The 144,179-nt window shown below is 39.4% G+C and overlaps 1 protein-coding gene and 1 long non-coding RNA gene across 2 annotated transcripts; one reads left to right on the forward strand and one right to left on the reverse strand.

Moving 5' to 3' along the window:
* Positions 1–4,958: 4,958 nt before the first annotated feature.
* si:dkey-112m2.1 (transmembrane protein 132C) lies at positions 4,959–118,452 on the reverse strand. The gene is made up of 10 exons (XM_020638113.2): positions 117,932–118,452; positions 117,350–117,538; positions 80,780–81,716; positions 51,109–51,252; positions 30,412–30,601; positions 19,934–20,077; positions 16,703–16,911; positions 13,046–13,355; positions 8,126–8,317; positions 4,959–7,636 (listed from the first exon to the last, which is right to left on the reverse strand). The coding sequence occupies exons 2-10, from the start codon at positions 117,396–117,398 to the stop codon at positions 6,563–6,565; spliced, it is 3,249 nt and encodes a 1,082-aa protein (XP_020493769.2). The 5' UTR covers positions 117,399–117,538; positions 117,932–118,452; the 3' UTR covers positions 4,959–6,562.
* Positions 11,051–13,691, forward strand: LOC136183214 (uncharacterized). Its single transcript, XR_010669041.1, has 2 exons — positions 11,051–11,271; positions 13,066–13,691. It is a non-coding gene; the product is annotated as an uncharacterized lncRNA (long non-coding RNA).
* Positions 118,453–144,179: the final 25,727 nt, after the last annotated feature.

Consider the following 144,179-nt stretch of genomic DNA (forward strand, 5'->3'; position numbering starts at 1 on the left):
CCCTTCACCGCTCTTTAATTCATGAGTCCTCTGCCTTATCAGGCCACTAGAGTCCTGACCTGTTTTACTTTCTGCAGGGCGTCCATTGTGTGAGTGGGTGTTCTTCCCCCTGAAGACTTCTGTTTTTCCCGTCACTAACTCACTGCTGGTCGAGGTTTCTGAGCTTCCCTTGAGGGACTGATAACACCTCACATATGAAGTCAAGGAGTTAGGCTGGGGTAAAAGTTTCTCTAAATTTGATTAGCATTTCATGGCACTTCATTTTCTCACCCTGCACCTACCAGCAGTCTACTTTATTGTGAGTAAAAATAGCAATTACAAAATTACTGGTGAGGTGGTGAAGTATCAGACTGCTTGACTGAAAAAGTCTGATTTACAACAACCTGGCTCTCAAATTTCATGTTTTAGTGATCATTTCTTTTAGGAAAAAACACAGTCACCTAGTTAAACACTGATATCTTCAAAACTGAAAGTACCACTCGAAAGAGCGCCAGTGGGGCAAGAAGCACAGGGCATCTGTAAATATAGCAAATATGCTCTTGGTATACTGTAGGTACAGCACTTTGGTCGGCTGTTGCTGTTTTTAAATGTGCTTTATAAACACATTTGATTGAAAATTTGAAGAGCTAGGACTCAAAGGCAGAATCAAATGCAGGTTGCACTTCAACTCAGTCTGATAATTGTCAGCAGGTTTTAGTTCACAGGACATCATATCCAAAATGACAATCAAAGACAAAGCCAAAAACATGACCATGTCAGATCACCAAGCTCACCGGGAACTTATACAAAGCAAAGCAAGCTGACACAAGGGATACAAACAAACTGGCACAGAAGGTGGGGAACACAGAGACTTTGTACTCTATGGAAGGAGAGACAAATGAATACAGGTGAAACACAGAGCGATGCAAGTAATCACAGAGGCGGGAAAACACACAATGGCAGGAAGTGCAGGATCTGAAACAAGACAAATGTTAGTATCAACATAACACAGGATGTCGGAGACATGAGCTACAAGGACAACAAAATGGATAAATTTGCAGAGACCTAAAACATGACGCAATCAGACCATCAAGTTATTTGGAACTGAAACAGAGGTAAATAGTGAAATTACAACATAATTTGACCAATTTAAACTTCTATGCTCAGTATTATTTGCAGACTTTCTGGTTCTACTTTGTAATCCTTGTTGTTTTGCAAATAAACCTAAGCAACATGGGGTTAGTAGAACTGTTAAACCAATTTAAACTTCTATGCTCAGTATTATTTGCAGACTTTCTGGTTCTACTTTGTAATCCTTGTTGTTTTGCAAATAAACCTAAGTAATGTGGGGTTAATAGAACTGAGAGTGCTCATTTTAAATTCTAACACAAAGATTTTCTGGCTATAGTGTTGATAAATAATATCAACACTATAATAAGATAATTAGTTAGTTTTGTGAATAAAGCTTTCTTTGTTACTGATAGAAAGTATGTCAATAACTGCACACACAAAAAAACATAATTAAAAAATAATCCTAAACTCTTTTACTTGCATATTTCCTAAACGTCTATGACGCTTTCCAGTGAACCACACGACATCAAGCAAGTTTATGGCAGTGATCTACCCAGATAATATTCCTGTCTGAGTTTAAGTCTAATCATATAAAAACAGAGTACTACAAACATAAGGATTAGATTGAAGCTGAGCTTTTAGTTAAATTCATGAGTCATAAAACAGGAAAAAAAGTTTGCAGCTGTCAGTGAAGGAAGCCAGATAGATTAGTCGGGCTGATCACTGGCTGTCATAAGCACTTCTGTAAGGAAAATTCTGTCTTTAAGGATCAGTACGTTTTTCGAACAATTGGGGTTGTGTATGAGGTACTTGTCAACAGGAAGTGCTGGTTAGCTTGGCTTTTTCATTGAGAAACTAGTCAGTTTGTGTGTGGCATGGAAACTAGGCTAAACGTTGAGACTCAACAGGTCTGAAAGAGAGAGTGGGAAACTTTCAGGCAGTGGTTTCAGGCACAGCCCAATTGTCCCACCTAGGAGTCAAACAGCTGTTACCATCACCATGGCAACCTTTAGTTGCAGTGGGGAACACACAGGTGTGTCAGATTAGCTCATTAGTGCAGTTTGATTCACATACAGACACAAACTCACGCAAGATAGACATTGGCTGTGTCTGAAATCAAACAGTACGCACTATATAGTGATGAGCATAAACACACAACACAGAATCACAGAAAAGTTAATATTTGCGTTTTAATAGAAATTAAGGGATTTTCAACCGAGTAACGTTTTTTTCCAAATGTTCATGCAGGCACGAGATTACAGGTATATTCTGTAAGCACAAATGCATTAGTTTGGGTGTGAAATTATGTTTCATTACATGTTAAAAGTTTAATATTTTATATCGTTTTTTAGTATTTTTAACTGTTGCTGCACGTTTTTTAGTTCTGCGACAGTAAAGAATTCACTGTCGGCGGCGAGTGAGCGAGCAGTGTCCAAAATGTTTTCTAATTTTGCCGATTGAGTGCACTACATAGTCCACTACATATAACTGCCTATAAAGGGAGAAGGGAATGAGTGTGTGATTTCTGACACAACCATTGGCACACTTCCTCAAGCATTATGTATTTTGTGTATGGTGGTGAAAACAGACAAGAGTAGGGGGTTAGAAAAGCAAGAGCTAACACTGATAGATGAGGTGGTAATTAAACTGAAGACATACATCTATCAGGATCAAGAAAAACAAATGACAGAGTCGGACAATCAAACACACACATAACAGCCTGAAAATGGGTTAAATAGAGGTTTGGCCCTCGTCCTGCTGCTCCTGGTCACCGGGAGGTCAAGCCAGCCACATCCATCAGTACAAGAAACGCAGGATAGACTCTTAAATGTCTTGGCTTCTCCCCTTCCAGCCACTACAGAGTGATGGCGGCCTTGTCTGAGATAAAGGCCGATCCATTGGACTGATTTGTGGCCAGTGGGGCAATTTCAATACCTGTCTTTTTTAGTGATGCATTAGAACCCTGTTTGAAAAGGTCTAGTTTGCCTTGGGGCCATAGTGGATGAAAAAGCAGTAGTCGCTATTATTTTGTCCTCCTCTCAATCCACACGAAAACAAGGCTAGAGGAAAAGAAGACACACATAATGCCAAGTAGGCAACAGTAAAAACAGAGCTGGAGTGTAATTGCGTTTTTTATATGACACAGACTGAGGACTGTCTTTGATCATTAGCACACATCCTCTTCCTCTAAACAAATGATTGCCAAAAAAACAATTGCTTGAGTCAGGAGTAGGCTGCTCAACTGTACTTTTGGTATATTTATATCCAAATCAATAGATTGAATTAAGGTGCATTGAAATAAGAGACAGAAGTACTTTGGCATCCTGTCAATCCTTCCTCATGGACTCATGAGCTCACTCTGGATAACTGTTGAAGACAGCTGAAGAGGAATGTCAAACTAAGGCTGTCAACACGAAACTTCCGATTTGATGTCAGGTCTATTCTTATGCTGAGACCTCACAGCAAATGTTTGTACAGGAGAAGTATAAGATCATGAATAATAAGAGAGCAACACATATACAACAGGTGACTTTGCCTTGCCAATGTTGGATTTGTTGTTCATTTGAGAGGGCGCAAGTGTGGGACACGGATGGAACGCAGCACACATGGAAAGAGTGGGGTCCTGGCGTTTGGCTAAGTTAAGTTTGGTTAAGTGTGTTAACCAATTTTTCAAAGCACAGCTTACCACCAAAATAGATATCCGTGGTGAAGCTTTGCTGGACTTGTCGATCCCTCTGTTGACTGTTGTTGGTGGTCCATAAAAAATCCTGTCGTGCCGATGATTTCTCTCTGCAAACATCAGCCTTTGGATGTGTCTGGGGGTTTTGAGATATCAGTTGATGGATTTGTTCCCCCTATATGACACAGATACAATAAGTATTGTCATACTACTTATATCTGACAGTGTTGGCATCAGAGATGTAATATATATAGGCCTAGCTAAAAGTTGGACAGCTACTGTTTCCCCCCCTTTTTCGTCAGCCTCTCGCCATGAAGCTGATGTTTGGAGTCAGAGACGACTGGCTCAAGTCATTAATGTTGCTGTTTAGGGAGTAGTACTTTTTTTAAGCTTATGTGCTCATATTATTCCAGCAGAAATACCAGTCGCAAGATATGACTTCACAGATTTAGTTTCATTGTGTCTGGAAAAAGTTATGGTGTCTGTAAAGAGTTTTGGGGGCTTAAAAAAAAAAGTGTTCTAACGACATTGCATTGACGTTTTGGTCAGTTAAATACTGTGATATTGCTCGTTTTGGGTAAAGCAATATATTGTAAATATTTATGACAGTCATCAAATGCCATGAACTGACGAGTATGAATGCAAATGCATGATGGTGTCCTCCAAATACTCCAAATGAGTCAGTTGTAACAAGGAAGATCATTATAAGACTCACAGTTAAAAGTAAATGTAGTTAATACATAGAATGTATAAATTACACTGACATAATTTTTTTAGGCATCTACCATCATATTACTCTCATAGTTATCCCTTTTCAAGTCAAATGTTTACATCTCTAATGCACAGGTCCTTTGCTTTGCTTCAACAGGCAGGTTATGTCTGACTCAAATAACAGGTACTGTAAGGGGGCAAGACAAAATACACCAGAAATGCCACATTAAAATGTCATAAGACCAAACTAAGTATTCGCTAAATAAGATTGCCCTTAAAAGAGTACATGTCAGTGATCCTGTGGAGAAATACTAATTGTCTGGGAGCGTTGGAAGATTTTTTTAGTGGCTCTGGTCTGTTGACACAGAACATTTCAAACAGCTGAGCTGACACTCACAGGTATAATTAAATTGTGCTTAATGCAGATGATGGAGAAGATCATGGGGAAGGTTATGCTTTTGTCACTTACTGTGTTTTTTTCTCACCTGACACCCCCAAGCAGCTTTCGCAAAGATCCGCATCAAATAACAACTATTTTTTATTTCTTTTTTTTGACTTTTAACAAACATTATACATAAATGTGTTGGTGAGTAGCGATGATGATAATAGGTGTTGAATTGTTCTTCTCTCTGGCTTCAGCTGGCAGCTTCCCCAACTGTCAACAACAACAGGCACTTCATTTTGATATGGCCACATATTTGATTAGGCCGCTGTCTTTGTATAGTCACACAAACCAGTCAGATAATCAAAACAATAAAAACCAAGACAAGAACAGAACATTCAGCCCAATGAATCACACAGCCACATGATAGAGAAGAGTCACTTTCAGTTTTAATTAGCCCAGCAGCCAATTTTAAAAATGATGGATTTAACTAATACTGACATATTGACTAAACGTGGGATGAATTCAGAGCTTCCACAGTTTGTGATTGTTTGTTATCTCACTCTCATGACTCTCTTGGATGCAAAACGTCACATATGGTTTTTATATAAATAATATGTGCCATCTAATCGCCATCTAATTCAAAATATTTCAAACTTGATTCATGTAAATGGAATATTATAACTGAAGAGAGTGATCCATACATTGGGCAATTATCGTGATTGTCTATTATTTTCTTGACAGTAATTAGTGTTTTCTTTTGAAAAGGATGTATTTTTTAACCGTTACATCAGGCCACAGCAGCACTTTAAATAGTTAACCTCAAGTGAATTCTGCAACTGAATCAAAACCAAAAGGGGGTTACTTAAATAATTACATAAATAAAATGGGTTAGGTATGAGGAGGGGTTGTGTATGGACTAAAAAAACACTTTTAATCAATACTGAAATATACCAAAACAGGCTAAAAAAAATGAACTCCATGATGATTGAATGCAAAAATATGAAACCAACATGTCTCCAGTGATGTTGGTTTGGATATCTACACACTTTCATTTCAAGTAATTTCAAGTAAGATCACACATGTGCGTCCTCTTTCATGTCGTCATGCATGGATCTGGTTTTTGGAGACAAAACGAAAAAACTAAACAACAAACCAAACCAAGAACTAAACCAAACATCACTTTACAAAATTGTACTGCACATACAAAACCTCCAAATCAAACTCTGTAGTTATATACAATACAAAATTGCTTTAAACCCATCTCTCATAGAATCTAAATTTGCTGACAATGTTATACACACCATCTCTTGAAAAGTCAACAAAACACAGAAAAGTACAACAAATAAAACGTTAAAAAGTGATGATTTAAAAAAAGAAATTGGAAACTTCAAATAAACTACAGGGCGCATAGAAAAGAAAACTCAACCTCAATAAAAGACAAACAACATACATTTAATTCAATAAACAATATCAAGTGTACTTTTCTCCTCTTTATAACTTTGCTGTGGTGTCATGTCATGTTGTGGTCCATTGCTCTATCCTTTCTGAGTGGTGGAAACAGCAGAGGATGAACTCAATTTTCAGTTGTAATGATAAGGGTCAGTTTAACAGGCCTCAGTCTGCTTTATGCACCTCCTCCATTTTTGTCCTTTCCTACCTCCAACCCTCGTTCCCTCCTTATTCTGAAGGCATTCAGGTGAGTGTCTCTTTAGTCCATTGAAAACCCGAAGTACCCCCTATGCGATGTTCTTAATTGCATTCTCGTTAAGCTTTTCCATGTAGTTCCTCAGATCCTTTGAGTCCCCAAGCTCAATGTCCGGACATACCCATTTTATCTCACTGGTCTGCACTAGTGCTAATGGGCTGAGCACAGGACATCCGTTACTGGACTTGACGTTGGAAAAGGTGGTGAACTTCACCCTCTTTCTCTTGGTGGTTGGTGAGTTTAGTGACTCATTCCGGTGATCCCTCCCACTACAGCCACCAACACCAGTATTACCACGCTGTATGCCTCCATTTAACAGTTGACTACCTTCCTCCAAGGTACCGCCCAGCTCATCCTGCTGTTGCTGCAGGCAAAGACCCTCCTCTTGACCCAGCCAAACCCAGTCGTGGGCATGGGGCATTGCCTCCGGGGCCTCCAAGGATATGTGCTTGCTGCGGTACTTGTATGCATAAGAGATACAGTTAATGAGAAAAACCAGGATGGCCAGGCAGAAGACTCCCAGCAGGGCGTACATACCAATCTCCAAGTCCGTCAGGCCTCGTCTGGATGGTGAGAAGTCCTCATCAGTGCTGTGGCTACGAGGCAGATCTGCCTGGTCTGGGTATTCAGAGAATTCACTTGGGGCTCTTGCCCCACTGTCCACCGTTTGGCGGCCCCCATTGGGTCTCACAGGAACATGACCCCTTATGGTGGTGGCTCCACGGTTTAATATTCCTGTCTCCATGTCGGAGATAGATCCACCATAATATGGAGGATCAGGACGTGTTCGCCGGTCTGCTGGCTGTCTATATTTGTCCTCCATCTGACCAAACCTTACCTGTATGTTTGCCTTTCCAGTGGCTAAAATAGTTTGTCGTTTTCCCTTTTGGCACACCTCTGATTGACTCATTTCAACACGCAGAAGCAAGCCCTGACCTTTGCCTTTGGCAACAACGGTAGGCCACTTCCACATTGCACTACGCTGCACTACCACCACCTTTTCATCCAAAGAGGTGGCTGTGAGGGTAAAATGGGCGGGGTTGTAGTTGTCTAATGGAGTCATAGAGCCATCACTGAACTGGAGCCAAGCACTGATGAGGGACTCCTAAGAAAGAAACACGCAAACAACAATCAGTATCAGAACCACAGTCAATGCTTAAATTAATTACAAAGACAGAAGAATGCATATTTCCAGCTTATGCATTGAGTATACTGGAATATAAAAAAGGAACATGGTGGAAGAAAAAGTGAGCCTTAATTACAGTAGAAAAGCTCATGAAAAACAATTACATAGATTGGATATGAAACTATTCTTGTAAAAGCCAAATATTCCGTACTCTCCAAGGACAGAGACAGTAGCCCTCTTCTTTGAAATTATAATTACAGGAACAACAGAACTGTGCATTGTCTTGATATGCAAATCAAAGACATGGCTTCACTATTTCAAGTGCAAATACATAAAAAAAATGAAAAATTACAACCCATATCATAGACACCATAATAACCCTGGTCCATCTCTAAGACAAATACAATGCACAGTACAAAGTAACAGACTAAAGTTTAGACTTTACTCCCACATGTCTTGAATATGTACCTGTGTGAGTGATTGAATGACTTCTTGTGTGGTTGCAGTGGCAACGATGGCCTTGTTGCTCCCTGGGCTGAGTTGCAGAGACAGAGAAAGTCCAGACACCAACTGCACCCCGAGCTCTGTCACACTCACTTTGTCCTCCAGCACCCTGATGCTCCTCTCAGCCAGGATTGAAGATGTAAGAGGGGACACCACCTGAGACACACAAACACCTGTTAGTAATGGTACACAAATAAACTCCAACTTATTGTTATGGGTTGATTATTTCCTGAAACATGTCAGTAATCAAGCCTAACGAGTAAACTGCTGGGCTCTGGTGTTTCAAATATTCCACCAGCAGCCGGTTGGGCTTAAAAGAAGAGGATAAAACGACCTGTGGATACATTTTCATTTATTCACTAGTTTGTGGATCGAATCAAATAGAACAGAGAACTGAGGGGCGATACACCACAGATTGGATTATAGCAGCTAATAGCACCATAAAATGCGCATCATTTGCTCCGGCTAAGTGCTCCATCTTAAATTCCACTTTACAAAACTTATTGCACCAATGATAATCAGCCAAAAACACGCCCATAAAGTTAAGCGACTCTGTGAAATTTGCTCTTGTTTTGCATCTGACTGTGAAGTTGTCAGCGTGTCTCCTCTCTGACCAGGGGTGCAGACAAGGAGTAGCCATGAATTGACTCCAGTGATCACCCCCAAACCATTAACAACGATTTGCCTTGTGAGATGCAGTAATTATGTTATGTTATGTTATGTTCAAGCTGTATAGATTTTTTATTTGACATGGATATCACAATTACATTGGATCAACCATGATGCATTATTTGAGTGTTTTAGCTTACATGATAATTCTCAACACTTTTGAGATAATCATTATGATTATAATGATAGAAAGAGAAGGAAACAATGAGGAGAGAGGGTATAAGTAGCTCTCTTTGCATAAATAATACACAGGAATATAACATCTTTCAGATAGCCTATACATTATTAAGTATTATTAGTGGCGATAAAAAGTCTACATAAATTCTGTTTCTTTACATATGCTAACAAACTTCATATCTCGCAGCATAAACCCCCCGTTTAATAGCCCCGACAAACAACAGACCACAGTCGTGAATCTAGCTACACTCTTTTGGGTGGATCAACATTAACATCAAATTTGAATTCAGGTCAACTACTGGTCCAATAATTCAGAGATCCAGCTTATGTTATACAGTTTGTGTTGCCTTTTTAACTGATCTCTACAGAGTATCTACACTGATACTGTAGATTGTAAGGTAGACCTCATTCACAAGGACTCTGCATATATAAATAACATTGTTATTAGCTTAGATAAACAAATGCAAGCTGACAGATTCCCTCCAGACATCCCTCCAAACCTTATGCAAACATCAAATCTCCACCCTACCATCACATTCTCCACCTCCCTGAGTAGCCAGAGATGTAAGCATGTCAAGAGTTTTATGCTGGCTCGATGAGATGAGAATTCCTCCCATCTGCTTCACTTAAAACTCCAGTCTCTTTTCCTCAAGCTGCCCCCCCAAGGGTTTAATTTAGGAACCCATAATGAAATGTCAGCACCTATGACTGCCTCATTAGTAAAGACACTTTTCCCTGTTTTCCTCTCTTTGGTTCAACTCTTTTTCCCTTTGCTTCTGACACAGTGGAACTGTTGTCATTGGATGCTAACAGAGCTCAAGTCAATATGTTCTCAAAAAATGTAAAATATGGCTGAACCTTGTCTATGAGATTCGTTCAAAGGGAGACTTTTTTGTTAATTCAAAGTTCAAATTTTCAAACAGATAATTAATCCTACAGACTGATTCTGTATTTAAGTCTGACAATATTTCCCCTATGTATAAAACAACAACAAAGTATCTTATTCTATGCGGTGATGTAGTGTCTCTTCATAGGATTTCATGGCCTCAATTTACTTTTGATTATGTTAGTGTTCCAGTATATAGCTGGTATTCCAAAGCCAGTGCCATCAGCAAACTTACTTTCTGTACAATTTGATCACGTAAAATCTATATTTTTTTTCATATTCCTTCTCCATTTATACTTTATTGTGTGATCTCTTCCTCCCCTTAAGCATTATATTCAATTGTCAGGTATGTTTACTGTTACAGATTTGAAGCTGTCACCTCTGGCCTACATCTATTAGCTAGATGTCCATACCAAGCATGTCAAGTCCTATTCCAAGAGTTCTCTCTAAATCATCCTATTTAAAGTTTTGCAAAGGTTCATAGAAATATAGTCAGATCCTCAATCATTTCTGGCATATTGCATATTCGGCTGACAGGCCTTGGTGTGTCCTCTTTGTTGTCTCTGTCTTCAATAGTGTGACTAAGAAGCTTATGAAAAACAAGAGGTTTGTTCAGTTTTTCTTAAAAAAATAACATGAATTCAGCACTCTAGGGAAGTAAAGGTCAGTGCAAGAGTTGATAATGAAATGGGTTTTGATGTTTTTAGGAACATTCAGAATACATAACTCTGGAGGTTTACTGAGCTGATTTTAGTGTTTATCTGATTGCTCTGGATTAAGCCCAAAATCTTTCTCCCAAACCAAGAGCCGTTTTGAACATCAAACAAAATACCAAGTGAAACATATGTAACATTTAAAAGGGTGTGCTGGAAAATATATTGAGGTAAAAATAAGGCAAAAATAAATACCCTCCTTTGTGTGGACTTGGCCTAAACAAGCAAAATATAAAGCCAATCAAAGGAAACCCTATCTGCCAAAGGCCTGTTTATACTGGTACATACAGTCATGGACAGATTCCCAAGGAAACTAGGTCACAGGTTTCCTTGCTCATCAGGAGCTATTGACTGCACCTGATGACAATCAGCTGGGCTGAGAGGATATTGGGAGCTGGAACTCAACATATGCAACCAACTATGCTCAGTTGGTTGTGTGTCTCCAGAGAGTCAACACCATCATTTGGCTTTCTGTGCTTGTGTTTTTGAATATAGATCTCAGTTGTGTGTGGGTTTTCCTCTCAGCCATTTGAGGCCTTCCATTACCCCTCCTTATCTTTTGTTTTAGATTCCAATGTCTTGTCTATCATTTTGATAGAATTAGTGGGTAGTTGAAGGACTATGTTCTTCTGCCACCTTAAAGAAAACCAAGATTCACTTATGTGGTATGTTGTCCTCTGCAAAACTGATCTTAAGAAGCTTGACAAATCTCTTGCAGAGATGTTGTTTTTTAATGTATTCCCTGGTTAAGTTATCCATTAACACTACCGTATAACATCTGCACAGATCAGGTCATTTTCTTTAACGACCATAATCAGTTGTCCACACCTGCTCTGTGAAGCCTAAAAGCTCTATGTTGGTGAATTTATCACCATGTTGGTGAGATGGCATACATGTAGTGTTTTGGGGAGCTAAAGAGTGAGGCCTCAGAGAGAAATCTTTAAGAAGACATGCAGCAGAAGCATGTTGTCTGTCAGGTCCTGATAAGTGTTTGTGCCATGCTGCAATCAAGTCAGATCGTTTCTAACTTCACTTCTTTTTCCAACTACCAAAAGTTTAGTCTCGTATTTTCCATTGATGTAACAGTTCTGATAGCTTTCTTTGTGTTTCAACTTCATTCACTGTTTAAATCGGCAAGCTAATTTGTTTAATCGACATCTTGATTTTTTTGGCCACTTGGGGGCAGGATAACTCTACAAGAACCTGAAAAAACAACAAAAAGAATCAAAGATTCTTGTTACACAATAAAATATGAATAGAATGAATTCCAAATTAACCCTTCTTTAAGGCATGTTTTGTCTCCACTAACTCCTAGGTTTTATCTCCTGGATTCTCCTCTACATTATCAGCTTGTTCATTGTCTGTCTGCTGCTGACAGACAGTGCACATGGAGGTTTATCAGAGCATTTTTGCTGCAAAGTGATGCTGGTTGCTGCAGGAAACGGGATTAATTGGAGTGGAAGAGAGCTCTGATAGAAGTGCAGAGTTGGGTGATCGTTCTCCTGCGGCGACAAGGGTCGATACAAGGGGACCACTTTCACATCGCACACAAGATGATGCAGAAAACACTGAATTTCGACTCTTTTCGACCCTTTTTGAAATTATCTGTCATGGAGGTCAATATATTGACTTTAAGGTTATAAGATACATCTCTCTCAGCTGTTTCCAAAATACTACTACAATTTCTACATTTCCACAAAAACATCAGTTTTCTTTTTCAAAATTCCAGTAGGTCTGTTTTCTTTTTTTTTTCTGGCAGGTTACATAATCTACCCAATTTTAGCTTTTCAGACAGCACTTTAAATAGTGGTGATTTTTCTGTGTAGTAGAGTCAGAAGACGACACAAGACAGGGAAACTAACAAACATGTTAACGTGCATGAATGTGATCACCGTAAAACTTTGATTAATAGCCCGGGCTTGTATTTCCTTCAGTCTATAAAATGACCCTGCCTTGATTTGGGACGGGCATCAATACCAGGCAGACCTTTTAATTATTTTTTAAACTGAACTAACACTCTCCACAGATGGGAAAGACTATCAAATTGCATAAAGCTTGCTTTATAGTGTTAAAATTAAGTTTAAGGGATTAAAATAAACATTTATTTCCATCTTCAAAATCTGCACAAGTTCATCCTTAATTTTAGTCTTTCTACTTAAATTTGTTATGGAAACTAATTAAAATCTGGAATGCACCAGGGCCTCTAACCAAGACCTGCCTTTATTTGTCAAAATGTGCCAGATGCAGCAAGTAAGAGGGACTGGGCCCTAAATTGGGATGGGCTTATATTTTAAGTTTTACAATTAACTAGTGAATTCTCTTCTAACAGGCTAACATGGCATATACTGTATGAACATTAGTCAAGTGTCTGACGGAAGAATTAAGTGAAATGAAACTGCAGTCTGCCTATTAAGTTACCGAAACAAACAATCATTTAACCTGTAGTTTGGTGCTTCCAGCGCTCACTCCGATCACGACTTGACCATCCAGCAGTTGTGCGACCTTCGGGTCGGCCACCCTCAGAGAATCCTTGACCAGTTGTGTCACCTCCACCTGCCAGTCACTACCCAGCAGGAAGTTCTGCTGGCCCAGCCCGTCCTCCTCCGCTGCTCCTCTAACTTCTCCGGTATCCACCACAAAGTGTGTGAGGACGCGCAAGGTGGTGCTCTGATACTGAGCCACACAGCTGTTGTCCATCCTCGCCTCTGCTGCATCTTCTCCATCTTTGTCATCAGTGACCCGCTCATACCTGCAGGAATGGAAAAAGATGTGCTGATGAAGAAACAGAGTAAAGCATGGAACAATAAACAAGAACAGAAAGACCATTACACTGTATTTTACTTCAGTATGTTCCTTTCAAGGTTATCACTGGTATAAGTGGACTTTTACTATCATAATTTAATGTAATTTACTTTTTTCATACATCATGAATGCCCATGAAGTCTGAACCCTCTGAAGTCTGAACCCTCTGAAGTATTCACCGCAGCCAAAGCCTCAACTGTCGATTGATCTGCAGGTTTCTCTGACCTCCTGAAAGTCTCCCAGTGTTTTCTAAAATCCATTAAAAACAGCTTGCAGAGACAAACTGCTACCTTGCTTGCTTTCTCATTTTCTTTAAACGGGCAACTGTTATTTTGTGTATGTCTGTCATTTTTCTAGCCCTTGGCAAACACTCTGCAGATACAGGCATCTCAGGAGATATGTTTGTAAAAAAGTGATTGTCTGCAGACCAGGTAGTTTTTGTGACACGTGTGCAGTTTATTTTGCTTCTATTTATTATGATATGGTCCTTTACCACATGAAAAGACCCTTATAAGGGTGAAGGAGAGAAAGGAAGAATGGGAAGACACATTCTGTTAAAGAACTAGTGGCGACAAAGTTCGCCTTTGACGTCGCCAAAAAGTTGCACTAGAACACACCGCAAGGACTACAGTTGACGGCCAACCGCCACGTGCGTTCTGCGACTGTGTGAAAAGAAATAATTGTCCATGCCTGCAGGTTGCGGTAGTCCGTCGTTATGATACAAGAAGACTATTTTTGCACCGCTGTCGCGCACCACTTGTATTGTAGGTAACCTATTAATTGAGAATCTGGTGAAAAGTTGAAAATGGCATAGACGTTGTCAGCCCTTGGTCTTTTAGTGGAAAAAGAGGCAGAGGCAACAAATAAGGAGAAACCGCACTAATGGGTGAAAGCATGGATACTACAGCGGCAGGCTCAAGGGGCTTTCCCGAACCTGTGTGGAGAGCTGGAGATAAATGAAACCTCTGAACAGCCAATCAGAGAGATTCCTCTCACCCACGCTGATTCAACATGTTGAATTGGCTGACGTGGGCCAATGGTTAACAACAGAGGGCGACGACCGAGCACCGATGGTCCAACGGCCGGCGATCTTCTTGGTGTGTCTGGGCCTTAATAGGACAATCCAGCAAACTAAGTTTTTGGCACCTAGCTGTTTGATACAAGTTTAGCTGAACTTTTGATCAAACAGGATTTGCAACAAGGCTAAAATGTTGTGTTGAGACGCTGGCACTTTCTTTGGAGTCCACTATGTTAATGAAAAAGAGAAGAGAAACATAAATATGGCTATAAGACATTTACAGTAATTTGATCCATACTCTTTAACTTCCTTAACCAGCTCTATGTTCTTCTCCTGAGCTTTGTCATTGTCATCTTTCTGTCTGACTCTTTCTCTATATTTCTCACATTTCCAGCTTGACTTCTCCTGTAATCTATTTTTCAACTCCCTCCTGTTCTTCTCTCTCTAACCTTTATTTCCTGACTGTTTTTAGCTCTGCCTTAGGCAGGAGGGGAGTGACAGTGACAGTTTCCATTAGGTTTAATGAGGTATGACCGGTCAGGCTGAAAAACAGGCTGACAGGTTAACATATTGTGGTCCAATGGCTCGGCTTAGTTCCTAGCCTCGCTTCACCCTTCCCTCCTCTTCTCACACTCCACATCAGTGAAGGGACGGCAGTCTGAACCAGAGTGACATTTGTGGCTGGCAGCAGAAACACAAGGTCAGGTCATGTTTGTAACAGTGAGTGACAGGTCAGCCACGGTGTTGGAGTGTAATGAGGTGGCCTATATAAGCTTTAGAGAGTGTGATTGAGAGCATTCAGAGTTTGAGCACATTCATAATGATAAACTGGTGCCATGAAAAAAACATTATTTGTTCAGATGAATCTTCCTCTTATAAACATGCACACAAACCTCACATAGTATGTATTCTTAATGCATTAACAAACAAGACATCATCACCCTGTCATGTCATCAAGCATGGACAACGGGGGTGTTTGTGTTAAATGTTCTCGTAGTTGACTGTAGTCAAGACTTGAACAGGACAATATGTTTATGGACGATGTATCAAAGTATAATTTACATGACGTTTTTATCAAAGCAGCCCATACAGCAACAGTACAGCAGCTTTCAGTAGCAATTCCCGCTTCCTTATGCAGCGGTCTTTGACGTAACGTCCGATGTTTCCTTGGCAAAAATAATCACATTGTGACTGTCATGGTGGCCTCCAAGACACAGACCGTTACAACTATACAATTAGGGATTTCTCTGGCTTTGGCACCTAGCTGTTGGGAAATATTTTAGGTAATGTAAGTACCCAACAACAAAAAAGTGGTACTATAGGTTTCGTCAATCTTTTATTAATTATATATTTTATAATGTAAACATTCTACATATTATTCCTTTCAAAAAATGTTAATGGAAGTTTCATAAATTAAATTAAATTATAGTCACCCCTATACGGCTGATGCTAACTGAAGCTTAGCCTCTTAAGTGTCCAAACATTGGAGCACGTGGGAAATGTATCTAATTTTCACAATGAAAACTCACAACTCAGTAATTACTTTTCTTTACAAAATACAGTCATTACAGTAAAACAAAAAATATAAATTGTTATAAGTGTATGTCAATCATCCTAAATTGATGTGTGTATTTTATTTTGTATGAGGTTATTTGTGTCTTAATAAGCAAGGAATATTATTTGTACAACTCCCACAGATACTGTAATTGGACTCGGTGTCACTTCCCAGACTCCTCAGCCTTGGGGAATTTTATCCACGCTCTGTTCTGCTCAAAATTATTACCCATTTCTTATTCAGCATAAGTACCTTTTGGGGGAAACAGTCAAATGAAATATGAGACTCTCATTATAATTCTTCTGCAGCTGCACCTGCATTGTGTGCCTCATATGGCTGCTTCAACACTATAAAGCCAATTTATTAAGCCTCCATTTGTTATACAGAGGGAAGAATGTGTTTCAAAGTCTTTCCCAAGGATTGTTAAAAACCCATGAGGTTAATGATTAAAATAAAGAAACTTTAACATATCCTGAAACTATTGTAAAATGGCTAACTTGTGCTGTGATATATTGCTACTTATGGATGAAGCCAGAAATATATTTTTGCAAGTGGATTAACTGTTTCTTGCTAGTTTAAGAAGCATGGATGGAGTTTTTTTCTGCTTGAAATAATGTCATTAAATCAGCTGTTTTGCCTGGGTTATTAATTAAAGCTAGGCAGAAATTTAACAATGATAAACACAGAAATATGCAGTGATAGAAATACAACAAAGCCGTACCTTCTGGTGCCCACATTAACAGGGACTCTCCAGCCCTTTATCTGGCTGAGCTCAGGGTCGGATATGTCGATGACCAGGGGCAGGCGAGGCATCCAAACACTCATCTCCAGCTGAGCGCTCAGAAAACTGTAGGTAAAGTTGAGCATCACTCGGCTCTTTCCTCTCGACTCCTTCCCGTTGACGTAAATGTAGTCGCATCGCTCGGACACCTGGAGAAAGAAGGAAAACATGACAGATGGGGCCGGATTATGGCTGGAAGTTATACAGCAATAAGAAACTCAATCCATGACACTAAAAACTAAAAACAAGGATAGAAAATTTACTTGTTTTGTTAATTTCAGCTACTTTCAAGATGGTTTTTTAAGCCATTTCTATGATGCTGGAGGGTGGAAACACTTGGCAATTCTTCACCGAATCTTCAGGTGTTAGGTTTTGTTTGTGTTTGATTGTGTTATGAAGCATCTTGAAGGACAATGAAGGCAGGATAATTGGCGTATAAGTAGAGTGACTTTGGTCCAACTCAACAGATGGGGTTCAGAAAAGACAGAAACCCGCTTCATCAAACCAGAGATCAAAACCCTCAAACTGAATAACAACTCGCTGAACAGAGTCCAACTCCAATCCTCAACTGAGGTTTCTCTGAAGCTCTCTCTAAATGACAGAAAATATAAACCAGGAACATCAGAAGTGTGTGTCATTATAGTCTAAGCATCCTAATCTCTTCATCGAATGTTTTTTTTTTTTCCCCTTTGAGGTCTATAACTTTCAACAATCTGTCATTTAGTTTTGTTTGCAGTCAATTTAAATCATTTCAGTCTCAAACACCATCAGAAGATTGGCACAAGCAGTAATTTGAGCACCCGTCCTCAGTACTGTCAGCTGCTTCTTTAGAACAAACCAGCCACACCAAGACTGTCATCTGTCTCCACGTCTTTGCATGGAACTTGGCAGCTCTGCTCCCATATGATGACAGATCCGCCCAGATCTGTGAGAAACTAAGCTGACAGCTCGGTGTCAGTCAATTTTTTCCCTCCTCCTCCTGCCTTTCACTTTCCTTTTCCTCTCACACTACTCACTCTCTCAGCCTCGGTCTACTAAATTATTACCGTGCCTCCTACATGTTAAGTACTCCTATAATGAGACAGGGCAATTCAAATTAGGGGAAGATAGGAGATTTAAACTTTAGTTGAAATTACCATGCAGTTTCAGAATCAAATTGAGATCTACGATTGAGCTGCTGCTCTTAAAGAGAAACTTATATCCATCCAAATCCACCCATCATTATTGAAGTATGGCATTTCGATAGCTCGACAGTAAAAACAGTCATCATCATTTGTTGTGTAAAATGTAAACAGTCTGTACAGTGATAATTTTGCGGTCTAATAGTTTAGGTATGTCAAGGGGGAAACCTACCTCTTGACCTCTCTGACAGCTGAGATTGGCTCGAGCCCCCGTGACCCGAAGGCGAGAAGCGGAACAGATAATGGATGGATTGATAGTTCCAGTATAGTCAAGTTAAGGTCAAAATGCCCCATGCCGTGAAAGCGACCTAACTGTCACTGTGTCGTTAAAACAGTGAGAAAAGCTGGATATCCCTCCTAATCAGGACTGGACTGGTTATCTGGCATACTTTTTTCCTGGGGGGGCTGATGCACTTTGGGAGCGTAATATTTCCAGTATCTTTTGTTTTGTTTTCTCTAATTGCTTATAACATGCCCATATACAAGGTGGAAGTAGCCCATTGGTTGTTTTCTTTATAATAACAGTTGGCTGGCCTATGACTGGTTCCACAGCTCCCCCACTCCACTCTGTTTTCTCCAACTAAAAAAAAAAGTAAAAGTATCAGGAAGACGCAACACAGGAGTCTGAGAATGATCCATTATACATGCCATGAAGCAGAAGACTTTTAATCAAGATAGCGAAACATTTGTGAAGACTGTGCAGCTACTGCAGTACCCACTGTCACAAAGCCCCAGGTGGAGACATGTGTGGCACTGCCAGGCAGAGAGCAGGATGATCAGGTGCATGTCAGAGAGGCAGGGTAAGGCTGTAATGATACCAAGCGTTAGCGCTAATGAGAGTCTGGCCTAGAGACCAGAGAAGGTAGGCAGTTTTAAGGCACCTGCACACGGCCGGCAACACTCAGGTGCCCAAGCCAAGTCACTAAAGACTGAACTACTGCTGCCCCCTTTAAGAGGGGACACATGTGGGGGGGCCAGTTCAAGCCAAAAAATGACAAAGCCAAATTTTCTGCCCCGTCCAGCGTTACTCCTTTTTTTTTTCCCCCCCCTCAAACCCAGATGGATGGGTGTGCTACCAAGGTCAGCGTCACACTGTGTGGTACTACTTGAGCGGATAATTAAACCCTTTGAGAGATCTGCCTCTTCTTTTCTCTCTGATATTCATGTTCTGAACACAAAAACAAACACAATCCAGCTGCTCTATATAACACACACTGGCATCGATAATTTTGTTTCTCTCGCACATACAGACAATTAGGAAGAGTCTATATTTAATCATTTCCTGGACTTCTTTTTCTCCTACTTCTTCTCTTTCCAAAACATAACGGGAACATGTTGAAGGGCAGATATTAAATCTAATGTGAGAAAAACTCTTAAAATCTCTAGATTGTGATCTCCAGATTATGGCTCATCATTTTTGGATTAACAACAGCAGTGTGTGGAACATTTCCCAGATCATTCAATACATTTCTTCTCTTGGAAGGGTGCTATGAATGTTGCAAACACGCTGTTGAGAAAAGATGTCTTGTTGGTGCATCCCACAAAAGGAATATGTGCTGTTCTCAATCAGGCTCAAGTTTGAACCACCGGGCACACAGCATACCTCACAACGCTAAGCACAGGAAGGCAAACTGCAGAGGGAAATGTTTCCCTCCTGCTGCATGAAGCTTGAATAAATCCTCTCCCCCTCCCTCCTAGATAAGCTAACTCTGCTGTGGATTTTACATCTGTGACCTGAGAAAAGGTTCTCAATTTTCTGGCACAGTCTTTAACAAAAAAAATATGCTGTGCTCTGTCTTCCTGGAGGAAATTTAGCACCTGCTTCCTCGATGAATGGGTGCAAACCACTTCTAAACCACAATCACCTTTTTGTACATTCTGTTCATCCACCCACACACCACTAGAAAGCTGGTCATGAAGCAGAATACAATAAAGACTAAGCTGAAGTAAAAGAAAAAAAAAAAAGCAGCTGCTCAAAACACCTACTAACCTTGATAACCTGTTCATCTGTTGACCTGCACTCCACCGACTCGGTTACATCAGAGACCGCTCCATCTGTTCCCACCGTGACCACTTTAACTGGAACAGCGACAGTTCGCCCAGTGAGGACGGCCGTGTTGAGGATCTCTGTGTCCTAGAAGAGAAAACACAAAGACACAAAGCAGTGTTAGCTGACTGTTGGGACAAATCAATCATCGCTTGTTGTGAATTTTTGGGTTTGATTTCAATATCCTCACAATGTTATATTAGGCCCCCCGTGTCCACCTAGCAGTTTCTTCCAGGCAGAAAAGCACTGGCTCTGCATTTAAGAGCGCTTGTAAGAAGTGTTTGTGCACTAAGAATGAAAGTGTTGCATGTCCATACTGTTTTATATGACACCATTCTGTTGACAATGGGTGCTGTATGACCAACACTGCTCTGTTGCTTATTACTTTTTTTTTTTTTTGTTGAGATGTGTTTTTCTTCCAGATCAGACATGGAGCAAAGAGCATGAGGGTACAAGAAACTATCTGTAAGATGCAAAAAATACAGGGAATATAGTATGTTTGAGCCCAAGTAACGTCAACAGTGCCTTTTCTGAAAAGTTGAAAGATCTTTCTGCTACTGCGAATGCTCTCTCTTCATTAAAAACAATAGAGAATAAGATTCTGGCACTCAGGTTGACAAAGGTTTGGTTTTACTTCTTGTAATCTGATCCAACAACATCCTGATCACACTGCAGATTACACACAGCCCACATTTATTTCTCTTCTCACAGGTCTACACAGACCACCCAGATATGAAATGTAGCCGAACATAGACCTGCAAGAGACCATAATGATATCTGGAATGGAACAATGTACAACCTCTGGTGTAACCTCTGATTCTAGAATCCTGGTAAACTTGTGAAAACCTTAACCCTCCAGACTACCAATCAAGAGAAACTCACTTGGAACATGGAGTAAATGTTTTTGAAACAATCACAGTCATGAGGTTGAGGAACCTTAAGTCATTGGAGAAGAAACAAATTAAAAGATTGAGGAGTTGGTTGAAATGTTTACACTGGTTCCACTAGTTAAGGTACGTACCTGAGTTACATATTCTGCCTTCTGGGATGATACTCCTGACACCATGTAGCCTTTAGAGCCACTAGCCTCCATGCAGAGATTTTGATTTGTAAAAGGGAGGAGTTACAATTTAATGAATGGTTTGCATTGGCTTTCTCTGGTTTATAGAAATAAGTGGACGGTAATATTGTGTGACAAATTGCAAAGATTCAAGATATTTCACAAGTAACACTTGCGAACAGAAGGCTTACATGAACAGGAAGAAGATAAAAAAAAAAAAAATCCATTAAGAAAATGTCTGGTAATCCTTGAGCTCTCACAGAGCTGGTTTCTACAGAGGAAATGTAATATCATGCATCCTGCACATCACAGCTCGGTTCGATTAAAGACTATGAAGAGGCCTAAACCTTTGAAAGATAGAGGGAAGTTTGTCTCCAGACAGCTCTTTGTTCATCACAACTGGTGCCTCTCTGTTTGCTTTGTTTCTTCATCCTTGAGCTCCTTTTGTAACAAGCCATACATCATACATCTCAAAAGAACATGAAGCATTCAAAGCCTGTTAAAGAGGTCTCCTCTGCCTTGTCTCCCTCACACATCTTATTCTTCAGTGTTCTGAAATCTGTCTTTGACATCTGCAGGGTTACACTGTGTTACTCTTTAGTGTTAAAAAACTTGAATGTAGCTTCTAGTCTTAGTCCTTTTGTCACCAGTGACACACTAGCGTGATGACATCAAACAGCAGGGTCTTTAGACTACCTTTTCTTTGCTATTAAAAAACAAGTTAGAAACAGAGTGGACACAGATACTTTCCCAAATGTTACTAGAAGCAGAATCAACGGGACAGGATTAAATAAAACCATCATCATGCTCAGGGTTCTTTAATTGCCAATTTATCTCGACGTTATACTGACATTTTCAGATATTTTAATTTAAAAATCTATTTTTAAATTGACCTTAAATGCTTGCACGTGATTCAACGCAACAAGCATCTATTTTTTTTCTATCTATCTATCTATCTATCTATCTATCTATCTATCTATTTTGGGGCTTTTTATGTCTTTATTTTAGAGATAGGACAGTGGATAGAGTCTGAAACAGGGGAGAGACAGAGTGGGGAATGACATGCGGGAAAGGAGCCACAGGTCGGATTCGAACCCGGCCCGTCCGCTTGGAGGACTACAGCCTCCGCCCATAGGGTGCACACTAACCACTAGGCTACCGGCGCCCCAAATCTATTTATTTATGTTTACCACAAAGTTTATCACGGCATCTGTGAAATCGTTTCACCTTCCCCAAGAGATATATAGATACCCCTTGAAGGATGTTTTAAAATAAGAATTGTTCAACTTAGATGAAAGTGGATCTCTATTCTTGTTTTTTTTAAGAACATTAATAGATGTAGTTCCCTAAAAGGCCAATGCTGAAAATCTGAGATAAACTTCATATCAACTTTTTTCCTCTGTGAACAATAGAGATTCTTCCTCTTAATAATAATCTGAGACTTAATGTAAAGTCTCTAGTGGCCTATAAGCACCTTTTAAAAATTGCTCTTTGTTGTGTCCAGTAAGGAGTCATGAATACTGTAATATCAGGATGATTAGAGAGGTCTTCATGAGCTTCACCGGGCATTAAGGAGAGTGTTTGTGCCACAAAAAATATGAACCTTTAATGAGCTTGGATATAATACACACTATCACAAGCACACAGACTCTTAACTGTAACTAAGTGAACTTTAGCAAGACAGCTGGAGTGAGGAACGAGGCACAAAAGGAAGTATCCTTTTTTCCATGAAATCTGCCTACCTGCTACCAAACACTGCCCTGCTGACTAATACCCTCCTGGTGTTATGAAGGGCTCAATGTTCTATTAATGATTCCTATTTGTACACCGCTTCAGATAAACACTCCAAAAGGCTTTTAGCACACGCACTCACATACACTAACGTATGGTTCATAGATGCACTTAGACATACCAACTGTGAGACACACCAACACAAACACACCCCTGTAGCCCAGCGAGGAAAAAAAAAGAAAGAAAGAACGTCTCTCTCCTCACACAGCAGCTGATCTTAACAACCTCATTTCAGTGCAGAGTAGAGAGCGAGAAAAGAGAAGAAAGACGTCAAGAGGAGGAGGGATCGATAAAAGGACATTATGCTTCTTTGTGTGAAGTCTGGGTACGAGGGTGGAGTGTGTTTGGGCTGATATGGTTGTGGATTTCTGAGAAGGTAGAGCAGAAAGTATATTTGAGCCCTTAGTAATCCTTAACTTGTGGTTGATTGTCCAGGGCCCGTATCCATAAACGTTCTGAGAATCCTCTCTGAGCGCTCCTAACTTAGCCTAAAAAAATCCTAGCTATTATTTCTAGTTTAGGAGTGAGTTAGGAACATAGAGCAACTCTGAGCAAGGAAGAGACACAAACTTTTGTCTCAGTGAGGAGGCGTGGTTGACCCCATTGCCAGGTACAGTATGACACATTTCAGAAGCTGTGATTAGTTGAGCTAAAAAAAAAAGGGAGAAAAAAGGTGCTCTCTTAATAATAATGGACACAGACAGAATCTAGTCAGACATTGTGTACACAAAGCAGTGTACAGCCATTTACAACAGAGGCACATAACGATCATATGTGTATAATAGGCCCATAACTACAGTACATATTGAACCAGATAGGAGGCTCATGCAGCCGACTAATGATAAATACAGCATCTATTCGAAGGGCGAAGAGTAGAAGGCGAAGAACATACCTGCAATATGTTCAGCCTATACTGTAGATCAAGCCTCGGAACACTGATAACCCTGGTCAGAAATGTATAATTCATTCATTGACCCAACAGCTGGCAGTGAACCGCACAGAAAACACAGCTCAACTCTTCACCAACCAGCTCAGAATGAGAGTAAGCTCACAGGTCCTGTAGCCTAGAGCACTTCTGAGTGTGGTTTATATTGCCACTGCAGCACTCCTAGCTTTTCAATTCATATCAATTATCAATAAAACCCTTTTTTTTCCCCCTTACAGCACTTACTGTATACAGTCTCCCTCTGCCACTCACCAAAATGTGAACATCAGTTCTCCTAGCCTATAGGGGGGAGATAAAATGAAAGCGAGGGCAACATATACTTTTTCTCTTCTTTTTTTTTCTCAGAAACACTAATACAACAGCAGGGGAGAGCTATGTGCATGGGATTCAGAGTCCTTTTACTGTTATACTGGGGAGAAAAGGCACAGGAGCAAAGTTTTTTTTCTGTAAACTGATGAAGCCAGAAAGAAGCTTGAGCAAGGTGATGACAAGTGAAATGACGAGGGATGTGATGAAACAGGCAGCACGATGGAAAAATACTCCAACGATGAAGCAAGATATCAGTCATGTAAGGGTGCAGAACTTTCTTTATTAACTAAATGTGGGGGATGTTTTTTTTGTTTGTTGTTGAAGAGAGTAGAGCTTTGATGAAGAGACACTACACCATACTGGAAGTATTATTTGCAAAAGAGGCTGCTGTCTCTTTTGCCCTCAAGCTTCACACTAAATGTTCTAAAAATAAAGTATGTTAGTTTAACCTGCTATGGATCAAATATGCCGAATTAATTCCAGTGTCTCCATTTGTTTTTCAAATTGGGAAAGCAACTATAATTGCGGCATTAGCAAATAAAGAGTTGTGGGCAGTTTGGGGGCACTGTGCCATGACCACGAGTAAGAAATACCATTATTGATTCTTTAATCGAAAGCAGCAGTGATTTATACTCTCCTCATTAATTAGATATTGATCTATTACATACGTTGGTTTTCTTATATTCTATTGGATTGTTCCGTTGACTGCACTGTGATCTTTGAAATCGTTTAATGAGATTATATATTAAGCCTCCGTCGGTTTCCCTCCACACACTTTCTCACTCTTTAACATTGGGCGAGTGAATGCCAGCAGTGGTGAATCGGCTGCCCCTGCTTAAAACCTTGTCCGTGTGGACGGGTTGGGACGAGGACACAGAACGGGATCCCCCACCCATCCTGCTCCCAGAGGCCATTTCATTAGAACAAGCCAGTTGAGCTGCTCTGTGCTGGACTCCGGCCCTCACTGACCAAATAAAAATATCCTGAACTAGGCTGATTGCGTGGAGAAGGGTGAGGGAAGGAAAGCCAGCAAAAAAAAAATAACAAACAACAATTCACAGAATGGACAGGCTTAGGCTTCAAAGTAAAGCCTGACTGACATTCATGGAAGCTGCATCCCAGGCTCTGAGTCAGCAGAGAGAGATGTTGGGTGGCAGGAGTGAATAAAGTTTCTGTGTCTACAGTACAGAGGACATGCATAAGGTATGTGTTTTATTATTTTCAGGCAACACTGAACTTAGGACCTGAAGAGACTCCTACTCCAGCTGCAGAGCAACTACAGTGGATCAAAGGTTGTTCATTTTGACTGTATGCAAGCTAGAATCCAGTCTTTACATTGGATTATGTTTCAGTGACTTGGTGTGCCAAATGAATGGGAGATCTGTTATACTAAAATAGGTAAATATTTTAAATAATAAATATCTTTTATTACAACAGACACTCACACCCCCCCCCCCCCCCCCTCCCCTCTCTATTGACACAGCCCATAAAGCCCAAAACCTCTGAACCCTAGTTTGAAGTCCCTTCTATGGATCAACACACGTATAATACTTTGGTCACAGTTCTTTTTTAAAACACAAACATGGGGAGTGGACTTTGAGACTGAGGCTGCTGCCCTAAAAAGTCAACCCTTTTTCAGAGTCATTCAGATTGATTCAACAAAAATAATCTTGTAAACTAGTCCTACTTAGCATTTTTTTTGCATACCACAGAACATGATTGGATGAAATTTGCTTAATTTTACAATGGAGAGCGCCTGACTTGAATAACCTGCATTTGTTATGTTATGTACATAATCCTGGGTTGCAGGACTTCAAGATTATTCCCGCATTACTACGTCATTATCATGTTCATCTTGATAATATGTTTCAAAAACATGGGCCCCTATGACAATCTCTTGAGATAATTTTTGTATATGCATTTCCAGCACATATTAAATGAGTTATATAAATATTTTAATATATCAAATGACTATGTTAAATATCAAGAATCACTTTTGCAACCCTTCCAACAGCTTCCTCTACATCACACCGCTTTGGTTGACAGAATTAGCAAAAAGCTGTTGAACGGCATCTTTAGCTTGAAAGAGCCCAAAGACATCAGTAATAAATTTGCTTTGTATATTTTGGATAAACAATGCAAATAAGAAACAACAAGTTCATCATAATGTCTAAAACCCTGATTTAACATGATTGAAGCTTGTAGCTGTTTCCCCCAAGTAGCAAGAAACAAGGAGGCTAATACCTGTTAGTATTTTGCAAAGATGATCCATCCAAAAACAAAAACATTTAACAGGACATAAGCTTATAACAGATATACTGTTTCGACCTGGATAATATGCATTGGTTAGTATATCAACAGAACATTGACGAGGAAGTAATCTTGTAATTGGTTTAATTAAGTTGTGTGGCCAATAAGGGGCCAGGTGGTTGGGTAGATAGTATCAGCGTTGTCTCTACCTGGAGCTTGCATGTATAGAGCCTAGGTCTGTTGACAGTGGAGATGCTGTTTGGGCTCTGATGGTCATGTGGTCGAGAAGTTAAGACATAGAAGTCCTGTGTGTAGGTATGGTGGGCGGTGGGAGCTAGCATGGAGGGGGGTGACTCTCGGACATTGGAGCTCATTGTCCAGCCTCCCCTAGCTGTCGTGCATGGGACTAATTGGACAAAACACAAGTGTGGTTCCAACTTGATAACCCCGTTGATGTCCTGGCTCTTGCTGCCCATCAGTCTACACAGTTTAATTAGGTGGCCAAAAGGGGCCATGTGGATAGGTAATATCGGTTTGGTGGTGGTGGCACCTCAGAGCCAATAGGTAGGTTTTATAATTTACCAGTAGGTCTAAGAGTTATTATTTGGATGAGGGGTTTATTTACTGAACACGTATTCATTCTTAAGGGCACAAGTGTCTTGTGTTTATTTAATAAAATAGCACTCAAAATGAGTCTGGCATTCCAGCAAACTTTTCTGGTTTAACACATAATTGATTGGTTGAGACATTAATTTATATTGCAATTTGTCATTGGTTGCAATCCTTATTATAAACAAGCAGGATGCAAAATATATTAAAGTGGTTGAGATTACTTAGAAACAGTGTTGCCATGAATTGATTGGTCCAAAGGAACTCATCAAAACTCCAGACGCAGTCTGGCTATAATGCAGGCATGTGTTTGACTAAGAACGTTGGACAAAATAAATTGGGTTTAAATACATTTCCTTTAATTGCTCCCTTGTTTGTCTTCCCATTTGTTGGTTTCCTACTGCAAGAAAACAACTGGGGTGAAAAGTAAATTAGAGGTCTGTAAATACACAAGATTAATTATTTTTGCTATAAAGGGCATTGTGGCTAGATGATGCAGATGTCTAATGCTGCCTTCAGGGCACTTAGCATGCTGGTGGATATCCTCACTGCACAGCCTATTAGCAGTCTGCCAGGACATTTTGCAAATACTGTTCCTGACAGCATGACAGAGTGATTGATGGCAGCCTGCTTGGGTACAACTAGCCAGTCCTGATGCTGTGATAGCACTGTGTGTAAAATAACTGATATGAGGAGTGCTCTGTTTTTTGTTTTTTTTAATGCCTATAGAGGACAAACATCTGATTGATTCTGCTGTCCTTTTTTCAACAGTCTATCAAGAGAAATAATACAAGCTAACACTGAGCTTACTACTAATAGCCCTTTGTATAATGTTCTTGGACTAATGTTGTTGAGTTTGCAATGGAGTGAGTTTCAGAGGCTATAAATATAATCCTAATGACAGCATTTGGGATGTACTGTAAAGAGCTTTGGGGGCCACACTGGTTTTCTCTTCTAATGAGCCAACCGAGAGGCACAGCACAACAAGAGATTGAAGAGAAATTCTAGGGGGATGTAATGAAGTTAGCACACACAGTTGGCATGATCTCGTCATGTTCCATCTTTAAAACCCATTAATGAATCCCTTTCACCGTCTTTCTTTTGTCTACCTTGTTGGTAACAGGTAACAGTTGTCTCTCTCTATTCCTTAATAGAGTCTTAAATGGCATTATTATATTAGGACAGTACAAGCAAAACCAGCCATTTTAAACACACTCCTGTAAAAGGCCTCTCACACGGTATGAGGAAAAGAAAACAGCAGGTATAAACAACTTTCATTCAGCTCTTTAGTTTTTGGGGCTTTGAAATGCTATCAAATGCATTTGAAAGAGAACTTCAATCAAAGAATCTCTGAAGGTACCAAGGTCTTTAAAAGGTACCCTACCAGAAAAAATCCTTCTCTAACACATACCAACAAATGAATCTGATAGAGGTTTCAGCCTGTTTCCAATACAAATTCTACTTGTTCTCAAGTGTACTGCATTAATAATCTTCTCTGATAAGTGCAGCCATCTCTTTCAATGTATTCCGTCTGAATGTGAGGATACATTAAATATTTCTGAAGCAAGGATAATTGCAATGAGAACAAGTTTAAATAACTCATCCAAATGCAGGGGTTCTGCAAAAAAATAAAAAATAAAGCTGTTAGCTGAATTTTGAATTACTATTTAAGACAGATGTGAACTGCAGCATGTTAAGAAATGAACCAATATCATGAAATGGTCCAGCCACAAAATAAGCATCCTTATGAGTTCTTGATGTAAGTGTCATACAAGTCTATCTGGTTTTGATCCTTGTATGCAGTTATAATGGCCAACAAGAGCCTGTGTGACTGATTGTTTGAAGGTGAAAAATGAATCATCAGATCTCAAAAAAAAAAAAAAAAAAAAGCTTTATAATGAATGTGTTTTTTAATAAGATTTATTTTTTGGCTTTTTGTGCCTTTATTCAAGAGATAGGACAGAGTTGGAAATCAGAGAGAGAGAGAGAGAGTAGGGTATGACATGCGTATATATCACATAATCACATAATTAACGTGTTTGCACAAAAACTGTTGTTTTTAGAAAAACATAAGGAGTTTAGAAATATTTTCAAAAGTGTCAGTAAACCTCTACTGGCCAGAAACCATAAATCAGTGCCTAATTGCTGCCTCCACAAACTGCCTTATGAAAATGTATGAAGTGCTGGCAATTATCAACAAGAAATATTCAAACTATTTTTATCTCTTCGCAGCATGCTGAATGTTTTTCTTTCATTTTGAATAACAATACACATAGTCATTATCATAATACAATTAGTGCCATGAAGGCTCTTGCCAATAAAACCAAGTTTGGACTGCTTAAATCCAAACTCTATTAACTTCTCAGTCAGCGAGATCTGAAAGCCAATTCAAAGATTATTGACTATTAAAAAGGTAAAGCTAGTGGTTATATATACTTGGGCCTGGCTTTTTTAACAGATAAAAGTAGTTCAGCTGGAGAGGTTGGGCTTCAGCAATGAGGATTTGCATTAGTGTGCTTTGCCTCAGTTCCAAAAAGGCAGTAATCTTAACTTCAAAACTTACAATTCACTGGTTTATTTGGTTCATATCACAATAGATGTTGACAGGTTTTGGAACAAGGCTGCCTTCAGAGCATTTGTTAGACTGACTGTAGGCCGACAAGTTCCGTTCAATAAGATGCACAAAGAGCAAGGTCACTGCACAGCTGGATGCCGGGTCCAATTAATCAAGAACCAATCACCTCTTTGATCACAGCCGAAGCCACAGGAGCTAATGACAAGCAGTCACAGCCAAGTTGACTTCCATAGCACTACAAATAGGACAGTTCTAAATAGTACTTGGGTTTATGCAGTAAAGGGTAAAAGTAAATCAAGTTGTCCTAATTAAAAAAAGCATTTCAAACTGAAATCATCATGAAGCCTATTTGGCGTCATTGTGTCGAGAGTAAGAACCCCAAGCTTTTTTTCCTTTCATATATGCTTCCTTCGCTGAGTCTTCCCAGGGAACAGTCTGTTCTATAAAATAAAGTGTCCACAGACTCACAGACCACAACACTAGATCAGGCCTCAGCTTTGTACAAACTTTGTACCTACCTCCTTGACATTTGTTTTTGCTGCCATGAATACCAGCCTTGCGACAGACTAAACTCAAAGCCTGTGTCCACAAAATAATTGTATGCTTGTATGGTCGGCATACATTTCCAATTGCCTATTCATCTCTGGTTCCAAAAAGGGTTGAAGTTCATTGTTAAATTCATTTGGTTGAATTGCAACGTGAACACAACAACTGACTGTTTAAAACTGACAATCCTTCTGCAGGATAAGGAAACTTTTTGTCAGACCTGCAGACTCTCAGTTTCATGTTGTAATCTTACCTTAATCTTTATTAATACAGACTTTACATAACCACAATGACTGTTTTAACATATATAGAAGCTGCATACAAGCTTGACCTACCATGGCTAATGGCACGATGCCACCCAGGTCCTGCGGTGCCAGGCGGATGAGTATCGGCACCTCACTGGTCACGGACCGGGTCAGCGGATACTCCACCTGCCACGTCACTTCCCGTCCCCCCTGATTCATCATCAGCCCATTCACCTCCAGGTCCACCTGCAGCACTCGCTGGTATCCTGCTGCCTCCGCTCTGCAAAGAGAGAGAGAGAGAGGGAGACGTGTGTCAAGAGAGGATTTAGATAAAAGAGGTGGGAAAATAAAGAGATAGAAAAGTAAGATAGGAGGCAACGGAAAAGCAGAAAAAATGACAAGGTGGGAATTAAGTTGGAGTCAAAGGGATGAAAAGTAGAGAGAAAATAAACAAGTTCAAATAAGGTAAACTGAACTAAAGTGCAAAAAGTCAGAAATGAAGACAGCCTGGTATATATATATATATATATATATACATAAAAAGTCAAAAGTAAATGAATCATCATATATATATATATATAAAGATGAGTGTTTGATTTTTGTGGATGAAAGTACTGAAGAGCAGCAGTTGAGAATGAAGTGTATATTTCAGTCAGCCATGAAAACAAATAATTTATCTGCAGTATCTACTAATGAATTAGTTACTTTCCAGATTCATTAACAGCGTTACAATTACTTACATTTAAAAGCATTCTTTACTCGTTACTTTTTGGGAAACAGCCGTCAACAAGCGGATAAGGTTACGCTAACGCTAGCACAGTTAGCATCCTACGGGAAAGAACTTTGCGCGTAGTAAACAAACACAGGCAGGTGCTCGTTCAGCTTTCTGTCTCGGAAATACAGACAATATTTTCCTCTGCTCGAGTTAAACCACAAGATACTGCAGGGAGTTGTCGTCTGTGTGCTGGAAGGAAAGATTCTCTCAAAAGAATGAAGCATCAAGCTAAACAACAACAACAGCACGCTTCGACTAAACTAGCTGTTAGAGAGATAAGTTACTCATTTTCAGTAACATGCCCAACACTTACTGTATCGCATTCATGTGTTTAAACACCGCATCCCTTGTCTCACAATATGATTTCAACTAATCTGAGCTAATTCAGTCTCACATCGACACTTGAACCACCATGTTGGCTTAAAGGAAGCAATTTGATTCCCCTCCTGCAATATGGAGTTTCTCTTCCAGAGATCGTTGGGCCCTGTCAAGTGATTTTCTCTCAGCTGATGGGGATGCAAACAAAGCCGAAAAAAAAACCCCAATGAATGCAAGATTCTCCAAACATATTCGATTTGCTGAAGTGCTGTGGTGGGATGAAGCTGCTGCTGCCTCTCCCTCAGGTATTTTTGTAACAGTAAGATCTGGATGCAACACCTTTTCTTTCCACCACACACAGGCACCTTTTTTTCTCAGAAATAAAATTCAACCTCAGAGATCTGAAATGTGCTCACATATTGTGCGACATATTTAAGTGAAGTAAACACAAAAGTTTAAGGCAACTGAAAGAGGAAATAAATGACTGTGTTAGGCTTTAGTTTAAAGTTCTCTCGAGGCATATTTACTCTTTATACTGTATATCTATATTTCTTAGTGCAGTATGTTCGATTTCTAGTTGTCACATTTTCAACAAGTCTGGAGAGAGCCCAAACTGAGCATAAGGAGGGGGTGTTTAGCGGGAAGAGCCAAGATTTCCCTTGAACATCTATTGGCTAAGTTTGTATCTAAAACGCCTCCTCTTTATGAGTTCTCACTTCAGAGGCCAGCCTCACTTCAAAGCTGAGATGTAAAGATCCTCTCTGGTAGAAAAGTTGAAGGGATAAAAGCTTAGAGGATGAAAATCGTTGTGGATAAAAATAGCTTGAATGGAAAGTCTGGCTCAGGCTGAAAAAAGCTTTTTAGTTTCAGTGGGTAATGTTCTGAATTATACTTAATGTGTTTCCAAATACCACAGAGAAGCGCTGACTTTGGGTGATAGAGGTGGATGTCGGGTGTGAATGTGGCCGCACAGTGAGCTCTGTTGAGTTAAAACTCTGTCTGACAACAGAGGAGTGAAACAGTTGTACTGAGTTAGTCGGCTCTGATGTATGTGCTGTGGGATAAGGCTGGTGGAAGTTCATATTTTCTTTTTCAAATTAACATTTATCCGAATAACATGTATGTTCCACAGAGCTCAACTGTATTAAAATCTATTAAAACAATGACATGGGGGCTTAGTACAACCAAACTCATGCCTACAAAGTCTGCCCGGAACCTATGGTGTCATGATTGATGATAAGCTAACACTTAAAGTTCAAGTGGCTTAGAATGCCCGGTCATGTCTATTTGCCCTGTACAACATCAGATAGATCATACCTTACCTGTCAGAGTCTACACCTCTCAGGTTCAGGCTCTTGTGATATCACACATTGACTATTGTAACTCCCTACATGCACTATCAAACCATTGCAGATGATCCAAAATGCAGCAGCGCAACTGGTCTTCAACCTACCCAAAAGAGCACATGAATCCCTCCACCATTTATAACCCAACACATGCTTGCTTACAAAACAGCAAAAAACGTACCTAAACTCTCTCATCCAGTTCTACACACCGTCCAACGACGACGCTCTGCCAATGCAGGGCATCTACTCAAACCTTCACAACATTGCCCTGAGTCTCTAACTAGACTCTTCTCCTCTGTCGCCCTGGAATGAAATACCAAACTCCATTCGATCTGCAGAGTGCCTTGCATCTTTAAGAAAAAGCTTTTTCATGAATACCTATTCACTTTCATATACGCACCTAATGATATTCATGATGATTTAGATGATGATGTTTTTTTGTTTGATTATGACAATGAAGATTTAGGATGGTTTAGATGCTGATCAGAACTCTCAAGAACAGCTGTCGATGTTGTGCTTTGCCTCTGTGCACTGCCTGTCAGCACTTGTGTCTGATCAAACTAAAAGCTGTTGTTTTGCACTTAGTGAAGTTGTTTTCTCCTTTCTAGATCCTTGCTTGTGTTGTACTTTCTCTCTAATGTATGTCGCTTTGGATAAAAGCGTCCACTAATTGAATTGTAGAATTGTAGAATCTTTAAGTTATAGGTCAGAAACAGTGCTATTTTGACCCTGTTGAGAGTGTGCAAACAAGGGAGTCCAAAAACTGCTTTGGTATTTACTAAAGTAAAAAAAACAGAATTTGTAAAATATGCTGTGTCGACCATAAACCAAGAAAAACAAATGCAGCTTTAAGGTTAGAAACAACATGTTTGCGCTTTTTAATTATCATTTCAAGAAGGGGCTGAAAAATATCTGGGCTCATTTCCTCTTCATCAAAGTTAAACATTAAAAGCCAAGCAGAAAAAAACAACAGAGAGCTCACATTCAACTCTTAAAGTAAACTGAAGTTTTAAACTCAACCTGAGGTAACTGATTAGTTAAAAATGTCTTATTTTAGGTCCATCCATTGGTTTACTTTTCGTTTGCTTACTCTTTTTGTAGTTAGCTACATTGTGATTTCCCCTCCTCCCTGACTACATGCTGTGCTCAGGGGTAGGGACTGCAGTGATTATGTGTTTTAAGCTTATTGTGAACAATTGCAGACAAATCAATGACCTGCAGCAGAGAGTTCAGTTGTGTTTTACACCAAAGCCAAAGCTGCAAACAATCAGAGCTTTACTGCTGAACACTACAATACAACTCTACTTCTCTCCTTTTTTCAATCTGTCTTTTTCCTCTCTTGTCTCTATTTGTGTCCTTCTTCTTCCCCTCTCTTTATCTTCATCCTCTGACTCACCTGCAGTGTTTTGTTGCACCAAAGGAGTTCAGTCTCTCTCTCTCTCTCTCTCTAACCCCTCATCCCGTCACCCAGTGTGGTGTTTGAGATGATGAATGTCTGCAGCCCATCCGTCGGAGAGGTCAGCCAACTTCCTGCTTGTCTTAGAATCATGTGCCCGTTTCTCACTGTGATTTACATACAATTAAACACACTCACATGAGACTGTTTCTGTGTCTGACTCTTGCTCTACAGGAGAATAAAGTACGGAAACAAGGTGAAAAAGGCCAAATTAAAGGGAAACTGGTCTTCTGAGATTACAGAAATGAATATAAAAGCCGTAAGAAACAAAATCCATGAACATAGTTTGTGGTGAAATGAGGTGAAAAATCGGTCATGTCATTCTGACACGGCTTTTGAGGTTTCTCAATATGTCAGTCCTATTGTTGTGTGTGAAAGCACAAACAGAAAAAGGTGGGCAAAAAACACAGGCGACTTTGTGTTCTGTAAGATACATTTCAAACAAACCATGTCGTAACTAAGAGGCTCTAAACAGAAATAAGTGGCATAACAACAACAAATAAAATTCCTTTTGGTGAAAAACAGGGACATAAAAGTGTTGCTGAGGAACACAAAAGCTGTGTTAAACATGCAGCCATGTTTTCTTCTTTTCACTCTGAACATCTCGGTGGATATCTGGCTCTGTGAAAGGTAGAGAAAGAAAAGTCTGCTGTCTCTTTCTGGGGACCCTGAGGGGCTTCCTTTCATGCACAGCAGTGATTTGGTTAGCTCTGACAACAATGATGCATCAAAGAGCTGAATCTTTATATACACAGAGAAGTGAGTCCAACAATAGAAAGCGAGGGAGGGAGGCAGTTTGTGAGCCTGCGTACAGTTTGTGTTTCCATGCACTACTAATATGAATACCACAAACAACTTCATTCAGGTATATATGAAACATTTTTTTTATATTATGGGGCAAGAATACAAAAGGATTGAACTTCATAGCCACGAAGTGGAAAGTATTTTGTACTTAATTGTGAAGATATGATTAAAAAAATAGAAGAGAAAATGCTGCATGAGAACTTTTTATGTGGTCAGATTTCTGGTGTACAACACGGGTGACACAAAGGGTTAATATACAATGATGTTAAATTTAGAAATAGAGCTATCACTCACATTTTAAAAGGCAATATCTGTGGACATAAAGACCTATCTGAAACAGGACAATTTAGAGAGATGGTGAAATTGTATGGACAACAGTATGCAGTTGCTTTAGCCATAATTGGATCTTGACATGAGAGAGCAGTAGAAATTCAACACAGCAGCTGTGACAGCAGGTGGGATGAAAAACTCCTGCTGGCCATCTGGCTTCACATAAAGATAAAAATCAATTTCCTGTCTCCAGAGTGAGCTATAACTTCTTTTTCAACTGTAAGATTTGAAAAAAAAAATGAAGTGCCAATTTTTTGACAGTCTAAAATATATAAAAGGAACCTAAAGTCCTGCATGTTGTCATTCACATGTTTTATTTGGTAGCAACTGATCATCTAAGACTCCATGAGGTCCCGTACACCCATCATTCATTATCTGTGGTGTGTTCATTGACCTAAAAGTATTTCCACAAGAAGAGTGTTAACAGGCGCTCTTTATTTCATGAACATTAAAGGTAACATAATATCCTCCTTTTCAAAAAGTTTAAATAAATCACAGAGGTCACCAAAACATGCCTTTGAAGTTTCATGCTAGTAAACCTCTCTATTTCAGCCCTGCTCAGAAAAGGCTGTTTCTGTGTCTACATCTTTAAATGCAAATTAGCTGTGTCTGACCACGCCCCTCTCTGGAAGGGGATGTGGTTTGGGCTTTCTTGCAGCATGTCCTATTGTTTACGGTGAGAAGACAGACTCAGAGGTCAGAACAAACACCTAGCTGTGGGAGTGTCACCCACCTGGGGGAGGGGTTACTGCCCTTTGTGATGTCATGAAGGGAACATCTCCAAACGGCCTGTTTGAGCACACATTTTCTGAAAAGTGGCAAAAAACTGAGAGGATGGACTTTTCTCATAATAGGGGCATTTGTAGACAGGCTATGGACTCATATTAGTGTTTTCTAAAAAGATATATGGTGAAGTTTATTTTGCATAATATGTGACCTTTTAAAGTTATCTTCGAAAATGATGAAAACAGAAACGTGGAAATCAGTTTTGCATGGAGTTACTTACTTACTTACGTGATAAATATATTTCTTGAACATCCACCTAAGGGTTTCATTGACATCTCTGCTGGTCACTCCTGGTGACAACAGCATACAGGAAGTCGCTTCTGCAGAACTCCCAGTGAAACTGCAACATGTTGAATTTCTGTTTCTATGGATTGAACAAATTCTCAATGAATAAGACCTAGCATCTTTATGTTTTGTCTACTAATAGCCTTTTAGTTTTTATAAGTAATTGAGCTTTACTTGGCTAACTGACCTTTGACTTAAGCTCCATGTGTACAGACACACAAGTGGTGTTCTGATTTCTACTAAGACTAAGATAGAACTCAAGCTCTGTCTGTTTTTTTGTTTTTTTTTACTTCTCAAATGTGTTTATGCAGATGATTTGCTTTTGCAGCTGTTGAATTATTTCTGGTCTTCTTCCTCTCCAGCTGTGCAGCTCATGTCTCTCCAAACAGGAATACGTTTGATTCTAATTGGTTTAAAGAACATTCAGGGAAAATTGGATGATATCTCCAGTGAATGAAACCTGATTAGCATAGTAGCTCAAAGTGTTTCTTCTACAGTGTAGTTATAGAGGTCATAAAACATTAATAGTTAAGATTACCCCTCACTGCGGTAGTTCAGGAGAAACTAACTAGAGTGTGCATGTAATGAGGCCATTTAGCCTGTTGTAGTGTGATGTTATTGGAATATAATGATTATTATCTTGGCCGGCAGTAGCTCAGCCGGTAGGGACTTGGGTTGGTTCAAGTCCCGGTACCAACCAAAGTATGGAAGTTGGTCAGTTTGGTGGAGACGTGCCAGGTCACACACGACAGCTCTGGTGACGCAGCCCAACTCTCACATCTCTCCTTTAATGCTTGTATGGAAGTATGCATGTGTGTATTTTGAGCCTGAGTGTGTGAGTAGCAAGAGTGTAAAGTTGTATTTCCCCTCGGGGATTCATCCAGAATATTTAAAAACATTTTAAATGAGGACCCTATGCAGAAGAAACCATGTTGTGTGTGTGTGTGTGTGAGTGTGTGTGAGTGTGTGTGTCCTGGCTTTTCCCTAATGAGTGTCACTATTTCAGGTCTAATGTCTATCTCTTCTCACCGATGATGCTAATGAGATCAGATTGAAACAAGGAGGACTCGCTCTAACACGGTTCCTCTACCGCTACAAGAGGGTTTGGCAGAAAGTTGTTATAGACTGGTGTATGGGGCCATAGGAAGCCTGCTGAGTTCAGGATGGTTGATGAGCAACAAAGATGGGCCAGACAAAGACACATAAGAGTTGACAAAAGGCGCAAAAATAAATTCTTCCTCAAAGACGTCTCATGAGTCACATTAAAATAGTAATAGATGTACAGCTCTCATAAAACACTTGTGCCTGTTCCATCTGTGTGGAATGAATGTGTTTACAAAGCCATAAACTTTGACACATGACAGACGGATTATGAAAGAGATCATAATGTGAAAATGTCAAGAGGCTGATGAAACGCAAAATAACCCGTTTACGTTTGATGGATATTTACTCAAATGGGTCAACAACAACAAACAAATAAAAATGATGATACAATAAACTAATGGTAGACATTTTTGAAATACTTCCCCCTTTAAAATCCTCTGAGTCAGAGAAGTCTGAAGGGACATGTTTTTTATTTATGGATATATTCTCCAATCTTTCTCTGGAGCCTCCGAGTGACATCATCATTATCACCTTTAAACTGCTGGCCACTAAACTGCTCTCTAGATGACATTTGGTTACGAGCCATGCTTAAGTCGTCACGATCAGTCTTTGTAATATAAACACCATCTTCCATCCCCTCATTGATTCCTGTGAGCTGTCAGAGTGTTGGTGAAACTCTCCAGAGAGCTCTGCTGCTCATCCTCTTATCCTGGACAATAAGATCAAGTCAGTGTGACTAATCTCCTCTCACAGTGTAAACTCTCCACCACATATCACTCTTCTTCCTTTTCTTGTTACGCACGCACACACACACACACACACACACACACAGAGAAGACAAGGGATTACATCAAGTTGTCCGTTTCATTATTTCATTATTAGCCTCTCAGCTTCTGCCTGCTACTGTTGAACCTCGTGATTCAAGCTTTTTGTACTGTAGCTTGCGAGGTATCTGTTTGATCATGCATGCTGGATTTTTTTCTTTTATGTTTCTATCTATCATCTCTATTTTTAGTTTGGTCTTACTACTATTCTCCCATCATTTATGTTACCTACTTTTTTTTGTTGGTGGGTCAATCTATCTCTTAATGTGCCACAGCATTGTGGGAACAGAGACAACTTGCCATGTAACCTTCCCCACATTTAATTTGCCTTCCTCTTATAAGGATTCTGATGGATGATTTTTTCTTGTAACATCTGTACAGATATACAGTGTTTGAATTTTTAAAATCTCTTGAAATGAGACACGACTAGGGCGCCGTTAAATAATCGATACAGCAAAGTATCGCAAATTCTGTTTTCATGATACTCTCTCAATTTCCCTGCTCCACATCAATACATTAAATTAATAAATAATGTCATTTTGTCTCCCTTAAATGTCTGTAATCACAAAAACGTATACGCCCGTAGATGTCACTCTTCAGCTGTTCAGCTGCCTCCTGTATCCTACAGCGGCCTCAAGCAAGAAAGAGGGCAGCGGTGAATAAAGTAAAGTGGGCGTGTGTTGCTCATGCAAATAAAGTGGTGAAAGGAAGGAAATATAACAGCAGTGACACAGCCCAACTAATCAACCCATCTACGTTTCCCCACATGCTGTTTGTTTCAGTCAGACCTGCAGCTACACAGTGACGACACGGACAGAGTTCATAATGTCACCTCATCACTGTGTTTTCGTTTACTCCCTAACTGCACTGTATTTTCTGCGAGCATTATACTGCACATGATAGAAACAGAGAATTTACAATTTATAAATTGTCATTATAAAACCAAAACCATCGTCATTACCATCATAATCATCCTCATCAGTAAGTTAGTAGGTATTCATGAAAGAGCTGGGTCTTTATCTTTTTCTTAAAGGTGCAGAGGGACTCTGCAGATCGAATGGAGTTTGGAAGTTCATTCCACTGCCGGGGGGCGACAGAGGAGAAGAGTCTAGTCAGAGACTTAGCACCCTGTTGTGAAGGTTGGATCAGACGCCTTTCATTGGTAGAGCGTAGTGGGCGGGAGGGAGTGTAGACCTGGATGAGAGAGTTTAGGTAAGGAGGAGCCGTATTTGTTGCTGTTTTGTAAGCGAGCAGCAGAGTTTTAAATTTGATGCGAGCAGTAACTGGGAGCCAGTGTAAGGAGATGAACAGCGGAGTGACATGTGCTCTTTTAGGAAGGTTGAAGACCAGTCGTACTGCTGCATTTTGTATCATTTGCAGAGGTTTGATAGTGCATGTAGGAAGACCTGCCAGTAGAGAGTTGCAATAGTCAATGCATGATATCACAAGAGCCTGTACCAGGAGCTGTGTAGCATGTTCTGACAGGTAAGGTCTGATCTTCCTGATGTTGTAATGTAATTGGGACATAAAAACTTAAATGGGCTATTATCCTTTGTGTTACTGTTAACAGTATTCAAATTAACTGTTACACCTTTTGTGTACCATCATTGAGTGCAGGCTGTTCATAATTTTGGTTCCCATGGGATCAGATACAGGTACTGATATGGTTTAATTTGTATTTTCAGCTTCATATTGAAGCTCAGGTAACACTTAAACTAAGGTCACATTATTCCCCATTAACTAGTTGCTTATTAGCATGCTAATCAGAAGCATACTGGCTGCTTATTAGTCATTATTAAGCACATTTTAGTACCTTACTCTACATGACCAAAGTCTTAAGCTAATAGGTCATTAACTACAGTAAGAGTTTGACCTCAGTACCCTCCTAATGACTGCTTAGTTATAGTAAGTTGAACATGAATTATGAGCTTCTGTGCTTTGCTTATAGTGAAGCCCGTATAAGATCATCATTTGTGTAAGAAGACTCCTGAGGTGGTGTAATCATGATTCACTGATTTTAAAAATCTACAAAAATGCAGGCTGACATGTGGCAACAACCATGACTGAGTGTTAGAGTGGATGAGATGCAGATCCTCAGGCCACGAGCATCAAAGTGTGATTTTGACTGTGTTCAAGCTGAAGTGAAATCTTGGCAGCAGTTTTGAGACAGATTTCTCTAAATTGGATGTTTGGGGATCAGTTTGGATTTACTGAGCGATCTCTCACCGAGGGGACATGAGATGTTGGATTGCCTCAGCTCCACCAGGGTATCGACCCCACATCATGACCCCGTTTTAAATACTGTGAGTGGTGCTTTGAAGTCTTTTAGGAAACATGACCACCTGTCTCTCCTCACGTTTGGATGTATAGGTTCAACAACAGTCACAAAGCTCAGATCGATGGAACATTTATTGTAAACATTGACGCAAATAACACTTTCAGAATGTCAAAGTATCAGTATCATGTATCATCATAGAAAAGAATAACATGGGCAGAGTTATTTTGTTTCTATTGGTCCAGTTACTTTTTTTTGCCCAAGGCAAATATAGCCTTAAAGGAAAAATTGCATCGTTAACTGCTTATTTCATCATTCTTATTTTGAAATAAAAAACCTCTCATTAGTCAGTTTTTTTTGTTGACTGAAGTGTATTTACAATCTTGCTTATGGGTGCAACTATTCATCTACGCAACACTCCTTATTGCATACAGCTTCTACAACAGCATGTCACCTTGAAAATAATAAAGTTTCTTAGAGTCACTTGTAGATTTCTGTCCTAAAAGTCTCTCACTGTGTCTATCTCTCACCAATAAACACACAAAAAAAAAAAAAAAGAAAACAGGCAAGAACACCTGAATGAACACGCAAAGCCCAACCCAGACCATAACAAACAAACACACTGCTCCCTGGTTCAAATCATTAAATTAGTTTGTGGACAGGGTTAATAAGAATGCTGACCCCACTATGACCCCTCCCTGGCCTGAACCCTCTACTTCTGCTCCCTCGCCTCATTAATCTGTGAAGTAAATAGAACCCTCTCCTCCTCCTCCTCCTCCTCCTGCTAGACATGAGAGGGGATGTGAGGAGAGAGGGAGAAGCACACAGACTTTTGTTTTGGAGCCAATGTGTCCCACCATGACTGCAGAAAATATTTTTCATTTACAATATGAGAAAGAAGAACATACAATCTTTAGATTTCCAGAGATGAAACTTGCAAATACTTTCATTTTTAAAATCAAAAATGTAATGGATTAGGATATTTTATAAAAAAAAAAATCCATTGATTAATGGAATCAGCGGATCAGTGGCTGCTGCACCAAATGATGATTTTATGAGAAGATGAGGGATCAGCGAGTCTGAGCTCTAAGACACAAGGCCTACACGCCCGCCTTATCGACAGCAGCAGGTACCACCAGTGCTGTCTTTAGTCTCTGATAAAGGTCAGATTAAAGAACCACACAGTTCTTTTAGGGGGAGAGGTAAATGTTTTACTTTTAATTCAGCGTTGATTGCCCTGATTGTCTTCACCTGTGTCATTAGTTTCACCTGTGTCTGATTACCCCTGTGTCTATTTAGTCTCTGTGTTTCTTCCGCTCCATGTCAGATCATTGTTGTTTGTTGAATGTTGTATGTTGGAGTGTCAGGCTATGCCAAAGTTTCCAGTGTTTCCTAGTCGCTCCTTGTTTTCCCTTTATGGATTTTGTTCTATTACAAATTACAGAAGGCTCAATCAAAGATCAATTAATTAATTAAGATATATTTTTTTTAATAGATTTTCCATGTTTAGTAAGTCTACATTCATGTATCCCAGGATTTGAATTTACGTTAGTAAAAGAATTGATTTTTGTCATGAATAATCATGTGACTATACTTGTGCTCCCCCATTCCAATAAGCTTCCAATATGCTTTACTAGTATTCTAACTACTCACAGTGCTTTTACACTGCAGGTCACACCTACCCATTCACACACTGATGGCTTTGTGACAATATATCATCAGCAAATAACACTAGATGATGACTTGTGTTGTGTAAAACTGTCGGAGAGATGGATGTTGTCTGATTTTCTGAGCTAGAGGTTCTAGCAACAGGACAGAAACAAGAATCAAAGATCTCTCTTTTCACACAGGTTTACTTGTTCACTGATCAAATGTCAAGGATTATGTCACAATCCATCCAAAACTATGTAATTCATAAATGGAGTTGTTAAGGAAGACGGCAAGGTGGAGGGGGAGGGGGGGGGGGATATAGAATTTCTGAGTAGGAGGACATGCTCTCAATCAATCCCCTGAGATTAAATTAATCAAAGCTCATTAGTGGCAGCACATCCATTTTGATTTCCATTAATGACGACAGGGTGATCTGGGGAATAAATAAGACTTTCTTTTTTTTTTTTATATTTTGCTAGAGTACTCCGGTAGCCTCCAGAGGCTGTGTCCTCTATGGAGCCTGAATGATTGCTTAAAGCATTTTAATGCTCAGCAACAAATAAGGGCTCAAACACCACTCATCCAAATTAAATTACATGCAATATTGATCACGGATCCATCTAACCATCACATCATAGCCTGCCCTGAACTGCTGTTAGAATATATTTAAATCGAAGAGATGCAGCGAGAGGCAAGCATTCCACAAACCAATAAGAAGCCTGAATTGTACACACAAAGAAAACAAGATGTTTGGATGATTCCTTGAAATAAAAACGATTCAATTCAAATATTTTCCATAGCAAAATGTATGTTTTGAAAGTGCCTGCGATATGCCAATTGGAGAAAACAGCAGTTCAAAAGCACACATATTAGACCACCTGAGAAGGTAGATGCTTCTACTCCCCTTCCGTCATCGGTAATGTTTTATTTTAAAAACACTGTTCACAGACTCAAGGGCATGCAGGTTAATACTGTACATGCACAAAACACCACGGTCCATATTCACAAATTATTAAGAGTTGCTACTAGTGACAAAATTGTAAGAACATTCTTAAAATCAGGACATTTACTAAGAATTTCCCCTCAAAGTTAAGACTAGATCCTTGTAAAGACAAAAGTTGTTCACAAAGCGTCTTAACCCTTCAGAGAGCTCCTAAGATGTAAAACTGTTGGGAGTAGTGAGGAAGACTTTTAACAGGTTTAAGAGTTTATCAATCTGAGGAGAAAATAGACAAATGTTTTTCAAACACTACATGAAGAATAATCTTTTTGACTCATAGTTGGGCAGAACAGACACATATTATTCGTGCAGACATTTCAAGCCAACAATGACTTTTTTCAGTACAAAGTGAGACATGCATGTTGAGGTTGGCTACATGTGGTTACCTCCACAGGTGCATCCAATCACTCATTAAGGCTCTTCACCTGCTGTCAGGCTGTCTATCAGCATGTGAAGAAGCTGCTGCACAAGCGGGCATGTGATTTCAAAACATTTTGTAGGCTATATATTTTTAAAGCAAGTCTTAACAGTTAATTTCACAGATGCTAATTGCATGTTGTTCATAATTACACAATGTCTGACTAGAGTCTATGATTTACTTTTTTTCTCCATTTTGTTGGATCTCCTCCTTCTGCACACAACACACACACACACACACGTTGTAAATCTCCCCATTTTGTGTAGTGCAAGTTCCCTATATTGAACCAGTTTTAATTAAAGAAATTGCGATACAGAACTAATCAGAGCTGCCACGTTCTGCAGGCCCCAAACTAATGCTCGTCTGCTCTTTAATTTCCCACGTAATCAAATCCACATTTAAAGGCTCAGATTTACACACACACACACACACAACCTCAGCAGGCAGGTGATTAACATCCCTGCTTCTCACTGTTGCATGGAGAGTTCCTCTGACCTCTCCGCCCCCTAACTAAGAAGGACTGAATATCGAACTCCTGTCTCCTTCAATCTTCACTCACCATTGTTCTGTCAGTGACTGCGACTCCTAACGACTCCCCAGCATGAAGTAAAGCTGATTTACAGACACCAATTCACTTACTAAAACAATGCAGATTAGCATGGGTTCACAGCTCTGTATGTCTGCAGGGTAATGTAACCGGAAAAAAATCCCCAAATCACACACTTACATATTAATCAAATGTGATGTATTTTATTTTATTTATTTTATTTTAACAAGTGTTTATTTATTTATACACTTGCTTGAGTGAGCACATGCAGTATGCTGACTAGCCCATTTCAAACCCAGGTCAATGATTCTGACATTTAGATTCTAAAATTAGTGAAATTGTTCTTCAGACATTTCACTCGGAAAACCAAAACTGGAAACCTACATGAAATGAATTTTGGAAATGTGACATTCTGTAGAAAAAGGCACGGCTTTCCAATTACTCATAATGTAGATGTATTGCTACATTGACAAGTTCAGCTTCCTTTAAATCTTAGCTAGTAATCTCACATTACAATGAAAATTATGTGCAGTGTACTTGCATGGACAGATTACAACGTTAAGCCAACAGAATCCGATACAACCAGAATGTGAATTGTGTCTCTCTGGTCTCCCTGGCACTCTGCAGAGTATGTTAATCATTCCAGTCTAAAACAAGCTCAGGGTTTTCCATTCCCCTCATTGATGCTTGTTTCCTCTGTGTCACAGAAAGACCCTCAGAGGCTCATGTCAGCTCCCTCAGCAGATGGCAGGGGAAAACTCACAGTGACAAGCCTCGATTTCACTGATGCTTTAAACATGATTCCACCAATAACGTTTGAATCTTTAACCCATTTTCAGAGCCTGCACACTGAGCACAGTTTCCTCATCAATTAATCAGCAGAGCTTTCAGACTTTTCAATGAACTTTCCCTGAAAGATTTTTTTCTTCAATTTCAAACCCTAAAATAAATTTCACTACAGTTGCAAGTAAGTGCAAACATGACGAAACACACGCTGTACAGAGCACACTTCTGCCTTAGATATAATTACTTTGTCCTGGTGTCTTGTTGAGTTGTCACTCAGACCAAGAACTTGTGTCTACAGGCTTGCATCAGTGTGTAGGTGTTGTGAGTCTGTCTTGTCAGTCCTCCCGTTCACACACACAGCAGGAGTCCTCTCAGCAACAGCACACAAACGCAACATGGTGACATGTTTCATGATAGCGTAAGGTTTGAAGGGGAACAGATGCTTGAGGCTTCCATTTGTTCTCTAGTTTATTTGTTTGTTTGAGAATAATTGCACTTGGGTAAGACATCACATGTCGTCATTCTGTGTAGACAGGAAACAACTAATATTAACAGTGAGGGAAAAAAAACAGACTACCCTTTATTACAAAAATGTCTGGGAAATATAATGTCAGTCATGTCAGAATACACTTTTTTTTTCATAAAAGGGACAGTAGGTTTGAGTGAAAGAACATTTTTGTTACAAGAACAGATCTTAACAAGTCTGATTTTAAAGCCGCCTGTCATTAACGAGGTGTGCCTGTGTATGTTTATTCAGGAGTAAACATACACATTCCATGACTTCTGAATGAATGTGCATCCACAAACATCATTATTCCAACAGCTGATGTTTCTGCAGCAGAAAGATTAAAGTGTTATCTTGATGGTAGGGAGAAGCAGCATCTGTTTTTTTTAAGTACAGAGGAGATGCTGCTGAAGGACAACTCTTATCTTTCTAGTGTCCAATATATCTTCTTAAGAGTGCAGCCAGTATTGTCTCATGACCATTGTGCCACTTTGCAAGGCTGTGATGGAGTTCACTGATACAGAATCAGAGTTGCACAGTCATGTACGTAGAGGTCAATCTGAGGCTATACTCCCATGTGTTAAGAGGGGAAAAAACATTCGAGGACTTCTAGTGTTGTTAAGCAACTTATATTTTTCATGGGAAGTACTGTATCATTTTTTTTATGCATCATTAAGCTAGGTGCACAATTCATGTATTGCATTAATTTGGGTAGCCTAATTGTGTATATCTGTTTGAGAAAAAGTGTACAAGTGAATGTGAAGTGTGTATGTCTGCATGGGCAATTATATCAATCCAATAGTCTCAGTTCTGTTAGGATGAGGTCAGAGTCACTGGAGGGTTTCTTTATCTTAAACCATACCAACGCTGCAGTCTTGTCATCTGCATACAGAATGCTGACTGCAGAATTATGTAACACAGCTCAACCCAAAAAGAAAAAAGAACAAAAAACAAATCTGGATTGGCAGCTTTTTGGACACACTGAAGCATTGTCTAAATATAATGGTTTTTTCTTCTGCCTACATTCAGAAACTCCTGTAAGAGCTACATGGGCTATAAAGGATGGAATATGTTTAACACAACACACACACATTGGACATAGACTTCTGTAGTCTAGTATAAAGGAAAACAAATTGATCACAGTTATCGTGGTTTGCTTGTTTTGCTCCCCTGCAGACTTTCAGCAACACTAAATAATAAATAATAACATCTGCTTGGTCTTTCTGCGACAGTTTCAAAGTTATTTTATTCTTTTGAATGAACCACGGATAAAAAATAATTGGAAGCGGTGGCCGCATGCATTTCTTGACAGTCAAATAAACTCAGTTTCAGCTTTATGTCCTCCTGAACTTGTTTTCACCTCTTTCCCTTTTCTCTTCTACCACTCCTGACATGATCACTGTTATGGTGCCTCAGTTTCTCCATAGCGCAGAAGATCTGAACTGCGAATGTATTTCAAGTATATGACAGTAAAGTGCAGAAGTTAACACACACAATGTGTTCTCATCCATTGTGTTTTCTGACCTCGCCACAGTGGTCATTTTTGGAAAGGAGATGGTGTCTATGCACATTTCCATCCAGGGTTACGTAATAAAAACAATAAGGTTAACTACGTCTGCATGCCAAAAGTCTATCAGCTCTCCTCATTGGCGGTGGGAGTTTAGCCATTAAGCCTGGCTGAGTCACTCAGTCACCTGATGGTCACACTATTGGCAGTAATGTCACACCTCAAGCCAAAGCAGCAGGGTTTTAAAGTTGGACACTTCCCCCTTCTAAGACACTCTAAAGATCTCCCTGAGAGGTAGGACACAAACCAGCAGAGGCCAGATCCTGAGATGCCAAGTTCAGAGAGTGTGGGTAGGAGGATTTGATGGTTAATTGTGTCAAAGGCTGCTGACAGGTCTAACAGCAATAGAACTGAGGAATAACCAGCAGCTCTAGCCAAATGTAGCGATTATGTTACCGACAGTATGGAAGTCTCAGGGTGGTCCTACTTAAAGCCTGACTCATTTGGGTCAAACAGATCGATTCTGGACAGGAACTCAGAGACTTGATTAAAGATTGAGAGCTCGAGTATTTTTGACGGAAAAGGCAGTTAGTGAAACCCATCTGTAATTTTCAACCAGGGCTGCGTTAAGTGTGGGTGTTTTGAGCAGTGGGCTGACCCAAGCTAGCTTGAGTGCAGACAGCTGTGGTACATGATGTGAGTGGGAACCTCAGCTCTGAAACCTTGATTTAGTCTCATAAACGAATCAGGATTCTGTTACTGCAAAGCATATTTCTTTTTCTTTTTTTTTTTTTTTTTTAAGTTATTCAAAAAAATGGGGAGAAGATTAAGGTCCAAAGAGCTATTCTTTTCCATTTTGAAAATCACATGTTAAAAAGATTAAAGTCCATCTAGCAGTGAGTTTGTCCAATCAGGTGAACACATGCTTCCAGGGAGAAAATGCAGAGCAGAGTTCACAAAAGGCTGTACAAAGCCAACACTGCTGTTGATGAAACTGACACTGCAATGAAATCCAAATCCAGCGATTGGAAAGACCACGCACTGCTGCTATTCTGTAACTGTTTCAGTTTATCAGAGATTATTTCAATCATAGTTGATTATTTTTACAACCTGCATATTTTGCAAAGACTTCAATTTCTGCTTTTTAGTCACTGATATGCTCGCGTTATTCTATTTTGGTATGAAAGCTACAGAATCCTTAAAGCAGGTGGTCACTGAAGGTGTATCATTATTCCAACATTTCAAGGTCGTCTTTTGTCAAGCCCTAAAATTGCAGAGTATAATATACGCTACCAACATCTATGACCTTGATTTTGGCAGTCCTGTATAATTCAATGTGTCTTCTCCTCAGCGGGGCAGTGAAAGAGATCCATGTAAATGATAGACGACTCGTCATTCATCACCGTCATCACCTTGACACCCAGGAGGTAATAACAGCCCAGTTGTCAACTATCCAATGACAAGCTCAAATATAAAAGCAATGGACTTTGAAAAGGTGGGAAATGAGGGCTCATCAGATGGAGTATGACTACAAAAATATGGTTGGCAGAGGTATTGGTTAATGAGGAAAATTCATACATACCCCCTTCATAGTAGGTGATCAAGTAAGAACAAAAGCCCTGTCTTACACTCTGACCTGGACAATCACTGCAAAAAACATTTCTACTTTTTGTCCATCACATTACTCATTTTTACTGAAAGTGCTAACCTTGTTTTTCTAGCACTTAATTGCCCACACAGGGGTGTGATGGTATTAAAAATAAGAAGGTGCCAGGTGTATTTATGATGTACTGCTATCTTGATGCAACCTAGTGACTGTGCCATTGACCAAGACTTTTTTTTGTCCCTGTATTCTCCATATTGTTGTTTAAAGGGCACAAAAGTAAAATCTCTTCATATTGTTATACTGTTTCCCAATGAGGCCATTATTTAGAAGACAGAACACAAGGAAACTCTTACCCTTTTCCTCTCCTGTCCCACCACAGGAGGGAGATTCCCTAGCCCTGCTAGAGCCCTGTACAGGCCAAGAACTCCAGCTGTGTCTGACCCCAAGCTTTCCCCAATCACTCACACATTCTATCTTATCTATCACACGCACTCACAATTAAAGAAGTACAGTCATACCCAAAATATTGTTGCAGACTGTGCAAATTACATTACACACACATAAAGAATGTAGCTATGGTTTCCAGCTGCAAAAGTAATTAAATAATGTAATCTTGTGTTGAAGAATTTTCATATTTCAATAGGATAGCTGCAGTAAATATTACATAAATCTGTGTACTATCATATGTCATATAGAAGCCTGTATAATCTTCTGCGTGTCGAGATACACTGTGGAAGGGGAAAAGTTTAATTTTCCATCCTGAAAATGGCAGGGATTCCCAGTGTATAGCAATGTGCTTGCCTGTAGGCCCAACTGGCTTTAAAGGGAATGAGAGCTGACACTCTGATTGGTTTGATTCATGATACGCACAATAAACACACAGAGAAGAAGACAACCCATGGGAAGAAAAGCTGCTACATATCAGACTGTAACAGCTTGTTTCCAAATAAGGCAATAATATGAAGAAAACATAAATGTGGATGTGACAGGAGAAACTTACAACATTTGGGGTTAAGAGTCCACCAGGAGAGAGCAAAACATGCTGAGAAAGGCAAACAGCAATCTTAGACAAGTGGGACAACAGGAACCCAAAGATGCATGGAAAACAACAGCGCTGAAAGACCCAACAATTCTGAGGGCTGAGTGATAGGAGAAGAAGGAGACCCACTGATGGAAAGCTAGCACCCTTGTGATCACCTAGGAGATCTAATTTTATATCTGAGCAAAGCCAAAAAGTAGTGAGCAATGACCAAGCCTCAAGAAATAAGATCAGTTCAGGCCCAATTCAAACCAGGCAGAACTATGGAGTAAATCACTAATCTGGACCTTACAAAGATAATAACGGGGGAATCCAAGCTAAACCAGATACCGCACTCAATTACAGGAGTACAAAACAGATTTGTTTGGCAGCACTTTGAATCCAAGATAAATTTCCCCCAGGGGACAATAAAGTGTATTGTTTTTGTATTCAATAAACAGAAGACCGCCCAGAGAATAAAAAAAAATAGATCTTTGAGGTTGTTCAGAGGGAAAAAAATCAACAAGAGAAATGTAAGACCCTGAAAGCACTTTGGAATGAGGTCAGCGAACCTGTAAGGGCAAGGAAGAGAAGTAGAAAGAAAGAGCCAACAAGAGCAGAGTAAGATGTCCAGAGAACATCTCGAACAACATCAGTGCAACAGACCACCAAGGAACTTATTCTTATTGTTAAGTTCAACACCAACTGATAACAAATGTAATGGAGCCCCTTTACATGACATTCAGGACTAAACTGCCTGGCAGATACTAGAGGTTGCCCAGGAATGTCCCTTTTTTAATTCCTTTTTGTTGCAGCCTTTGAGCTAACCCTCCCTAAAAGTAAAAAATCGGTAGGAGGAACTACACTGCAATCAGGTTTAGAGACTACGTCCATTGAGGAGATACATGACAGGACGATGATACGTGACTCCTTTTGCCGGCAGCATGTACCTCCAGGTTGCTAAGAATGATGGGTAAGCTGATGTCCTGGGCAAGAATAAGGTTAAAACCCTTCAAAATATAAAGCCTTCAATTTCTACTCGAGGCTAAATAATTTCAAAATCTTCTGCACAAGTAGACAAACTGTGCGATAGTTTGAGACCATTATCAGAAGCACATTTGCTGCCATATGGAAAATACAGTATAGGTTAGGCACATGAAACTTCATCACAAAACTTATTCTTTATAAGCAAGACTCTGCACTGTCGTCATGACAAACTTCGGTCAGACTGCAAACATGTTTTCATGTTAGTGCCAAGGAGCGAATGGTTAAGATGCTGAGTCATGTCCTCTCTGAATGTCACTTTTTGTTATCATTCTCCTTTGACAGCTGTCAAAGAAATTAAGAAGTACGCTGCTTCTGCTGCTCTCTAGTTGATTAACAGGTTTTTTTTTTACTTTCATATTTCATTCACACATTAATTATAGAAAGAGGGAGTCATATGTACCTTTGACTGAAACTGTTCTCCTTCCTCCGACAGTGGAGTGTAACCACCCTGTGACCTTCACTTCTGATATCCTGGCTAACAGTCCACACTACAGGGTTACTCGCTCTGGCTCCAAGGAAAGCCACGCCGTCCTTCAGCTTGACCCTGAAAACAGAAAAACAAAAGGGAACAAAATGAATGAATAAGATGATCGTTGAATTCTCACCGCAACGGCTCACAAATGAAATGCCACAGCTTCAGGAAAAGACGTCTTTTTTCTGTCTGTGAAACACACAAACATGTCAGAAGAAAGACTTAAAAGGTCATAAAACAAACTCTTCAAACACTCTTGGTCTCGCAAACCTTCTCACACAAACATGAAGGAGAAAACAGAAGCTGAACAGAAGATTGTTTTGGATGCTGGATTAAAAGAAAGATCAAAAACTGGCTTTTTTCTATGACAGCACTACATTTGGTGATTGCTAGTTTTTGAGAATATCATAGCTCTCTCACAAAACGTGTTCTGTCTCTGAATTCATGCTTTCTTTGGACCTTATCCATTTCGGTCCATTTCGATCCATTTCTGTGGCAACAGCAGGCATGTCGTTTTTATCTGTTTCCCCCATCTTATCATGAAAGGAAGTATGGCAGAAATATCTTTGGACCTCTAGTTGGCAGGGGACATATGATTAAGCTGCTACAGTAGTTAGCTTCTGTTAATTGTAATGCAGATCGTGTGCGCCAGCATCTGTGTGTGTGTGTGTGTGCGTGTGTGTGTTTGTGTGTGTGTGTGAGTGCGTTAGAGGGAGAGACAGAGAGCATGTTTTTGCCGGTGTGTTGCAGGTTGAGCCATGCATATGAGACAACTGAAATCATCCCCCGTCTGTGGGAGTTTTTATGTTAAAATATTGTGAATGCTCCATCTCGATTTCCCTCGTAGGTTGTGCACATAAATTACGAGCTCTGGCTGTGCGTCGTAAATGATTTAGTAGTACAGTGTGAGCTGACATTTTGCCACAACTTTTCTACAATCGTACAGGTTTTAGTCTCCCAACATAAGAAATCTCTCTGGAGAAAACTCCACTTCCTCCAATTGTCTGTCATTCACCCCACACCTGCAGTTTAAAAATAACTCCACTCTCTTCAGCCTCCATGCACTCTCTGCTCAATCCTCTTGTTTGTCACTCTACCACTTCCATTACTGGTGGTCACAGTCTGGAGGAGGCTCTACAGGTGCAGGAGAACCATGACCTTCTCTTCCTATTCCAATAAGATGACACACTGTTGCTCTCCTCCTCTTCCTTTGTCACATGAAATCAACATGAAGAACACGAGCACTGTTCAGTTCTTACTGTTCTATCATGACAAATTGCTCTTATTCAAATGAGAATATCTATGATTGACGGCTGCAGGAATAATGAGAATGCGCAGATCTAAAGTAAAACACCAGCAGCACAAAAAGGTAAGCAGTAAGGAGTAAGACACAGTGTAGATGTAGATTTTTCCTACATTAAAACAATTAGAGAATGTTCTTGTTCTGGAGCAGTAAATGACTTGTAAAGGATGAAGGAAAGAAAGGAGGATAATGACATGACAGCCAACCATGCAGCATTCCTTAGAAGTGCACAGTTTTTACATCTTCTGTGTTCAGTCGGGCTTCTTTGATCTGATCCGGCCTGCTGAGGCGGTAATAACTGGACTTGTGTTGGCTGCCTTTGGAGATAAAGGCAGCCGGTGTGGAAGACAAAGACAAGGAGGAGAGCACAGATTACTGTCTGGCCTCCTGTTTCCCCAGTCAACACCTCAGCCACAGTGTAGTAATTACCTCAAACTCACAGGCCGATTCAGCTAACAGTGGACTATGTTAGGACTGATCATCAATTATTACAGACTAAAATCCTACAGTATGCACACTACATTAATCTGAAAAATCATGGAAAAGCACAACATTTCTTATCACTGTTACGCAGATGATACTCAACTATACCTACACATATAAACCCAAACAATCAATCAGACTTCAATTCTCTTACACAGTGCCTGGAAGACATCAAATGCTGGATGGCCCAGAATCGCTTACAGCTGAATGAAAACAAAACTGAAGTGGTTCTTTTTGGCCCCTCCGAAGCCATAAAACTGGTCCCAAGCAGCTTAGGTCATCTTTCCTCCCTCATCAAGCCACACGCTAAGAACCTTGGAGTAATATTTGATTCTGCCTTCACATTTGAATATCAGATGAAATCAGTAGTTAAAACCAGTTTCTTTCAGCTAAGAACCATCTCGAAATTTAAACCTACCCATTCCTTTCACGACTTAGAAATAATAATCCACGCTTTCATCTCGTCCCATCTCGACTACTGTAACTCCCTGTATTCGGGGATCAGCCAGTCATCCCTATCACGACTGCAACTGGTTCAAAATGCTGCAGCCAGGCTGCTTACTGCCTCACGTAAAAGGGAGCATATCAGCCCTGTTTTAGCCTCTCTTCACTGGTTTTTCCAATTCGTTACAGAATTGATTTTAAGGTTGCATTGTTTGTTTTTAAAGCACTAAATGGCCTGGCACCCTCTTATGTTACTGATCTCCTCAGCCCCTACACAACGACCAGGCCCCTCAGATCCTCTAACATGGGCCTCCTAGCTAGGACATTTTGTAGACATGTGTAGCAGCTAGGGTTCAAACCGTCAACCTTTCCAAGATTAAACAAACCAATGTATCACTTAGCCACAGCTTCTGATTATGGCAAAATGAACAAATGGCATATTTTTGAAGATTGGTTTGGATAATATGATTTCTGGTAAAGGTTGGATGGGCACAGATGCAATAATAGGAATGAAAACTGAACGGAGGCCACTATATCAGTATATGGAGCTGCCTCATTAATTCCTTAAAAATGTGCATCAGTGGTGGGGTGAGATCAAGGCTGTGAGAAAGACAGATTTCAGCTCTCTGTGAGTGACACTTAGAGGCTGTCTTTTATGTCATTTCTGTCTAAGTTAAAGTAAACACACCCTGCACTATTGCCTGCCTCATGTTGAACATATGTTGTAAGTTGTACAATAAGAAGTAAAGGGGAGTGTGTGTGTGTGTGTAGTCAACTGTTGCCATGATATCTAAGGGCTGTGGCTGAATAGTTAAATCAGAAAGGATCATTTATTATTTACCAAGAAAATGTTGCTTGCTCGATGCCTTCATTGGCTTTCCCTGTTCCACTGACATTACCTCTAAAGGGTGTGAGCTGTATTGAAAAGAGTATGACTGTGTATAACTAGGGTTGTGTTTGTCTGGAGGCAGTGTAAAAATCTTTGTGAAGGGATTGGAGATGTATAGGGAAAGGTTGGTTTTGATGGTGTTTGAGCAGAGTGAGAGAATGGTGTTTTACAGAGTGCAGCCAGGCAGAACAGGAGAGACAGGTGTTGTTTCAATGTGAATGAAAAAGGACAGATGAGGAAAAACTTTAAGGAGAGGAGAAGGGTTAAAGACTCAGAGAAGGCTTCACTGGTTGAGAGGTAAGAATAGGAGATTTTACTCATCACTCTCTAGGCTGGCAAAACAAGCTCTTATATTTGAAACCACATAAGATGAATACATTTCATTTTGATTCTCAAGAGGTTCTTGACATGGTTATTTGCCTGTATTGGCACTCAGGTGATACCTGCTCATTAGTCACACAATAACTTCACAAACACACACACCTTGGACTCTCGTCTTATCTGATATAGCATTAACACATTGGCAGAGAGTGGGCTGCTGAAGATAAATTAAAGTGAGAAACAATCATTCCAATAATCAGCACAGGGAACAAAAGATAGCACCTTCAGTTCTGACATCACAAGAACGCTCCTGTAAAGGTGGAGCCAGATGGAGAGAAGCTGTAACACAGAAGAGACACAGCACGTTCAAACACAGCCTGAAACCGGCTTCTGAAGCATCTTTAACCAAACCCATGTTGTGAAACGTTTGAAGGCAAGAAAAGACCAAACCACACAGACAGGACAAAATGCTCTGGTGATTTGTGAGATGAAGCAAATACAAACAATAACTCGTGGTTCGAGCATGCTTTCCCAATTAATTTTGAGAAGGTAATGTAATGTCGTATGATTACTCTACAGAGAGCAGGAGTGGACAAATCACATTGAGTGTTTAGTCGACTGATGGTGTCCCTTAATTCTCAAACACCTGAAGCTAAACCCAGTTATTGACTTAACACTCAAACTGCTTTCTTTATGTCCTCCTCCCTCTCTTTCTCTCTCTCTCTCTACCTCTGTCTCTCTTACTTTAAAACAAAATAATCGCCATCCCCGCGGGGTAAAATTAAATGAGATAGCAGTCAATGACAGGTGAAGCAGGCTGGAAGCTCGTTCAATAAATGAGTAGGGTGAAACGAGGAGCTGCTCAGGGTCAATTGAGCGCACACAGGCAGATACAAAAATAAAGAGAATGCAAATCAATGTGTTTGATGCTGCCTTTCCCATTATCAGACCTAGTTAAAAGTGCTGGTGCATGGCAATGCTGCAAACCAGGAAAAGATTAACACAATCAGATAAAAAAAAAAAAAAAAGCCAGACAAAGGGTTTCTCACTGTCTGAGCCTTTTTGTCTCACTTTCACATATCTTGTTCTATCACTCTCTGTCTGTGTCTATTGGTTTCCCCTGTGATGTTCTGCCTTCCTCACTGGATGTAGTCATGACTGCACGACAGGCTTTTTGACTTTTCAGATAATCGGGTATGCTCCACACTCTTGTCATATTCATTTTTTTAATATGCAAGATTTTGTCTGTTAACCATCATCAGCTATTATTGATGCTTCTTAATCTATGTTTTGTTTTTTGTTTTTTTTAGCAGAACACACCTCCACCTAATCAAGAGGTAATGGTGTGAAGAGCTCTGCTAACCTTTAAACTTCTTTGAAAAGGTTAGGGTAATTTGGAAAGGGTTGGTGTAGCAACAGAGCTGAAGCAAAGTTGGTGTAAATGTAGGAGCTCCGGTAGCACCAACGTGCTTTGTCAAATCATCCACTGGAGCACACATTTTGAAGAATTGTTTAAATAATTAAGCTAAGGTAAAGGAAGAGCTCATTCCATGAAATAAAAAGAATATCTGTATAAAATGGACCTCTGTTGGAAGCTATTAAAGTGAGCTGGGCTGGAAAAGGAATCAAACTATTTTTATTTTCTAATATAGAATCAGTTATCAAAAAGTTTGTATCACTTGTATTGTCATGTATGGACATTTATTAAACTTCATTTTCCCCCTCTTTTTATTTACAACTATGATTATTATTACATTATGTTAACAGTTTTTGTTGTTTGAGATTCTTGGTCTTTAATAATTGAACTACAAGCTTCTAGTTTCTTTCTGACATCCTTTTCTTTTCCCTCACTATTATACTTGCGCAGCCATGCGTGGAAGAACAAAATCTGACCTTTAAACCTTGAGATCAAACTGAAAATACAAGGTACGGGAACACTATTAACCTCTCCAGTCACTTCACAAGGCAATACAGCTCAATAATCTAAATGTTCTTCCCACAAATACTAAAATGGTAAATAGTAGATGGACTTCAGCTTGTATAGCACTTTTCTAGTCTTCTGACAACTCAAAGTGCTTTTACAACGCATGTCACACCTACCCATTCACACACTGATGGAAGAGGTTGCTACATAAAGTGACCATCAGAAGTAACTAATCCCATTCATACTACGCCAAAGCGGTGGGAGCAACTTGGGGTTAAGTGTCTTGCCCAAGGACACATCGGACATGTTGCTGCAGGAGCTGGGGATCGAACCCTCAACCTTCCGGTCGACTGCCCTTCTACCTTGTCTTGAAACTGTTGTGCTTTACTTGTTTAAAAAGGAATTGTATGTGAGTTGTGTGTTTCAATCGAAAAAAAAGGAGGTTTCAAAATGTGTCTAGATAGAAGGTAAGGAGGCCATCAAAACCTTAACTTCATCCACAACCTATCATTTCCTCTGGAGATGCTGGAAAATGGTAAATGGTGCCTTGGATGAGGATTACGTGGTCCTTAACTTTAACCACATGAAATGGTAATTGCACCTCTCGAGGACATCGCCTGCCCATTTTTTAGAGATCAATATCTGCGTGAAACAACTCAGATGGTGAATGGCGGTGCTTTGAAGGAGTTGGAGCTGTGAAAGGTTTAAAGCTGTTCGTCCATGGGGAACAAATGATGAAAGTGCTTCTTAAAGTGCTACTCAGATTGTACCACAAGGGGATTGTGTGACTTTCTACTGAAAAGGAGGAGATGCTGACTGTCACATAACACAAGAGGGGTTTACTATCAGGTGGCTACTGTATAACTGTACTGACCAAGAAAAGCACAGCATATTTGCGCTTCACACAGAGGAGAGGATCTCCTTCTGCAAAATGATCTCATCATCCATTTGTGGACGCCTTGAAAAAACACAACAGGTGTGTGTTACATCTTACATCTCTTTCTTTCTTTCCTGTTCTTTTTTCTGTTTAAGGGAAAATCAGCCAGGTAGTGACATGTAAAGCTTGGACCTGAGGTCTGTGAACAAACTCCTGGCTTAAAAAAAAATAACAAGGAATAACTGTCAGAGGAGAGACTCAAAATGAGACAAGGTTCAATATGTGAGCTATGGCCATAGCCTAATGACATGAACGAATCCATGACGGATAAAAAGTAATGAGGTAAGAGGAATTAATTACATATAAATTAGAGAAGCCCCCATGCCTGTTGGGGAAAGGAATTTTAAAAGCTGGGCAGGTTTTCCTAAATCTTTAATACACCTTAGCAGTTAAAAAAAGTCGTATTTGGGTGCTGGATAGACTAGCGGTTATACCCTGCATCCAATGTATCAAGGCAATAGTCCTCAATTTTGGTGGCCTCCACACTTTGCTGCCTACTCTATCCCTTGTATATAATCATTTGCTATTGGTTAATACTAAATCAAATCTGCGCTGTTTTGAGTGGCAGCACGTCCTTATTGAGTGTTTTCATTAGTTGGACAGATTCCACCCTCATTACCTGGATCACCGATTACCTGTCAGGCTGGGGAACTGTGTTGCTGGTACGGTGGTTAGCAACACAGGTTCTCCTCAGGGGACTGTGTGAAAGCTCCATTCCTATTCACATTGTACAGTACACAGCAGACTTCCAATGTAAACCATTCAGGAATACAAATGATGACACGGCTATTGTGGTGTGCATTAGTAATGGGCAGGAAGTTGGTTACAGTGACCTGACAGTATGGAAAGCCGATTGAAGATTTAATAGATATCCTTGATATCAAAGCTCAGTTTCCTGTACTAGTCAAGTCTTTGGCCGCACTAGTTTACTAGTAGAACGTTGAAAGACTTACTAGTAAACTAGTAGAAGGCAAAAAGTCCTACATGTTAACTAGTAAGGTGCAAAATATCTACTAGTTAACTAGTAAGATATATTTTGTGTCTACTAGTTAACTAGTGAGCCTAAAAATGTTTACTAGTTAACTAGTAAGAGCCAAAATGTCCACTAGTAAGCTAGAAAGGCATATATATGGACCATACTAGCTAACTAGTTAGGATAAAAAGTTTTTACAAGTTAACTAGTAAGAGCAGAAAGGTCCACTAGTTGTACTAGAGATGGTTTTATTAGTCTTACTAGTTAACTAGTGCGGCTCTAAATGTTCACTAGTTAACTAGTAAGAGAACAAATGTCCACTAGTTGCACTAGTATCATCTTTACAAGTCGTACTAGTTAACTAGTGAGACTTAAATATTTTACTAGTAAACTAGCTAGATCTAAAATGTCACTAGTAACATTTGTTGCACAAAATGGTAACGAGGAGGTGGGGGATAAGTGTGGATTGAGGTTTATGATAGGCTCTAAAAATCAAGAACAAAAATAACATCAAATCAGGACCCAGGATTTGGTTATAATCCCACCCACTGCATTTACATATTGCACACTAGTCAACTAGTTGGATTGCAGGATTAGAACTATCTTACTAGTCGATATCTGTTTTCATTTTACTAGTTAACTAGTTAGACACAAATGCTAACTAGTTAACTAGTTAATCTCATAATGGTAACTAGTAACACTAGTGAAGATGCATTTTACCTTTCTAGGTCACTAGTAAGATAAAATGTGTCAACTAGTAACACTAGTTGGAATATTTTTAAACCTACTAGTTAACTAGTGAGGCTCGGAAACGTTTACTAGTTAACATGTAGTAGCTAAAATGTCAACTAGTCACACTACTGAGGGCGGTTTTAACCTTACTAGTTTACTAGTAAAGCCCTATATAGTTTACGAGTAAACTAGTAAGTGCCTTTTTGTCCACTAGTTAAACTAGCTAGTGTCTTTTTGGCCTCACTAGTAAACTAGTTGAAGACTTTGTGTGGCACTAGTAAACTAGTTGCAGACAAAACAGCATACTAGTGGACATTTGCTTTTGACTAGTAAACTAGTTGAATGATATAATTTGACAAGTTTACATGCTGAACAGTTAAAACCCTTTACTAGTTAACTAGTTGAACACAGATGTCAACTAGTAGTCTGATCTGTTGACTACTAGTTAACTTGTGACTGACAATTTATCTAACTAGTTAACTAGTACTGCCAAAAAGACCCTTACTAGTACAACTAGTGGACATTTTGCAATTACTTATTAACTAGTTAACTGTGTTTGGCCTCACTAGTTAACTAGCAAGGTCACACATGGTCTAACTGGTAAACTAGTGGACATTTTGACTCGTTCTAGTTAACTAGTATGCATTTAAAGCCTCACTAGTTTACTAGTAAGGCCTTGAAGACCAAAGTAGTGATACTAGTGTGTATTTTTCTTTCACTAGTACTACTAGTAAACATCTTGAGCCCTACTTGTTAACTAGTAAGGTCAATTAGACTGCAACTAGTGGTACTAGTGACATTTATACCCTTAGTAATAAACTAGTTAAGCTTTTTGAACATCATTAGTTTACTAGTAAAGTCGAAATGTGTTTTACAAGTGTAACTAGTGGACATTTGGTCCTTACTAGTTTACTTGTAAATGTCAACTGGCAGTCCACTAGTAGTACTAGTAGCACTAGTTGACCGCATGATAATGAAGCAGGCGGGACAAGGATTTTGATTGGTCAATGTCAAACCTGCAATTTTGCCAGCCTTAAAGGGCCAGATCTGTACCTAGTACCTTTGGTTAAACCAGCACTAATTTCTGAAGGTTTGTTCATTTGTTTCATGTTATATTATCACTAAATGGTAACTCACTGAATGCCCTTTGATAGAATTTTATGACCCATGCACAGATTAAATCCAAATCTGATGTTACATTGTTATTCATCTTTTCAACTTTTTTGTTTTTTAAACTTAGTATTATTTGTTCTAAAAATCACTAATGATTATTCATTATTGCAGTATTTGTCAAAAAATAAACAATAACCCATCACTTAATATTTATATATAGTAGTATGATTGAATAAAATAAAATCTTGCACAACATTAATGTTCAAGGATTTTAGCTTTTTTCTTGCCATTGAAAATATGGCAATATAAAATATGAAAGATATACTAGTTTGAAACTTGCAAAGTGAAAAATTAATTATATTTTTTTTAAATCATGAAAGAAATGTGTTTATATTTAGTTTATCTGCTAGATGATCATGCAAAATATTGAATAAAATATTAGGATTTAGGACAAGTGTATACTGAATTATTAAACTAATGTGAATAAGAAAATATAACAGGAAAAAAGTAACAAGCCTGAAACTTGAAATAAATGTTTTAATGTTGTTTTTATAAATATAAAGTCAGCCTCTTACATCTGGAGAAATAACCCTTATACAATAAGTAGCTGCAGAGAGATATGCATTTCGGCCATTAGGTGTCAGTTGCAGGATCGGTATGTTATGGACTTGCTAAATTTTCTTGGTTTAGCTTCGAGTAAGCCCAGCAGAAAAGATACATATGGCAGTGAGCAGATATAAGTGCACAAGCAACATACATATTTTATGACATATTTTATCATATGAGGAGTCATGTTTTTATGATTAAAGCATAAAATTAAGATACTACTTGCAAATGCCCACCAGATGGTGCTATACTTATATATGCTGCTAATGTGTACAGTACTAGTACTACTAGTGGACATTTAGGCTCTTACTAGTAGCACTAGTTGTACTAGTAGCACTAGTACTACTAGTGGACATTTAGGCTCTTACTAGTAGCACTAGTAGCACTAGTAGCACTAGTAGCACTAGTGCGACTAGTGCTACTAGTCGCACTAGTAAAGGCCTAAAGGTCAACTAGTAGTACTAGTACTGTAGACAGTATATGTACGTATAGCACCATCTGTGGGGCATTTGCAAATAGTACAATTTTTAACCTTTACTGTACCTTTAATTTTTAGGGCTCATTTATACAATGGAGTAGAGCCATCTTAAAGAAAAAAAGAGAAAATATTAATCTTGTATATGTACGAGAATAAACATGTAAATTTAGGAGAATAAAAAAATGATGAAAGGAGAACCCCTAAAGCATTTTCCTCTGCCACAAAAGAGACAGTTTCATCCAAGTCAGTGTGGTTTTTTCTTTGGAAAATTACAGTTGCTTCCAGTATCTTTTCAGGGTCCTAATATTTTATGACAATGTGATGATGATGTGCTGATAAAACAACTTATCGGATATATTTGTCAAACTGTTTTTACAGACTACACAAGGAAGGAGCCTATTTCCTTATTTGTCAAACCTTTACTATAACAAGATGCTCCACGTTTATCATTTTCGAACAGGCGGCTCCTGCTCTTCTGATATACCAATATATTCTACTATTATATTATATAATATATTATATGTTCAAGTATTCAGCTGTTTTATGAAGGGAAATGTTTAAACTATTTAAGAAAATACTAAAGGGGACTTTGTCTCAATCATAAACAGTGTAGAGTATTTTAATGTTTTTATTTTTTTTATTTTTAGTCTCAAATGCAGCCTCAAAGGCTGATGTAGCTGCAACTAAACCTGAGATGAAAGATAATCCATTTATTGTTTTAAAATGAACCTGTATGAGCTTAAATATTAGATGTTTTAGTCTCTGTTTGTTTACCTATTAGCTACTGAAGCTTCTAACTGAATCTTCTTGGTTTTAAGTATTTATTTTCACACATCTGAGATATGTTAAGTTGCAGCTGCTTACAAGACCCAACTTCCTCATTCATCTGCTTCAAAATAAAAGCACATCACATAGATGGTAATAAGGGACTTTTATTGTGAAAGACTTTCCGGAACTAAATGCGTTTATCACTCGGAGCTGCAGCGGCGATTGTAGTTGCGAAGGCTGTAGTGAGAAAGAGTACTCAGCCACTTCCTTGCCCAAGAGTTAGAGCCACAGCCAACTTATTTGAATCATCTTGGACTTAAGACAATGAGACATCAGTTTATAAACACCTTCAGCAGGTAGACCCACAGTAGTGGAGGTGCTTATCCGTGCTAGCTGAAGTGGCACCGAGCCAAGAAAAGGGTCTCTGTCTGTCTCTCTCTCTCTCTCTCTCTCTCTCTCTCTCTCTCTCTCTCTTTCTCTCTGTCTCTGTCTACGACTAGTGCTACTAGTGCGACTAGTACGACTAGTGTGACTAGTGCGACTAGTGCGACTAGTACGACTAGTGTGACTAGTGCAACTAGTGCTACTAGTGCGACTAGTGTGACTAGTGCTACTAGTGCGACTAGTGCGACTAGTGTGACTAGTGCTACTAGTGCTACTAGTGCGACTAGTGTGACTAGTGCTACTAGTGCGACTAGTGTGACTAGTGCTACTAGTACGACTAGTGCTACTAGTGCAACTAGTAGCACTAGTAAAGGCCTAAATGTCAACTAGTAGTACTAGTACTGTAGACATTAGCAGTATATATACGTATAGCCCCATCTGTGGGGCATTTGCAAGTAGTACAATTTTTAACCTTCATTTTACATAATAAAATTACATTTTTAGGGCTCATTTATACGATGGAGTAGAGCCATCTTAAAGAAAAAAAAAGAAAATATTTGAGATTAATCTTGTATATGTACGAGAATAAACATGTAAATTTAGGAGAATAAAGTCATAAATTTACGAAAATGTACATTTTTAGGTTGTAGCCTATCATAGAGAAGCCTTCCGCCTGCGCATAAATGATGAAAGGAGAACCCCTAAAGCATTTTCCTCTGCCACAAAAGTTACAGTTGCTTCCAGTATCTTTTCAGGGTCCTGATATTTTATTTGTGATGATGATGTGCTGATAAAACAACTTATCGGATATATTTGTCCAACTGTTTTTACAGACTACACAAGGAAGGAGCCTATTTCCTTATTTGTTAAACCTTTACTATAACAAGATGCTCCACGTTTATCATTTTCGAACAGGTGGCTGCTGCTCTTCTGATATAGACTTAAACAAGAAATTAATCTCGTACATTTTACTTTATTCTCATAAATTAACTATTTGAATCTCTAAATTTTAGGTTTTTTTCCTTTTACATGGCCCTAATCTTGAATCCCTTTATTTTTCTTAGTTTACCGACTTTAGGCCAAATTAAAACGTATTAAGTACAAGAAAATAAATTCTGTATCAAGTTTCAGTTGTTTTAAAGTCCATAATTTTATCTGATTAACTTTTTTCCTTTTTAAAAACAGCATGAATTTATATGAAATATTTACACATTCATTTTTAACTTACAATTGCACCTTGGGCAGTTTTTTATCACTCTACTGACCTCAAGATGTACTCTTTCTTATGTTTTCTGTAAATACTGTCTTGATGGGATAAAAAAGGAAAAAGAAAATCATGAGAACAGTTCTAAAATGATCTTCTATCTTATTTTAAGTTCATAAAACAATTCTAACATTTAATATATATATAATTTTCATGTTTTACTCTCCATGGAAAGTAGGGAAGAAGCCGTTGCTTCACAGCACTTGCTCCTTCTTACAAAGGGTTAAATTTGTGGAAGGTGGAGGTCTATATGGAGAACCAATGATAAGGTTCAGAGAGTGCCCTGATCCCACCCACTCATTAGCATGTACTTCAACCAGTGTTTCTAGTACGCATTTTGGCTTTCACTAGTAGTACTAGTTAACATTTAAAACCGTAGTAGTTAACTAGTTATGCCAAAAAGAGTACTACTAGTGTAACTAGTGACATTTTGGCTCTTACTAGATAACTAGTTAACCATTTTGAGCCTCACTAGTTCACTAGTAGCACTAAAATGTCCTGAACTAGTGTTACTAGTTGGCTTTTTGCACTAACTAGTTAACTAGTGGACTTTAAGAGCCTCACTAGTAAACTAGTAAAATTTGTAACTGCATCACTAGTGATACTAGTGGACATTTGGGTCTTACTAGTTAACTAGTAAACATTTTGAACCTCACTAGTTTACAAGTAAGGTTAAAAAGAGTCAAACTAGCTTACTAGTGGACATTGTTGCTCTTACTAGTTAACTAGTAAACATTTTTAGGCTCACTAGTTAACTAGTAGACACAAAATATATCTTACTAGTTAACTAGTAGATATTTTGCACCTTACTAGTTAACATGTAGGACTTTTTGCCTTCTACTAGTTTACTAGTAAGTCTTTCAACGTTCTACTAGTAAACTAGTGCGGCCAAAGACTTGACTAGTACAGGAAACTGAGCTTTGATATCAAGGATATCTATTAAATCTTCAATCGGCTTTCCATAGACATTGTTGCTCTTACTAGTTAACTAGTAAACATTTTTAGGCTCACTAGTTAACTAGTAGACACAAAATATATCTTACTAGTTAACTAGTAGATATTTTGCACCTTACTAGTTAACATGTAGGACTTTTTGCCTTCTACTAGTTTACTAGTAAGTCTTTCAACGTTCTACTAGTAAACTAGTGCGGCCAAAGACTTGACTAGTACAGGAAACTGAGCTTTGATATCAAGGATATCTATTAAATCTTCAATCGGCTTTCCATATGACAGTAACCTTTAGTAGCTGGAGCCATAAGACTAGACTTCTGGCCGGGGTTGGCAGTAGCTCAGTCTGTAGGGACTTGGCTATGGGAACTGGAGGATCACCGGTTCAATCCCTGATGCAGACCATATTATGGAAGTTGGTCTGGTAGCTGGAGAGGTGCTAGGGTATTTATCGAGTACTGCTGAGGTGCCATTGAGCAAGGCGCAGAACCCCTAACTGTCCTGGTGCGCTGCCTGCATAGCACCGTTTAGCATCTCCACTCTGACATCTCTCCACTAACGCATGTCCACAGGACTTCATAAGATGAAGAACAAACAAATTAGATATCCAGTATATCTGAGGAAATCATATTTAAACCACAGGATAAAATGTTAGGTTAACTGCTAAAAAGGAATTGACAATTGCAGCAATGTTTGCCGGAGAAGTGTCAAATACTATGAAAGCTCTGAAATTATCAATAATGTAAGACTTTACATTTCATCATAACAACAAACTAATCTTACTTCCGCCAAACAAACAGGGCAGATGAAATCCTTCAAGTTATCGGCCTCAAGAGTGCACTGATAACAATGTGATGAGATATGGAGCCCATTTCTGCATTATGTACATCTGCTTTTTAAAACCAGAATGCAGCCGAGCAGAAGCAATTACAGAGGAGACGAGATGTAGTTGAAGTGTTATTACTTATAATAGGGAGCAGAGGAAGAGATGAGAAAGGAAAATAAATTGCAGCTCATTTATAGGGAAATATATCAAAGTGTACAGCTTTTAGCAGTAAATGGCTATTCTTTTTTAAATCTGCACCAACCACTCATTATCTCCCTGTGTTTGCATTCAATTTCAGCCTCTTTAAAAGTGGAAAAAAAAAACAGTCAAAGACAACAGAGAAAACATGATACTCTGAATAAAGAAACAGGCTGGATGTTGATGGGTATTGACTGAAATAACAAACAGCTCTGTGTGTGTGCAGAAACTTTATGAAAGCAGGCCAACGGGATGATGACACTGAAGGGCGTGACAGCGCAACATCCACTATGGCCCAAAGCAATCACCTCAACTAAATCACAGCTCGACTCTCCTCACGACTCAAGACTCAACATGTAAAACTCAAGAACATTACCAATTTGATTCCCTACATGTTGGATACTTGGACCCACATTTGTCACAGGATTTGTGGATTAACACAAATCTGAAATATATGTCATGTTGGTTTTTAATTTTTATTTTCCTGCAGAATTGTATCCCTAACAGTGTGTGCAAAAATCTTCCAATTTTTCATTTGCTCTAATGCTGGATTTTGGGAACTTACTACTGCTGCTGCTGTAGATTAGCTGCAGGAAAAGAGGTCATGTTGTGGCAGACAGCAGCTTGATCCCTACGGCAGCCGTTTGAATGGAAGCCACAGCCAGTTCAACAAGGCTTAGAGCAAACACAGGGACAACGCTTCCAGTGAAATCTATTTGACATATAAGGTTGCATCCATGGGATAAAAAATATGACTCTGCATTGAATTTCTTTGGACCAGACAGATGATCCAGGACTGATCCAATATTTGGATGCATGCGGAAGGGGGCTAAGTGGTATAATCTCAGGATGTAGTGGGATAGATTAGGTAAAGTTGGTAAACCTAACGTAGGGAGGGATACACAGATTAACAAGTACGCCATCAATTGCAGGGAACAGGCACATGCAGAAGTAGCATGGGATCATCCTAAATACCAAAGATGGGGCCAAATCCTGTTAAAGCTGTGGTTGAGCATAATGTTGAATTATACTTTTAATGGTTGATAGATTTGATGGAACATTTATCTACAGGTAGATGACCTAGGCCCTCTATCCAAAAAATAACCCACCTTGAAAAAACTCTGTTTAAAACTCTGTGAAAAATAAATTAGCAAAATTTCTGACACTGAATGCGCGGCGCTGACTGAATGTGGCACACACGGAAACCTTAGGAAACTGCCAGTTAGTTCTAACCCAAATGTGTGTTGTACAGATATAATGAAATATGAGGGAAGGAAAGGAAATAATGTCAGTAACTGCAAACAATCAGAACACACAGGTGCTGGCATTGCACAGAGGTGAAGCACTGTTCTTGATTGAGAGCTCTAATCAGGAGAGAAACCATCTTTAAAACATAGTTATCAAACGAAACCATCATCATCATCATCATCATCATCATCAATAATATCGAGACCATCGTCATCATCAAGGTCGTAGGTATTCATGAAAGAGCTGGGTCTTTAGCTTTTTCTTAAAGGTGCAAAGGGACTCGATCAAATGGAGTTTGGAAGTTCATTCCACCACCAGGGGGCGACAGAGGAGAAGAGTCTAGTTAGCGTCTTAGGACCCTGTTGTGAAGGTTTAGGTGTTGTGTTGTGTTGTTGAAGATATTGTCAATAAAAACCTTGTCCTCTATGTTTATTAATGATGAATGATGAAAAGGAAATACTTGGTATCGTCACAAAATGAAAGAACAAAAATCAAGTTTAAGGATGTTAAAATACAAAGAGTAAATGAAAATAAACTATGTCAAATGTCAAAACTAGGATGTAAACAAAATTCAATTTTTACGTTATATTGTTCTCATATAGTTCCATATATGACTTACTATTTGGAGGTATGGGGTAACACATTTAAAACCATTACATATTCCATTGCTAAGTTATAGAAGAGAGATTTATAAGTAGTAAATGTTGGTACTATGAACCAACCAATGCACCTTTTTTAAATCAATTTTAATGCTCTTAAATATTACGAGTTAGAACTGCACAAATAATGTCCAGAAAATAAACTGTTTCCAGAGGTTGTTTGAAATCAGATAGAGCGGGTATACTGATGGGAACAAGTATTTATTTCGATCTTGATGTACTGGACAATAGAAGCAATATTTCCAAGGTAATTGATTACATGCTTTTTGTTTGCTTGTGTTGAGTGAGCTGAGGGAGCTGTGGAAACAGTTAGTCTCCAGTCTTGGTCTGAATTTCACGTTGTGTTTTGGAGTTTGGCAGTAATGTGGCATTCGATCGGAGCAGTGCAGGAGGCCAGAACAGTGTGCTGAAATTGCAATGTGACACAAAAAAAGATGACAGCCACCATTAACCATTAACAAAACCCCTCCATGTCCGTCTGAAAGTTGTCAAAGTGGTGTTACAAAATGTTTTCAAAGTGACAAAGGATCAGCTCCACCTGAACAAAGCACTCCAGAAAATAAAAATTAATCAAGTTTAATACACAGTCCCACAGAAGTTGTTCTACAGGGTCGGGAATAAAGCATGTGCACATTGATGGAAAAACCGCAGAGCTGGAATTGGAGTTAAATCAATTCAGGCCTAAACCGGCCAAAACTGGCATATCAAGCAGTACATTAGCACCATCTACACATTAACAAGTGATACGATGGGTACTGTTTGAAAGTCATCATTAACAGGCTCCACTACATACATGAGACAGGGGTCATCTGGCAGGGTTTGAAATGTGTGTGCGTGAAAGTCTGTGTGTCTGTCAAAGAAAAGCAGGAACTTGAAGGATGAGATCACGACTCAGAGAAAATCACAGAGATGATAGAGGGATGATTTAGAGACTGAATGGCTGATTAAGGGCTGAATTAAGAAGCTACAGAAAATCTTTGCTTGCTGATGTGCTAAAAAATGGACAAACACAAAATTAGGAGCACATTTTTGTTGAGTTTTAAACTAAATGCTCATCTTCCACTCTCTTTACAAGCCAAAAAAAATCCTTCTTGACAGTCATTTGGGTTAACAAATAGGCTACAGATATTCAGAATATTAAAAAAAAAAGAATCAAGGCTCTTCTTCCTCCCAGTTTCCCTCTCAGGTCTCTGATTGGAGATCTGACTCTCAGAATTGATCAAGTGTTTATAAGGAATAAACAAAGCCTCTTCTTCATAATGGGTCTGCAAAAAAGCGTAAATATTGTGTACTTTCTGGGGCACAGATAGCGTAGCAGTTATGTTTCGCTTCCCATGTACGGAGTCCTTGTCACAGTGACCATTGGTTTGAACCTTGGACCTTTTCTGCATGTCATCCCCCACTCTCTCCTTCCAATATTCCCTCTCTCTCTTCAGCTGTCCTATCAAATATAGGGCAAAAAAAGGTCCCAAAAAAACTAAATAATGTGTAATTTCCCCTCAGTAGCAGTCAAAGTGCATGCTACGCATTTGTGGCAACACAAATTTTGCATGTCACTTTGATCAAGTCTAAAATCTTGGAGAAATGCCTGCATGAACAGTCGCAGCATGAAAGTCGTTCATCACAAGCAACTTTTTTTGGCATCTCATGCAGCCTCTGATTTGACTTGCAGAAGAGTTCAAGTTAACTTAAGTAATCAAGTAAACGGAACAGAAAAGGAACAAGTCTGACACGAAACAACTCGTGTTGAAAGTAAACTAGAAAACTAAAGTTAATAGCAAATCCTTACTGTATTAACAACATAGAAAGACACCTTTATGCTGACAGAAGTGTTTCATCATTCCCTCTTCATGGTGTATGGTGTATTTCAGAGATGCTGCAGTGGCTCTTTTGCTACATAACTTGCATCATTGCATCACCACAGATGAAAGCCAGGCGGACATAGAGGTGACATTTGAGGCTTTTATGCAAGCTAATTCAACAAAATATAAGCACAGGCCTTCAGTATGTATAGACGTACAGTATTCTTCATTTTAAGATTTCAACTTCAGACCAGAGAACATTTGCGCATAGTTTGACTTTCACCTGTTGCCCAAAGCATTTTTTTTTTTGCAACGTCTTATAAAACCAGCAAAATATTCTTGCTTTGTATAAATAGACAACACAGCTTTTCTCCAACAGTTGATGTGATTTTGTGCCCAGCAGCTCTCTATATTTGCTTCCCTTTGTTATGAAAAGAAAAATCTATGATATCAATCTTTTTCTGCATAGATATTGCACAGCTAGAAAGAACTTGAAACACCGTTGGTATGTTTTACACTGACCTTGAACCTCAATGTCCCCTGCACTTTGCATTTCAGGACATACAGTATCAGGATGATTTTGACTCATGCAGATTTAGCTTTTGTTCTAATATTAAACGCTACAAGACAAATACAGGTTCAATTTGTGTTGATTTCAATCCAGCCTCACATTGATGTCTTTAAGCAGTAATATGGCATCAGGGAAATGGGTGTCTGCTGGTGTATAAATGGGGATGACCATCTCACTTCTCTCCTGTAAGTTATTCAAGCTTACCAGTCAGCACCCTGAGTTCTGCCTCCACTTCACATGGCCACCAACACCTCCCCTGCCACTGGATGTTTACACTGATCCCTTCATGGACCACTCCCTTGGGGTTATTGTGTCTCTTTTGGTTTTGTATGTCTGTGTGCACGAATCCCAAATGGCAAATCACAGCTTGTCTGTTTGGAGCCTGGTGGCGTGACAATGCTGAGTCTGTTCCTCTGGTCACACACTGGGCGCCAGGGGACGGGCCATGAAAGAGTGAACAAGGACAAGTGGCTATTCAGGCCTGAACTACCTTCATGTGAGGGAAAAACTATTAAGTGTTTTAAAAAAAACAAAAACATAGATACGATGTAACCATTAACACACAAGTATAATTCAGCTTAAACGACACATAAAGATCCAGAGGGCTCAGTAAAGAGCAGCATGACTTTCAGTCCCTGTAATAAAATGTTTAGTTTCCCATTTGGGTCTATGTTGCACTGATGATGCTGGATCTCTAGACGGCCTAATAAATGACCTATAGTGCTGTGAAAACACAGAATGAACAAGAAGTTAAAGCAACAATATCTCCTATTTTTCTGGGCCAACCAACTGAGCCACATTTGTAAAGAAACTGATGCTCACAGTCACGGCTTTAAATGTACTTTTTTGATCACCAGCCAACATGGCTCGTAGATTTTTAAAGTTACCAGCCAACCAGAATTTCTACCAGTTGCCTAATCTGGCAACACTGACTTGTTGCGTCATTTCTGCAGCCTGCCGTTTCAAACAGAAGCAGTGATATTTGCTTCATTCATCACCAGGCAAAATGGATAGTAACTCTATAATGTTACCCGCCAAAGTTAATTTTTACCCCCAATTGGTTGTTGGCGGGTGTTAATTTAAAGCCCTGCTCATAGTACAGATAATCTCTGGTAGAAGTCAAACTATTAACACACCACCATTAGGAATTTTTGAAGGCAACTTGGAAAATTGAATGAATGAATGTAAATAAAAAATAAAGCTGCTGTTATGTAATAAAGGAATAATTAAGAAAAGGTAAAGGGTTCATTCTATCCAGGAGGAGTCATTGACAGATTGGAACGATCTCTTAGTATCATCACAAAGCAACACTTAACATAATGAAGATCGATGGGTGCTCTGAGCACAGCTGTGCTAGTCATCCAGGGTGCAGCTATAGAGCAGGAACAGACGACTCTCAAGATCAGAGTAATCCAGCGCACAGCCCACGATCGCTCTCAGGAGTACAAACCTGAGGCCAGGTTTGAGCCACTATACGAAATGTATAGTGTATGTTGTTTGCTCCACTGTTTTATATTCATTAAACTTTAAAGTAGCTATATCTGGTGTGCGCTGGATTACTCTGATCTTGAAAGCAACGCTTGACTTAACTTTTGAGTGATTTTTTCTAACACTGGCTCCAAAGTTTGAGTAGTACGCTGTTGCTCTTTGAAAAAAAAACACTCAGCAATCAAAACACTGCAGCCAGTGTTTTTCACATTTTCACAAAAAAAAAAGAGAGTGCTATACTTTAAAGTTTTTTCATTAGTCGGCAAGCAAAAGAGAGAAAACAAACAGCACATTGATGCCTGGGCTGGCCTCTCTGTGGTTAAACAACATTTATGGCTGCCTTCAATTCAATTAAAGAAAAACATTATTTGTCCCGGGGAGCAGGGAATTCTACTTCCTGTTTCTCATTTAACACGTCTCTTTCAGGCCTTGGCACTTGCCAGTTAACCAGCAGGACGTGCGCTGGATGGGACTGACTTTATTCTTCATATTACATGGCACGTTAATTATGTAGAGAATGATGTTAAGATACCTCATACAAGTATTAGCTCCAATATGATAATTTAACTGAATGAAATGATAAAATGACCTTTTTATATCGTCAGACATTCACATGGGACATGTATGGTCAGCTTTACAAAGGTCCTTCTTTAATTTCTCTCACTCTGCTCGAGAGGGCTGGGACTGACTAAATGAACTTTCATGTAGCTACATCTACATACATGAAGACTCACACCCATACTCTTGCATTTTCTTCAACGGGCATACACACAGTGACACACACACACACGCACACGCACACGCACACGCACACACACGCACACGCACACACAGTGACACACACACACACACACACACACACACACACACAGGCAAATCCTTGTGCAGATCAAAGCTTATCCTCTCGCAGTGGTGTCTGCCACGCACGATGATGAAGGCTTAGATCTAAAGTAGCAGCTTATATCTGCAGATCAATGGCTGACCTCCCAACCAGCTACAGCACGACTGACCAGAACTACTACACAGCTTAAAAACACAGCCAAAAGCTCTACTCCGAGCTACAAGCTGAATATTAGATCAGTCTTATTCTCCCCAGAAGCCTTCACTCTGTCAGCTTGTCACTTGTTTTTCTCTCTTGCTCTCACTTACTCATTCCTTTTCACTAATACTGATTCTTTTATTGTTGTTGTTGTTGTTGTTGTTGTTGTTGTTGTCACCGTTTCAAACTGTGTATTTCTGCATAAAAGTTCAATATTTTTGGAGGAACAGAAAGGGGAATTTTTTTTTCTGTGTGAAAACTTTCACAAAGGTGAGAAAGTTCTTTGAAATGTATGAAACCAGGAGCAGCACTGCCGTTATTACAGAGAAAGAGCTTCCTCTAGGAATAAAGATGCCTTTCAGTTTTGTACTCTGGGTTGATCACGCATGGAGAGAATAGAATGGATAAGACACTCTTGATAGGAAATACATAATAAGGTTGAGACCCACTAAAGGTTTGCCAGGTCCACATGTAAAGTTTATAAGTCATACATTACAAGCAGGTTCATGTTGGATTTATCAAACCTAAATACATACTGGGGCGTCAATGATTGAAGTGTCCATGTTTGCTTAGCCGAACCCTCTTTTACAGAGACCAAACAATTCCACCGTAAGAAAGTTCTCCTTCACAGCTGCAAGAAAAACAGCCAGGAACCTCGAGCAAATCCAGTCTCCTGGTTGACTTCTGCCTGACTGGATGGACCAATGAGGTTTGTTTGGATTGAGTCCTTCATGGAGAATCCAACAATTAGAAGTAAGTTTGAAATAAAAACAAGATACTTGTGCCCTAACTTACTTATTTTTACTGAATGCTGCACAAAATGACAACGCCACACCCTACAGTGATTGTTCAAGGACATTTTATTTTGGTAGGACAAACAACATGAAAAAACAAAGTCATGCTGTTTGCTTCCATTCTCTCAGCCTGACTTCTTGAATACTGTCTGTGTTACTGTCAATATTTGTGCATCTTTGTGCATCTTCTTGTCAGTTTCCAAAAATCTGCCAATGTATGACAACCACAGCATTTCAAAATATCTCTCCCTCTCTCTTTATTCCTTTGCCTCAAATTCAGATTACAGCATGCATGACTTTGTCTTACAGCTGTCAAGTCTGTGAGATCAAACTAATCAAAGTAAATCCTGATACGAAACATCCGCAAAAACGAAGTGATTAGAAGGCCAAGCTAGTGATCATCTGTGTGTAAGAGAGACACCAACCCACAGTTAGCCAGCAGAGCGTATACTGTCAGGACTGGTTCACCTTACACAATAGCAACCTAGAAATTATTAAAGAACACTTAAAGATAATGGCAAGTTGGAAATCAAGAACCATGTGACGATAATCCAAACCGCAAGTAGTAGCTAAGGAGGTGAAATAATCAGATTGTTCTCTCAATTAAATAATAATAAACTTAAAAAATAGTTTGAGTTTTATTCATTATGTATCATTGTGTACACTTGTCTAAATGTATCAGCAACTGGATTTAATCATAAACAAGTGGTGTAGAAACTTCCTTATTGACTCATAGTTGGGTCGAATAGACAAAAACATGCATGCTGAGTTTCTCGACAAGTGGTTAGCTGCACAAGAGGGCACGTGATTTCAAGCATCTTGTGGGCTGTATTTTAGGGTACTTTTTTTACAAATAATCACAGGTGATAATTTCATAGTGTTCATAATTACACAATGTCTGACTAGATTCTATGTTTGACTTTTTCTCTCAATTCTTTTGGATTAACCAATCCCAGTTTCTGAAAAACCGTGTCACCTAGCAACGTCAACCACGCCTCCTCGCTCAGATAAAAAAATAAAAATTCTCTTCCTCACTCAGAGTATGTTCCTAAATCTAGGCTAAAAATCCTTGCTAGGATTTATTAAGATAAGTTAGGAGCTCTCTGAGAGCGTTCTCAGAATGTTTGTGAATACGGGCCCAGATCTGTGTGGCATCCTTATCTGTCTTCGTTCTCCATGTTTCAAGCCTTGGTTTAATTATTTTGGTTAAGGAAGCCTTAACACCAACCCATTTAAATATGATCATAATTTATACCAATCCTCTGTCATCCCGGATAATCTCTATTTCACAGTAACAGCAGTTTTAAACCGGCTCGGCATTAAACTATCTGAATGATTTTATTTTTTTTATTAAACATGGCTGCAAATTAATCACAAAATGCTTAAATGGTTTTTCCAGTGCACTAAATATCAGTAAATTTGAATAACAGTAGAGTTTTTCTCATGTAGCCTATGTGTAGCCTTAAAGGACAACACCGTGGGCTATTGGTTGGATAAAACAGGTAGAAGGTATAGATACAGTTCTTTACCTAACACACACACACACACACACCAGCTATCCTAACACAAGAGCAGATATAAAGCATCAATCTCTTGGGAAACCCAAACTCCATCTGCCACCCGTTTACAAACCCTGCAAGTTTCCCAATAAATTGAAAGCACCCAGAAAGAGAAACTAATACGGCCTTTGACCCCAAAGATATATCAAGTCTTGGAGGGATGGGTCACTCTGAAGGGTGCGCTGCATCTGAACAACCCTCTACTAAGCTGCAGGATCACTAAACCCCTAAGGGACATGCAGCCTTTCCAGAGGCAGATGGACAAATATGTAAAAAGAAGGACAGTCTGCAGGGAAGAAGAGAGCAAATGCATGCATTGTCCAATCAATTCATCAGTTTGGATGAAAACGCAAGAGGAGAAAAGTGATGGGAAATCACAAGGGTAAAAAAAATACAAGAATTCAAATTAGAAGCCTTGTAGACATTTTTAATTAAATGGAAAATGAAGCACACTTATTGCTTTTAATTATATTCATCTATAAATGTGTACTGGCTCTAAACACTCTGTCAGCTACTGTCGGGGCTGCAGCTGTAATAGTCTAAAACTGTCATACACAACACAAGAAGCAAATCAGAGCAACAAATGGATTTACGGGAATCAACAGGAGTTATTCAAGTCATATCTCATATGCACTAAGAATGGCAAAGAGAGCCTATAATAAGCAATCATATGGACATTCACTTTTGACAGTTTCTTATTTTCTGCCAGGTCTTCCTGCATTTGTTGCTACAGCTGTGTTGATAAGTAAGTCTGTAGTATTCTATGTGCGTAATTCATATTTTCTTTGCTTAGCGTAAATATGTCGATGGGATGATGGCAGACTTGTACATAATTGTGATAGGTTAAGTCAAGCTAACACTGCTCTTCCATGTGAATGCACTCATACAAACTCTGGTTTCACGTATCAGGTTGATACACAGCTTCATGTGACCGTTAGCTTGATCTCTTATGTCAGAGTTAGTGAAGCCAGGACGCCTTCTTGGGCCTCAAGCGGATATGTTCAGGGCACTGATCGTTTTGGATCGTTGAAGCTTCACTGATAACTTTAAACAGCCATTAACATATTTCATGGTGTGTTGTGTGTATTCAGGGCACAATGGAAGAAACACGCACACACTGTCTGTTTAGAAATAAAGACTTCAATCTTCCATATAAATATAAATGTGCCAGTCTGCAGGCGCACCTGGCTCCTAAAAGGAATGAAGACTGTGACTGTAGTTGTTTGATTCATGTAACACCCAAATCCCACAGTGTATTATCAAGGGACCTAATCCAACATCCACCAATATTTTGTGAGCATAACTAGCAAACTGTAGTCGGACATGCCTCAAATCACATTGTGCTATGAGTTTTGGACCAAGCTTTAAACACTGTCAAAGTAGGGCCCTTAATTTGAAGCAAGAGACTGTGTGTGTTTTGTGCATGTTCTTTGATGGGAATTGTCTGTTTATACAGTAACGGTGCTGTGAAAAAGAATTTCCCCATGGGGACAATGAAGTCTAAAGTCTTTTAAAGTCTTTCATGTCAATATGAAATCTTGAGTTTTCTGTAAGTTTTTCCACACAAAGAGCAGGAAAGTGTCAAGTTCAGTCTGACAGTATTAGTAGTATGACTTAGAAAGAGAGGGCTTGGGTGGAGAGAGAAAAAGGTTAAATAATACAAGGATGGGAGAAAACCCCGGATAGAGAGACTGATAAAAAAAAAAGACGTAGAGATGAGCACAGAAGTGAAAATGGAAAAAAAACAAACCTATCAGTAGCGACCTTTAAAAAAGTGAATCACTGAGGAGAGCTGACAGTATGAGGCTGATAAGGCTAAAAACCTGAACTATATCGAGGATCACAATCAGCTGACACGAAGGCCTCGGCTAAATCCACTTCTTAATTCATAACCAGACACTGAACCTGCCTCCTTCACCTGCTAAATTTGTAAACAACAAAAACAACTCCTGCAAACTGTATGAATCTCACACTTCTACCTTCACACTCTCACATATTAGAAATTCATTTGCATTCATCAGCAGCACCGCCCACCCCGAGGGGGAATATGTTGGATTGTTTAGTCAAAATTACAATACAGCTGGGGCAATTTATCTCCTGAAAAGGCTGTTAATTTGTTCAGGAGGAAACCGTGTTTTCATTTGCATGTTGAATAAGGAGAAACTGGAGCAGACATCTTCCAACCTGTTACACCTCTCTCTTCACGGCTAATGAGGCAGGGAGCAGAGATTACTGATTCCACAGGGAGCCTTTAGCATGACAAACACACCATGACTTTACAGTGAGCACACACCACGTCCATGCAAATAAAAGTGTGAGTGAGTACACCTGTGTGTGTTGACTGTATGAATGCACTTATGAATATGCATGGCTCTGTGCTTACATAATGTCCTGCTTCCGACAATTTCATTCAATATAATTACATTAGATTAGTTTAGATTAGATCTAATCAGATAATTTCAAAATCAAACAGTGAGATAACTGGCTGCTAAAATAGCTTCTCTGCTAAGTGCGCTGATTTTGTTGTAGGACATAGTTAAAGAAGCTGGCTGCAAAGTGACTAATATGAAAATTTGATTGTCTTGACAGATATTATTATTGTGATTAAGGCAATATTACGATTCAATATAAGAGGGGTTTATATATTTTTTGCATTATCAACAGAAGCCATAAATTCTAAACATTATTATTATAGAAATTATTATTTTCAAGAAAAAAAAAGAGCGAAGAGTTGACCAAACTTTACAAATAGAGTACAGATCATAGCGGGAAGACAAGGAATGTGCATTAAGGGACACATCAAACTTTACACAGGGCCTGTTTCACAAAAGGATTGTGGGGAATCTGTGTCCACTTAACCTGTGGAAATGAAACTGCAAACTGCACAGAGCAAGACAGCTTTTTGGCTCGTCTGCGCCTGAATATCATGAACACTATAAGCATTGCGAATAAGAACTTCAGGCGGAGCAGATAGCTGGAGAAATTCTTAGTTAATCAGGCTCTTAGTGTTTTGAAAACATCTGAAATGATACTGGAAAAGCAAGGCTATTCCATTTAAAACAAAATCAAAAGTCATCTCCAGGAACACCTTGTTCTACTTTTGTTTTGCTGGGAGAATGGGTTGACAGTGTGTAACGAACTTAAAACTTTCTAGGTGATTTCTATAGAACATTGAGGGTATTCCAGACATCAGTTTATAATCAACAAAGGAATATGATTATACACCACATTAAAACTTTCCAGTAGAGATTAAAGGTCCCATATTATGCAAAATACACTCGACCTTGTTCTTAAAACACTAATTTGTGTCCCTAGCCTGTCAATAAACTTTTGAATCATGACAAAAGTCCATCCTCTCCGTCTTTTGTGACATCACAAAGAGCAGTAACCCCTCCCCCAAGGTGTTTGTTCTGCCTTCTTAGTCTGCCCTCTCACAGTAGGGCATGGATTGAGAAAGCCCGAGCAACATCCCCTTCCAGATCAGACACAGCTCACTTTCATTTAAGACACAGACACAGACACAGAAGCAGCCTGTTCTGAGCAGGGCTGAAATAAAGAGGTTTGTATGATAAAATACAGGATCATATAGATTTTGAGCAAGAAACTTCAACAGCATGCTTTAGGGAGATTGGAGACTTATTTTAACTTGTTGAAAAGGAGGATAAAATGTGACCTTTAAGAAAATCTACTGCTTCCATCTGATAGTAGAACATGTCGAAGAAGAAAAAAAAAGCTGACCAGAGAGATTCTCAGAATGTTTTGGTCACATATTGCAGCGACTGTTGAGGAGGAATAGAGGCAGATGAGTAAGCTTTGGGGAAAAGATACAGGGAAGAAGAGAAGCATCTCCAGAGAACATAAATAGTTAATGATGTCTTAGCCGCTCTGAGAAACACACCAGACCGACTTGTAAAGTAAATTCTCCATAAACACGCTCACACTGAAAGCACAAGCAAACCTTGTGCGACAGAATGCAAATTCCCACGGCAGAAGAGCCAAGCTGAAAATCCAGACCCTCCTGCAGTGATCAGAGTTTAAATTGCGGTCTTATCAAGAGGACTTTAAGTGCTAAAAGTGTTTTCTATTTGGAAAATCCAACAACTGAAAGCAAATGTTAAAGCACCCCTGGAAGACAAGAACAAAGCAGCCAAAAGCTAATGTAGCATTCAGATGTTTAATTAGCAATATCGGTACAGCACTTGAGTAACTGTGAAGAAGCCTGTGATTCTCTAACGCTTTGAGGTTTAATCTTTTGGCAACTAATGAGGCATTTTGGCTGAATTTTAACTGCTATCCTTACAGGAAAAAAAAACAAAAAACATAAAGACCTGGGTCTATCACTGGTGCAAAAAGGCACTGAAGAGAAATACTGCCTTTAAAGTTTCCGTGTACACACACGCTGACTCGTGTGAGAAACACACACTGTGAGCACTACATCACAGGAGTTCATCATCGCTGGAGTGAGAAAAAAAGCAACGAGGCTTTTTGGCAGATTTCCTGCTCAGCTGGGGGTGACAAATTGCCAAAGCGCTCTGTCACAGCTCCACTTAAAGGCCGCTAACTGTTTCATCTGCTGTGATTCAGATCGCAGGCAGCCCGCTGGAAATGCATATTTCCAGCAACTTCACTTTCATCACACAACATGGAGCAATTAGATTCACTTTGAATGGCACTTTGAACGAGACAAGGCTCTATGAATCAAGGAATGGCTGATGTAATTCTAAAGAACCAACAAATATTTCCTGAGAGAAGCAACTTTGAAGGTGAGAACTTGAAGACAATCTTCATAAAAACAGCAGGTGTATTGAAGGAGGTGTTATCTTCCTTCTCAGACTGTCAAACATGCAGTTTGGAAGGTGGTAAGAACGGCAGCAACTCATATTCACATTTTAAATGATTTGAAAAATTATCACAACCATAAACCTTCTCTGTAAACACTGTATCCATTTTTCATTGGTCTAAAAATCTTACTCCCTCCATAAAATGGGATGTAAGGGTCGATAAAGGGTAATGTGGTCAAGCATACTATGAAAGTAAACATTTTTAAATAAGCAGAAAAGCCAACAGCATCATAAATCAACTTTGTTTGACTTTGTGTTTTTTAACTTCTTACTTTCGTTATACCGCCCACTTTTGGGACTTTCAAACTTTGAAATAAGACACTCTGAAGTTTGGTCTAAAGCGGAAATTTGGTGAATCAAGCTCATTCTTTGTAGTTGAATCTTTTGACCACACATCTGTTAACCATGTTTTTGCATGGCAACAGTGTCTGAGGACTTGAGTTTAGTGTGAATAAACAAAAGCTTATTATAATCACATTTATTTTATCTCTGACATGAATAATTAATTCTTGATTTTGCCAAATTGAACCAGCTGTTTTAATTTCCATTTTTACAAACCACAAACAAACCTTTTAAAAGAGGATTGTAACTATGTAGCCTACAAACTCTGTTTGTAACATTAACATGGCGACCTATGCTACACTGCTCTTCAACGAAAGGGCATCGTCCTAAAGTAGGTTAAAACCCACATTAATCTCAAGATATGAGTCAGACAAACAACAACTGATAATTTCTTGAGAATTTTTTTTTTACCGTCATATGCCACACCATCATTTGTGTCTTAGTGACAGTTTGATGACATGTAAGTGTTGCCATGTATTGTGTGGTTTGTGGCATGAATGATTTATCAATCAGTCACTTGAAGTTCAGACACACATTATTATAAAATCATTTCCCAATTCATCTGAAGATATTCAGTGATTTCTGCTTGTATAACTTTCTAAAGTAGGACAACATTAGTAGAGCAGGTGAGTAAAATGGGTTCTCCCAGGAGGAGGCTGACTCACCTGAGGGTGAAAATTTGCACTGTAGAAAGTGTGGACAGAGCCAGAAAAGTGGAAAGTGTTTCTCTCTGCCGGATGGGTTTGGATGGTGCCATCACCATAAAGTTATTGTCCAGCTTCAGCTCAGACATTGGCTGAAACAGTCGGACACTCCCAATGCGCTGCATCGGTGTGTGCCCTGCAAAATATCCCATCGGCCTAGGCTGGTCTGTGTGTACCGGGCTGCCTTTCCTGGAATCCTCTGAGCTGCAGTCTCCGCTGTCTGTGGTTTGAACCATGTAGTAGAGCTCCACAGGAGTGCCCTGGGCCTGCTCCGAGACCCTCTGCCTGCCAGGCCTGATGGTGGGCGGGCTGAACCAGCTGGCCAGGGGCTCCAGCTCAGCTACACATATCCCTAACTCACCTTTAAGTCTACATGTTCCGCGCACTTCTTGAGTCTCGTGGAAGGCAAACATCCTGACGCAGGGCAGCTTGTGGATGGCGCTATAATCATCCCAGTCCCTCCCTGCGATGTAGAACAACACCTGAACCTTTGGCCAACTGGGATAAATCCTCTCACTGATAATATAGGTGTGGACCTTCCAGTTGAAGGTAAAAAGAGGTGGTGATGATGATGATGATGGCGCTGATGTTGACTCTGATGATGAAGAGAAGGACTGCGTGTTGAACGGCCCTGGCAGCGTCTGCAGCAGCTCCAGAGGGACGGGCTGCTGGATGGACAGCGGCCCGTAGCTGGCGTTGACAAAGGGCATTTGCCTGGCCTGGTGGATGAAGAAGGACTCTGTACGAGCCTGCAGGCTGGAGTTCCTCATAATGTCCTGATTGGCCTCCTGTAGGAAGAATGCTGACTCGGCATTGAGGATCCTGTAGCTGACAGGCAGATAGATCGGAGTTGGGCCTAACCTCTGAAGGCCCTCCAGGATCACCTTGCAGTCCACCACTGAAATAGAGAGAGAGAAAGAAGACATAGAAGAAGTTATAAAAGTGTTCACCTATGCCTCAACAACTAGGTAACAACACCAGGAGTCATTCAGGACACGTCTGGTTGTGTGTCATACTTTCTTCATGATGCCATTTCCATATGATATCACTTTATGAGCTATTTCTGTAAAATAACTTGTTAGACTCAAGTCAAAACAGTTGCGTCTTCCTGGGTCACGTTTAACACTTTTTCATGTTCTCTTTTGCGCTTGATCTTTCTCATTATGACACACTTTCTTCGTCTGTTTTTCTCTCTTTCATTTTTCTGTATTTTCTTTATTCACCTCAGACCTTATCACTGTCTCCTTCCTGCTTTCTTCCCTCTTTAATGCCAACTCCATCTTGTAATTCACCACAATCAAGTATGGAAAAAAATACATGATAACCATTGTTTGTTAATATGCATCATACCCAATCTTCATAATCTCCAAACATTTCTTTCTAACTGGTTTTGCACACAGCTACAGCACACTTCTGTCTTAACCAACCAGAGAGCCCATCCGACATCACCAGACCCTGCGGGGCCCTAAAACGTGCTCCCTTCCCTCCCTTTCTCCTCCCTGGAAAGTATCCCAATCCCTTGTTTTTCTTTCCCCATCATTCTCTAGATGGTCCATGAAAGGATATTGATTTTCTCTCTTGAACCCGCCATGCTGTTGAAGCCGTGGCATGGCAGTGATTTGTGACAGTTCAGGGCAGCAGAGCATTGACCAGCTTTCTTGATGGACAGACGCAGCTTCAGGCAGAGCACTTCAGAAAGAAGGAGGATGTGAGGATGTGTTTAAGGTTTACACCCCCTTCAATACTGTTCATGTAGTGTTACAACAATGTTTAGGATAGAAATGCAAAATATGGTCATGAAATAAGATGATTTATCATGATCTGATATCAAAACATTAAAATATAGGGTCGCTGGTAGCCTATAGTGGTCAGTACATGCGCCCCATGTACAGAGGCATAAGTCCTCGAAAGCAGGCAGGCTGGGTTCGAATCTGACCTGTCGCTCTTCCCTGCATGTCATTCCCCACTCTTTCTGTCTCTCTGGTTTCTGACTCTATTCACTGTCCTATCTCAAAAATAAAGGCATAGAAAAACACAAAAATAAATCTAAAGTATCAGGGTTAAATCAATTTAATAGTTGATATGCAATTTCTCACAAGGAGAGAGCCAAGAAAATAAACATGATCTAGTCAATATGTACATTTATTGACTATGGAAAGCTCCAGGTGCTGAAATTACATTTTAAACCTGTTCTGTTGAAGGTATACTTCATCCATTTGCATTAAGCTTTGTATCATTAGAAACCTCATTTTCCCCTGAGATGGGAAATCTTTGTATTTCTAAGTCTGAAAAGGAGCTTCCGATGACGCAAAAATCGTCATTTTGCTTCATTGGAAGCTGTTGCGGTTAGCGGGTTGAAACGACAACGCTTGTTCCTCATATTTTCGCCCCCTGAAGCTACAGACCTATCACAGATCAGTGGGTAGGAACTCACTCCCAGAATCCAAACTTAACATCCGCCATATTGCTTGGAAGCTACGCAAACAGGCTCTATGGAGAAAGCTGATAATGGCGAAAAAATATAAATATAGCTGCGAGACAGTTGCTGCCGACAGGCCGGTCTTGTGTCTTGGCAGCTGCGGCCGCTGGCCACTGGCCGCAGCAGCTGAAACAAAACCAGCCTGTTGGCAGCAACTGTCTCGCGGCTATATTGCTGGACACCGCCAGCCGCTACCAGCTGCCAGCTCAGCAGCTGTGACATAGGGCCTGCCTGTCGGCGGTGGTGAGGACAAGGAGCCGGGGTCGGCTCGAGCTGGGGCGGACTGGTAGTGTCGGTGCTCTCACTGTTTGCCTATGGACATAGAGTCTGTTTTCTGCCAGGAATTACCAAAATACCAATTCCTTCTGGGAAAAATCTCAGAATCAGTTCTACTGCATATATGACCCAATGTCAATGCAGATTCATGTTTGAACGGGTGAAGTATCCCTTTAAAGGGCCCTCTAAACACAATTTTGTAAGCTGTCAAGTGGGAACATCCCTTCACTGGTATTTCATCCAGTTAGTCCTACAACACCTTGGGGAGTATGAACAGTTAACTCAGGCATCCCAGAGCTACCCAATCTCTATGCCATCTTCATTTTCAAAAGGGGAGAGAAGAGAGAGAAAAAAAGAAGGTGATGACTGATTTTTCTCCATTTACCCCAACTGGCATTATTTATCCTCAATCTGAGAAATAGTCCAAACTACAGACACCACAACTTCAACTCACCTGGGAGCCCTGACTTATCTATCCTTCCAACTGCTCTCCAACATCTTTCTTAAGTTGTCATATCTGTTCACCATCATTCAGGTCCCCATTATACCACCAACCCAAACTCCTCACTGACTTTTCTCTCATGGATGGAATTTCTTCCTCATCTCCAAAATCATCTTCTCTATTAACCTTCCTCTGGACACTGAAATGTTTCTTGATTTACTAGGCTTAATATGTATCCCAGTCCATTGAGAAACTGTTTTAGCTTCTCAAGTAATCTTTTTGTACATGGATACATGGCACTGTTGTGGTCACCAATGTCATGACATCATTCTAGGCCTAAAGTGGTGGGAGGTGCAACGCATTTTGAAGCTCTGATAACTACTTGCATAACCATTGTGAATGCTATTGGGGAAGTAGTACACCCTGCCATAATGCCAACTTCTAGTCTTTGCCAATCCAATGAATTGCATTCTAATATCTTGGAAAAATGATTTACCAGGCTTATCCTTGGCACTCAATCTTACTTCAAAATCATAAAAAAAGTTATCTTGAGAGAGTGGAAATCAGCTTTCCCTGTTTTTGAAATGACTTTGTTTCCTGCCTATATCCTGAAAACATTTAGTGCACATTGTCCAACAACCATCCTAAGTTTCTTTAGATCTGGGGACCTATTTTTGGATATATTAAGGAGTGATGCCAAAAATGACACTAAATGTCTTGGAAAGCCTTGAACTGATTCATGCTTTGATGCTTTCTGATCTCTGCTCTCTTGCCTCTATCTTGAGCATCCCTCAAACTTGAACAGTCTGGGATTCACAGACTTCTACCCCTGACCTTTAATCAAGTCATGGACACCGTAATCATTATCTGGACTGACATGGACACATAATGATTTTCTTTTTTTTTTTTAAGTGGCGGTTTGTTTTGTTTAGTTTATTACTGTTATTGCTATTTTAAATCATTTTGTTGTGATCCTCTGTTTCTGTCTTTGTCAGTGTTGTTAACATTAAAATTGGTTGTTAACACAACCAATAAAATGGAAATCAACAATATGTGTTTCTTTAGTATGGCCTTTGCAGCTATGATTTTGTAGTTTATTATCTAATTACAGCTATGATAATAAAAGTGGCTGCCCAAATGAAAAAAAGCCACAGACATTAACCTGATTATAGTCCTCTGTTCTATATAATCAAATGCATTCAAACTAAAATGATACTGATGTTGAAAACAACACCATAAAATAATGATAAAACAGTCATATATCTAAACTCCTCAGATTCCAGAGTGAAACAGCATCTTTATTTTCCAATGGGGAGGAACACCATAAAGGCCTCCACTGAGACGCTCACAGTGAGTGACTGTGGGAACAAAGTTTGACCAAAGGTGGGACGTTTACTTTAAAAGATGACAGAACAGAGAGCGAGGTCATGTGGGGAACAGGTGATTAGCTGCTGTTGGATCATGCTTGTGGTACAGTTGGAGGATTTTTCCTGTCTGGATCTGTTTCTCTGAGGGATGTGACACACTGTGGTATTTAGTTTTATTTGTGTCATGGAAAGTGGAAACTAGGACAAACAGCCCAGAAATATGTTACAATTTGTAACTCAAGGTTTAGAAAATGTCCCTTCCTAAGAAGACACCAACTGGTTATCATATGCAGAGAAGCAAGTCGATGTAATCTTCAGCTCTAATCTGTCCTTTAGATTTTATTTCTGCAGCTAAATGTACATTTTAATCATGTCTGCTGGACTGTTTGTGCAAATGAAAATGAGAATAATCAGCGTGGAAAACTTCACCCAAGTGTGCTAAATATCCACTGTAAACTGTTTCAGAGGATTTCAGAGCACTGGCAACCAATCAGGACAGGACCCGAGGGGTGACATATCAGACGTGATCTGGATCATATGTCTCTTTAATAGATGGATTTTTTTTATGTTGTGATGTTAAATCAATGTACAGTTAGCTAGCAGGCCCACGAGAGCATGGGTCTCTAAAATAGAATGCATTTCGAGAATTTCCCATTGAATCTGCAAAAAATCCAACTTCTTTAAGTAACTCTTAAAATGTATAACAGCCATGTGTTGCTTTAGATTTGGAGTATTTTTGAATCACCTGAGTTTATCCCTGACGGCTGAAGTCTAATTCCACCAAAGAAATATATTCCCTTCATCTCGTCTCCCTCCTCCTCCTCCTTTTTTTCTCGCCATTATTTAAACAGCCATCATGTGTGCATCTTGTTGTTTTATAGAAAATCAGCCAGGGTCCAGTGCTAAAACATCCCCTGATACCTTTTAAATGAAATGTGTTGCTTACACCATTTTCTCTAATGTTGCAAAAAAGAAATCCTCTTACTGCGTTTTGGTCTAAAAGTAGGCACATCTTGTCTTATGTCGTCTAATGATAAGATTTAAACAGCTTTTCAAATCCTAAATGTCCAAAGGTCCACAGGGTAAAACTTTGTGAAAGAGTTTTCTTTTGTTGCACATTTGCTCAATATGGGGGGTTTTGCTCGGCAGAGGAACTTCTGAGGGGACTTTAGGATCAACGTCAATGGACCTTATATCGGTCTTTTAAAGTCCATGTAAAGACCCACTTAGTTAAAGTTTGTTAAACAGCAGAAGACTGTGTTATTAACCACAAGGCAACATTTTGTAAACAATTAAGTTTTCAAATCATGAAAAACTAAGCAGTAGTTTCTGCTCTGGGATGCTGTTGGCTTTTACGTTAAGTGCAACAAGACCACAGCCACTTATTTATTTATTTATTTAGCACCCATATAAGAATACATCAAATAGGATGAACAAAAAATATAAAAGGCATGTCAGGAGAGGTCAAAAGCCAACAGGCTTATACACGGGACCTCACCTCTTAATAGACAAATAAAACAACTAAGCAAATAGAATTACACAATTTCAGAACAAAATTAAATATACACACATATCTACACTTATGCACACACACACACACACACACACACACACACACACACACACACACACACACACTTACACACATACATACATACAATAAAAAGACTGATGTGATGTAAAAATGTAACAAGCAAACAACTAATCAATGAAATAGGCATGAATCTGTTGAAAAGGTAGAGTGAATGAGTAAGTTGATGGAAAGAAATTATATCTATACATATATATATATTTATTTATGTATATACACTATATGCAAAAGTTAGACCCCATGGAAATAAATGTGAAGACAGTTTCCTTGAAAAAAATCTCCGTAGATGATGAGCTTTTAACATTGGTCTTTTAGAATTCCTTGAATGGCACTAAAGAAACAGAAACCATTTAATTCAGCCAGCGTAAATCCTGCAATTATCATCGCCACGGCAATGACTGTAGACATCTAGAAACTGATGATGCAGAATTGGATTTTAAGAGGACTGGTAGCAGATAAAAGCGTTGCTATGCTATGTGGCTGTGCGTCTGAACTGCTGTTCAGTGCCACACAGAGCACGAAGCTGGCTACTGCCTGAAAAAAAGAGCTCCACAGCTTTAGCTTTGTATAAAGTTATCATCACATGTGCAAAGTCAGATAAAGCTGAAAACGAAAGTAAACTGAAGGTCTTTATGGAAAAGCTTTCTGCTGGAACTTGTGTTTACCAGGAAATATCAACAGATTTCATTTAATTTTGCAAGTATTGACCTCGACCTTAAGTCTGATGAGTCATGGACTTTGTTCCATGTGAAAATTGAATTGTGGTTTAACTGTTGCTTCCTGAACATAACGTGGTAACAGTCAATTGCTGTACCTTAACAAAAGGATAAAGATCTTTGGCTATTTGGCTACGGAACCACGGTGCATCATCAAGCCCCATATTCTGCCATGCCTCGCAAAAAAGAGCAACTGAACCCAAAAATGACAACTGAATGTCTCCAAAACTACTTTGCAGAACAACTACCTAAAGGTTTGCATTTAGTAAGGACTGCTTAATGAAGCATTATAGCGTCATATTATTTAAATTCTTGCAGGAAGGAAAAAAATATCAATATATTTATCATACATCTTTGCAAAATAAAGAACAAGCAAGACAATTTCAGAAGCATCCGTCAGATATATAAAATGATGTAAAACATTGTCAGTGTCTAGAAATACAGTCCCCTGGTTAGTGAAATGTTCTGGCTGATGTCTGAACACAAACTAAACACAGAGGAACATAAACAGCTCTGCCCGTCACACGCACCCTGACACTGCAAGAGAAGCAGGGCGGAGCACAGAGCTCGCTCCCTGCTGGAGGTTAATCTGATCACATGAAAGCAAAGCACACCTCATCTTTCATCACCAGGCAACACATTCATGCAGCAATCAATAGGTGGAATCAGATTCCTCCTTTCAGAGAAATGAGGAAAAATGAAGTATTGTGACCTTACAAGGATAGATGTGGCACGACTTAATGCCTCAGGTTTCAGCAGGAAGTCTGAGGAAAGTCTTTTGTTCTAAATTTCAGTTTGTTACGTTTCAGAGAAAAAAGCCAATGGCTTCTTTTAGTGTAGTTAAAAAATGTCAATAAACCCCTGAGAGCTTGAACATAAGTCTTTCTTACTATGCTAGTTGGTTTGTCGAGTGTTGCTAACGTTAGAAATACTGGCACAGCCACATGAATGTGCTAACTGTGGTTACACATTACTCTGGTCTATATGCCAGTTTAACTTGGAAAATCCTACATCCAACTTTACCTCCATTTTTTAGCTCAAAGTTCTGCCACACCGTGCTGTTCCTGCAAGATGCTAATGGCTCACTGTGCTTGTTTACATCCGGGTAGTAGAGTGGGGAGAGCATACCGAATTAACAGCCAGTCTGTGGCTACAACACTGGCTGGTTGCAGATCAAGCATGACATTTAACCAAAATGTTCATCATTTGAGTAGTAATTCTGGTGCCAACTAGCAAGGGTGATGGCGTTTAACCGTTAAGTCAACCAACATCTCTAATAATCACATCAATACAAACATAAAAGGATAATACTTCCTAGAATAAGTAAGTGTGTATTTAGAATAGTTAATTGACACTGTATAATACTGTATATACAACCTGTCTATTAAAGCACTGAGACGCTCTGGAAATCAGTTCAACACAAACAGTGAAGAAGGCATCTCTCTCTACCTGCTGAGATGGAGACCTCAGAGGGTAATTACACATCACAGGGTCCAGACATCATAAACAACTCAATCTTTTTTGCCAAACTGTCTATTCTCAAAGAGCCAGTATGCTGCAACACAAGCTGCTTCGATAAAATCCAAAAAGGTAACTGCTGCAAGGATGACATTTTAAACACATCCTCTGTCGCTGCTCACTTTGAAATAATCTATATCAGCGTTAAAGGAATCTTAAAAAAACACTAATGCACATAAAAAAGACAAACCTCCCATTTGAGCCTTGTTTATGTGCGACTTGGGAAAACTTCCAGCAGGTTCAGAACATTTCTTTGTCTGCATAAAGAACATTTTTTCCCACTCATTCTGCTCGGCATCACGTCTCTCTGGGGAGGACTTTTGAGCTACAGCAATCTGCCGGTTGTGCAGAGAGGAAAACAACCGCAGAGCTTTCTGCTTCGAAGACACATGTGGGACATGAATGGGCTTTTTATGACACTTCAATTCTGCCAGTTGCCTGTGGACCAAGTGTTGTGTGTGTTCAGGAAATGAGAAGGAGAATGTTAGAGCAGGGAGTCACTGAGGAGCCGGAGGTTGTTTAGATGAGATGAACCAGGACGCCATAGCACTTGAAGGAACGGGGTAAAATGTGCTGAGCTGAGCAGAGCAGCAGTTAGCCTATCTACAAGGATCCCACAGAGCTAATCCAAGGCTTCAGCTTTAACTGTGTGGCCAGTGTCATTTCAGACCGACGATAACGGCTGTGGGATTCTGAATGTGACCATCTTTCATGGGTAAGCACACTCTGAAAGTAAGTCAAATAAAAGCACAGACAGTGACAGCTGATGGGCTGGTGGGCTTTGACAAAAGGAAACATGTATCACTAATGACTATGAGCAAGAAGTAATAATATCCAAGTGAATCCATTTCACTTGTACTGTAGTCATATTATTCACAGGGGATGTTTACTGTATGTGTGCAGTCAGGAGGGTCAGGATAATGCAGTGAGTTGGCAAAAAGGAGCACAGTGAGTAATGTTCTGGCATTTCAAGTAAGGTTACAATGTAAGAAAGTCAATGGACCCTATACATCAGAAAATGTGGCTGCGAGTCAAAATAATGCAAACCACTGTTAAGTATTGTTGAAAAGTAGAAATGGATGGAAAACTTCAGTAATTTGTAACCGTCCTTAAAAAAATCTTTGTAGTTTTGAAGAAGTACTGATATAATTTGATTCAACTGTTTGAGAAAATCTCTTTGTTTTAAAGGTCCCATATTATGCTTTTTCTGTTTTTTTATGCTCTTTAGTGTGTTTTCCAAGTGTCCTGTGCATGTTTAGGCACATCTATGTGCAAAAATTCAAAGTCTACGGAAACGCGGCTTCTCCTACATCCTCCTGTTAGCTGTAGCATTAGCCGCATGTAACGCTCGGTTCTAGCCCCCCTCGATAAAAATTTGTCAGTGCGGCGTCATTGTCAGTGTGAGATCACTGATCTAAGACCATTGGCTCGTTGTGGCAAGCCCTGCAGCTCATGTTGAAATTTCTGAGAAGCGTGCTGAGCAACTGACCAATAACGACAGAGCGGATCGGCAGACCAATCAGAGCAGACGTGGGGTCTAACAGTGTGGGCTCAACAGAGTGCAGCTGACAGACTCAGAGCGTAGAGGGAGCAAGGAGGAGCAGTACATGAAAACAGACACTTTTTTCGAACTTTAGCTATTGTGAACGTACAAAAGTAGGTACATAGATTAAATATACAAACCCCAAAAAGGGCATAATATGGGCTTTTTAAGAAATATCTTTTTTTGTCTTTTCCTTCGATCACACAGAGAGAATGACAGCTTTATTGGGCCCTCCATTATAATGTGTTATATCGATATATTATAGTAAAAGGGGCCATTAAGGTAAGGGAATGCCTCTTCAGTTAGTGACACACTGTTGAATAAGGATGAAAAGAATGATGCTCTGTACAGTGAGACTGGGAAGGGGATGTCAGGCTTCTCATGGAGATACTTGACAACCCGTGATGTAAAACAATGACATTTACTGAAAAGGAAAAATTGTGTGCGGTTTTTTTTTTGTGGGTGGCTGCAATTGCACATAGCTCCAGCAGAAGTTGATTTTTTTTTAACAGCTCTATGGTGTTTCTGCGTCCTGGTGGAGGGGGTTTAAAGAGGAGCCAAGGGGTTGTGTGCTACAGTATACTGTTAAGAGTATAAAAGCTCTACATGTGACAGCATATGTGTTGAGATTTAGGTTAGTGAAAAGCCAAAACATACACAAGGTTTTTTTTCCACTGTGAAGAGCAAATACAAAACACTGACTAAATTTTACTACCACTGCATGTCAATGTACATCAACGCCTCTCTGCAGATTTTGAAAACTTTGGACAGTAAAAAAATCCATCTTAAAGGGGACATATTATGAAAAATCCACTTTTACAGTGTTTGTGAACATATATTTGGGTAACCTGAGTGTCTACTGACTCACAAAATGTGAAATAAATCCATCCACTTGTAGTCTGCATAAGACTTACAACACAGAGTAAAGTGCTCCGTTTCAAATTTGCTCAGCTTGTGATGTCACAAGTTGGATTCTGGCAAAAGAAATACCCTCCCCTCCCCTGGTATGGACTCCATGACTCACCCATGGACTCCACCCCCAGCCTAGAGCAAATTTGTTGCACAGGTCTGCCATTTTCCTTCTTGCTACAGAGGAGTGATGTCTACAGGGAAAACTCAGGGGGGGGGGGGCTCATTGCATTTAATGAGACACACACACCAAAACGGAGCGCTCTGAGAGAGTTGGTTTATACAGGGTCACAAATCTCCTCTGGTGCTTGATTCATGTTGTATTTTGACCAAAGTACAGCACATATGTGTCATTGAGACCACAGGGGACTGTTTTAAAAGGTATAAAAAGGGGTATAATATGTCCTCTTTGATAAAATAATCTATTTTTATTAGGACAAACGGCTCAAAGGGCTAAATGATATTTACAATTGAAACTCATCATTCTCCTAATTATTCTTAAAGATTGGCAAGTGTGTACTTAGAATGAGAAATGCTTCTTCTGTTGTGCATTGGTGACAGAGTGTTGTGAAGAATTAACATGTTGTTTTGGCGACTTTAACTGAAAACTGCATTATGTATTCATGTGTGTCTGAGTGCTTGTGTGTGTGTGTGTGTGTGTGTGTGTGTGTGTGTGTGTGTGTGTGTGGCTGTCTTAGTGTGAAGATGCTTGGAAGTCCATAGAGAAGACCGAGCAGCTTCAGGCAAAAACAAAATGTAGGTTTTTACCCAGAATGCACCCCACTGGTAAGTCTATAGATGATCAAAGTTTAGTCTGGGAAGCCCTGACTGTATTCTCTGTAAGTATAGCTCAAATGCATTTTTTAAAGTCCTGAGGACTATCTGTAGTGAAGACGCCACTGGCAAAGGTACAGTGGACTGTGCTGATCTTTCACACTGGAGGAAAGTGGAGCTCCTCTGACAGCAGTGAGGGGGTAAACAGCATGGAAGAGAGGAGCCTGCTCTTAGTGGCCCTGAGGAAACTCTACTGTACACTCAGGCACAAGCCGACGGAGAGAACAGACTGTCGTTTCACTGGTGCTCACAAACTCTGAAATGAGATGAACTCAGAAGCCTCTCCCTGAAGCAAGAAACGCTTGCATCTTTTGAGTGAGCTCAGTGGTTTCGGGAATTCAGGGGAAATCAAAATAAAGATGCTAAGAGAATTGGGTGTCTGTCATTTTCCCTCAATGATCCGAGTTTTATTTCATTCTGACTACTGTACAAGAGTGTGCAAATGGTTTAGTAAGATAATAATAATAAAACATTTATATAAACAGAGCTTTTCAGGCACTAAAAGACCCTGGACATTAGTTGGAAGTTAGAAAAAAATATTACAAAAAACAACATAGTAGGAACAAACAAGCAAATGTAGCACCACAGGTCATATAAGTCGATCCCCAGCTCCTGCAGCTTCATGTCCGATGTGTCCTTGGGCAAGACACATAACCCCAAATTGCTCCCACTGTTTCCTCAGCGGCGTATGAATGGTATTATATGCTTCTGACGGCCACTTTACATAGCAGCCTTTTCCATCAGTTTGTGAATGGGTAGGTGTGAGCTGTGGTGTAAAAGCACTTTGAGTCGTCAGAGGACTAGAAAAGCACTATACAAGCTCATGTCCATTTACCATTAACCATTTAGATATTGAGGGATAGATAATGATAGATAATGGGGACAGTAGAGAGTGGTAGCATCTAAAAAACTGATATTTCTAATTATGGAGTTGCTGATTTTCAGATTGGAAGGAAAGAAAAGTGGATGAGGGGATGAAGGCTTTGTGCTGACCATGGAAGACTACATGTTCAGTGGCGACAAAAAGCAGATTGAACTAGCCGAGGAGAGGCGGTCTGGATGGGTGAATGTTGTGGTGAGGAGGGCTCTTCCTGTCCTGGCTGTGGGCAAGGGAGTCCACCAAAGCCTGATCACAACCCTTACAGCAATAGCCTACAGCAGTAGTGGGAGGAGGAGGACTGGAGGAGGACCTATCCCGTTGTTTGCTCTGCTATCACCTCACGCGTGCCTTTGGGTTTTTGCTGAGGACAAGCTTTTCAGAGTTGCTTCATTTTTTTTATATCTAGTCATAAAATAAGGTGCTGTGCATTATAAAATGCCTTGAGCCAACACTCTTTGATGCATCACTTATGACTGAAATATATGTAGTACAGAGGCCTAAGGTTACCCATATCAGCAAGTATAGTAAATCAAGAATAAATCCAACAAAGAGATCCACAATCCATCTCCTTCTACATAACAAGTTTGAGAGACTCATTTTTTGCTCCTCACAAGGCAAAATAATCACTCCATGAGCCCTCTTCTCTGCGTTAGAGATTACATTTTCTGAATCATATGCTTCTGAGTATATGCTTTTAATGACATTCAAAGACACAGGCTGACACGTCTACATCGATTGGTGTCCTTGAAAACAGAAAGAAGCATATACAGACCACCATTTCTTTTTCCTTTTGATTTGTTCTCATGCCGCTGATCATCCAGACGCCATCCAGCTCACAAACTGGAGATCGCTTGCCCTCTCCGAGTTCTCAATATTAACATTAACCCATTTCTTTGAGGAATCAAAGAGGTTAGCTCTTTTGTTAAGAACACCACCACTATGAACATGAGCACAAATGTGTTAGTAAGAAGAGCATCAGACAGCTTTGATTGCCTTTGGATCATGTGGTTCTCTGTTGAGTACACTTGTACTTCCTCATTGATTTTCTCTATTAGCATGAGCAAGGGCTCATTTTGTGATTACATGCATTGGTATTCATATCACATCTGGGTGTCCAAAAGCAGTGCAGGCTGTTAGAGGAAAGCAATCTGTTGACGAGAGCAGATCACTATCTTAGCCTGCTGTATTCATCCGCGACCAACCAGAGAACCCACAGTTATTCTCCATTCAATGTTAACGACCTATTCTAAATACTAGCACTAGAGCATGCTTGTTAGGTTCTGTTTGCATCGATCTGACAGGGTGTGTGCGTGTGATGGTATTAACACTGGTCCTGTTAAAACCCATACGCCTCCAAGGATGACATAAACCAGTACACGTCTGCCAAACAAGGAAGTCCACTGAGGACAAAAACTAGCCACATGGTTTTCTTCCTTCATAACTCCTGCAGCTGATTTACCAAAAAAAAGTCTTTACTAAAAGGCACCACATTTAATGGCTCGGTGTCTTTTAAGAACCCAGCTGAGCGGTTCACAAGCATCATAATGGGCATCATGCCTCGCAGCTCTCTTGGCAGCTTGTCATTGCTCCCCTTGGCCTCTTTTGAATTTATATTGTAACAGAAAGAGCACTCAAAGGTACAAAAAGAGTTACTCTTTCAAATGTTAACTACCAGGAGTACTGATCTAGCAGTGGATACAAAATTAGTCCCCGAGTGAAACATGAATGTGTTGACCGAGATTCAGGCAAATACAAATTCCGCACTCGACTTCTTAATGGATTGATTGGGCTTGTTGATGCGTCCCTTAATGAGATATGATAAAGCATCATGCATTAACTGTTTTAATGACTGTCGGATATCCCCTCTGATAGATTACCCAATAATGTTGGTTACCACAGTGTAAGTGATTTTGGCTACAATAACTACTATTATCCCTTTTTGACAGAAAAATGAATTTGATATTGGTAAAAGCATGTGATCACGTGTGAAACATGTCGCGCATAATGTGCACAATAACATGGAAAACAAGTGTTTTTTGAATATTATATAATAATATATTGATATATCTTAAACCAATATAAATTGAGGTTAAGGTTTTGATGTGTGATACATTCACTAGGTTTTCTTTAAGTGTTCTGAAAATCTTTAACCAGCTGTTAGATTATATTTTGGCTTGAATACTCCTTTTATATTTATATTGAACATATAGCAAATACAGCTGATTGCCTGTTGATTAACAGATTGAGTACTCATTTAAGCAACCCACATGACAAAAAGCAAGTATACAAAGAAGAGAGTTTACAAAGCAACAACACAAGATTATTTTACGTATTTTCAAAATCCTGCAGAGGCTTCAAAGTGTTCAGAAGCACCGATCCTGTGACAGCACATTACAGTCTGTCAGTGGATACTCAACTCTGGCCTCAAATCTCCACATGTACACTGTTCATAGCCGAGCAAACTCTACAAGCCTCTCATTCTCACTGTGAAGCCATTTCTGAGCCACACAGGATGTTTCACACTCATCATTCAGTCAGAGATGAGATGGCTTCAGAGGTCACACTCTTTCTGTATGAGGGGGGGTGTGAGGGAAATCTAGATGTTTACATCAGGCTCTCTGAGAAAGACCAATGACCGAGAGTGAGTGAGTGAGTGAGTGAAAGAGAAAGAGAGAGAGACACACGGACACAGATCTGGTGTCTTTAAGCATCAGTAAACATTCTTGCCATAGGGCTAACATAAGCTAGCATCTGATGGTTGCAAAAAAAGAAAAGAAGGAACAGGTCAAATTGAACCTAAAATTCTTGAAAATAACCTCATCTCATTTTGTCATCCAAACTTGTTAAACATTATAAGATTGCTATTTTTAAATTGGAAATCAATACTGCTACAACTCTGAGATGCATATCCTTACTTGGAATTAATCGCAGAATTTCCTTTCAGATGTTTATCAGCCCACTCTGCTATTCTTTGTGTCACAGACCCATGCTGGGAAGAAAGCAGGAAAGTGGGCAGTAGAAGTGTGGAGGCAGGACGGGAAGGGGGAGCTGAAGGATGAAGGACATGTGTCCTGTTATGGACAGATGGGTACTTCTCATGTCTCTTAAATTGCATCCGTGTTTCCTTCACTTGCTTCCCTCACTTGTGTCTTAGTCCCTCCCACCAGAGATGCATGGAGAGAGTCTGTCAGCTTTAACAGCTGTTTATTTCTGTTTACGCACTGTATGATTTCCAATAGAATACACACAGTAACAGTGTTTAGTCTGTGTACTTTACCTGATAAAAACTTGCAATTCAGATGTGCCCAAGGACATGAGAAGTACCCCATGGCTGTATCCGAATTGCCAAGTACCTACTCAATCTGTCAGTAGGCAGTAGTCAGTACCTACTGTCCGTGCTGTATACTGTTTAGTACCTACTGTTCAGTAGGCTCGCACAGTAGGCAGATATTTGTTCCTACTTCGTCTGATTCATTCAGTCAGGAAGTGGCGTCATTTACGTTACCCAAACTGGCCGCATCCACCTGTTTTTTTTTTTTGTTTTGTTTAACTTTATCTAAGAAGAGTAATGCGCACATACAGTCAGGTAAAAAAAAAAAACAATATCACAATGTAAATCAAGTAAAAGGCAGATTAAGTAACTAAATAACATACAGTACATAAAGAAAAGTACAAATGAAAGACAGTAATATACAGAATATAAAGTAAAATAAACCAATAAAGATGCATTTAAAACATGAAATCATTATTTAAATAGAGGGGGAAAGGTTTTATAATAATGTATACATTTGTTTTAATTTCTGTTGTTAATTAAAAGTAGTGATTTCAGTCGGGACTTTAACTCTAGATTAAAAATTGATTCTATTAATCCCCGCTTGTTTGTTTTGATTTGGAGGCGGCTGTGACGCGACGATTTACGTTTAATTTCGCACAGCATTGTGGGTAAAATACAATTAATTTCCTGAAAGCACGCATCCGATCCATACTGCATGAAACCTGGAAGTTAGTATCCATACTGAAATGTTCAGTATACTGAGGTGGACCCAAAAAATGCATACTGAATGACCACGAAAGTTCAGTATACTGAAACTCCATACTGAATAGTACACACTGCCTACTGAACTGTGGGTATTCAGAAAGGGCCTTCGTCACAGGTTTTCTTGCTCATCGGGAGCTATTGACTGCACCTGTGATGATCTCTCTCACCTGATGGCTGATTACAATCAGCTGGGCTGGGAGGATATATTGGGAGGTGGAATGCTTCTTTGCTTAGTTGGTTGTGTGTATCCACAGAGTCAACACCATCAATTGGCTTTCTGGGCTTTTGTTTTTAAATGATGATCTCGGCTGTTTGTTTTGATACATTTTTCTTTTGGCCATTTTGTGAGTCCCTTCCATTATCCCTACTGTGGCTCCTACTTATCTTGTGTTTTGGATGCCAATTTCATGTTTGTCTATCATTTTAGTAGAGTCAGTGGGTGGTTGAAGGGTTTATGTTCTCCTGCTGCCTTAAAGAAGCCCTCAGAAAAAATACACCGGGCGCTGCGCTTTTTGTCTGAGTAGCCGCCTGCTGCTCTCCACTCATTGAAAACAATTTTAAAAAGATGCTAGGTAAGGACAGAAAAAACACTGAGTGGACACAGGGCCTTAGAAATAATTAATTGACTGTCAAAAGTGCTGAATAAACACTTCACTTGTAAAGTTACATTACTGTAATTTCAAGTCCCATTACCCAAAGCCCACAGGTTGTATTAATCAGTAAAGACACTGCACTTACAGGCACTGTTTTTAGACTTCAAGGAGAGAACGAGAACAGTCTCATTATTCAGGATTGTTTCATGCATCTCTCTCTCTCTCGGCGTCTGGTCTACCTCCTCCCTTTGCCTGCTGCTCACGTGAGTGCAATTTACTCAAAGTGAGGAGGGGGATTCAGAGGTGTGGGCACTCTCCTGACAGCAGGTGGTGAGGAGTGATTGTTTCTCCATTAACCTTTTTATTTTCCCCGAGCAGGGGTTTCTTATCTCCATGCATGTTTTAGATTGCAGGGTTTTCTCATTTTAGTTTCTTCATTTCAGTTTGGGCTGGAGACTTCCGGTAGTCGGATTGTCAGGTCAGTTTGTTTATTTGGAAGGTTAGAGGGCGGTGCTTGGAGTGACAGCCCATTGCGTGGTTAGCCTAGAATCTTATCCTTCATTTCTCCCTCCAGCCCCTTTGTTTGATTGGGTATCTGTCTCCTGTTTTAATTCTTAGATTCATTCCACCTAAATGGTAAATGTACTTGAGCTTGTATAGCGCTTTTCTAGTCTTCTATCTACTCAGAGCACTTTCACTCGGCAGGTCACACCTTCATATTCACGTGCATCCTGATGGCAGAGGCTGCTTTGTAAAGTGACCATCAGGAGTATCTAATCCTACTGGTGCAGTGGTCAGTGCGTGCGCCCCATTTATGGAGACTGTGGTCCTTCAAGTGGGCGACCTGGGTTCGAATCTGACCTGTGGCTCCTTTCCTGCATTCTCTCTCTCTCTCTCTCTCTCTCTCTCTCTCTCTCTCTCTCTCTCTCTCTCTCTCTCTCTCTCTCTCTCTCTCTCTCTCTCTCTCTCTCTCTCTCTCTCTCCCTGATTTCCAACTGTATCCACTGTCCTATCTCTACAATAAAGGCTCAAAACACCCAAAAATAAATCTTTAAAAAAAAAGATGCAAACAATCTCATTCATAAGCAGATGATGTGGGAGCAACTTGAAGTGTCTTGCCCAATGACACATGAGCCACAGCAAAAAGCTTTTTCTGAGCTCATAATTTTTCTTTTTTTTGTTTCCATCTTCCATCTGCACCTTTAACCTGCAGATGAATCAGGGAGAAATAGGCCCTTGACCCTCTCAAGTCGGCCCAATCATCTGCAGCACTAAGTGTAGTGTCACCCTTCCAACATGCAGCCTGACATCCTGTTACTTATACATGCACAAAAACACACACTCTGATATGGAAAGATACGTAGAATAAATGTGGGGAAAAAAGGCACAATAATGCAACTCTCCATTTAAAGCAGAACACCAGAGGCATTCTCATGAAACCACTTTGTGACATACAACCACAAAGAGAGGCAGACAAAGGCAAAAACATTTGCACACAAACACTAAGGAACAGTGAGACTTCAATGGACACAGACAACACTGACTTTGTATAGCGAGCTGAAAGTTTAACATCTGCTGTCACAATCGTTTTGCAGAACACAGCAGGCACAACAATCGTTTTTGCCTGCTGTGTTCTGCGCACTACACCCGACCTACAACAGTGAATGTTTACAGGCTGCCAGAGGAGAAGCTCTCCTCTGCTTAGACCCAACCATGTTACTGCACCTGCTACCTGGATAATTGGACACATTTGTCTCTCATTAAACCAAGCTTCAAGTGCGGTGAAGGCATCAAAAGGGAGGTCTGCAGCATCCTCCATTTCTGTTGCCCACATTAAAACTTCACGGTCTCTGATTTAGCAAATTTTATTTTACATTTAAGTGGTTGTTTGAATCACAGCCCCACACTCTATTATCTTGTTTGAACCTCATACCTGCTTGTGTTTCATGCCTCAATGCACATTACAATTTAATTAAATATTTAATTCAACATGTCTGCAGAGCTTGCAGTTCATTTTTTTTTGTTTCTGAGTCCAAACTCTGATAATGTGTTGTCAATGCTCCTTTTAGATTTTATCAGTGTGTTTTCCAAAAAATAAAAATCTGACGTTTCATCAGCCAGCAGTGCCACACCCTGCATTCCTGAGGCTGTTCACACTGCAGAATAAACAACCTGGGATGCTGAGACAGTCCAAATTCAAGAATAAATGTTAAAATAAAAGTTGTCCGCTATAGTAGGTTTGTGCTGATTAATCCTCATGACTGCAGATGCTCCACGCAGTTTCTTCCCCAATTATTTAGACCTTCTTTACTTTCTTCATCTAACCCCTTCGAAAACCAAATCTTTTTTAACTCAACATTACAAATTGAGATTCTTCTAATTGAGGGGAGAGCTGTGGGCAATTTCTTTATTAGATACTGGAGGGAAAACCTTCTCTTTATCACTAATTTGCTTAAACAAAATGATCTCTCTCAATTTATTTTCTAGATAAGGCCAACAAAACAAATTCTAAATCAAATTCCTCACCAATATCAGAGTCTATAACGGAGTAATTATCCCTGGAAATATAATTGCTCCAAGCAATTAAAGCTGTTAATTTGTTCTGTTCAAACAGTGTCGGGCAGTGGGATCAGACAGGAAACATGACTCAATTTCACTGCTCCTTATTGAGAAAATTAATTTCCAGATTCTCACAATTATCCCTCAGTAAAGCTGTGTTGGAGGTGTGGAGGTGATTTCAACTGACTCATCAGACAAAACTAACAGTTTCTTCTTTAAATGTTTTCCACCAACCTTTTCTCCAATTCCTCTGATGTTGTTTTATTCTAACTGTGTGTCTGGTTGTAAAAAGTTGCAGAAGGTCACAGTGGGATCTGTGCTGGTAAAGACTTCTGAGCACACTAATGAAAATACAAATCTCACACACTCCTGTAGGTGTAAAATTACACTGATGGGGGTGATATGAAGTGAAAGAAAATCAAGAGAAAACAGTGTGTTTGATCAATTGGCAACAAAAGCATCTATGATGCCTATGAGTTGTGAAGAATTTCCCCCCTGATGTGATGTGAGGAAAATTTTCATTTATTTATTCATTAAGTAAACTCGACTATGATTGTTTCATGTTTCCTGCGAGGGTGCAATCTGTTGCAATTTTCAATTACACACTCCAACAGTGCTCAAACTACCAAAACCAAGCTCATTAGCATGATTTAAATATAATTATACTGTGCCAAAAAATGCTGTTTTGTTTTGGTTAATCCTTTACCACCTCCAGTTGTTGTTGTTCTCATTTTGCTGAAATCCATCTACTGAGAGAGGTCCTGCAATACCATGAAGAAAAAAGTTTGACAAAGTTACCATTGAAGCTATTGTCTGAGAATAGAGCAGACATCAACTATTGGTGGACTCCAGTCCGAAGAGTTCTGCTTAATTTGGACCCAGGTTTATTTTGATGAGATTTTCTATTTTAAAATGCACATCTTTTCTGACCTTTTACGGTAACAATTTCAACAGCCAGGAAAATCAAAGACTAATGCATTCATTAAAAATCGACACACATGATACATAGCAAATCAAATCCTTTACTCAGACCAGGCAATGCGAGTGAGCATTGTGTGTATGTGTGTGTGTGTGTGATAATACAGAAACATGTGGACGTGTAAGCACACAGGAAAGTCTCAGAATCACAGCAGTAGAAAGTAAGAGTATGGGATAAGTTGCCTCCATGTGTTTTTAATCAAGACAGACATATATCATATTCCAATGGGCAGTTTGAAAGCAGAAAGCCTCGAATGTCTCAGTACCATCGTGATCATTAAATGCAGCTATGTCGAGCATGACTACGAGACAACGCACACATCTTTTGAGCGGTCAAACCCAAACTCAAATCAGTTCCGAGGACACAGAAAATAAATGATCCTGACACACTTGTGAACTGCCTGACAACATGCCAAGAATGTTCCCTTAAAGTTTCTTTGGTTTTGGGTCAATATTGTCAACATTGGGTCTATTTCTTGTACAGAATCAGGGGTTGCCTGAGACATCCCCAGCTCAAGATATAAATCTTAACGGAGGGAGCTCAAGTGTACTTCTCTCACCAAGCAAAACAGAAAGTGTGAGAGTGGGATGTTACAGGCAAAGACAGAGAAGCCGTATAAATGTTCATATGTGTTGAGATTATAATAAAACTGGTTTTAAATATTAGTCAACCAAATAGGAGGGAATGGGAGTGACATAATATTTGGTACTGATTCATATCAGAAGTTAGACATTATGATGTTCTGGTCCAGTGGTACTCAACCTTGTTAGAATTAAGAGCTACATTGACCAAAAAATATGTCGGCAAGAGCCACAATCAAATATTCTAATCGGGTTCCAATCCCGAAAAAGCCCTTTCTTTTCTTAAGGTTCAAAACCTGGACGAGCCCTTTCTTTCCTAAAATGTGTGTGGGAAACACAGTGACATGACTTGCAAAGAATAATTTCTGCTGACAATGTTTCCCTTTTTTTAAATAATTACGTTGGATTTTTTTTCTTCCAGGTAGGACCTAAAAGAGCCACAACTAGTCCCAAAATGTGCCACATGTGGCTTGAGAGCCTCGTGTTGACTATCACTGGACCATCACGTTGTCATTCGACATTTTGTCGAACCAGACCTGGCTGAATTTTAATTGAAGACCCCTGGTATGGAGAATACACAGATCTGTAACAAACGGACTCTCAGGTGATTCCCAATATGTTTCCCTCCTAAAACTAAATACTTAATTTGATTTAATCTATTACAAATAACGTGAAGACTGGAGGAGACAGAGTAAGACATAAACGCTCTCCACCGACCTGCTCAGTCAGCAGATTTATGAATAGAAGACCAGAGGCAGAGCAGATGGCTGCTATGACTCTGTTTTATGTTTTCACAGGTCACTGAGCTACTCATGGGGTATATATCCTCATGTCTGTTAGCAGCGTGCTGGTCTTTTCCCTGCAACACACACTTCCTGTTGAGATCAAGTTTTCTCACCTGACACACAGATGGTATTTAAAAGTGCTTTTGATCAATTAAATCATGATGAATCATGGTAGAGACTGTGATTAATCATGATCCCAATTTTAAAATACTACTTTACTTTTATGAATAAATAAAAACTCTGCCTTTCCACTGAGCCATTTAGACCCACCCTTTCAAAATACCCAAAGCAAATGAATGACCTTCCCACTGGGGTCATTAGTAGAAAGTTTGTCAGTGAATAATATTTTCCCCTTAAAAAAACAACTTCCAATAAAACAATCAGAATCAGAAATACTTTATTAATCCCAGAGGGAAATTCCATTGTTACAGTTGCTCTCAGACTGTTCCAAAGCAATCTTGAGGGAGAAATGGTCAACCCTGTTGGAAATCCAAGTAATAACTGAGGAGCTGTTACTTCCTGTCATCAGTAGGGGTCACTATGAGTATAGGAAAGTTATGTGTGTGTCGTTGAGTTTAGGGCAGGATACTCAATAAACAACATTAATTACTGTAAATGAGAATTATAACAATTTCTGTTTTAGCCAACAAATACTGGATTCATTTGGCGGAAAGAAACAATGTAGCCTAAATTCCACCTGATGCGTGTTTGCTCCGTCTCTGCGTCTTTACATCAGTGGAGCTGATAGGTTTTTACTTTATTCAATGTGTTTGTTTCCATTCGCTCTGCTACGCTGCGTCTCATCTTCTTCTCACATACGCAAGGCTTCTATTTTTGCCGGGATGCTGAAGCACGGCGCATCAATTTACCACAGAAAAAGATCGAGCAGGACGGGAAGTCAGACAGCAAAACAACATTAAAACATCCGGTTTATTTTCAGAAAAAAACACTGACCGTATGTGTGTTTGTTTGTGTTTTCAAATGGTTTTATAAAAACATACATCGTATTATCTTGTGCTGCCGTGAGGGAGTCTGTAAAATTACTGCAGGAACTCCTTAGTCTGGGCACTCCAGCTGTCTAGCTACGCTCTCCAGCTACGCTCTCCGTCCTGCAGAACGCTGAGAATGCTGCCTGTGGGTGTTGACGGACGAGGGTGCTCAGAGCCGTAACAGATCGGCGCCGACATGCAATGCACACGTTTCTGGTGGGAGTTCTGGGTAATTCCTTGCATTCCCGTAGGGTTCTCGTACTGCTTTCAGGTGTCGGGCCCTAATGAGCACGTGAAATAAATATACTCTGCAGCACCTTCGTGAATGCCCAGCAGAAAGGTTTAACACCATCAATTTCTGTACCGCCTCCCTTTTTATTCTTTGCATAATACCTCTGTGCCTATTACTGTGTCTGGCCTTTATGTTTTCATGTCAGTATGTGAATAAATAAGAATAATAAACAACACAAACATGACCTGCACCAATAAAATGTTTTTCCTGCAGTCCTTGTGCTGAGGCATGGATTCAGCACAATGTGATGTAATGTAGCTGGTGTAAATTATAATAAAAAAAGTAATACAGAGAATAATTCCTTTATTTAATGCAGCCGCTCATCAGACCCTCGTGCTCCCGACACAGCTGCATCAAAGAGAGAAATCTATTTATTTTCTGCTCTGCCTTGTTCAGTCCCCACATGCAGCCCCCAAGTTTATGAAGACAAACATTATAATTAGTCTACAAAGACTCACTGAATATTCAGCGGTCCAGATCCTCGGTCTCATTTGAACACAATATGGAATAAAAATAGACGAGTACATAAGACAAGTTTGGGACTGACTTTTGAGTAGCTGAGCCTCACACTGTGTAGTGCAATGAAATGAAAAAAATAAAAAATAATAATAAATTCTCTTTCCTGCTTTGAAGGATTTTCCATCTATTCCTTCAGTATTACGTCACTAATGATATATAATGACCTTGTTTGAAGAAAGTAGACTAGTAGTGTACTTACAGTTTAAGCTACATTGAACCCGTTTCTCAGTACAGTAATACATCAGCCTGTTCTACTGTAAGAGCATTATCAGCCCACGTGTTTTTGCTTTTCACTCTTGTGCGTATTATTCAACTGTTGTTTTATGTAGGATTGGAAAAAAAAAAAACATCTTTCCACCAGAGCTGAGCCACAGAAACATCACAACAAGCACTCTTGTTCCCCCTCTTAGCGGCCACTTGTCAGCGCTGCCAACAGACTGTGTGCCTTTCAATTTGTCCCAGCTCACAGTAAAGGGAAAGAGCACTGGGATAATGTACAAAAAGCTGTGCAGAGTGTGCTTATAGTTCACACCACATGTCTGACTCTTTTTTACTGTAGACGCCAGTAACACCAGACGTGTAGAGCCTGAAAAGCTCTAAATCCTTCCCTTTTTTCCATCGCTATTATTCTCCTGTAATATGGGCAATCTTCTCAAATATTACGAGTGCACACATGGGGAAAAATCATAAAAGATGATATACATTGCAAATTAAACACATTCACACATCAGAGTTAATGCCATGGGAGCTAGTTGGGGTAGAGTGTCTTTGCTATCTTGGGAAAATGTATGCAGACAGTGGGAGCTAGGCTAGAAGCTTCCAGTTGAAAGACGACTGATTTCACCACTGAGCCACAGCCAACCCCATGATGAGGTTCATCTTCATACACACACACACACACACACACACACACGTGTTTTGCATGCTGCATGTACAGCAGGGCGTGCAGGATCTTAGTCATCACTAAATGTTCAACAGTTAATTTAATCAGCGTACCGCTACGCTAACATCATAATCAGCTAACTGCTCCTTCTGACAGCTGGAGATCAGGCAATCAGGTGTGGTGTGATACTGCGGAGGTAAATTGTCAGCAGGAAAATTAGGGTTTTTATGATTGATGGGAACCTTTATTTAAATTTTTATTCCTTGAAATTAGATCCAGAGCTTTCTTTGAACAAGCTAACTTTAAACAGCTAGTCATCTGGTGGATAAATCTTAAGACAAAACAGTAAGACCTTACAGAAAAAAACACTGAAACCAATATATTGGGATGTATTAGCTAGGTTCTCGATGACAAAAATTTAAGAATTTCAGCATAACAGATGATTAAAATGGTTATTAATGAATAATGGTCAAACATTCTGTCTGAATGTCTTTCTGTTCCACTTCATTAACCAACTAGACACACAAAAAAACCCAATAGTGTAAGGCAAAGTGAGGCATGATCTTTGTAGCAGCATGGCGTCATTTCCTAGCGTGAGCCTGAGGGCAGTGCTGCAGGTCAGGAAATGTCAGGTCATCAGAATCCTGTAATTGCAGGGCTCCTGTTGAGGGGTATACTTGAAAGAAATCTACACATGAAAGGACCTCTATTGTGTAAAACATCCAGATAGAGGCGGTAGTAATATGCTTTCCAAAGCAAAGGTTCCTCATTGCTTTTGAGCAGATCTGACATGAGAACGGGGAGATAACTCTTTTTGACAAATTGAGCAAAGCAAACATGTAAAATAGATGAATTACTTGTTTGCTCAATTAAAAACAAAGGCGGGCAAATTGCACTCAGCTGGTGGCGCAGTATTTATAAGAGATGTTACAAGCACACTTCTAAATGATCAGGAAAACAATTCTGCCTCTGTATGACTTAAAAGTAAAAATCTGTTAAATTCTGTAAATATGTTGACAATACTTTTAGGCTTAAATCAGTCTGGGGCTGTACAACTCGACACTTCATCTACATCTCTGGAATGGTCTGGAGCCTTTTGCACCAGGCTGTGATGAGTTGTTCATTCTGACTTGCTCTTTGTCCCTCCATTCAGAGAGGAAGCCTTGTTCTAAACAGTAAAACATTTTTTTTATACTTTTCAAGTCTGGCATCTGAATAACCCTCAATTACCCTCCAAGCTGATCATCATCACACTGATCAAACTGTACAGAGCAGGACTGTTTGGGTGCCATATTTTTGAGAATTTGACCTTGGTACGGAGTAGATAGTGGGACATTCCTCTGTTTGAGCTGTAAGCAGCCGCAATCCATTTTTAATAAATCAGGCCCTGATTGTGTTTATACTGCAGGGACAAGGTTCTGAAAAAAAGTTCAGGGGACTTATTTTACTCCAAGAAAGTTTTCTACTCCAGGGATAATTCTTTGCAGAACTAAAGGGCCTTGCAGCACTTAACATTTCATTGATTTAGTACTTGCAGTGTTTATAAAACTGCAAAGCATCAGATACTTCGACCATCCAGGTGCATTACCGTGCTTAATTTTTATTCAATACACCAGGAAAGAAGTGTCTGTCAGTTTTGCCATTTTACTCTAGCAGTTCAGTATATAAAACTGTGAAGAGTTGATTAGATGAAATAAGAAAATGCATGATTGTTGAATAGAGTTATGCAGCTGTGAGATTGTTATTGATTGAAAGAGCTGGAACGGTATAACCATGTAAAACAATTGTGTCTTTTCAATTCGACTTATCCTCATAAGTCTTTAAACCTTTATGGAAATTCAGATAATGGTGAGCAGGAAGAACTTTAAGTACTCTTAAGGGAAGCTTCAGGACTATGGGCTTTGGAAGCGCCTGGATGGTGGTCGCCATGCTGGAAATGCTGTCTCAACCGAACTTTCAGTCCACCTAACCACAGGCCAAGAGCTGGAGTTTAGGTGGGCCTTGAGCCTCCTGACAAACCGCTATGCGCCCATCCATTAGTCAGGTCAGTTACTTTAGGTTTTAATCTGTTGCCAGGACTAAAGGAGCAATGTAAAGTCTAACCTTTTTTAACATCCTTAAGTCTAGAGGATTCAAAATATTTGATGAGAAATAATCATTGCAGCCCTACTTGATTCTCTTGAAAAAAGTCTGCCCCTTTTCAAAGCATCTGCAATGTTTCCGATGCTTTATGTATCTGATGTTGATTCAGCAATAGCTGTCTCATCTGACAGTCTGCTTAGGCGTACACAAAAACAGATTGGCTGTTGCAGACAACACGTCAACAGACAGTTAACTGCAGCGAGAACATTGTTCTGATCCTGCACCCTGCATGCAAGATGTAAAACAAAGATTAACAAGCACAAATCATCGACCTGTTTTACATTGATAGTAAAACAGCAGTCTTGAATATTCTGGCAATCGATAAAGCGAAACCCACATGGCGACTAAATGGGTAGGACGAGAAGTAAAGAAAATTAAATTGCTGATTAAAATAAAATATGATCATGTATGAAAATATTAAGACGTGCCCGGACCACGTTGGTCCTGCTCTCTACCACATCAGTTACCCTAACATATGTTCCTTTAATCATACTGCTGGTAGTGAGGGCCCTGCACTCTGACTGTCTTCATGAAGAATACCCACACACTGGTTCCATGGGACCAATTACCTGCTGGGAAATTCTGGCTCCATAAGAGACATCATAAAATCCCTGTTACTGCCTTAGAGTGCAGAAACGTGCCAAGCATAGATTAAAGCAGTACACATTAAGGGACATATAAGTGAGCCGATATTCAAAGTAAAGCTGATCAACCAGTGTGCCAAAGCCCTTTCAATCTCTGTGATCAAAAATGTTGGACCAGCATGCACATGATCAAGCAGCAACCTCTGGTGTTGAAAAGTGAAGCCAATGGGAGAGTGCAAAAAACTGCAGTTCCCCGAGTGTCCACTTGAGGCTGGCTGCCCAATCCCTGTAAGTCACATAATTCACTGTTCAAAGAAGCCCATTTTTACAGCAAAACTCAACATGTTCACAGCCTGGTTCTAAATATTGATAGTTAATTTCTTCATGGGCAAACATTGTATGACTTTCTCTCAAACTAATCTGTTTTGGTTTTATGAAAGTGAAGAGTTAATCATAATAACAGGGCGCATTGTAAGGCCCGCCTAAGCACCAGGTCTTTGCCTTTACTAGGGGGATCGAAAGTAAGTTTCACATTTCAAATATGGCAAATTACACAGATTGGCTGCAAACGTCAGCTTCAGGAACCAATGCGTGATGTTATTAAAACTTTGTCCATTTTTACATGCAGTCTATGCACATTATATGTCTAAACATTTTAAGCAGAACTCTTCTCTTGGCATGTAACTTATAACAGAGCATAATTTCCATTTATTAAAGTCAATCAGTAAACATAACTCATTTATCGCTTCAGTCAAAGGAATGTTGAAACATTTTGGGACACACGTATTTGCTTTATTGCCCTGAGTAGGATGAGAAGATAAAAACCATGCACTCTCATGTTTACCCTAAATATAGCTCAAAGACAATGGTGATAGATTAGCTTCACTTAGCATTAAGTATTAAAACTAGGGGACACAACCTGCCCAGCTCTCTTTTAAAATATGGATTCTGATAATCAACAACTCTAAAGTTTCCTCACTAGAACCGTAGCTGATCTGACCTTTAGGGCTCAAAGTATTTAAAGTTGCAAATACACAAAAACTAGAAGAAAAAAAATCAAATTAAACCACATACAATTATTTTGGTTAGGAAACATGGATATCCCAGTAACGTCCAGTTTGTTCAGGTTTGAGTTGCATTTTCTGCATTTGCAGACTAACCTAATGGTGACTACACAGCTACAGAAAGTCACCATGCTTCATACAGTAACTCCCTGTTTGGCTGAAGGATGTAATTAAATACAACAACTACAACAAGTTAATCAATGAGCTTTAAATGTTATTAGTAGCCCATTTAGGTTAGGTGGGCATGAACCAGGTTAGCGTTTACATCATGGATTTTAGAACCAGATGCTAAGCTAGGCTAAGTTAATGTTCTCCTTGTGGTAGCTCTTCAGATAATGGTCAACATGTTAAGGTTTGAGGAGGATGATAGGTCGCCACAAAGAGAAGAGACAGTGGAAAGATCAGAAGAATGAGAGATTTACAATTTTGGAAGGTCTTGTGGGAGGATTTCAGATTACTGTGAATCTGATTTGAAAAGAAGTCTTCTTTGGCAGGCCATGCCAAAATTGATAAGCTGACATTTTGTATTCTCATACTGTTTATACACACATAGGCTACACAGAAGATGCTGAAAAACAATTTGTTTATTTAATTTCTATTCAACAGATTACAATTTACTGACCAAATACACATTACCAACAGGCCATCAGCACATGTAAGGCCAACTAAAAATTGGACAATAAGAGTTTATTCAAGTAGGCTCACCATTCTCAGCTCAGGTAGCCTGAAGCCCAACGATCAATCAATAACTCAGTCTCTTTTTTCCTGGCCAATCACCCACCCACGAAACAATACACAAACATACAAGCACTGAAAATTAATCCACAATACCTGACCCTATTGCCTGTTACCACACATAGTTGTCCTCATAATGTCTTGAAAGAACGTTATACTATGCATTATTAGTTGATTTCCACATATAATACAAACTATCAGTCCTTTTATTCTAGATAATCCATCAGAAGCAAAAAAAATAATAATAATCTCAAACCCAATGCAGCAATGTTTACCTCTCTTGAGGCAGTGTTGCTGAAAATTGCTAAGGGATTTCAGTGTTGATTAGGGAACCTTGTTTCTAAAGGTGTGGAATAGCTTCGCCTCAGGTTTCAATTCCAAAGTGTCTATGAAGTTTGGAATCACAATTCAACTCTTTGTGTTGTTGGACCATATAAAACTCTCCAAGAGGTAAAACTGATAAACCTGATGAGGAAAAGCTGTTAACCAATGCTTAATGACAGCACAAGACAGATAGAAACATGTTACAGACTGTTGTTATGGAGACCTACGGACACAGAATGACTATTACAGCAGTGCTGCCCATCTGGATCGACACTGTTATGAGTCATGTTGGGAAAAGAAGACACAAAGATACTCTCCTTCTGCTCTGACCTTGGAAGATAACCACAATTATAAGAACCTATCCCATCAACTCGGCTATTGATTCTACCTCCTGCAGCATCGACACACACATACTGTAACAAAACGATTTCAAATACAAGAAAAGAAGAATGAATTCTTAGCAAACTCGTGAAACTGTAACTCCAACTCTTCCATAAAGTGATGCAGTGTGAGGCCACCTCATGAGGGCGTTTGAGCTCAAGCGAAATGGCGTTGTGTATCTCCACTGTTGAAGTGGGACCAAAGCTGTTGAAGTGGGAAAAAAATTCTGGTGTCTCTGTCAATCTTTCATTCTCTCACCACACTCATGCGTAGGTTCTTTTTTTTTTTTTTTTTTTTTCTTTCTGATTTTCTTGGCGTGAGCTCTGTGAGCGTTCTGTTAGTTATGCTAATTGTCTCCGGACCTCCCGCAGAGTGTGAGCCGTTCCCAGTTGGATGGCTGCGAAGTTGTTTGCCCAAGCAGATGAGTCTCTGTGCTGCTCAGTGTGTGTGTGTGTGTTTACAGTGCACAGATACAGTGTGTCACAGGAGCTTTAGAGATGCTGCACACGTGCGTTTGTATGTGATTATGTGTGTCGGGGCGCATCAGCGCAGATCTTCATGTGCCAGCCACCATCAAATGTATTCCCAATCGTCCAAACATTCAGAATGAAGAAGGAAAGCAGGGTGATGATTCATCTTAATACTGTCATATATTGATTATTCTCTTTTTCATCCTCTCTGTCTTTGATCCTATTGGTAAGGCAAAACCTGTGGGAACAGACAGACACTTGTCGTCTCTTTTTCCTCCAGGGCATCGCAGTTCCTGGTAAAGAAAATTAACATCGACTAAAGAAATAGTGAACACAAAAGTCCTTCTCCCGTCATGGAAATGATTTAGAATTTAGAATACCTTCCACTTCTATTGGCAAGTTTTACAGCCATTGCCACCATTGCCATTTGCTGCCCTAAAACCACCTTACTAGTGATGTTTTGGTGGTTATATAACAGCTTCTGAACTGCACTCAGACAAATGGCACATAAGCTCTCACTGCTAACTGTTTTTTTTTTCAAAAAGCTTTATGTGTGCCAAAACAACTTAACACCCAAGACATCAGTGCACGTATTCGCAAACATTCTGAGAATGCTATCAGAGAGCTCCTAACTTAGCTTAAAAAACCCTAGCAAGGATATTTATTTTTGGGCTTTTTACTTATTTTTTGCCTTTATTTGGAAGGACAGTGGATAGAGGAGGAAATCGGGAGAGAGCGAGGAATGACATGTGGAAAAGGAGCCACAGGTCAGACTTGAACCCGGGCCGTCCGCTTGGGAGGACTACAGCTTCCGTTCATGGGGTGCGACCTAACCGCTAGCCCATCTGCGCCCCCCTAGCAAGGATTTTTTAGCCTAGGAGTGATTTAGGAACATTCTCAGAGCAACTTTGAGCAAGGAAGAGACAGAAACTTGTATCTGAGTGAGAGGTCGACCCCGTTGCTAGGTATGATACATTTTTTTCAGAAGCTGTGATTGGTATATCCCAAAAAATTGAGATAAAAAGTTAATCATAGAATCTGTTCATACGTTGTGTAATAAGGAACACTATGAAATTAACATCTGTGTGATAAATTGGAAGACGTACTTTAAAAGTACCCTAGCCTACAAGATGTTTAAAATCACATGCCCACTTGTGCAGCAGCTACTTCACATGCTGATTGTAAAGTCAGCAGCCTTAATTAGTGATTAGATGCACCTGTGGCATGATGGGTTGTCTGATTGGTCCAACTATAAGTCAATACGATTATTCTTCATGTCGTGTTTGCAGATCACTTCTCTGTTTTCTCCTCAGCTTGAGAAACTCTTAAGCCTAACAGTTTTACACTGTAGGAGCTCTCTTAAAGGCTAAGACACTTTGTGAAAACTTTCATCTTTACCGGGATCTAGTCTTAAATTTTTGGGTAAATTCTTACAAAATGTCATGTTTTCTTAGAATTTTGCCACTAGGAGCAACTCTTAGTATTTAGGACGCTTTGTGAATATGGACTTCCTAAATAAAATTTCACACCTGCCAAGTGTGAAATTGCTGGACTTAGCGGCTGTTGAGACAAAACACTGCATAAGCAGCTGGACATCTGCACATGCAGTGCCATATTGGAGAGCTCAAGATCAAGTAGCACACGAATGCATCACCAGCATTTATTTTAGTACTGGCAATCACCATATGAAGAGGTCAAGATCTGCTGAATGTTTTCTTCATCTCTCATTCGAACAAATTCACAGTCTTCAACTTTACACTGTTCCTCAGCAACACACCCTGATCTACGACGGAGGATTAGGGCCACGTTAAAAACATTTTATTTCGAGATTAAAGTTGTAAATTTACGAGTTTGAGACCAGCCTGGGCAAAAATGATGAAAGTAGAACTCTTAAAGTCTTTAAAGAATAAAAGAATAAAGTCATTATTTTAGTGTATATCACAAGAGCAGCAGCATGCTGTTCTCAAATGACAAACATGGAGCATCTTGTCCTAAAGGTTTCACTAATAAGGAAATAGGCTACTTCCTTGTGTCGTCGGTATAAACAGTTAGTTCAAGAGAAGTTTTACTTCAACTTGCAAGACTTTGTTTATCTGTAAAATGATGTATGAACAGGACATAAACTGGCTCAGAACATGAGACACTTTAACAAGGCAGACAAGTGCAGATAACAGACACAAATAGTTGTGTTGGGGCTTTACTTACAAATATGAAACTACACATGCTTTGGCACTTCATCATCTTCACATTGTCATAAAATATCAGGAACCTGAAAAGATACTGCAAGAAACTGTGGCTTTCCCGAAGAAAGAACCACACTGACTTAGGGAAGTTGTCTGCAGAGGAAAATACTTTAAGAGTTGTACTTTCATCATTTTGCGCAGGCTGGTCTCAATCTCGTTAATTTACGAGATTATTCTCAAAATTAAAAAAAATAATAATAATTAACGTGACCCTAATCCTCCGTCGTACTGAGCAGCTGAACAGTGTCCAGAAAATCAAAAAGACTGACAGGTAGAAAACCCTACATTGGACTTAAGAAGCTTTGGAGGTATGAGTAGGTGTGTTCCTTCTTATATTTGGATTTGGTGCTTATTTTTAATTCTCCTAAAAACATAAAATGTGCCAGTTGGGTGAAAAGAGTGAATCAGCAGGGGGCAAAAATTGCCTCAAATCTCCTGAATTAGCTAAAAAGTGTTAATTGCCAAAAAGGCATTTAGTGCAGCACCCTCAGTATCTAGGTCCACATATCTTATACTCTCTATCTTTGTTAGGAATGAATACATTCCCTGGTCAATATTTCACTTATAGTCAATACATTTAAGGACGATTAAATAAACACTTGAATCTTTTTTTTTAAAACGTTACGTTTCTCTCCCTCACCAGCTGCAATACTGTACATCCACAGCTGCAAGGCTAAAGCTCTTCACATAATAAGGGAGGCAATATTTTCATACCAACGTTGTCACCTACAAATTACATCTGCATATATTAACAGATTTTTTCTATACTATTTATGGTAATGAAGCATGATTGTGGCCCTGTTCCAATATTGTAAACATTGATAGTTACTTGAAGTATAACACGGCATGTATACACTTCAATATTTAAACAACAATGTTGGCCAGAGTTCAACTTAAGATGCCAACAAGGCATCATATCACCAAGTAGCACAAAATAGTCAGCAACAAGCTGGTAAATCCTACAAATGCAAGACTATACATAAATATGACTATACCGTGTTTGTGTAATGGCTGTGAGTACGAAAGTAATTGGAAAAATGTCTAAATATTGTCTTTGTTGCTTTAACAGCATGTCCCACAAAAAAAGTGATGATTTGCTTTGACCATACCAAAATACATAGTATTTCAAGCGTTCAACAAATGTCCTTCAGAATTAACAACTCGGTTCTTCACATGACCTTTCACTTAAAAATGTGTGTCTCTATGTTATGAACCCCATAATGTAACCTTTTGCTGCCTGCACAGGTAATAGAAAAGCCTTTTTAACCTATTCTTCTGAAAAACAGATCTGACCTGTCACCAGTATTTGTGAAGTATTTCTTTTACTCCAATGTGTCTTTTTTAATCATGATTCTCAAGTGATAAAAATGTTGAAAGGACTTACGGGTTAGTGCAACCATTGGAAAGCATTATATCTCTGTTAAATTATTAATTAAAAAGAAGCAGATATTTAAGTGGAATGCTCATTAGGAAGAATAATCAGATGGTTTATTGGAGCCAGGGCCAGACTCAGATTGGAACATTTACCAGTAAATCAAAATGTTAACTAAATATGATCCAATGCCAGGTTGCTTTGTCACATTAACATATGATTGGCTTTTGGTTTTGCACGACTCAAAACTCTGCTGATGTAAAACCTGTGTTGTCTCACCCATCTAACATCTTGCCAGCCACCCTAAGGGGACATTATCAGTCTTTTTGTTTTGTCATGAGGAGGACTTAAAACTTTTGAAGAATTGTGGACAGAGAAGTTATTAGCTACCTCACCTACAGTACTGGTTTCTGGTTTTGTATCTGATTCCTCTTTGGGGTTTTTTGACTTTCATTGGGCATTTTCAACACAGGCAGACAAAAACGTGCCCAGACACCATTGGATAAGCAAACAACCACCAGAGCAGCAATGCAACAGAGAAGAATAGGTTTTTTTTTTAGTTATTTTATTAGTTTTTATTTTCACTTTGTTTTTAATAACATTTCAGTGTTAATTATAAGTTCTGAAGCTAGTTTGTTAGTTTATTTTTTCTAGTGTTAGTTAGTTTTTTGTAACATGAGATTCTTGTTAGGGAAGAGACCAAAAATAGTACAACCACTGCCATCCACCAAATATAAACAAGCTGTGACACTGGTTGGGCCTTACGGGCCTTGGCCCACCCACTTGTACAACTGTCCCGCTCTTAATTACTGGGAGAACATGTGTATTTGAAATTTGAATATTTGGATCCCATTGTGGGATCAAAATCAGCCATTTTTCACTACCCAGGCCTGGGTGGCCAGAGATATTTTACTGTAATGCTGGAAGTTTAAGTAGTTATGATCATTGGAGAAACACTGTAGAAAAGGTCAGCTATTGACCTAAGGACATGCTATTCATTCATCTGTACACACACACTTCATGCCACCCCTGCATAAATCAGTGTCCGAGTTGCCCAGTCAAGTGCAGAGCGAAAGCAGATTCAGAAGGTTCTACATCAGCAGCAGACATCATGATTGTTCATGACAAATGCCTAAACAGCCTACTGTCATTTCCCGCTGATACCGTCTTATAACATCAAAATACCAAGCTAAATTTTCCAGGAACAGGTCATATCAGACCTCACAAACTACCAAAGGCACAGGGTTAACTTTTAGTAGAGGTGCAGAAAGTAGAGTTCATCCTTTCCCTCACTTAATACTTATCACTGATACAAATGTGCCTGTGGCTATTGGCACTTTGGTTCAGGTTCTGTGTGTGTGAGAGAAAGAGGAAAAAGACCAAGAGACCGATTAAAAAAATTAAGGCTTAATGTGTCTGGTTTTGAAACTTTTCAACTTTCCATCCCAATGCACTCTGGTCGGGCCCACACACATAAAAAAAAAAAAAAAGAGCAGGATTACTCCAAGCGGGAATCCTCCCACTCTAGTTTAGAACAGTGCCCTTTATAGCAGCCCTTCTAATACTTTTTAGAACAAGTGATACAATATAACAGTGTACTGTATAGGATAACTTTGAAGAAAATAGAGACCTGAAAGTTTTTTTTTTCACTTTTTTCATTCATTCGACAAAAAACAACGTATTAATCAGTTGAAAAGAATCTGACATAAAATACTTGTAATTGTTATAATGAATATAGTTTATCTTACTGTGATCTAGAAAAATATAGATTCATAAACACATTATCATTTATTGCTCTGTAATTTGTAATATAGGCTATGCAAATTGAATTATGAAAGGGTTTTTAATTAAATATACTTCTGGTTAGCAGACGAACAACAGACTCAAAAACAAGAGAGAAACCAGTGAGCATCCATCATCAAAAACACACACAGGTGCACACACTAAAAACACACACAGACACACACATTCCTCCAACAAGCAAGAATTGCCAAGTACAAAACTATTCAAAATGAGTGCAAAAAAAATGCAAAACTTAACCCTCTGCAGTCTGCTGTTACTCCTGGGGCGCTGCAGTGGTATTTTCTCTCTCTCTCTCTCTCTCTCTCTCTCTCTCTCACACACACACACACTTCTTCATATTTCAGTGCTGCTACAACCCCCACACCCGCACACACTCTAGGCAATTGTCCGTTCATTCATGTTAATATAACAAGTCATTTTGTATTCTGCCAGAGCGAGTTACAGCTAATTATATGTTTCATAAATCATACAGGCTATGTCCCCTCGGCTCAGATGAAATAATTAGCATAATGCCCCACACTGAATAACATCACTATATAAAAGTTGATGTATATGCGTTGCAGTGAGGTGATGCCGCTTTTCATGTGACTGACTATCATTCCCACAGTGAACACAAGTTTCCTGTGTGGTCTGTCTTACCTGTGCACAGGAGCAGCGCGGTGAGTCCCGCGCGCTGGAATGGCCCCATTGCGCGCGCGACGAACTCCCGTGCCTAGTTTATTCTTGAGAACCCCCCTCAGCAGAAAGCCGCACAACTTTGCACTCGATTTATCCTCTCCAAGCGGTTCTCCATTTAAAGCAGAACAGGTTTATTCCGTGTGACACCGCCTGGAAACAGACAACCCCTCGTCATTAAAGGATATCCCCAAATAGTGCATAGCTCAAATCTGATCCCGTACCTAGTTTTGACTTCCTAATGGTACATTTTAAATGAACAAATATTGAATCAACTTTCAAAAAGCACCTCTTGTTAACAGGCTAAACCTTAACTTTACTTAATTATTTAACAGATTTAATAATGCGCATCCATCAGCGCAAAGGGTATTTAATACTTGATAAATCTATGCAGCTACTTTGCATATTCTATTTCTTTACTGGATGTAAACATTTGAAACCTGCACATCGAGGCTACACAAAGCGAATTAAAACATCATGAAATAAGTGTGTGAAAATGATGCAGTGTTGTTGTTTTGTTTTTTTTGTTGTTTCTTTGCGTCTTACCATTTATCCTCTGGCACAGGATGCAACACCGCGATCTCCTCCAATATAGTATGTGCAGTCAGAATCACCCGTGTCTTCAAACCAGGCAACACAATTCCCCCACCCGATTAAAGCAAAAATAAGTCCTCAAACAATCTCTGCCTTCAAAAGAGATCTTATGTCACGCGAGACTCCTTTTTCTCTTGTGTGTTTTTTTTTTTTTTCCACAGGTAAGTGGATCCACAGCGCTACAAATCACTTGGATGCTGCGAGTGAAATCCAATATCATTCAATGTCCGACAGGATAGTCCTGAAACTTTCCGCGGTATGAAGAAGCGTGCCCAAATTCAGAGGTGGTGATGATGAAGCGCAATCCTGAGCCGTCCTCGCGCTGCATCCCGTGTCCGCGTGCCGGATCGGAGGGAGCATGTGCACAAACTGAGGGGAGAACGGGACGCGCACTCCGGGCTCGATTGGCAAATTAGAAGGTTTGCGGGCGTCACGTCAGCAGCTTTTGTGCCATTCAATTCCCGACTCATATCACATGGGGTTTGCGGAATCTTTTCTTTTAGTCTCAAAACGTGGGAAAAGAAAGTAGCCTACACACATCCTCACCTCAGAACGCGTTCAATTATTTTGAAGGTGGACATGTTTCTATCGGGAAGACAATTATCACAACTCGTGCACCAGGTAAGCACCTTAACAAAGGTGTTGTGCTTACATGTCGTTTTCAGCAGCATTATTGAAACATTTGCTTCAATAATCAAAAAAGACGACCTCGGCTTTCAGTAGGACAATCTATAAAAAAATAAATAATAATAATAATTTAGAGATTTGTTAGTCAATTGCACAATCTAATTTGGGAGATTTTCATGATTATTTCACTTTATATTTAGAATGAATTGGTCAACAATGGCACACGGACGACTTTATTTTACCAGTCCCATGACCTGGACGGATCATTAGGGTCCAGTCAGTAGGGAGAGGAGAGGAGAGCAGAAGCGCAACCTGTTGTGCCATAGGTCGTTCAAAAGAATCAACAGTGCCCCCTACAGGACACCTTTGACTGCAAGCTGCTGCCCTCACTGTGCTTCATCACTCAATGACTCAGACATGAGGAGTTGCTGTATACGAGTTATTATGCACAACTGTAGGCTGAACACACTGCTGTATGTAACAGAGCAGTGGCATCAAGGCTGTGAACAACAGCTGAGCCGCAGCCTCTGGAGTATAAGCAGTGTGTGTGTGTGTATATCCTGGGACAAAATTAGTACATCATATTGTGTCATGACGAAGTCGTTTCATAAAAACAAGACATGCTCAAAAAAATCTTTGACCTGGGAAAAAAAGAGTCAAGAACACAACATAAGGCGTACAATCATAAATTCAAATATCTCTTCCTCACTGTAGTGTTGCATCTCCTTTAGCTTAGTACTCAATATCAGACAGAATAATATAACTGTGTGGGTTTGAAAGGGAAGAGTTCTATTCTTCTTCTCCATCACCTGCTGCTTCACGTCCCACCAGCACCACCACCACCACCACACAAGTAGAATGAGATATGAAAGGATTCTGAATTTCCCTCTCAATATAGGGAGGCTGCCGTAACATACAGTCGATTTATGGATTTGACATAATATATTGATTTTATATTGTATTCTTGTTCTATTTTTTTTTTTTCACTTCTGGATTTTTGTTGTTGTTTCACTTAAGCTTAAAGCGAAAATACTATTTTTGCTCCTATGTGCTATTTCGGTAGCCGAAACCTTTACAACAAACTTCTGAAAACCTTTGGGATGGAGTCAATCTCTGAGTCCCGTGTTAACTTTTCCCGTTACTGATATTTCTCTGAACACGCAGAGCTAGTGTTTTCCGATTGAAATCTCGTCCTGCTTTGACTTTCAAACGTATTACTCTGTGAATCTGTGCTGTGGGAAATGTGAACAAATGCTGTTTCTGCATTATGCACTTAATTACCTCGTCCGACACCAACCTGTATATTAGGAAGCAGGATTTGCAGTTAGCAAGGCATCGTAACTTCAAGGTTAGCGCTGGGTTTTTAGTACAATGAAGGTGCATGGATCACTTATTATCGCCATGGTTACTTATGCTGAAAACCTAACATGCTCTGGAGCAGGTTTTGTTCAGGATAATAGGTCAGTTTGTAGAAAAAACTCCCAATTTACCAATCAGATTCTTAATAACAGAGTTCAGAAAACACTATCTTTCTCTTACAATTTTTAGATAAGCAATTTAATTGTCCACCAAGCGGGCGTCCGAGGTTTGAACTCCTTTCCTGCATTTCAATCCCAACTCTTTCTCTCCCTGATTTCTGACTCTAGTCACTGTCCTATCTCTAAATTAATTCAAAAACAACAAACCTTTAAAAACAAGAAGATATCAGTTGTGCTTTAATGACATCATTTCACAACACAAACTGATCAAAAGAACTGAAACCCTGTACTGACTGCTCAGAATTATGATTTCATATTTATTTTAACCAGCCACATACAACTCTGTTTGATCACATCGGGACTGTTGCTGAGATATCTCAAACTGTCAAACACGCCATAAGAACATCGGAGCAAGGGGAGTTATTATAGTCAGAGCTTTTTTTCGCTACAGTCATGCTGTTTCTAATCTGGATTAAGCGTTTAACGTCGTCATATATTCTAATATCATTGTTCGCTCTATGTCTCTACTTGTTCATGTTTGTGATTGGTCTCATGCTGCTTACATCGCCCCCCCTTAAGTTGAACAAGCTCTTTAAAACTCTGGTTTGACATTTTATGTTGATAACCAGCTTTGTGCAAACACTTAGCGCAATCTCCTTTTTGTTTATGTGAGTGAAGCCAGAAAACCAAAAGATAGCCTGGGTATGTTTAATTCACATCATAGTATACATGTGTTACCACCTCTAATGGTAACACAGGCTTTAAATAACAGAAAATAGTCACTCTTGTTTCCGATAATTTGAAAAATGTAACTTGCTAGCTAAAAAAGCCAACGTCTCAATAATACTATATTGGTGTTTTGTAAACTATAAGCAACAGATCGTGGTTAATATTAAGACGGTCTGAATAAAATAACAGTGCCAGCAGCTGAAAACTTTTCTTTGAATGGTTTCTTACATCAGCTTCTTATTTGCATTTCAGCTCTGCCTCTGCCTACTATAATTTGCTCAAAAGCTGTTTTTGCCATTACTTCTTCTTTCACTTAAGTTAAGTTACAGAAATTCTGAGGATGCCATGAGTCTGACCTTTACAATCGTCTCTGTGTCCTCGTAACGCTGCTGATCCAAGAATTCAAGTTTATTGCAGTCAGTATAAATTCCATTGAGGAGAACATCAGCTGCAAGCTGAAAATACAAAATCCTCAATCTGCATCTACTGAAAGCAAGAAAAAGCTAAATATGAAGCTCCTTTGTTTTCTCATAATATGTTTAGGACATTTTTTTTATTTCCTGTCTGCAAGTGTTTGTCAAATTAAGGAAAGAAAGATTTAAAAAGTGGATAAACTCGATGTGATCCTGCACAGACAGACAGAGCAGCTGTGAAATGTTTAGCGACGTCTACCTCCTGGTGAGAACAGTCCTCTGGGATTTGTTCTTGTTGGCCCTGAGCATCTCCTGATGCATCCTGGGACAGGTTGTTACAGCTGCATTCTTCTCTTTTCCTCTTCTTCTGCTCAGCCTGAAAAAGAGTGAATTGTTTATAGAATGAACGACTTTGTAGAGCCGTTTTAGACTCCTGAAAATATCTAGATCATTTCAGGACTGCTCCGGATATTCTCCTGACCCGGCTGTTCACATATGCACCTCACAGCAGGGGACTATTCTTGTCAGACAGGACAGGGGGTCAGGGGGTCTCAGCGCGGAAGAAGCGGACGAAGCAATAAAGTCTGCTATACGTTGCTATAATGAGAATATCTGCCTTTATATCAATGCTACATGAAAATAAACCAAATCACAATATGAACTAAGGAGCAGAGAACGACATACTGGATAACAGAAAACATAATGCAGCCATTTAATTACGTCAGCGATCGTAGCAGTCATGTGCATACACTATGCACCGTGCAGCAGTCACAGGATATAAACGTCACTCCCCCTTCAATTGGCTCGAGCTGAATTCTCCAGAGAATATCCTGCTGCGTTCTCACATCAGCTATGACTTGCTGTGGAAAAAATGCGAGGGGTCTGTCAGGAGAAACTCCAGGTGAAGTCCATGTGAAAAATGTGGCTGTTTGCGTTCACACATGCAGCTCCTCTGGCACATATAAGGAGTTTTCTGTAAGTGTGAAAGCCCTATAGGATTTTGCAAATCTTTCACTCTTCCCTAGCAGTAATCACATGAGGGGTCTAATCTAAAGGGTCATAACCAAAACCTTTTCGTTACTGTGACAATTAGACTTTGCAGTTACGTCATGCCAACTTACTCACAAAGTCACAGTTTGAGATTCCTTCTCCTCCTCAGATACTGTCGTTTTGCATTCATGAAAGTTCTGCACCAGTAACAGGTCTCATACATGAGTGAAGTGTGAGCAGACCATGCATAGAGACAGGAGACCTTAGTTATCTTCATTCAGCAGGCTGTTCTGTCTTAATTAAAAATGCTGTTTTCCATTTAATTTAATCAAAACTTGTCATGTGTTTATTATAACCCTCCTTTTGGATTCTATTTTCCAAATTACAACATATGTTTGCATTTTGACCTTTTATAGGATACAGCTTGTGAAAATACACATCTGTTAAACAGACATAATAAGTAAGTCTTAGTTTGGGGTAACGCTTTACTAAGTAATCTATGAGAGTACTCAGATTACATTTTTGTTGTTATGAGTAACATAATGCTTCAGTTCTGGTATTCAAGTTATCCGTCATCTAGTTACTTTTTTCATAAAAGTAATCTTTAATTGGCAAAAAAAATGCTGTATTTGCCTTTCCCTTTTGTCACCAGAAAAAAAGACAATCCCAGAAGCATTTGCACTGTTTGGGATTCTGTTCTTGGCAGGTAAGGGAGTTCAACCTAAAGTTAATGGTAGAGAGGACAGCATTTACTCTGTGGAAATATCCCTATTAGGTGGAATTTTTGGATGAAAGGGGCAAGAATGTCATCATGGTGAAATGTAAGGTTCAAGAGTCTGTGTTGGACTGTTTTCATCGATACAGCTGTGTGTAATGCTGTGTGCCTCTGCCCAGGTCACTGTCAGCTTGTTGAAGAGCTGTAAAGGTTATTGTTACTGTTGATCCAGTTATCAGGCTGTAGAGCTGCAGATTATGGGCTGTAAAGTAGGCTGTGCAGTGACAGTAGAGTGAGTCAAAGTTCGACAGCCATGACATCTGGACAATTTAATAGATAAGTCGCATGAGGGTTTTGATTTCTGGTAACCCAAAATTAATCTAACTGGTTACATTAACTGCGTCCTCCGTCCACAGCACGGAGAGCACAGCCGTTAGCTGGAGTGCCGAGACAAATGAATTCCCACGGTAATTTCACAAACTAACTTCCGACAGCGCGAGATAATACGATGTATGTGGTATAAACTCTATATAAACCTTATAAACACATAAACAAACACATTTTTCTGAACCGTTAAAACTGAGCGTTTTATCTTGAAAATTAACCGGATGTTTTAATGTTGTTTCGGTGTCTGACTTCCCGTCCCACTTGTTCTTTTCTGTGCTAAATTAATGCGTCGGGCTCCGGCATCCGGCAAAAGAGAGCGGAGCGTAGGCCGACCAGACACGCATCTGGTGGAAGATGGCTGTAAATCAAGACATCTACTTTGAGTTGTCTCCAAGGGAAGTCATGAAACTGGCCTATCATTTTGTGAGGTGCCAATTAAAACTTCTACCAAACTGGGCAGAAAGGGAACAAGCCACTGCTGAGTGCTTCACAACCTTTTTGAAGAGGCATCTAATGCTGGCACTGGGAAAGCCTTGCCAGGACAAGTAGTTTCAACTGTGTGAATGTCAACGCCTTCTTTGACAACATAGAAGCAGTGCTACAGAGGCATCAGTTTGGACCAGCAGATATTTGGAACGTAGACCGGAACTGGAGTGGCTTTTGTTCACAGACCGGACAGAGTAGTTGCTCGACATGGCTTCAAGCAAATTGGGTCACTTACCTCTGCAGAAAGGGGGGACCGTGGTCACACTTTACTGTGCGTTCTCTGTCAAAGGGAACAATATCCCTCCACAATTTGTAGACTTTTGAAGCATTTTGTCGAGCACACAAAATGCTTTAGGGACAAGCCATGCTTCCTCCTGCTGGATAATCACGGGTCTGACCTATCCATCAATGGTCTGAATTATGCCGAAGAAAACAGCATAGTTATGCTTTCCTTTCCACCTCACTGCTACCATCGTCTTCAACTCTTAGACAGGACTGGCAATGGGCCACTCAAGAGGCATATCAATACAGTATGTGCTGCCTGGACGAGAAACAACCCTGGAAAAATCATGTTCATCCACAACAATTTTAGGATTGTCACAATCACCTATCCTCTGGCTGCAACACCCCTTAATATCCAGGCTGTATTCAGGGTAGCTGGGGTGCATCCTTACAACAGGGATGTATTTCAAGAATGACTTTCTGCCTCCTGTTTCAGATCAACCCATCCTAGCCCTAGCCTCGCCAGGCCCCAGCTCAAACCCAGCCTCACCAGCCTATCCAGTCCTAACCCAAAGTTGCCCCAGGAAAATTAACTTAACATAGGCAAAGACAATGTAAAAGTGTCACTCTCACTGAAAAACCACAGAAAGAGGCTTAGAAGAGGCAAAATGTGGCAAATGATTTCCATCTGCAAAGTGGAAGCGTGTGGCCAAAAAAAGAAAATGCACAGATGAATCGTCAGACGATGAAGAGTGCTTCTATCTTGTCTGTGTGGGAGCATTGTCGAACAGCTGCCCTAAAGAGAAATGGGAGAAGTATATCTGATGCAACAAATAGGCACATGAGGCTTGTACTTCAGAGTTCTATTTATGTGTGCCAGAACTGTGACTCTGCCAATGAGTCAGATTAGACAATGTAGCTATGTCACTGACAAAACTGAAACTATAGAGCTCGTCAGTTTGGTTCATTAATGTTGTAATTGTTTTTGAATTGGAACTTTATAAAGTCATAGTTCAAGATGAATTTGTTTCTGTAGTTTGTTACTTGTTTTTCCAGAGTGCATTTTGGTGTGCATCCACTTATTTGTTAATTGGTGATTTATTTATTTACTTGAATGGGTTTTTGTGCACTGACACTGATGAAGCACTGGTATTGGAAACATCTGTCTCAATAAATCCGACTTTCAAATGTAAGAAAGAGTGGGGACTGCTTCTACATGTTCTCATTTGTAGAAAAATAGAATGTGACAACATACCCTGTGATGAGGCAACTTGTCTTAAATGCACATTCTGTACTTCACCATGTATAACTATTTATTAAAGTGAGAGCTAAAAATCTGAAGAATATTCATTTATGCACAATAAATTAATATTAAATTTGATATGCAAATTGAGTGACTGTGATATAATGAGACTAATACATTACAAGTGAAAGCATAAAGTGTTTCAAGATGCCCCGCTCTCCCTACTTGTCTGGCATGCTTTTTAGTTCAGTTTGCTACAGCTAATAGATTATTGACTGGTGCAGAATGTTGTCATTGGATAAACCCCCCCAAAACATATTGTAGGCTACAGTATCTACTCAGCATCAAATGACAGACAGAGGTAACAATGGTAACAATGTTGAGCATCCAGCAGAAAAAGGCACCAATTTTTCTTGAGGATTTGGTGAAATTCAAAACTGAGACACAGGTAATTCAAAATAGACATTAATTCAGCAGTAGTCTGAAGAATAGTGATTACATCATTTTATTTGTTTTGGAAAATATCTGAATGGTCTCTATCAACTTGGTACTAAGGAGATTTGTCAATGATGTATTTGAGGCAGGTTTTTACTGCTTCAAAGTAGTCAAAAGAATCCACTATGTGTCACAGTCGTTGGAAAATGCATCAGTGCCTCAAAGTTTATCGAAATGGCATAATATAACTTTTTATTCATCTTTTATTTTTTGTTTTGTCTTCAATTAATAGTTAAAATCTGGCCTTACTAGTCATTTGATTTAGTCTTATGCCATCCCACCTCTGCTCAAGGCAAGCAGCTTCAATGCTACATTCGCTGAACACACACTTACCTCTGACATAGCTGATAAACTAACTTCAATCTTTTGTAAAAAATCCACAGCATGTACCTACAACTCAATGGATGTGGTTTTCTTTGAAGTTGGTCTTTGGACACCTATTTGGGTGTCGATTTCAAACTCTTACAATCAGGAAGTAAACCAGTAGTGCCGGGAGGTATGGAGCATAAAAAAACACAACTGTAGCCCTACTCTAAAACCAAAATATTGTTCATTACAAAATAAAGAAAACTTACCAAAGGCTCCCCAGGAGACAGACAAACAGTTGGCGATGACCAAACAATACATTTAAATACTTCCTGGTTGCACCATATTGCTTCTACCAAGGGTAAAGAAAACTAGATACGCTTTTCAAAATATAAGTCACATGAATCTTTCCATTCAGGCATTCCATTTACAATGACATCATGTTTCCAGAGTTAATTTACCTACAACTGCTTGTCAACAAAACAAAGCCATTCATCGTCCCCCATCCTTGAGTCCCACTTGGTACAATCCACATTGCCACTACCTGGTGGAGCAAGGGGCATTCAGGTGTGCATGTTCATGAGAGCACCATCCTTACCCAGGAAGTTGACATTGAGGGGTACAATGATGTAAAACCAAAGAATACAGGAAAAGAGAAAGCCTTACATAACCTGGAAAAAGACAACACAACATATTAATTAAAGCACAAGTTCATCATAATTCTAGCAGATAAACACATTACAATTACAGTACATTCAAATTGGCATGTTAATAATAAATAATGACTTAACTCTCAAGGACTGCACTTCAAATGTATACATTTTGGCATGTTTTTACTGGTTTTGATCTGAGCCTGTTTAAAGCTAGGTCTGATATGTGGCTCTTCAGTCTGCACCTGTAGCTACTGTACACAATTCTCCATTGGGCAGGGACACATAGTTTCAACAACACACCTTAAGAAACTGAAAAAAGATCTAAAATTGCTTGCTCTGTACTTGACAGGATGAAGACAGCCTTGGACAACCCACCTACTCTCAGCTTATGTTGTCTTCTGCTGGCATTACATCTAAAGAGACTGCACAGAAACATGTCAGTAAACAACAGGCTACGTGGTATTTGCTCAAAGGATATCTTTAAGGGTAAATAGAAGCTTTTGTCACATTGGATTCTCTGTTAATGTAAAACTGAGCAGGTGAGCTGGAGCTTGAGCTGTACTGTTAAAATGTTGGAACAAAGTATTTTACCATTAAACTGTTTTCTTCATAATCCAGCAGAATGTAGGAATGTAGAACTAATGTTATAGAGCCTTTTGCCCTTTCCACATGCCTCACACACAATCACCCACACGCTAAGGGTCATCAACAGATGCTGACCTGCTTAGAGATTTAAAAGGAACATTGTTTGATGCCCTTCTCGCAGCAGAGAAAACAAGGAAAACAATATCCTAATGTGCTGATGAATGAGAGAAGAAGATGAGAAAGGCAGGCGCGCAGGAGACGATATGAATAAAAGATCAGATGCTGCTGTGAAACAAGACTTCCCTCACAATGTGATGCGATTTTTAGATACAAGAGTGGACACAGAAGTTATTGAGAAACATGGAGAGCCATTAGTGGATAAAACGTGTTTGTTTTCACACAGTGATTTATCTCAGCACATAGTTTTACATCAGTACAATATTTAAATATGGCATTTACTTTCAACCATATCCTTCACAGGGTGTTTATACCCTTGAAGACACCTTGGTGTACTCTGATGGGTTACTTCACCATTTAAAAAAAATATATATATTCAAAAAATATCACTCAAACAACTATACTGTTAATAGGATACAACTCTCACTGTGATTTCAGTGGTTTTTGTATGCACACACTTACCTTTTGGCTCCCTAATATTCCACCTGGAGGGTTTACTACGAAGCAGGATTTGTAGTTAATGAAGTAATGTTAGAGTTATTTTAGGTAATCCAAACTTTGAAGTTGGTTCACTTCTTACAGGGGTAGACCTTCATGGTAATTTACGATGAACACCTATAACCTGCTCCGGAGAAAGGTTTCAAGACCTATGCAGAGCTGGCTAAACACTGAAGCTTCCTCTGTCAGCAAGTTTAAATGTAAAAAAAAAAAAAAAAAAAAAGATGGTAACAAGAGAAAAGCAAACAGTAGATCGATTACTAGCCTTTTTCTATTATGCCATGAACAATACATCATGTAATAACATTGAGACTGGCTAAACACTGAAGCTTCCTGTGTCTGCAACCTACAGTTATGAAAAGAGAAAGTGAAAAATATAAACAAGTTGTGTGATCTGTAAATAAAAAAAAATGGTAGCAAGAGAAAAGCAACCAGTAGATTGATTACTAGCCTTTTTCGATTAGGTCATGAACGATAGGCTACATCATGAAATAACATTGAGACTAACATCTAGTTCTCACACAACAGAAGAGACACTAAGAGGTGTTATCTCTTCTTCTAACACCTTACTATGGCTGCTCCTCTGTCAATTACTCCCTGCAGAATTTTGTCTGGATTAGTTGACAATTTTGAACAATTAGTCAGTGGGTGACTGTAGTCTGTGACTAATGGCCATGCAGCCAAATGAAGAAGGTTGGAGTCGAAATAGAGCCGTCTGCCTTGAGGACCATAGCCTAACAGTTGGTGATATAACTGCTAGACTATCTGCCTCTTTGTTACAAACACACTCCACAATCAAATACCACACCACAGTCATTAAAAAAAAATCTGAACTAACCCAGATCTCAAACCCCTGTCTTCTGGAAGTTTGAGTTTTGTGTTTCTTTAACCCTTCCATTGCCCCAAATGTCATCTATAAATGGACTTCAATCACTCTCTATGAGTTGTCATACTTTCTCAAGGATTTGTGTCCACCAGGACAAAGGATCGTAATTGACTTTTCTTTGGCATTGTTTCCTCATAATGAGGTAATGAGGTCATGTTCATTTCACACACTTCTATGAGACCAGGTTTAATGACCAACTCAGAGGGAACTCTTTTTTTTTTTTTTTTACTTTGCATAGATGTGTTTTTCACCTTTTCAATTTTCCATTATTTCCATATGAATATATTTAGTATGATAATTTACATAACCCATGGAACTAATCAAAATGAAGTGCTAACCTTATTTGCATCATAACATGTTACACGAACAAAATCACATCCCGGCTGCATCAGATTGTGAGACAATTTGAAGAAAATATTCTTCTCTTGTGGTTCCAGCTTATCTCTTATTAGTATTTCTGGAGGACACATCAGCTGGTTCACACACAGAGCATGTGTATCACTTCCAGGCAAAATCCCTGAAGTATTGATCGGCTGCTTTACATCCTCACTGCTGCTACTGAGCAGACTCCGAGCAAGGCTCTTAATTCATCTATATTGATCATTGAGGACAAACGTAAGGAGAATCTGCTGCATCAAATAAATACTTCTTTTGTTCTCTCAGTCACATTTACTTCATTCTTTTTTTAAAGCTGTTGAGTTTTGTGGGTTTTGCAGATAATGACTTCTTACACAGACAATCCTGTGGATATTATTCAATTATCAGTATTAGTATCTTTAATAGGACACATTAAGGACAACAAACCACCAGTGGAAGATAAAACTGTTGTCAATAAATTCAAAAAATTAAAGCCATGATAGCGGAACAGAGGCATCAGCAAACCAGTGTGGCTTTTCAACCAAAATAAAAGAATGATAATAGAAAATGTAATCTCAAACACAGGCATTATATACAGTCGTGTAAAAACAGACAGAAACACATAGAGTAATTCTCTATTCTCCATACCTTCTCGCAGCCATAGCTGATGTCAGGGCGGCATGATTAACATTTATCAGTCTCAAAGTGAGACCTTTACTCCATGAGGAGAGAATGATGTGGTAACCTGCTGCGGTCTTTACTCTCCCACTGCTTCGCTCCCTCAGACATTAACCAACAACAGGCAGTCAGGGAAAGAGCTCAGATCAAGGTTCAACTACCATCAGCTGCTGTTATACGCTGTAGAGCAGCTAATACTGAGAGACTGCTGCACAGTTTAATATAAGATCATGACCGGTAATATAGCCATTCGATCATTATGTGTTCAGACTGCAGTAAGGAAATATTGTACAACATTTTTTCCCAAAACATCACAAATAAACTATATACTCTCATGTTTATTTCTTGTCATGCCAAGCTCATTGACATGGCGGTCAGAGCACATACTCAACCGTAGTGACGGGTCACTCCGTCACAGTTGCACTTCCTGATTATTAGGACCATATTGTGTTTATGTGGTGGTCAGTGTTGTCCTACTATTACAATTGTTGACACTTTACTGAATGGCTGAATGTATTTTTTATCATTGTTGTTATTTTATTTGATTGGTTGTTTTTTGCCATGCTTTAAAGGTGCATTGAAAGGTCCTTATTTTAAGATTGAAAACTATAGGCCAATTTTATGTATGTTATTGTTTATTAAGTTATTTTTTTATGTGGCGGACAATGGGAACTCCAATCATTGATCATCATGATTTACCATTTATTCATTTTATATTGATTGTATTTTGTATTTTGTGTTTCAAAGCTGTTGATATTGCAGGAAGTCCACTGCATGTTCTTTTGTTTTAAAAAGAAAAGAAAGAAAAAATGAATGCCTGGATTTATAGCGTTTTGGAAAAAATATCATAAAGTTTGGCTTCATAATCAACAACATTGTTGAAAGATTTGACAATTATTATTGAACATGTTCAGACTGAGCCAATAAACTGTTTTAACAAGATACAATTAAACTTTGTACAAATGTGTGGGTCTGGGTAGATAAATGCCATTTTTCTTAAAACAATTAAAAATGGATTTATAGTGTTTTGGAAAAGAGCTCTTCATCTGGTTTATTTTCAGAATAAAACACTTTGTTTTAACGGTTCAGAAAAATGACCATTTGTGTGTTTGTATTTATAAGGTTTTTATAGTTTTATACCACATACATCATATTAACTTGAATCTATAGAATTCCTTTGTCTCTGCACTCCAGCTGTGCGGATGTGCTCTCTGTGCTGCGCACGGTGGGTGTTGACGGACGAGGGTGCATGGAGCCGTAACGGAGCAGACACGCAATGCACACATATCTTGTGGAAGTTCGGTGTTATTGACCATGCATTTTTGCAGGACAATGTTACTAGACATGTGGAATTCCAATGTCTCTGACATTTACCTTTAGTGTTGCCAGATGGAAACTTCAGATAAAAAGTGTAGTCCTCCAAGCGGCCGGCCCAGGTTCAAATCCGACCTGTGGCTCCTTTCCCGAATGTCATTCCCCACTCGCTCCCTGATTTCCGACTTTATCCACTGTCCTATCTCTCGAATAAAGGCACAAAAAGCCAAAAAAATAATCTTTAAAAAAAAGATTTTGATGCATTAGTGTTAGTAAAGATTTTATGAAGTCAAACAGGAAGTAATGATCATCTGTAATCGATTTGTATGTAAGACAAGTCATCCATACATGTTGACACTGCTACAGCTAAAACACCAGCTACCTGGACTGTGTGCTAATGATGTTTCTGCAGCCTGACAGATACATGAAAGGAAGACTGATTATTTTCTCATCACGCAGAATGTGGGAATGAGATTTCTTTTTTTTTAATAATCTGATAAAAAGATCAACAGGTGGTGAAGGCCCCTTGAGTTTTTCTACAATCCCAATCCTCAATCATCCACTCCCTGTTACATTCCCTGGCTAAGTGGGACAGACGGCGACAGATTGCCGTACAGTCCATTAACCTGCAGAGCTAAAGGCCTCAGATCCACTCAGACACTCTGCCTGTAGCCTCGAGTGTAAATCAATGACCTCCAAAGATTAAATAATTTTCTGTTTAATAAATTATTCTGCCAATAACAGCTATTAATTTATATTTTGTTATTTTAAAATCAGTCTTATCTAACTCCAGAGTTCTCACATACAGCATCTTGGTGGAGTGGCAATAAAAATGTATTGTTCACATTGTTCATAGTAAGCAGCTGATTGAGAAATTCACCGGGTCTACACTGATCCGATCATAATCTGATCCCAAGCAACAACCACATACAACAACAGTTTCTTTTCATTCCCTTTTAATTTGCTATAAAGTTCATTGAATATGATATTGGTGCCAATCCTATCCAAGATTTCCTTATATAGAGGTCCTTCTTCAGGTAGATCTAAAAACGTCTTTACAATGCGTTTCTACAATGCTAGTTGTTTATTACAAACTCCACATCAACCTTACAAAGCCCGGTTGCAGCTACTATTAAATCATGCATGGGTGTCAAAATAGTGTCCACACGAACCCTCACATCACTATTGAATGAGAGGCAAAGATTAGTAGGAGCTCGGTTACAGGCATCCGTCCACAGCAGAAGTACCGCTCAAACTAAAAATCAAGGATTAAAAACAAGGCACCAAGGTGTCGTGGCTCCCCTAGTAACTTAGCAACACAACATGTACTATTGCACAATTTCCACTGTTACATATTGGTCGGCTTGTCCTTGCGTAGATGCTCAGCTTACATCTCTTCTAAGAAGAAGCCCAAGAGACCCTCATTGACAAAAACAAAGTGCTGAGGCCGAAGAGAAAACAGATCGTTTTGATGTTGCTGCTGCATGGAAGCATGTTGTCGTTACACTTTGTCCTTGAACATCTGTTTTTTTTGTGTGCATTCTGATCACAATGTGGGTCTTGGGTTGACAAATCTGATCCTTATTAATGTTTTCAAGTCCCTGCAGCTACATCTTTATGGCCTCTAACATAATTCCTTCTCTCATAACAAATGCTTGTAGACATGAGAACAACCAGGTCTGAAAGTGTGTCACAGGTCTTTATGCTGCTTTAACAAAGACGGCAGTCACATTCAATTTTGGAATACAAGTTGTATCTTGAGTAACAAAATCTGTTAAACTGTTTTTGAAGAAAGAAAAATCATTGCAATGTTTCTGTTAGTTTGTGTAGACAGGCTGATTCCAGGCCCGCTGTCTAGAACACCAATAACAACATCAACAGCATCAGATGGAGACAACCTTTCCAAAGTGTTTACCCTCCAGTCCGTATATATGTGTCATGGTGACATATAAAAGTGCTAAAACTCGAGGAGGCGCTGGGGCTGTTGGAAGAGGAGGCTGGAGAGGTGTTGAACTGCAGGAGCAGCATGTTTGTAATGAGAAGAGAACAGGGAGCACTGCAGCAGCATAAAGACAGAAGATCTCTATTGCACATTAAAGTCTGGAATGTTTTACAGAGGGTCATAAACCCCCCAGCTAATCACATTCACCAGGAGAGCGCTAATCCTTCAACCAATGACCATGTCCAATCATGGAGCTTTTAGCTTCATCAACACTGGATTCCTTTTATTTAGTTTACTGGTGTGAAGAAAACGAGAATGGACAGGGATTTATTATTGCAGCAATAGTTTTCCAGCTTGTCTCTGATCTTGTGAGATAAAAAGTGTAAATTACTTTGGTACAGTCGTGCTTCACCTGCAAAAAAAATATGCATCGTCTGATGTTTTGGAGGCTGGTTTTGTTATAGTTAAGAATTGGAGGAAAGTTTTAAGTGTCGGAAACAATGACTGAACGATTATATGAATGCTTATATATGATAAGCAATGACAGCATTTACTCTGATGGTAGAGTTCTCATGGGTTCATACATCTCAGCTCCTGGACCCTTAATTATTTAAAATAACCTGATAAAATTCCACTTTAGTCAGGATAAATGGCCAACAAATTTGTCCAGCCTCCATGTGCTGAGGAGCCACTGTCAGCTCATTAGCTAGCAAGTTACTATGCAACCATTCACCGTGTCAGACGGAGATAAAAGCAGCCAGCCCCGGCCTATTGTTTAGTCAGCACAGTGGTGACACAATCACATATGGATGTATTTTATGATTCATTTGGCTCTGGAGGACTCGGGGCAATTAAGAGCCTCATTCATTACGAGGAGCATCCTGCTGAATAAATAGAGACTCTTGGGGGAGGAAGATGAAACAGGTTTTCCTGCTTTAGACTGACACAAACACTAGAGCAAGATTAAATCAGTTTATTCAGCATCCTGTGCAATTGTCTTTCGCTGGAAACACTCCACTTTTCATAGCCTTGTTTCTTTGTTTCAGTTTATTCATAGCTTAGAGATTTTTTCTGCTTGTGTGCTTAATTGGATATTGTACAATGCCATAAAACATATTGGCTGACAAATTCAGGGGTAAAAGTAAGCGGTTATATTGCCATGAAATTGTATACAGATATTAATGGTCATCAGGGAATTAATCCATACTGTGTTCACTTGATTCTAGATTCACAAAGATGTCAAGATACATTTAAATATTTACCTTATTTTAAGAACTTTAATATACTTGTGCTTATTAATAATGATTCAAAATGTAGAAAATGAAATTTTGTTTTGTATATGTGTGTAAATACATCTGTTCTTTTTACAGAAAGACCAGACTTATGGCATCCATGAGCTAGTGTTCTCATGCCTTGTGACCTGGTGAAAGTCTGTTTCAGTCTTCTTTTATTCGGCTTTACTCTTCTCTGCTTGCCTGACATGCAACAGCTTTGGCCTACAGTCTTTGTTCTGCCTCTCTTGGTGTAACAGTCCTGCAGGCAGGGGAGTGTATTTGCAGTTGCTGCAGTAGTGCATTCAGCTGCATCTGTCTCTGCAGAGCCCCTCGGTCCTTGGCAAAGGTCTTAGCAGTGACTTTTTCTCTCAGGATGTTTTATACACACGTTTTTGTTTTAAGTAAAATAAATTATCAGTGTATATCCATGTTATTTCGTATGAACATTTTGTTAACTTGTGTTTACCCCGAACGTTTCATCTTTCAAATTCAGTCGTCATTACAATCGGTTCAACAATTTTTGTGTTTTTTCCGCACAAATACCTTTAAAAATAACATTTCCATCCGTCTCGGCTACTCTCTTGACTGCTCTCATTAGCATGTATAAACAAGTTAATATGCTCAACATATTAACCCTTTTTCCTGCCCAAAAAACATGTTTGCTTTATGACTTTTTGCAGTGGTTGGCGGCTTAAGCAACAACAAAAAACAACATTGTGCCTGAGTACAGCATTACAAGATAGTTATAGTTCTCATTTTCAAGAAATGTTTTCCTTTGACATGTCAAACATCTTAGAATTCTGCTCCACATAACATGTTGGTTAGAAAGATAATAATCTGTAATTTGGCTCTTCCTTTCTTATCTAGTCCAGTCTATTCTCCAGAATTTATTTGAAAAACCATTGCAGCTCTGATGACTGCATCCAACAAATCAGCCTCTTTTTCTTTCTACCCAAGTCTTTCGCCACCTTGATTCTTGTCCATGCTCGCTTTTTCCTTACCTTTTTAAAGACTTAAATTCAGATAAATCTTTTTAAGACAAGCTTCCCCACTTTTGAGTTGTCAAGTCTAGGTGTGCTTCCCTCGTACCGTCTTTGTTCTCTTCCTTCTGTGCAAGTTCACTACTTCTGTGCAAGTGCGCTATCCCATGTTTCAGCTTTCCAGCATTTACTTGTGTTGCTTGATTGAATGATTTCCTGTTAACTGAATTCTGCTAAAGATTTAACAAACTGTGTTCCTGGTGTGCCTCTGAGAGCCAGTCATAGGTTGAGAATCTAGAGGACTTACTGACCAAAAATGGACTCAGTGAGTTCTGCCCTCCATGCACAAAGTTATAAGATTCACAAACAAGAGTCTGTCATGGCGACTTTCTATACACAAATCAGCTCCCTTGTCTAATCAGGAGCTGCAGCTTCAGCTACAAGCCATAGAATGAACTCCACTTTCAGAGTCAAGTCAAATTTACATCTTTTGATTTTGCATTTCAAGCTCCAGGCTGCAGCTCTCCCCACTGACTGTGCCAAGATTGCCTACATAATCGCCCACCTGAAGAGAATGGTAGAGGCATGACACAAAAAAGTAGGACAAGAAGCCCTCTTTCTAATACTCCTTGAGGTGTTTGCCAAGTCCCTCATACAAATCTCAAAGCAGAAAGCTAAGACGCTGCAATGGCATTAGTGATGTTGCAGGTTCAGAAGCTGGTTTTTGATAATGCATTTAAGTTCTGCAGCCTCACAGAAAAAAAACATCTGGAACCAGCTTCCTCTTGATAGAATTCAAACCTAAACAATTTTAAATGACAGAAGCACACCTTATCCACAGGGGTACCTCAAGTGTCAGTGCTTAGTCACCTTCTCTTTTCTACACCACCTTACTTGGTTCAATCATCCGCTCCCATGTTTTCTCAAACCAGTGTTATGAAGGCAATGCCCTGCTCCTGTTAGTCCTGGCACAGATATTATCATACTCTGCTGTTATCCCTTGGATGAAACAAAAGCACCTTACACTCAACCTATCTAAGACTGAGCACCTTGTATTCCCAGCCAGACCCTCAGTCCAACCAAAGATCAGTATCCAGCTTGGACCAACCAAACTCATGCCCACAACATCCAACAAACCTTTATGGTTAAATTGAATCATTGTTAAGTTTAGTCTCCCTCAACCTTGCAGCTGACTTGGATATCCTGATTTTCCTGGCTATCAATAAAAAAAAAGCTATGAGTTGAGAGAGAAAAGGGCCGGTCAATACCTTGCAGTTCCTCAGGCCTCCACCAGAGACTGCAGTCTGGCAGCTTGTCTTTTTCTTTGATAGCATTTTCTTGGCCCATGACAATGCTGCAGTTTCCCCTTCACCTCAGGGGGGCCCATGCAGCTTGGCCAAACCTGTCTCTCGCCTGAACACCAGCAGCGGGTGTCCAAAGATTGCTGTGTTGACTGTTCCCACTTTGGTACTTACAATAGGTGCCTGCCAAATAAAAGTGATAGGCTTGCCAGCGTAGTGAGTCTTATTGTTTCCAATCCCTCATTTGCAACCACAAGTGAGTTGTGGGTACTCCAACGTATTCCTTTGAGTTATATGTTTTGATAGGTCCTGGGGCCCCTCTGGCTTGTTCAGCATAAACCATGCATTGACTAGACTTGAGGTTAGATCTTTTCCTGTTTTAGCTCAGTATTGACAACTCTTTGGTTTTCAATCTTCCAATATAAATTGCATCTGGCTATCAGTGAAAGATCCATACATCTGGTTTACTGTGTTTTTCAGGACAATTTTGCAGTTTTTTCTGCCTCTCTGTATGTATTTGTGAACCCGTTTTGTAGTTTGTATATCGTGTAAGCTTTTAAATAGAAAGTATTATAAATGTGTTTCACTGAAATGTTGAATGGTTTAAGTTTGAAGACGGCAGTTCTAATAAATCATAGCACTGTAATTTAATGTGAAGTGTAAGGGTATCTGATTTGCACTGTCATCTGTTGAAAGGTTAAGTTTGGCTCAAGGACAAGAAAAAGAAATGCTAAAACTAATTTAAACTGCTACTGCATTATTCAAAGAAAAAATGAGTACAACTTTTGCAGACTTTAGGTTGGAGAAAAAAATAATATTCATAACCACAGTGTCAGAGTCTGGCCAACACTGTTGATTGGAAGGTTGACCTTTCCAACCTGCAGCAAAACCTGTGCATCATTTACATATGTAAATATGTTAAATGACACCAGTCAAATTGCACCTACGGTCATTTGTGACCCAACATTTTCTGAGCTAAAGGTTGTCTCTTCTCCAAATATCCCCAGAATGAAAGGTCACCAAACACATGATACTTATTCAGTTTGAGAAAAGGTGAAAAATTTGCCATGATGCATCATCCTTAGCACGCAGCATAATAAGTCCTGTAATGCAGAAATAAATAGAAAACTTTATTTTAATGGAGGCTTATCCATTTAAGTGAAAAAAAAGGAGGTATTGGCCACTTGATAACATGATATGCTATTTTGTGTTGCAGAGAACTGCAGTCTGCTTTTTGGTTCATAAAATAAAGCAAAAGTGAAAAAGATTTAATTTCCAAGATGCAATTTTGAGTTTTTTGCACTAAATTCAATATGCTAAAATAGAGGTAAAAAACTCTATAACATGCATCCTTGAGGAGGTAACCATTGCCTTCTGCTGAAATTCACATGACTTCTTGTGGGAGGTTTGGACTATTCTGTACAAAGAGTAAAGGCAGAGGATATTGTAAAAACAGTGAATTCATGCATCACAATAGAGTTCAGTACAGTAGGGCAACATCTGCAGAAAGGCATGATGACAGCATGAAAAACTTCCCTTCTGGCAATAATGAGGGCATCATAGTTTGTTTAGGTGAGAAAAGGCTTCAGCAAGAGTTGTGACTTACATCAAGCAGGGCATATGCAGTATGATTAAATCTTATATTATGAAGAGCTCAGTTCAAAAAGTTACTGATCAAACTGAATGAAGAGAATACAACTTAGAAACTGGATGCTTTTGAAATTGTAAGTCAAGTATAAGTTTAAGGTGAATCTATTGCAAATTATGGACAGAATTGTGTCAAGTAAAAGCTCGACATAGGGGAGAAAGCAATTCCAACAGTCTTAAAAGAGAAAGCTTAAATGACAAAGCATGTCTTCAGGAGATCAACCAGGAGACAGTCAGAGGTACAAAAGGATAATTGGGGGCATGGAGGCGTCAAAGCCACCCAGCAAGTTTAAGGAAAAACCTTTTTCTTTTTACAACCAGGGTCATATACTGAGTGGATTTGTACATCATTGCTTTGAGTGATGTGCCATTTTGCTTCCTGACTTATGGAAAATGCGGCAACAGAGCATGAAATACAAGTGGTCATTCTTAGGAAAAAAGAAGAAAAAAAATGGTGAATAGAGAATGATATGCTGTTTTACCTCACCATTGTCTCCATCAAACTATACAGAAACCCAAATCAGGACAAAACAAAATGGAACATGAATAAGAGACAATAAAAAATGTTAACTATTACGACTGTGCAGTCCAGAGCATGTAGCAAGGTGAGATTTAGCTGCTTTGATTTACTAATCAGTCAAACTTATTGGAGTGCTCAGCGGTGAAAGAGAAATCCATGGTGGTACTATCTCTCTGGTGTTTGGCCCTAATCCAGCAGAATGGACTGAGCTGACTGATGTGGAACAAAACAGTGTTGATCTTTGCAGAAAGTTGGCATAGGTCCAATCTGGACCCTGGAGACACTCTGACCTCTTAGCTGGTGGAGTTCTGAGCTAGACATGCTGGTAGCTGGATGTCTAAATTGTATTCATAAGATGAAGGTTGATCAAATTACTTTACATACACACATCAGTGACCTCTTAATGAGACTGATGAAATGACACTGTATGTTGGGCATAAGAAGTGTTGTTTAATGTGTACTTGGCACAATAGACATGCATTGATTGGGTTGGTTTATCATTTTCAAAGCAGGATAAACAGAGTGATGTCTTCATTGAAATATATGTAAACATAGAAAAGTTGGCTAGGGTTTATCTTCAGAATTTGAAGTCCATACTTGTATATGTCCATTAAGCTGAGGATATTGAAAGTGTTTTCAGACTTGGATATTGACATCCTGGTGGTAGATTTCTTCAGCACTTCAGGGTTTGACAGAAGATCAATCATGAATGTTGTGTTTGACTGAGAGAGCAGACACACTAACAAACAGATTGATCTGATTCAGCAAGACAAACATTGTTGAGAAGGCCTAAATGAGCCTCATCAAGAACACAGTTAATTTTTCTAACTGTGTTTTATATATAAATCATTATGATATTCAGGTTAGTTTTCATGAGGATGATGTGATCCTTTGGGCAGCTGTGGCTCAGTTGGTAGAGTCGGTTGTCACTCAACCGTACGGGTGTCTCTAAAAGGGAGGTTGGGGTTCGATCACCAGCACCTGCAGGAGCATGTCTGATGTGACTTTGTGCAAAACACTTAGTCCCGAATTGCTACTGCTGCTTCATCAGCGTGTATGAAGTGATGGTCACTTTACAAAGAAACCTCTGCCAGCAGTGTGTGAATGGGTAGGTGTGACCTCCATTATAAAAGCACTTTGAGTACTCAGAAGACTACTAGAAAACCGTTATACAAGCTGAAGCCCATTTACCATTTATCATCCTTCACACACAATAATTGACCCAGCCCTAATATTATATGTATTTCCCATATTCAAAAATACCTTGAAAAAAAAGATGGGTCAAAAGGCTTTGTGATATAAGTTGATGGCATGAATATTTGTACCGAATCTCAGTAAACTAAAATCATTTTTTTTTTCAGTTCACTGAGATGATAGACATTTGCAACTTTATTATTTATGTGCTGAAACTATCTGCAGAAAACTGAGTTATTCATGCTGAATTCTGAATATAGAAAGACATTGCACTGCTGTGTGACAAAGAGTAAAGTCCAACACTTGATTTTATACAAATCAAAAGAATTGACATTAAATTGTGTTTATTCTAAAAAAAAAAAAAATCAACTGTCAACAACGTGTGTTGGTAGCACTCATAAAAAAAACCCTCTGTGATCACTTGGCTTTAGAACATTTAGAACAAAAAACTGACCATGAAAAGTAAACATACCTCTTATTACCTCTTACTAATTATGTCTTCTCAGTTTTTAAAGTGGTTGGTCTCAGTGGGAGCAGGTCAAGGATTGTAGAGGGGGAGGGGGAATTTTTTAATTAATTTAATAAATGTGTCCCTGGAATGACATATATTGTGATACTGTTGAAGAAACAATAAGATATAAGCATTAACACAAACTCAGGATTCTGTTCATGAATGACCAAGTGGTGTTTTAACTGTTCATACAAAGTAATAGTTCATACAAAGAGAGTTACTGCTAAAAGGTTTGGGGAATTTCCTTGAAGCCATCAATATAAAATCAAGACAAATAATTGTTGCAATCATACTGGTCACACCTGATGTATGCCAATTCCTCAGAGCTCATCATCCCACTTACGGGTGGGTGCCGCTGCATTTGCATATGCTGAGAAGAGTGAGGGAAGGGCATTGTACTGCTCTGACCTCCTGACTTGATATTTCATGGCCAGGCTGTGCACAAACAGGAAATGAGGTATTCAAAAAAGGGCACTTTCTCTAAAGAGGGTGAAACGGCAGGTGCTCAAGCTGTTTTTTGCACATGCCTGAAGCAGATGTTTGTGAATTTCAAAGATAATCACCTGCTGTCACACACAAAGACTATGGATGGAAGAAAATACCAGTAAAACATGAGTTATGCTGCAAAATATCAGAAAAATATCACAGGTTATATCGTTATACCTTCAGTTGAAAAGCTGCTTACTCATTGATTATTGCCTCATCAAAAGGATGAAGTTAATCTGTCAAAAATCAAAGGCATTTATTTCAAAGCAAACTGCTTCTACTGCCTTACAGAGCTCCTTAAATAGCTATCATTTTCTAGTTTGTGCCACATGAGAAGTCTTCAAGACTGCCATTGAGCAATTACACAGCACTGGCTGATTAATCATTGATAATCATGAAAAATGATTTAACTGGCTAGACCGTTCTTCATCACGCAATAAAAACTTGCTCAACAGTATAAACTTAACCCAGCTAATCAACGAGCCTACCAGAGTTCAGGACCCTAAGTCGAAATCATTATTAGACTGGATCCTTGTCACTCATCCTGGCAGAATTATTAAATCTGGTACTCTATCTGATTGTTTTAGTGACCACTCAGCTATGTTTTGTTTGTGGAAGATTAAAACCCCTAGTCTTCCTCCAAAATACATTAGAATTAGACAATGCAAGAACATTCATTTAGATAACTTTATATATGACTTGGTCGAAATAAACTGGGACAGGTTTCAATTTATACCCAATGCTGAAGATGCCTGGGATTATTTTCATTCTGAACTCACAAGAGTTATTGATAAACATGCCCCCTGGAGGGAAGTCAGGGTCAAAGGAAGACATTTGCCATGGATCAGTTCTGATCTGATCAGTCTGTTCAAACAACGAGATAAAACCTGGAAGATATACAGAAAAATCAAGGACCCTGCTGACTGGCACAACTACAGATCCTTAAGAAACTTATGCAAGACAAAAACATGTAACGCTAAATCAGACTTCTACAAAAAAAAAATCTCTTAAAAATATGCACAATCCGAAACAGTTCTGGAAAAGCATGAATAAAATTCTCAATAAGTCAAACAAAAACACCACTACCCAGATTCGTTACAATAACAATATTATTCAAAAACCATCCGTTGCTGCAAATATTTTTAATCAGCACTTTGCCTCCATAGGCAACTCTCCTGTATTTGACTTACCTGTGGCATGTGACTCCCTCAATAGTTATACTTGTAGAAGCAGTTTCTCTTCACAAAAAATATTACCTGTCGAAGTACAACATGCAATTAATGAACTAAAGGATGACTGTAGAACTGGACCAGATGGCATTGAGACTAAATTTATTAAGTTAGCTGCTCATATCTTGATGTACCCACTTTATGACCTATTTAACCTTTCTATAGCAAGTTGTACTCTCCCTTCCACTTGGAAATGTGCCATAGTCACTCCACTTCATAAGGGAGGAGACCCTTGCGACACTAACAATTACCGCCCAATGTCAATTATAAATTCTCTAGCCAAAATCTTAGGGTAGGGTTAGGGTTTTCAATCAACTATCCCACTATGTTAACATCTTTAACAGTTTGTCTCCATGCCAGTCTGGCTTCAGACCTAACTTCTCAACATTTACAGCTCTTCTAAAATTTACTAACAATGTTTTTTCTGCCTCTGAAAACGGCAAACTGGTGCAATCTTTCTCGACCTAACCAAGGCCTTCGACATTGTTGACCACTATCTACTTCTGGACAAACTTAATTCTATTGGTGTAACTCAAAATACTCTACTTTGGTTCAACTCCTACCTTCATAACAGACGCCAGTGTGTTAGCTTTAACAGAAACTTATTAAATTACCTGACTGTCGAGAAGGGTGTGCCACAAGGCTCATCCCTGGGACCACTCCTTTTCTCCATCTTCATTAACGATCTTCCCAAAATTTGCTCAGACTGTCAAATATACTTATATGCTGACGACACCGTAATCTATACAGCCAATGCTAATAGATCCTCAATTGAAACATCATTACAAAGTGAGTTAAAAGAAATCATGTTGTATGTTGCTTGGTACTAGACAAGGCCTTGGAGAAACTCCAGATCTGACCATTTCGTTTAATGATGGATCATCCCTTGAACGTGTCTCCTCTTTTAAATACCTGGGTCTCTGGATTGATCCTGCTCTGTCTTTTAAACAACATATTGAATCCATTACAAACAAATTAAGTCGCAACCTAGGTATTATCTATCGCTCTATAAATTGCTTTACTTTACAGATGAGGAAAATAATTGTTATGCAATTGTTATTACCAATACTGGATTATGGCAACACTGTTTATCAGAATACATTTGAAACACAAATGTGTTGAATCTTCAACCTCTTAATGTTATTTACAATAGCCTCTGCAGATTTGTTTTAAGGTGTCCCTACCAAACTCATCACTGCTCCATGTACGAAACTTTGAACTGGTTACCCCTGAATGCAAGAAGACATTACCATTGGCTCCAATGTATTTTCAAATGTATCCACTTCAATTTAAAACAACATTTAACACCACACAATTCCTCATATTCTTTAAGATATACTCAGCAGCCTTTTTTTCTTGTTCCCAAAACCAGTAAAGAAATCGGCAGACGAGCATTCAACTACAAAGCTCCCTCTGACTGGAACAATCTACCTATAAACATCAGAACGATAAATTCACTACACATTTTTAAGAAATCACTGCTACCTTTTCTCACAAAACCATGTTGCTGCTTCTAATGGTAATGTCTTCTTACCCCTCTAATATCTTGATTGCATATGTCACTATGTGCATCTACCTCTGATGACTTTGTGTGGGTGCTGTGGCTTTGCGGGAGGGATATGTGGGCGGATGGGTGTTTGAGAGCCTTTATGTTTATGTGTGTATTTTGTACTTGACTGTCAGTATCACACTGTAATGTTGTGTTTTTGTTTTTGTGTTGGACCCCCTCGAAAACGAGATGGTTCATCTCAAGGGGCAATCCATCAAATAAACAGAATTTCTCACTATTTCTTTTGAATTTATGGAAAGTATTTTTCTTAGGTTTATTTAAGGCTTGCGTTCTGTAGAAATTAGTCTTTTATTTCTATTGACATACA

The sequence above is a fragment of the Labrus bergylta genome, chromosome 17 (assembly GCF_963930695.1).
Source record: "Labrus bergylta chromosome 17, fLabBer1.1, whole genome shotgun sequence".
Classification (NCBI taxonomy): domain Eukaryota; kingdom Metazoa; phylum Chordata; class Actinopteri; order Labriformes; family Labridae; genus Labrus; species Labrus bergylta.

Coding starts and splice junctions, on each gene's coding strand:
- si:dkey-112m2.1 (XM_020638113.2), bottom strand. CDS start 117,398: ATGGGGCCATTCCAGCGCGCGGGACTCACCGCGCTGCTCCTGTGCACA. Junction 81,717..117,349: donor CGCGCTGCTCCTGTGCACAG/GTAAGACAGACC, acceptor TCTCTATTTCAG/TGGTGGACTGCAAGGTGATC. Junction 13,356..16,702: donor GTTAATGTGGGCACCAGAAG/GTACGGCTTTGT, acceptor CCATTCCTGCAG/GTATGAGCGGGTCACTGATG.